Source organism: Schistocerca serialis, chromosome 5 (assembly GCF_023864345.2).
Source record: "Schistocerca serialis cubense isolate TAMUIC-IGC-003099 chromosome 5, iqSchSeri2.2, whole genome shotgun sequence".
NCBI classification, from domain to species: domain Eukaryota; kingdom Metazoa; phylum Arthropoda; class Insecta; order Orthoptera; family Acrididae; genus Schistocerca; species Schistocerca serialis.
Window position 1 is genome coordinate 127,744,363 of NC_064642.1, and position 144,179 is coordinate 127,888,541.

Genomic DNA, 144,179 nt, shown 5'->3' on the forward strand with positions numbered 1-144,179 from the left:
TAATGGTGACATAAGACAAGCGGTTAGAGAAAACGGACGATGAGTCAGATGTAATTAATGGGATGTGAGTATGTCAGGAGCTTAAAGAGGAATCCAGAATGCTATACGCGGTCGCATGCTCCCTCAGTATCTAGGGAGACTAAAGTGGCGGGTTTGCAGTTGTTGATTTGGTGGAATAGGAGATGAGCAAATACAGGATTTGGTCACGGGAGGAAAAATTGGGACAAGAGCCACATTGAAACGCAGGAATGGATAAATATTGTTGCAGGTATTGGCCATCATCAGATGTCCTGCTAAATTAACAACACATTTGTATATTACAAATGTGAAATCGTACAGAAATGTAATAATACAGACACAAAGGTCTGAAAACTAAATTTTCTTTTACAGAAACTCATACCACGATACTGTATTATTACAATGCTGTGACAAAGAAGTCTTTCGGCCTATAAGACCATGAAGTTACAGTATTCACATAAATAAAGAAATGTTGGTAAGACATGCAGACAGCTAGCAGACGAATGAATACAGCAGCCCTCATGCACCCCGCAAGCAACCTCACGCGAGATGGCTTGTGAGTGGGGGCGCCGCAGCCCGCCAGTACAGGACAGGACCATTACTGTTTTACAAGATGTATTTTACAGTAAGAACAGAAATTTTCACAAATTTAAAAAATAAAGCAATGCATATCTCATGCCAACACACAGGCAACGTAAAATATATTTAACACAAGTAGTTAACGATAAAAAGGATAAAATAAAAAGGTTAAACCTTAGTTACCAAGTAACCCGTTTTATATGAGTTACAAAGTAGCTTGGTTTTCTGCTTACGACTAATCTTTTTGAGCGTTTCATTTGATTTACTATGATGCGAGTTGTAAGGTGGGTTAATGATGTCGTACCGGCACCAAATTTCACCACAATTCCTCCAAACGCTAACGTGGCCGTGTCACATGATGCAAAGGTCGTCACACCCTGTCTTACCCACATTTCACCCTTCTTTTGCCGCCTCTGCGACGGAGGTCAGAACCGCGACGACACCCCACATTGAAATCTCATGGTTTTCTTATGTGTGGGCGAGGAAAACATTCCAGACTCACCGCCGCTTAGAATCGACACGAAAGTCTTCAGGTGATGGCACGAAGGACGTCACTGTAAACCACACTTTCCCTTGGGGCGTTGATTCCCACATATTTTGCAGTCAAAATCAACAGTTTGCAATGTGTGAGAACAGGACGATATTCCTGACACTCTTCTATACTGCTGGCATCCCCCAGATGCTTAAACACTTCTCTAGGACATCTTGGGCTAGCAACATCATTGATCGTGATCAAACCTCTTTGCAGAACAGTGTTTCCGCAGGTGAAACCACCAGGGAACATGCAAAATCATTCCATGAATTCTGAAGGCAATCTAAAGAAGCGAAGGGTACTCAAGCTTTTTCAGTCTTCCAGTTTAGCGCCCTCATGTGGCGTGATAATGGAGGGGTGCACTTTGATACCCCCACCCCCTCCCCATAGTTTGGCAACAACCTCGGTGGCACTCGCCAACCTTTATTGAGAATTTTAGATATCTGTCCTCATAAAGAAAATCTGCGAAGTGGCCCTAAGCGCCTGCAGGCATGCAACCACTTCACACCCCTCTGATGCCAGTTGCCTGCCTACAAGCGCCTGAGACTACATCTCCGATTGTCAAGAACGTCGTACTATTGGTAATCGCATCGTGTGAAATATCTGCGAATCAACGCCCAAAAGGCCAAAAGGAAGATGTGATTTCGTTGACGCCCTTTGTGCGACCCCCTAAGGTCTTTTCTGAGCGGCTGTGCGTCTGAAATGCTTTTCCTCGGCCACCCACGAGAAAATCGCATGATTTCAACGCTGGACATTGCTGTTTTGACCTCTGTCGCACAGGCGTCAAAATGGAGGGGAGGGGTAAAATTTGAGTAAGAGGTGTTGGTTGGTTGATTTGGGGGAGGGGACGAAACAGCATGGTCATCGGCTCCATCGGATTAGAGATGGATGCGGAAGGAAGTCGCCCATGCCCTTTCAAAGGAACCACCAGGTTTGCCTGAGGCGATTTAGGGAAATCACGGGAAACCTACATCAGGATGGCTGGACACGGTTTTGAACCGTCGTCTCCCGAATGCGAGTGCAGTGTAGTAACCACTGCGCCACCTCGTTCTGTGAGTAAGAGGGAATGTGGCGACACTCCACGGTGACGTTGGACGGAATTTGGTGCCGATGTGACGTCACTGAATCACTTCACAGCCACATGAACTGCTGAGCTGTGGCCTTTTTCTTCGCATATTTCGAAGCGTCGTAGAGCCGGAGGGTCGCAGCTACCAGGAGTTACAAAAACAAATGATCTCAAGCCTTTGGAATCGTTCAAGTTCACCTCTAACTGCTTCCAAACATCAACTCAAGACTTACTTGGAACATCACAGTGTTTTACCAGGCACGGCCCTATTGAAGGTGTGCCAGTGCTACCTGACACTTACTTCCTATTGTTGTTTAGACGTCGACTCTCCATGCCGAAAAGGCACATTTGTCGCACAGTTTCACAACGCAACCTTTCAAATTAGCGCTTTATTATGTGATTACTCTCATGCGACCCTAGGATGAATTCAAGTCGCACATTACTATTAGCTGCTATTCGTAACCCGAGCCGCGCGGGGTAACCGCGCGGTCTCAGGCGTCTTGTCATGGTCCGGGCGGCTCCCCCTATCGGAGGTTCGAGTCCTCCCTTGGGCTTGGGTGTGTGTGTTGTCCTTATCGTAAGTTAGTTTAAGATAGATTAAGTAGTGCGTAAGCCTAGGGACCGATGACCTCAGCAGTTTGATCCCATAAGACCTTACCACTAATTTCCAAATTTTCCTTAACCTGAAGGTTCGTTGGAACACCGTAGTACTTTTCTAGGCACGATAGTATGGAGAAGCAAGTATATAGCCTTCCCTCCCTTACAGTCCGATATTTATAATGCTCTCTTTCTTCGGTATGCGCCGCCGAAGAGTTTTAACAGGGCAGTGCTCCCTAAAGCCGTCTGCGCCTCAAGCAACCGCGCGACGTCACGATCTTTGTCCAGTCATTCGACATCAATATTAAGTATTTTTGCTATCACTTCACTATCCGTAAGTACGGGTAGATGAAGAGAAATAAAATTTGACTAAACTTCAAGAATCTGAAGGAAGGAGTTTAGAAGTTGTTGTACGAAAAGTAAGCGTGGAAAACATTCTAAGTGCAAAATCTCACATTTTTTAGAAGAAGAATAAAAAATGGCCAGTTGTAAGTAGGATCGGCGCACACATTTAATTTTGTATATAGACAGGTCTTCCATTCCGGTAATCGAAGATCTCAACGATTTTTGCATGTTATCGACAACGATACTGGCAACGTATCGCTTCCAGAGATTACAAAGCTTTCAAGAATGTTTTAATTTCAAGTTGGAAGACGGATGACAAATTACAAAAGAAAAATGTTTCGTGTGATAAATTACAAATTAACAACAATTCACTGTTTCTTTTCCTTTACAGTACTTGTTTTGCGAAACCTTGCTTATTCCTAAATTTTATGATTCTACGTCAAGGATTTTGAACACTGAGTTTTGAGAGTATCAAAATGTTGAGATAAATGACCGTATCTTTCAACTGCACTAACTTAGAAGCTTCACTTCCTTCGTCACCAAGGGACTGTAGATCACAGTATGTGACATAATTTTAAACATACATGTAACTGTTCGTGAGAAAAAGAGTTTTGATCAGACAACAGACGGACGGACGCACGGAAGGACGGACAACAATGCGACCCTATAACGGTTCCGTTTTTACCGACTGAAGTACGCAACCCTACATACGATGTGTCTATTTTCGTACCAAAAAAAATTGAGAAGGTACAGCACTGCATTGTGCTGCCCACCTCATCAATGCAAAAGGTAAAGAGGCCAATCAGAAAATAAATAATTAATTAAAAACGTTGTAAGAGGTCCATGACTAAGAAATTTATTTCTATCGCACTCGAGCAGATGTAATTTCGATGGATTGCTCACGCGCTGCCTGCGATATGTAAGCTATATGAGAATCTCAGACCAGAGAGCAGTAGTAGTTGTAGCTCCGGCAGTAGGAGTAAGTAGTAGCTAGCAGTCGGGTGTATGGATTTTGCGGAGCCGCTCATGGGAAGAGATGGCGGTGCCTGAGCGATGTAGTATAGGGTAAAAGCAGCCGCGCGCATATGTAGTTTGTTACAACTAAATTTTTACTATTGTTATATTAAGTCCTATGTGAATGTTTTTAAAAATCTTTTAATAATAATACAATATAATAATATAATACAAGAGCAAGGAATCTGGAAGAAGAGACCAACATCAGAATTATATAAATACACAGACAAGATTACGGATACAATAAGGAAAAGAAGAAAGCACCGAATTTTTAAAGTCATCAACTCAGGCAGGGGAAAAACAAAATGGGTGAAAGAAGTTGAAGAGGACCTCAGACAAGCACATATAACAGTAAACGATGCAGAAAATAGAACTCAATTCAGGAACATCATCAAAAAACATAAATTTGACACCACAACACGGATGAGACCAGGATGCAAAAGGACAGTGGAGCGAAAGAAACAACACAGTGAACACATGAAGAAAATTTGGGCTCAGAAAAAACATAAACAATCATCATAAGGGAATTCAAGTTCAAACGCTCTCTTTAAATGGGAATAATCGAAAATAATAATAATAATCTTTCTTATGAAATTAACTTTTGACGATCATTCATCTGAATTTAAAGATTTTTCTAATTTCTCCTATCATGGTCATCCCGATTATCGTAAAAAAATCAGTTGTTTCTCTTTATACATGACAAATCTAGCGGCCAGCATTGCACTGGGCTGTGCCAGAAAAATTTCTTATAGGAGCAGATATATATACGTTATCCGGCGACTTCATTGAGGTAAGAATATTCAATTTATTCAGAATGATCTTTCAGGGCCATGACACATCACTGCTGACGTCCAAATTTACCAGTTTAGATTTACAGTCAGTTACTTATTGAAAGATTATATGTGAGCCACAATTTTATTGAGAGGTTATTCACATTGTATTATTGGTAGGTTACGGAATTTATCTGTGGGGGGGGGGGGGGGGGTTACACTCACTAATATGTGAATGTTATAACTGTTTTTTTTTCTGTTGGGAGGTTACAACGTTCTAAGTGCCGTAGCAGGATAATGATTGCTGCCAATAAGGAAGTTTTTGTTCTAAGTGCAATTAATGCAGGGGCACTATATCTGACGTACAGAAATAGGGCAGAAATATTTTACGTAGTAGGACTGTAGTCAACAAAACCATTTCTCATTTCTTGTACACTTTCTACAAAAAAAAAAAAAAAAATTAAATTAATGGAGAAATCTCTCAGTGTTGACTTCTGTTTAGAATGTGATTTTCGCTCTGCAGCAGAGTGTGCGCTAATATGAAACTTCCTGGCAGATTGAAACTGCGTGCCGGACCGAGATTCGAACTCGGGACGTATGCCGTTCTCGGGCAAGTGCTTTACCGTCTGAGCTGCCCAAGCACGACTCACGACCCGTTCTCACAGCTTTACTTCTGCCAGTACCTCGTCTCCTACCTTACAAACTTCACAGAAGCTCTCCTGCGAATCTTGCAGAACTAACACTCCTGGAAGAAAGGATATTGCGGAGACATGGCTTAGCCACAGCCTGGGGGATGTTTCCAGAATGAGATTTTCACTCCGCAGCGGGTTGTGCGCTGATATGAAACTTCCTGGCAGATTAAAACTGTGCTGGGCCGAGATTAGAACTCGGGACCTTTAACTTTTGCGGACAAGTGCTTTACCACATTGACTTCTGTTTCTTACACAACTCCATTCTTGGGTCAGATGTTGCAAAGTTTACTGGAAAACTTCCAGTGAAATCGAAGAAAGGACAACATCGTGAACAGGTCTTTTTATTTTGCAACCGATATACATGGTTGGTCTTTCAGATGACGAACGGCATGGTATGCGTCTTCCATGGTCTTTCCTCTTTTGTATACAGTCGCATTTTTTTCCATTCTTCTAATCCAGTGTAAGAATTTTTAGTGTCTATTTAAAACGTATGAGTATAAAACGATTTGTTCACAACGCGTTTGGAGATTTTTCACGTTTGCATTGACAACGATGTTTCAGCAGCACCTTTAAAATGATAGAAGTCAGCTGTATACACTGGTCTGGCATTTAGAACTCATGACGGAACCATTTCTTTGCACAAGAACCCTACACCTTCTAATAATGAATGTCTGGGACACTTTCTGCATGATTTGACACTTGAATCAAGTCTAGGGACATGCAGCAGAACACCGAGAACACAGAAGCACTGAAAGCGCATTTTGTGAAAAAAGAAATGGCATTTACAACGTTTTCCATCTTCGCTCTTCATATATTTTCGATGTTTTCTATGGCCGGTAACAAGCTAAGGTATAATATCCTAAGGTAGTAAAACTGTGTAATTTGTTGTGAAAAAAACTTCCAGCAGGTTTACTGTTCTCCGTAACAGTATGTGATAAAATCCAGATTGCTGCTTTAGTGGTTTAGTGTTTTATTGTGATGGATTCATTTCGGCTAGATTTCCGTCTTCAGATCCTGTTCATATATCATCAGTGGTCTCTGTCACTTTGTACTGTATTACAACGTCGTGTTCCTTTAGGACTCTTATACTATAATCTACACCGTGTTGTAAAACAGTACAGAATGACTGCGACCACTGAAGATATATGGACACGGTCTGACGATGGCAATTTAGCTGAAATGGATCCATCACAATTAAAACACTTAACTTCTACAGCAACAATTTAACTTTTATTACGTAATATTACAGAGAAGATTGACTTTTCTCTTGCTGAGAAATTAGAAGGAGCTATCTGTTTTACTTGATAAAAACTTACTAAAGCCAAGATCGCACAATTATTTCTTTATTTACAAAGTACCGGTTTAGACAGACTTTGCTTTCATCTTCAGGTCTGTAATATAATGCACGTACATGGAATGTATTTCATATCACGATTTAAGACGTAGTATTTGAAAAAAAAATTTAGTTAGACATTACAAGAAACGGAACAGAAACTATATCTTCTACGCCGTCAATTAATAGAACATGTCCAGCGTACGTCAACTGATGGGCTATTGTATATTTTATTTTATTCTGTGTTTTTTATGCGGTAACGTTCATCTGCAAGCTCAACGTATATGGACATGGCCATGTGCACGAGGTGCTTTTGGATTCTAGCGGTTTTACTTATGACAGATCTCTATATAATGTGGTACATTTTATGTACATGACAACAACAAAATTTTCAAGGTATATAAATGTACAATTCCATTTATGTTTCTTGTAATGCCTAACTAAAACCTTCATTTTAAATACTACGTAATAACTCCTGAGCTACATTCCATGAATATGCACTACGTTTCATACCTGAAGAGAGAACCAAAGACTGCCGAAACCGGTTGTTTACAAATAAAAAAATATTTATGAGATCCTGGCTTCAAAAAATACTTAACAACTACAGACAAGAGAAAAACTGCTGAAAGTGTTTCTCTAAGAGATATCTTCAATACTGTGCTCCCATTGGATCATAAATCGTCTCTATGAATTCAGTAAAAACTAGTGATACACAAAGTTTGGTAAAATCTGTGTAGATAAGCTACGTACTCCAACTAACAATTTTGAATTTTTAGTATGTTGCTGAGTGAAGAAATTAGCCATGTGATATTGCTTTTGACGATTGTGTCTTAGATATTTTAACCACAATAGACATCTTAAGTAATCTCTCAGAGCAGGCATTCACTCCGTGGGTGAAACTTCGATATACAGGTTGGAAGGACGCACATGATAGCACCAAATAAAATACAATAATAATCTAATATCTCTGAACATAAGAGGTTGTTAAATGAAAATAAGTATTTTTAAACTTTAATCACAGGTTGACATGACTAAATGGTTCAAATGGCTCTGAGCGTTATGGGACTTAACACCTGTGGTCATCAGTCCCCTAGAACTTAGAACTACTTAAACCTAACTAACCTCAAGACATCACACACATCCTTGCCCGAGGCAGGATTCGAACCTGCGACCGTAGCAATCGCGCGGTTCCAGACTGTAGCGCCTAGAACCGCTCGGCCACTTCGGCCGGCTGACATGACTAAAGTTTCAATTCTTGGTACCCCAAGGAATCAGTGACAGCAATAAATGAAAAATAAATCATAATAAAACCTCTCTTAAACAATCAGTAAGTAAAAGATAACTCTTCCACAATCTTCTTAAATAATCACAGTTATTAAGTTAAGAACTGGTAATTTAGAATAAATATCCAAGGATGGCTGATCTGACAAATTTTCTTATATCCACAGAAAAAAATTAAGATCAAGCAAATAACAGCCAACTGTAATTAAATATGGAAATCTAATGAGACCGCAATCAGAACGGAAATTACATTAAAATTTTCCTCAGTTCAACAAGTATATAAGCAAATATTCGAACAGATAAAACTTACACTACTGGCTATTAAAACTGCTACACCACGAAGATGACGTGCTACCGACGCGAAATTTAAACGACACGAAGATGATGCTATGATATGCAAATGATTAGCTTTTCAGAGCATTCAAACCAGGTTGGCGCCGGTGGCGACACCTACAACGTGCTGACGTGAGGAAAGTTTCCAACCGATTTCTCATACACAAACAGCAGTTGACCGGCCTTGCCTGGTGAAACGTTGTTGTGATGCCTCGTGTACGGAGGAGAAATGCGTACCATCACGTTTCCGACTTTGATAAAGGTCGGTTGTAGCCTATCGCGATTGCGGTTTATCGTATGGCGACATTGCTGCTCGCGTTGGTCGAGATCCAATGACTGTTAGTAGAATATGGAATCGGTGGGTTCAGGATGGTAATATGGAACGCCGTGCTGGATCCCAACGGCCTCGTATCACTAGCAGTCGAGATGACAGGCAACTTATCCGCATGGCTGTAACGGATCGTGCAGCCACGTCTCGATCCCTGAGTGAACAGATGGAGACGTTTGCAAGACAGCAACCATCTGCACGAACAGTGCGACGACGTTTGCAGCAGCGTGGACTATCAGGTCGGAGACTATGGCTGCGGTTACCCTTGACGCTGCAACGCAGACAGGAGCGGCAGCGATGGAGTACTCAACGACGAACCTGGGTGCACGAATGGCAAAACGTCATTTTTTCGGATGAATCCAGGTTCTGTTTACAGCATCAGATGGTCGCATCCGTGTTTGGTGACATCGCGGTGAACGCACATTGGAAGCGTGTATTCGTCATCGCCATACTGGCGTATCACCCTGCGTGATAGTATGGGGTGTCGTTGGTTACACGTCTCGGTCACCTCTTGTTCGCATTGACGGCACTTTGAACAGTGGACGTTACATTTCAGATGTGTGGCTCTACCCTTCATTCGATCCCTGCGAAACCCTACATTTGAGCAGGATAATGCACTACCGCATGTTGCAGGTCCTGTTCGGGCCTTTCTGGATACAGAAAATGTTCAACTGCTGCCCTGGCCAGCACATTCTCCAGATCTCTCACCAACTGAAAACGTCTGGTCAATGGTGGCAGAGCAACTGCCTCCTCACAATACGCCAGTCACTACTCTTGATGAACTTTGGTATCGTGTTGAAGCTGCATGGGCAGCTGTACCTGTACACGCCATCCAAGCTCTGTTTGACTCAATGCCCAGGCGTGTGAAGGCCGTTATTACGGCTAGAGTTGGTTGTTCTGGGTACTGATTTCTCAGGATCTATGCACCCAAATTGCGTGAAAATGTAATCACATGTCAGTTCTAGTATAATATATTTGTCCAATGAATACCCGTTTATCATCTGCATTTCTCCTTGGCGTAGCAATTTTAATGGCCAGTAGTGTAATAACAACATCGCTCACATATAGCCCTTTAGGCAGAATATTTAGAAGTTAAAACAAGTACAACAGAACCTTAAGAAGGCAAAGGCTAAACCCAACTTGAAGAAGCCAAGCCGGCAAGGGGAACAGTTCCACTATAGGAATAGCGGAAACGCCTCAAGCGCAGCCGGAAGGCACGTGCAGGGTCGCAACAGCAACACACCCTTGCGGCCTGTCAGCTGCCGAAATGTCGGCCTCGTGCTTCACAAGGCTAAGAGGCGCTGCCAACAGACACCACATAGGTAAGATACAGACTACAGAAACACGAATTCCATGAACAATAATCACCACCTTCTTAACAGATCACCTCCGTAAGCCCTAAAACAACCATCATTGGTGGCAAACACTACTCCCAAAAAATCTGCCTAAAGGAAGTAGATCTTAAATCACTGCTAAGGGAGTATAAAAGTACAAATGGTTCAAATGGCTCTGAGCATTATGGGACTTAACATCTATGGTCATCAGTCCCCTAGAACGTAGAGCTACTTAAACCTAACCAACCTAAGGACATCACACAACACCCAGTCATCACGAGGCAGAGAAAATCCCTGACCCTGCCGGGAATCGAACCCGGGAACCCGGGCGCGGGAAGCGAGAACGCTACCGCATGACCACGAGCTGCGGACTATAAAAGTACAATAATTAACGTCTCCTAATACAGTTTATGTAAACTTTACGCCAAAATTGCACGGCCAAGTGCCTACTTGAATCAGATAAATACAACAAGTAAATGATTAAGCTTACCCCTCCGTGGGAATACTTAGTCACTAGACATTACAAACAGTGTTTCCTTGAATCAGTCCTCAGGATGATAACAATCTTGAACCTAGTTTCAAAACATACATATTAATACATGTAATTCCCCTTAAAATAATTAAAATGTAAAATTACAAACTTTAAGAAACGAAAAAAATTTCAATTTCAGTGAACGGGAATTATGCCACACAGCTCATGACCAAGTTAATAAATCTGAGTAAAGAACTTCATTAAACACTTAAGCTCAAACTGCAAATTGCCATAGACAGAGGCGAAATTTAAGATTCACTAGTAAACCACAGAATTTGAAAAGTACTGCATGGCTTATGACCAAGTTAAATCACAATAAATTAAAATGTTCCAGTCATTCATAAGGCATCAATAGCAGAGGCGCAGGCATCTCAACGCGAGCAGTACCACTGCAAAACTTTCCTGTAGAGGTCCTTGCCGGCCGGGGTGGCCGAGCGGTTCTAGGCGCTACAGTCTGGAACCGCGCGACCGCTACGGTCGCAGGTTAGAATCCTGCCTCGGGCATGGATGTGTGTGATGTCCTTAGATTAGTTAGGTTTAAGTAGTTATAAGTTCTAGAGGACTAGTGACTTCAGGAGTTGAGTCCCATAGTGCTCAGAGCCATTTGAACCATTTAGTAGTGGTCCTTGCGTGCACGAAACCGATGAGGGCAAAACTGCAAGTGTCCAGGTCCGCACAGCATGGATAAACGGAGAAGTGCAAATCCAGTGATGGCCATAGTAGGACACCGTCGATACAGGAGTGAGACCGCCACTACACAAAAGAGCGACAAGTCGATCACGGCGCAGACAGGACTGAGGGCCGAAGGAACCGTTGCGCGCGAAAACCTACTCGTGATACCGTCAGGCTGCGCCCCCTCCTGCCCCTTCTCGCCTCACAACCCACTGCCGATCCAATTCAAATTCTCTGAGACATCGATCATCTACGAAAACTGCAAGTTAAATTTTTGCGGACTGTCGGGCCGCAAGTGAAAGAAGGTGCCGGGAAGACAGAGGTAAAATGAACTGAAGCCGCCACGGCTCAATGTCTTAAAAAAAAAAAATTCTAGTGTTTTCATCTTGTTAGGTTGGGCGATATTACTGGGCTCTATTCAGGAAGAGATCTCCTTTCAGTTATAAATAATTTAATCCCAAATGGAAGTAGATGGATTGGTTATAGTAATCGGAACAGGTATGATTGATAAAGGCAGCTGTGGTCAAAAGCTGCTCAGAGCAGAGTCATCTAAACATCGTCTGTGACGTGCCCACCATTTTCTCCTGTTGATCGCTGCCTCGGATATGTTAAATCACGGTCAGCCACAGCGTGCAAAACTTCAGACATGCACAGTAATGCTGCCCGCGTGTGGAGCGAAGTTCGGCCTGCATCGGTACTACTCGCTATGTTTCGGCTTTGCTCGATTCTTTTCGGTATTGTGGGACATTTCATTGAGCAGCGCGATGCGACTCTTCCTTCCAGCATTTGGTGTGGCTTATTTTGGTCGACACAGCTTTCTTTAGTTCGGCAGAATAGTGGTGGAAATGTTGTTTATCTTTCGCGATTTGGCTAAATGGTTCAACGAGTGCCACCAAACAGCTTAACTTCAAAATGGTTCAAATGGCTCTGAGCACTATGGGACTTAACTTCTGAGGTCATCAGTCCCCTAGAACTTAGAACTACTTAAACCTAACTAACCTAAGGATATCACACACATCCATGTCCGAGGCAGGATTCGAACCTGCGACCGTAGCGGTCATGCGGTTCCAGACTGAAGCGCCTACAACCGCTCGGCCACATCGGCCGGCGTTCCCTATTTGTTCATGATCTAAAGGAAGTTCACAGATCCAGTAGCTGTTGGCCCGAAATGAGGTGATCTAGCGATCTGTCGTCGCAGGCCTTCATAAATGAACGGGAATCACAGAGGTGAAGGATGAGAACCCTCAGTATACAATACGTAGACGCGTAATCGACGGCTACCGCGAATTTGTTACGAAACGGCATTACAACACCATGCAGACAGAATTTAAAGATTTAGTAGACGATGGAAGAGCTAAAAATTGTTACGATCGACAGACGATTTGTATGGAATTCTTTGTTTCGCTCATCAAAAAGATGCGTTAAATATGCAGGCTTGGAACAAGTGATGGAATCTGTAGTGCAAATAGTAAATTTTCTGAAATAGCACACTTTATTACATCATCAGTTGCAACAGTTTTTGATGGAGCTGACCTAAAAGTATGGAGACATTATGTGTTACTTCCAACGTACGTTGTTTAAGCCAAAAAACACGCCTGCATAGAGTTATCAGGTTTATGACCCACTATTGATGAATTTCTGAAGGAAAAAGAACTAAAATTAGAAGATCCAGAATGGACTGCAAACGTTGAATTTGAAATAGAGGTAAGACTTAGAAAGGTGAGGAGCAACTTATTTCTGATTTCATGGTGAAAGAGGATGCATTCAAAAGAAAAAAAGAGACAGCTTCCGATTAGGAACAGCGTTCATTTCCCTAAGCTCACTGACATTATAGAAGACACTAATTTTGAACTATCTATTGCTGCGTTGAAAGAATGAGAGGAGCAGTTTTCTAAACACTACTGATCTTACATCTGTATTTAAGCTGTTTTCGAGACGGTTTGCCATTTCAGATGGTTCTGATCTGTCTGCATCGTAATTCCCATTTAAAAGAAAAACTCTTTTACTTTAAAACTGTCCAGAAGTTCTACTTTTTTCCTTGGGAACAGTTTCCACGTCTTCATAATAAAGTTGCAAACGCGATATCAGTGTCTCGATCAAGATATGAGCTTGAGAGATTTTTTGAATAATGAAACTAAGTAAGTCACGATTACGGGGCAGCGTGAATGACGGAAATCTGTGAAAAACTGTCTCTCTGTAGGGCGACAGTTTGTGCCCGATACAGATTTTATTATGTCTTCAACGAGCCAAAACTCTTGAAATAATACTAATTTTGTTTGTTTGTGATCTATGGTGTTGAGAAATATGAAGCAAAGCCGCAAGCAGCGCTTTCGTAGCGTACTCCGCTGCCCATTCTCCCGCCCAGACTCCGTGGCGCGGTAGAGGATGAGGCGTGTGCGCTCGTGCGAAGATACGCAGGCACACGTGCACAAGTCACCACACACGAGTAGAGTTGTTGGCTGTCCCTGTGTTAGACTTGGACAAATTTTAGGGGTAATGTGTACGGATCTTAAAATTAGGGTGCTGAAGGAGTCAGTATGTACCTCTTGTAAGGTGTCAGGCAAATCCAACATCTTTCATGAAAACCCTGACATGATAAGCAAATCCAGTAGTATGTCACATAGCTCCGAATAAATTGTGACATTAAATTAACCAAAGTAATACGAGTAACGAGTGAGCAAATGGAATACCACAGACTAACACAAGAATGCCTAAATGCATGTCATACCTTCCCAACGTGAGACAGACGCAGTTCCGAGGGGAGAAACGAGAAAAGAAGCCGAGAGCAGAACCGTGTTAAGTTGGAAGGCCCTACGATAAGGGACGGACACCCACGTCGCCAGCTAACCGCTAGGACCACCCCCAGCCCATGTTAAAAGCTAGAGCCCTCCAGAAGAACAGTATAGATCTTACGATAACACAAAAAGGGCTACCCCAGCCACAAGTTTTAGCGTGAGACTTTTTCGCGTCTCTGTTACGTCAGGACCACCCCCCAGCCCATGTTAAAAGATAGAGCCCTCCAGAAGAACAGTATAGATCTTACGATAACACTAGAAGGACCACACCAGCTGCAAGTTTTAGCGTGAGACTTTTTCGCGTCTCTGTTACGTTGCAAACTTTAAAAACAATGCCCCACCACGAAAAGTATAACGTTTCTCATTGGATAGACAGAATTTTTGTAGGCAGAGCTTAAGGTTAACATTGAGACCCTGATTGGTCAGATGAAAACACAGCCAGATAGTTTTTTTAAACCAACTTCGGTAAATTGTAATAAGGAGAAGTTAAGAGGGAGTTGCTTCCGAGACGGCGAGGTGAGCGGAGCTGTGCTGTCCGCCGCCCCCTGACGAACACTGACAAGGTAATGAATGCACGCGATGCCGCATAACAGCGCATAAAGCTTCACTCAGAACTGCAGAAGTCTCATCTGTTACACCCCCTTTTTGCGTAATACTAGTGTCTATCGTCAATTAAAGCTCATGGTGTTCACATTTGCCACTTGAAGTAAAAATCTGAAACGCGATGATTTTTCTGTTATATAGTTATTGAGAAGCCACATCAGCCACTGTAATTTACGACAAGTTAGATAAGTAATTAAAGATAATTGAGGGTCACTGTAGACCATTTTGATAGTTTTCTCTTTTGTGAAACTTAATTTAAACCTAGATTATAGATGTGATACGGCATAGGTCATCCTTCGATCCATTGTAGAATTTGGAAACCCATTCAGGGAATATTCGGTCACATTTTTGTTGAACGCAGTTGGTTTTTACCGTCCTGTATTAAAACATTTCCTTTTATCAATAGTGCAATTTATAAACAATGTTTTGTGAGTAGAATAAAATTTCCAATGGTAAACTTAACTGCTTTTTCGACGTTATTTTACCAGCTAACTAAAAGTAGGAAAGCCTTGAACCCTTCCACTAAATTTAGTTAGTATTAAGATTCTTTTACAGTGGAGCTAACGCTGAAATCATTAAGTATTTGGTTATATCATCGCTAGTCTCACTGAACTCTTCTGAACTCTACATGTCATGTGTGGTCTGGCGTCTCCTTGCCAGCAACAGGTCCCAGGTTCAAACCAGTCAATTCCCTAAAAAACACGCTCAGAGCGTCGTTGCTCGAAAGTGATAGGGAGACACGACTTAGAACAAACAGACATCATGCAGAATGTTACACTCTTATTGGCTGTGTTCCATAATCCCATCCGTGTTAAATACCGCATGGCAAGAGGAATGTTTTGCGTGTGATTAACTGAATTAATTATATCTGGTCGAGGGACTTCACTTAGGTGGAGCAACTTATATGATTGAACTTTACCGACGGCAACGTTTCCACATTACGTAAAAAATAACGTCTGCGAGCACTGAAAGGCCACAGTTTTGCAAGGATCGTTTCTATCGTACCACTTTTAAACCATACAGTGTAGAGAGGACTTAATTATTATTGATTGAAGAATATAATCCCGTTGCTACCAAAAAGTGTGCTGAGACTATAGTATTTCCGTTCCTAATATGAACTTTTTTTACAGAGATATTGTTACAGAGAAGTTTCAATTTCCACGCAAGACATCTGAAAGGAGAGTACAGTAGGAAGTCGTAAGGGGACGCCGCTTTTTAATCAGCGTTTATCATGTTTCTCTTACAACCGCATATGCTGCCACAATGTCGTAACTCGACATTTAGAATTCCACGAACGTCACTAAAACAATTATATGTAATACAAGTACACGTACTCAAAATGGCTCTGAGCACTATGGGACCTAACATCTGAGATCATCAGTCCCCTAGTACTTAGAAATACTTAAACCTAACTGTCTAAGGACAGCACACACATCCATGCCCGAGGCAGGATTCGAACCTGCGCAGTAGCAGTCGCGTGGTTCCAGATTGAAGCGCCTAGAACCGCTCGGTCACAGTGGCCGTCTACACGTACTCTCGCGTCATCAAAAGAGCCAACGCATTCTCTTAGTGGTATGCTCTTGCGTCCCTCCTATCTTTGAACTGACTTAACCATTCATTTAGTTACACAGTGTAATTGGACTTTTCATGAAGCAGGTTGGCGTTTCTGACGTTACCAAATCATTGCCAGAGGTAAAAGAAGCGTTACGTGACAGAACGGCGTCGCGCGGCCTTCAGAAGTGTACAGGCTCTCTGGATCTGCGAGAAAGGCTTCTGAATCGGTTTTGTAAAGGAGACTGCTGTAACAGCTCGCCATATCAACAACATAAAATGTACGAGTACACTACACCTGCTCAACTTCACCCTCGCCTCACATCGCGTCTACTTGCCAATGTTCTCAAAGGTATCAGCAAAAGTAGTACAAGGAACAAACACAGAGGTCGAAAGCTTGATGCGCTATTGGTTTTTGGGTTCTTCCAAACTGGGTAAGTGACTGCTCTGAGGCTGTGTACCAACATCTATCCCTTACAGATTTCTTTCGCTTTCATTTGTATTGTAAATTATTATGTGACAGTAAATATAATTTAAGCAATAAAATATCTGTATACTCAACAGCTAGGCAACAATTAAACTTCATACGCTAATACCACTACGATTCTTCGAAACTGTTGAGTAACTACTTTGAGCATATGGACCTCATCTGTCCCCCAATATTTACCCCATCTTATATATCTGTTTCTTCTTCTTCCAACGCATGGCATATCTTTTCTGTATTACTCAACGAGGGGGCTTTACAGCCACAGATGTTAAATTACATACACAGTATAACTTTTTTTTGTGATATGTTACATTACAGCATCACCGGTCTATTGCGGTCTAACTGTGTTGGTGAGGCAGTAAATTTCCAGAGGGCAGTGACTGCATCACTGCAATTCACTTTGGAGGTGTGGCGGTGGGACTTGTAGTCCCGTACCACCCTCTGACGGTGACAGTACTACATGAGTCAGGCAGAAAAATTTAGCCTAACATGGGCAGGTATGATTGGAAAGTATTGGACGTAGAATGGGGGCTAGTCCCGCCAAAGGATGCGTCCGTGGTGGACGTGCCAGACCTATCGTTAGCCATGGTCGGAATCCGTTTCCTCTAGGATGGTTAGGGGAACCGGATGTCGATGCCAGCGGCGTGGAAGTGTGGTCCCAACGTGGCGTAACCCATGGACAGTGTCCCGCAAGGCATCCACTTTCTCATAGAGCCGCCGCGCGTTGTTGCTTATGGTCGTCTTTAGGGGGACGATATCCGCTTCCTCGTGGAGAGTGACAATTCTCGTGAGTGGCGGGGCGTGCAGGCTCCACCTGAGCACCTTGTTCTGCAGGCGCTCCAACGTCCGCATCCTGGTGACACTAATCGTGGCCCATACAGCAGATCCATGCGTGAGGGCAGGCAGGATAACTGTTCGGTAAATGCGGAGCTTGGTATGCAGGTTAAGTTCCCTACTGCGAAAGAGCGGGTACAAAGCCCTGGTTAGCTTTTGCCCCTTGTTGGTGACATACTCCGCATGACAGTGGAAGAGCAACTTGTGGTCCATCTGGACCCCGAGATGGGTGGTTGTCGGGTACCAGGGCACCTGCACACCTGCAATCGAGATATTGCGGCGGAGGACTGGGCGCCGTTTCGTGAAGTAAACTGCCGTAGTTTTGGCGGCATTGAGAGCTATTTTGTTTGTGCGGCACCAGGTGATAGTACACAGTATCACTTGCCGTGTTCGGTATATAAAACTATTCCCCAATATTTCCGACCGCGGGAGACATCTTCGGAAATGTCAATAATGAAATTAGGCCACAAGACGTAAAGGGATGCGGTACACACCGATCGATGTCTCCACAAGGAATTCCACCATCCCCCAAGAATGAAAAGGTATCATTAAAAGCATGGCGGACAGGGCTAATAAAATATGCGAGCCACCTTTTTACAAGATGAGCTAAATTACTTAAGGTCGGCTTTAAAGAAAAATGCTTCTTCCAGGGAGGGGTTGGATTGAACACTGCGTATAAGAAAGACCAACAAGAAACAACAACCTTCATCTCGGAAAGCTTTCCACACTTTTACTGTCAAGATTCTGGATAGCTGTTGGTCAAGTACGAGGTCGAAACGATCTATAAAGAAAATAACAGAATGGCTGAGAATCGCGAAAATACCCACAGTCAGCTAAAGTCATAGTGGCTGCAGGATCATCATTGAGTCGATTCTTTCTGACATGTACGAAAGAACGGGCCCCACATACAGGGTAATTCAAAAAAATGTTCACGAACTGACGTCGCACGACGAGCATACAAGGATCAGTAATCCTATAGGAACCGGAGATCGCAAACGCCATCTGAGGCTACTAAATGGCGTTTCAGTTATCTAGTCACAGCTACAAATGGACGCCCACTTCAGGAGCCGATCAGTTTTGTCCATATGCATCGAGACACGGTTAACATCGACGCTGCATTGAACGGCGCACCCCCTCAAAGATATCTGATGTATCTGGAAGACATCGAGCTGCCGCAACAGTCCTGGCCGCTAGGTCCTCCGGCCACGTAACAGGTGTTTTATACACAAGGCCCTTCAGACAGCCCCACAGGAAAAAATCGGCTGCAAACAGATCGGGTGATCGTGGTGGCCAAGCGACTGGCTTTCCGCGACCAATCCAGCGGCTGGGAAAGGTTGCCTGTACATATGCCCACACTTGTCTGTTCGAATGCGTTCAGGGGGGTTACTGATCTTTGATGCATGCCGGATGTTTCATGTCAGTTTGTAAACGTCTTTTTGAATCACCCTGTCTGTAAAAGGAAGTATTCCATGGGGCATACCGATACATTGGTCGTAGCGGAATATGGTTTTTTGATGTGTAGGCCACGAAATTAAATTTAGTGAGGCTACCGTTTTCCCAAAGACATCTTACATATAAGTCTATATTCTGCAAAACTCCGTGAAGTGCATGGATGAGGTACGTTCCATTACACTAGTTAAGAGGTTTTTCCCCCGTTCCATTTACTTATGGAGCGTGGGATGAATGATGGTCCAGATGCCTCTGTGAATGCTGTGATTGGTCTAGCCTTGCCTTGTGATTCTTACGGGAGCGATACATGGGGGTCAGCAACCGCGCGACTGCTATGTTCGCAGGTTCGTATCCTGCCTCGGGCATGGATGTGTGTGATGTCCTTAGGTTAGTTAGGTTTAAGTAGTCCTAAGTTCTAGGGGACTGATGACCTCAGATGTTAAGTCCCATAGTGCTCAGAGGCTCAGAGCCATTTGAACCATTTGATACATGGGGGGGTTGTAATATATTCCTAGTTTCATCTCTTCAAGTTACTTCTAGAAACTTTCTAAGCATGTTTTCCACGCTTCTCCCCCTCCCACTGTCTTACCTACTCACCACACGCACAAGTGCAAAAAGAACCAACTCCATCAGCATTCCTTCGTTACTCTTACACAGTATACAAATAAAGAGCAACATAATTAAATAGTAAAGAGAATATAATTAACTTTAGAGAGAAAAGGAAAATAATAGATCAAAGACAACTAGTGGCTATGTTCGCAACACTACCAAACACGATAGAAGTACACAAATAAACAGTGCACAATAGTGTACGAAAGAGTGTGCTGTGTAAAACGTAAAAAATGCATAGTTCTGCAAAGCAGCGAAAACTTAGACCACAAGTATCGGTATCTAATGAAGAAAGAAACTAAAGACGTGCTAGCAGACGGCATTTCCTGGTACAGGCGAAAGACCCAGCAGCAGTTGCCGTAAATAAAAACCAACAATTTACTAACGAACTGCTTTTTTATCTAAAAAAAATAATCAAACTGTAAATACTCTTAACAGGATCTCTTACAAAGAAAACACAGTCAGAGATCCATTGCAAAGCGCTACACAGCGCTGGCATCACAGAAGCAGCCCACTTACAATTCGACCGTGGTTTAATAACCCGGAACATTTTATTAATTGTGCTATTACTCAGTCATCTGCTCACACAGACAACACAGCAGTTCGTCAGGTAATTATAGTTTCACACCTTTGAGGTCAAGGATGTCAGCAGTTCGAGAGGGAGAGCAGTCAACACAAAGTGTCCCGAATGGTGCCTGCCTTCAGTGATCAGTACTTGGAGACGGGTGGCCAGCTTCTCGCGCCCTCACTATGGCTAGTACAGGGTGGCGCAGTGAAACGGGAAATTTCGAAACAACGTTATTTCCATGAATAAATTCATGTTGTTGTTGTGGTGGTCTTCAGTCCTGAGATTGGTTTGATGCAGCTCTCCATGCTAATCTATCCTGTGTAAGCTCCTTCATCTCCCAGTACCTACAGCAACCTACGTCCTTCTGAATCTGTTTAGTGTATTCATCTCTTGGTCTCCCTCTACTATTTGTATCCTCCACGCTGCCCTCCAATGCTAAATTTGTGATCCCTTGATGCCTCAGAACATGTCCTACCAACCGATCTCTTCTTCTAGTCAAGTTGTGCCACAAAATTCTCTTCTCCCCAATCCTATTCAACACCTCCTCATTAGTTACGTGATCTACCCACCTAATCTTCAACGTCCTTCTGTAGCACCACATTTCGAAAGCTTCTATTCTCTTCTTGTCCAAACTATTTATTGTCCATGTTTCACTTCCATACATGGCTACACTCCATACAAATACTTTTAGAAACGACTTCCTGACGCTTAAATCTATACTCGATGTTAACAAATTTCTCTTCTTCAGAAACGCTTTCCTTGCCATTCCCAGTCTACATTTTATATCCTCTCTACTTCCACCATCATCAATTATTTTGCTCCCTAAATAGCAAAACTCCTTTACTACTTTAAGCGTCTCATTTCCTAATCTAATTCCCGCACCATCACCCGACTTAATTCGACTACATTCCATTATCCTCGTTTTACTTTTGTTGATGTTCATCTTATATCCTCCTTTCAAGACACTGTCTATTCCGTTCAACTGCTCTTCCAAGTCCTTTGCTGTCTCTGACAGAATTACAATGTCATCGGCGAACCTCAAAGTTTTTACTTCTTCTCCCTGGATTTTAATACCTACTCCACATTTTTCTTTTGTTTCCTTTACTGCTTGCTCAATATACAGATTGAATAACATCGGATAGAGGCTACAATCCTGTCTCACTCCCTTCCCAACTACTGCTTCCCTTTCATGCCCCTCGACTCTTATAACTGCCATCTGGTTTCTGTACAAATTGTAAATAGCCTTTCGCTCCCTGTATTTTACCCCTGCCACCTTTAGAATTTGAAAGAGAGTATTCCAGTCAACATTGTCAAAAGCTTTCTCTAAGTCTACAAATGCTAGAAACGTAGGTTTGCCTTTCCTTAATCTTTCTTCTAAGCTAAGTCGTAAGGTCAGATCGCCTCAAGTGTTCCAACATTTCTACGGAATCCAAATTGATCTTCCCCGAGGTCGGCTTCTACCAGTTTTTCCATTCGTCGGTAAATAATTCGCGTTAGTATTTTGCAGCTGTGGCTTATTAAACTGATAGTTCGGTAATTTACACATCTGTCAACACCTGCTTTCTTTGGGATTGGAATTATTATTTTCTTCTTGAAGTCTGAGGGTATTTCACCTGTCTCATACATCTTGCTCACCAGATGGTAGAGTTTTGTCAGGACTGGCTCTCCCAAGGCTGTCAGTAGTTCCAATGGAATGTTGTCTACTCCCGGGGCCTTGTTTCGACTCAGGTCTTTCAGTGCTCTGTCAAACTCTACACGCAGTATCGTATCTCCTATTTCATCTTCATCTACATCTTCTTCCATTTCCATAATATTGTCCTCAAGTATATCGCCCATGTATAGACCCTCTATATACTCCTTCCACCTTTCCGCTTTCCCCTCTTTGCTTAGAACTGGATTTCCAATTGAGCTCTTGATATTCATACAAGTGGCTCTCTTTTCTCCAAAGGTCTCTTTAATTTTCCTGTAGGCTGTATCTATCTTACCCCTAGTGAGATAAGCCTTTACACCCTTACATTTGTCCTCTAGCCATGCCTGCTTAGCCATTTTGCACTTCCTGTCGATCTCATTTTTGAGACGTTTGTATTCCTTTTTGCCTGCTTCATTTACTGCATTTTTATATTTTCTCCTTTCATCAACTAAATTCAATATTTCTTCTGTTACCCAAGGATTTCTACTAGCACTCGTCTTTTTTCCTACTTGATCATTTACAGATATTTTTCTCTTACTACGAGTATACAAAGACAATGCAGATGGTGACATATACACAGATTTACCAAAGTCTTTATTAGCAAGTTCTCCTATGTGATAGGTACGGTAGGCAATAATGTCTCTGTCTACAAAACTTTCAAGGCCACCAACAGAAGGTACTCCTGTACCGCCTCGTACAATTGCTACAGTAAGCCAACCGTTACCATGAGTGAAAGAATCGTTAATGTCAATGCTAAAATTAAGTCTACATCCACAGAAAATACATGGTCCGTCGACAAGTGCAGTAGCAGCAGTGTTCTTCACTGTATTCTTCTTCTTGTCTGCAGCAGATGTAGAGAATTCAATGTTCTCAATTGTTTTGTAATTTGTCTGTTTAGAACGACGACGTTCTGCTGCCTTCACTACTTTATCCCTCAGAGCTACCCATTCTTCTTCTACTGTATTTCTTTCCCCCATTCCTGTCAATTGTTCCCTTATGCTGTCCCTGAAACTCTGTACAACCTCTGGTTTAGTCAGTTCATCCAGGTCCCATCTCCTTAAATTCCCACCTTTTTGCAATTTCTTCAGTTTTAATCTACAGTTCATAACCAATAGATTGTGGTCAGAGTCCTCATCTGTCCCTGGAAATGTCCTACAATTTAAAACCTGGTTCCTAAATCTCTGTCTTACCATTATATAATCTATCTGATACCTTTTAGTGTCTCCAGGATTCTTCCATGTATACAACCTTTTTTTATGATTCTTGAACCAAGTGTTAGCTATGATTAAGTTATGCTCTGTGCAAAATCCTACCAGACGGCTTCCTCTTTCATTTCTTAGCCCCAAGCCATATTCACCTACTATGTTTCCTTCTCTCCATTTTCCTACTGTCGAATTCCAGTCACCCATGACTATTAAATTTTCGTCTCCCTTCACTACCTGGATAATTTCTTTTATCTCATCATACATTTCATCAATTTCTTCGTCATCTGCAGTGCTAGTTGGCATATAAACTTGTACTACTGTAGTAGGCATGGGCTTCGTGTCTATCTTGGCCACTATAATGCGTTCACTATGCTGTTTGTAGTAGCTTACCCGCACTCCTATTTTTTATTCATTATTAAACCTACTCCTGCAGTACCCCTATTTGATTTTGTATTTATAACCCTGTATTCACCTGACCAGAAGTCTTGTTCCTCCTGCCACCGACCTTCACTAATTCCCACTATATCTAACTTTAACCTATCCATTTCCCTTTTTAAATTTTCTAACCTACCTGCCCGATTAAGGGATCTGACATTCCACGCTCCGATCCGTAGAACGCCAGTTTCCTTTCTCCTGATAACGACGTCCTCTTGAGTAGTCCCCGCCCGGAGATCCGAATGGGGGACTATTTTACCTCCAGAATATTTTACCCAAGAGGACACCATCATCATTTAACCATGCAGTAAAGCTGCATGCCCTCGGGAAAAATTACGGCTGTAGTTTCCCCTTGCTTTCAGCCGTTCGCAGTACCAGCACAGCAAGGCCGTTTTGGTTAGTGTTACAAGGCCAGATCAGTCAATCATCCAGACTGTTGCCCCTGCAACTACTGAAAAGGCTGCTGCCCCTCTTCAGGAACCACCCGTTTGTCTGGCCTCTCAACAGATACCCCTCCGTTGTGGTTGCACCTACGGTACGGCTATCTGTATCGTTGAGGCACGCAAGCCTCCCCACCAACGGCAAGGTCCATGGTTCATTGGGGGGAGGAATAAATTCATAAAACTAGTAATTTATTAACGAAAGTGAATGTATTCAGTATGCCATTATTCAGTATGTCTTTACAGTGAAAATGTCCAACAGTGTCTCTTTACTTTTTAAAGATGACATCGGAAAGGTGTGCTCTCATTCGGCGTTCACACTCTTAACAGCCTGTTATGAAAACTCTGGAATGCACGGTGTAGCAAATCTTGGGGAATGGCAGTGATTTCGTTTTCAATGTTCTCCTTCAGTTCATGGATTGTTGCAGGACTTGTACGGTACACCTTGCCTTTAAGATATCCCCACAGGAATAAGTCGCACACACTAAGATCAGGGTATCTCGCAGGCCCTGCAATGTCACCGTTACGTGAAATAATGCGTCTTCCAAACAACTGACGAACTGCTGCCATCGATTGTCGAGCAGTGTGTGACGTGGCTCCATCCTGCTGAAACCACATGTTTTCGACGTTGAGATTAAGCTCTTACAGTCTCGGTGTAAAGAATGTTTGAAGCATTTCAACATATCGAGTGGATGTTACTGTCACTGCACTACCATCCTCACGTTCAAAAAAATAAGGGCCGATAACACCATGACATGATACAACACACCATATTGTGACCTTGGCGCTATGTAGTGGTCGCTGGTGAAACTCACAAGGATTGTCCTGTGCCCAATAACGAAAATTCTGTTTGTTCACGAATCCGTTCAGGTGGAAATGGGCTTCGTCTGATATCCATAAGTTACCAAGGAAATTCGTGTCCTCGTTGATTTTAGCCAATATCTGGCTACTAAACTCCATACGTGACGCTGGGTCTCGTTCATGTAAGTGTTGCACAATCTGCAACTTATAGGGATGGAAGTCTTATTCGTGCAGTATTGTTTGTAAGCTTCGTCGCTTAATCCCTAGCGAAGATGCATGCTGTCAAACGGAGCGGCGAGGACTTCTCTCGATTGGAGCTCTAACAGTTGCAATGTTCTCTGGGGTGCGTACCGTTGGAATGCCACCTGGAGGTTTCTTTTTCAAGGCAGATCCTGTTTCTTCAAAATTACGCACCCAAGTTGTAATCGCATGCGCAGATGGGACACGTCCATGACGTCCAAGCTGGTAATGCTGTCGAAATGTTCTCTGCGCGGCAGTCGCACTATCACCACTTTTGGAAATCGCTCTCACAGCTACTGCTCGTTCCGCACCAGTCCAATTCTCCATGATTACTAAATGGCAGTGCGTTCACATCAATTGTGCAAAGTTTCGAACATCTGCTGGCACTACAGTGCTGCCAACTGTAACGTTCAAAATTTCCCGTTCTCCTGCGCCACCCTGTATAATGGGGGGCTCATAACACGCTGCTCTATGAATGTTACCAGTTAATAATAAGATCGGTACACATGCGGCCCGAGGCTTTCGAGCGAAAAAGTTTGACGAGCACTGTCCTAGCTTGTCACAGAACCGTCGCAGTCTCTGGTTCAATCCTTCCACTCCACTCAGAACTATGCTGCTGGAATAGCCTCTTCAACATGTTGAATGAGGCCGCAGGCAAACACACTGGTGTCCTTTCCTGTCCCTTGCTGCCATTTCCCTAACGGGTAGCATTATTCGTCGTACATCTGAACTGCTGGCGATTAGTAGACCCCTACCGTTTTGTGTTTGCCTCCCCTTGACACGAGACGCAGCACGTTTCCCGACAGATGAAGTGTGCCTCACTGGCTCAGTTTCGGTTTCACCGGACGACAGCACCTCGCACTTGTTGTTTGGATTGCCGAGCGCAGTGGCCGAGCGGTTCTAGGCGCTTCAGTTCGGAACCGCGCGGCTGCTACGGTCGAAGGTTCGAATCCTGCCTCAGGCATGGATGTGTGTCATGTCCTTAGGTTAGTTAGGTTGAAGTAGTTCTAAGTTCTAGGGGGACTGATGACCTCAGATGTTAAGTCCTATAGTGCTCAGAGACATTTGAACCATTTGTTGTTTAGATTGACAAGCCACAAAGTGGACGAATAGTGATAGATCCTGTATTTCCTGCAGAAGAGACGGTACTAGAGGTACCTTTGTTATCTCTGGTCTATGACTCTTGGCTGCCCTCCTAAGACACCCTTTTGCAGCAGCTTCGATTAACAGTAATAAGAGCGATTTTCGACTGCTTACGAACAGCAACTAACTCATCCCGTACTGGAGAACAGCACGCTTTATCATTCTTGCTTGCATACAGATGACAGTTTAACGGAAAAGAACATGGAGGTAAGCTAAATAAAACATGGTATTTGACTTAGCGTCAGCGATCGACTACTTTTAATCAAGAATGATGGCGACAGCCAGAAATAATCACACTTTCAGCATCACGTGACGAATGGCGGTGCCATCTATCCAGCTTTACGTAAATTTGGGAACCGCTCGAGCCCTAGATTCAGTTCCCGTTTAATCTCCGAAGATAGCTCCCGAAGTAGGAGATGATATGGTGAGAAATGGTTTTATATATCAACCACTGCTCAGTCCGGAAGTTTTAACTCAAGGACATAAAAGTGTCAGTTACAAATACGCATTCACATAAGTATCAAATATTTGAGTTACGACAAAGCATCTTTAATAGAAAACTGAGAAAATACATAATATTTATGAATATCTATGTTGTGAAACAGAATCTCGTGGCTGATGCTGCTCTGTCAGCTCGGATTTACATTGTGGGCCATCTAGAGCCGGACAGTCGCCCAATTCTAAACAGTACCCTGACGGTGCTTTCAGTGGTAATTGCAATGTGGCCTCTTTGGTGGAGAATGTATGGAATGTATTGGGTTGCGTTTCCATGGATGCGATGTTCGTTAATGTCTTCATTGAGATGTTTAAATTAGGCTCATGTCGTTTCTTTCACTAGACTATTGTGCGTCAATTCTTTGTGGGTTGGGTTCCAATATCGATCCTATTTCGGCGCCATCACAGTAACGCGAAGATTCCGATCCAGCATCTACAAGACTCAATACACTTTTATCGCATGTGATTGCAGTGTGGCAATGCAGGAATGCTGTCCAGCTGAAATACTGCGTATAAAGTACACTGTGGTGTCACCGCCAGACACAACACTTGCTAGGTGGTAGCCTTAAAATCGGCTGCGGTCCGTTAGTATACGTCGGACCCGCGTGTCGCCACTATCAGTGATTGCAGACCGAGCGCCACCACACGGCAGGTCTAGTCTAGAGAGACTCCCTAGCACTCGCCCCAGTTGTACAGCCGACTTTGCTAGCGATACTTCACTGTCTACGTACGCTCTCATTTGCAGAGACGACAGTTTAGCATAGCCTTTAGCTACGTCATTTGCTACGGCCTAGCAAGGCGCCATATTCAGTTACTATAGTTACTATCTTCAAGATTGTATTCTGAACAGATAATATTGTGAATTATGTACCGTCAAGAGCGACGTTCATCATTAATGGATTAAAGTTAAGTATCAAACTAATTACGTCCACTTTCTGAATTCTCATTCCTTGTCATGTTCCAGACCTCACGCCAGTATAGTTCTTCCCTCCTTACGCCAGCCTGCGTGAGCTAAAACGCGTGCATTTCGGCCTCCACTCGTAACACGGTGTTGGCTCTTCTGCTAACACAAAACTTACCTCTTTGCCTTAAGTGATTTGGCGCCGCCTACGCCTGTAACAATATGAGGGGCGTTCAATACGTAAAGCAACACATTTTTTTCTGAAAGCAGGTTTGTTTTATTCTAGATTTCAATTCACCAAATTATTCCCCACTCCTTTGGCTACAGAACCCTATTTTTTAACATTGTGAGGGCCTGTACGTCTGCATGGTACCACTCTACTGGTACACGTCGGAACCCATCCGTCGCAGCTTCAGTAACCTCCCCATTATCCGCGTACAGCTTCCCGCGGAGTGCATCCTTCATTGGGCCAATAGATGAAACTCGGAAGGTGCGAGATGCGAACTGCAAGCTGGATGAGGAGGAAAAGTCAGCGTAAGTTTTGTGACCTCCGCTCGGGTGCGCAGAGGAGAAGCTCGTTTGCATTTCTGTGGCGACGAACACGCTGAAACATTCTTTACTTTCCAGAGGGTAGCACAGTATACGTAAGAGTTGATCGTTGCACCAAGATGGGGGACATCAAACAGAATAGCCCCTTCAGAGTCCTAGAAGTCCATGGCCATGACTCGATCAGCTAAGGATGCGTCTTTGAACTTTTTCTTCGGATGAGTGGTCGTGTGGATCCACTCCGTTTATTGCCATTTTTGTTTCTGGTTCTAAGTGATGGACCCTTGTTTCATCGTCTACGACGATGTTCGACAAAAAATTGTCATGATCAGCCTTTTCCTCACAGATGATCCTTGGTTGCTCCTTATGGTCTTCTGTCAGGCGGCGAGGAACCCAACGGCCGAACTTTTTTGAGTACCGCAGCTGGTGGGCGAGTGGATCACCACTGTCAACAGTGACGTCCAGTGGAGCAGTGAGGTGTTTCCAGAATGAGATTTTCACTCTGCAGCGGAGTGTGCGCTGATATGAAACTTCCTGGCAGATTAAAACTTGGTAGAGCACTTGCCCGTGAAAGGCGAAGGTCCCGAGTTCGAGTCTTGGACCGGCACACAGTTTTAATCTGCCAGGAAGTTTCGTATCAGCACACACTCAGCTGCAGAGTGAAAATCTCATTCTGGAATCATCCCCCAGGCCGTGGCTAAGCCATGTCTCCGCAATATCCTTTCTTCCAGGAGTGCTTGTTCTGCAAGTTTCGCAGGAGATCTTCTGTGAAGTTTGGAAAGGAGGAGACGAGGTACTGGCGGAAGAAAAGCTGTGAGGTCGGGACGTGAGTCGTGCTTGGGTAGCTCAGTTGGTAGAGCACTTGCCCGCGAAAGGCAAAGGTCCTGAGTTCGAGTCTTGGTCCGGAACACAGTTTTAATCTGCCAGGACGTTTCAGTGAGGTGTTTGTTTGTAACCCGTCTATCACCTCCAATGAGAATGTCCGAAAGTTCCAACATCGCAGGAGTCCCATTGTAACCTCCCCCTTACTAATCGGCCGAAATGGTTCAAATGGCTCAGAGCGCTATGGGACTTAACTGCTGAGGTCATCAGTCCCCTAGAACTTAGAACTACTTAAACCTAACTAACCTAAGGACATCACACACATCCATGCCCGAGGCAGGATTCGAACCTGCGACCGTAGCGGTCGCGCGGTACCAGACTGTAGGGCCTAGAACCGCTCGGCCACTCCAGCCGGCCGGCCTATCCGGCTTGCGATATAAAATACGACCGTGGATCGCGTGTATGCCTAATGGATTTTTACTTATTGGATAAGGCTATCTTTACCGAAGAAATAGTACCGATATGTAGGAGGAAAGTGTACAACAGACCCTTCTGATGGAAAAGTCTGCTAAAAATAAAAAGTAATTAAAATAACAGGGTTATAATTTGGAAAAATGAAAGTTATTTTGTGCATTCACTCACAAACAACACTAGACAGATGACTCTGAGCACTATGGGACTTAACTTCTGAGGTCATCAGTCCCCTAGAACTTAGAACTACTTAAACCTAACTAACCTAAGGACATCACACACATCCATGCCCGAGGCAGGATTCGAACCCTCGACCGTAGCAGTCACGCGGTTCCGGACTGAGCGCCTAGAACCGCGAGACCACCGCGGCCGGCCACTAGACAGAAAAAGGGTACCACTGATCATGATTCCAAAAGTTACACTAATGAACGAAAAGGAAATAATTAACGGTCGCTAGCCCACTAGGGCAATTTACGTCCAAAATCCTGTACAAGATGATGGGAAAGAAAAACATGTATTATTAAACACGGATGGCAACTGAAGATTGTCACTTTTTTTACACTTATTTTAAGGGAGCATGTAATGATAAAAGTGAGAAGTTACTCTTACGTGATGTTTGTCATTAAATTTTGAAAAAAAAAAAAAACAATCGAGTAATGCAATTTTGTCACATGATGACATGGTTGGAGACCGTGGCTGTTATTTGAAGACAAATGTTGATGGCGTTGGGTCAGAAACCAGCCACAAATTTACTTTGAGTTCCTTTATTCAAAGAGTGCCGCTACCAGTTTCGAATCGTTATGATTCGTCTTCAGACGGTTTACATGCTTTCCTTATAACATGTGGTGCGTTTTTTACAGATTAATTGTCGTAAAATATAAATCTGTCTGTGGAGTGCTTATAATTATGTATTATTTTTATTTTAGGACAATTAACCTGGAAAAAAGGCACCACATGTTATAAGGAAAGCATGTAAACCGTCTGAAGATGAATCATAACGATTCGAAACCGGTAAAGGTACCCTTTGGATAAAGAAACTGAAAGTAAATTTGTGGCTGGTTGCTGTCCCCCACCATCAACATTAATCGAGTAATGATTTAAAAATATGCAATTAAACTGTATGTAAGTATTGAACTTCGTTACGTGAACAATGACTTTCAGTGACCTCAATGTAACATCATCAAAGAAATTTAGAAAAAATCAAGCACTTTTTACTTTGCAGTTACTTATTTTGCAAATTGGATATCAAATTATTGTTCCAACTGAGCCCTTTTTTTTACTGACTTGAACAGAAATAAATAATAGAATACGCACCAAACCAAACAACCATGTGCTCCAAGCTATATGTAAAATAAATAAAACTTCCGCACTCTTAATTTGTGCATATCTTTAGATTTGGATTATTTTTAGTGATTGATTCTCACACTTGAAAAAGGAAATTGCTTTACTTTACTCATACACTGAGCCTCTGTTGTACAACAGTTAATTGAAAGCAGACTGAGGCTAACATTCCTAAAAGTGAAATTATTCATTAATAAACTGGCTATAACTATTCAAATTGTTTCTTATGACACTCGGTTAGCATATAAGGAAAGAAACGAACAAGGACCCTGCTTGGTGACAATGTCTGAGGACAATGAGGATACAATCGCCCTTAGTTTAACTGATTATTAGTTAAATAAATGTTATCGATCAAATCACATTCAGTTGTGCTGCTGGGTTAGCCGTTAATACTTTCTACCAATGAACAGTCTTACTTCAGTGCTGTGCATACGACGAAACTCGGAGCCGACGACGAATCTGTGTTGCTGGAACTGCTGCTGTTGCTGAAGACGGTAGCATCTTGTGGAGGACGGCCAATTACAGGAGCGGACAATAGGGATTAACACAGCCTCTTCCGCCCGTCCACCGTCCTCACTCCTGCTACCAGATACCTGGCCGGCGAGCGTACATGATGCCGCCGAAATGGCACATTCCACTGCGAGAGCAACAGCGCCACACTTCCGCACACTACAAGGGCAGGAACCCGTTTCTGTCTCGCTCCGCGCAACAACTCCCTACCCAAAGATTTTACAACGCACAAGCACTGCTATTATCGTTGCTAGCCGATGCAAATAACAATTCTTTTGGCTTTTCCCCAGAGCTTGTAAATTTCACAGTAAGACACAGGTAAATACAATGCAATATCAACAGACTTCTACCTAAATTTACACATATAGTGAAGCAATGTCCTTACTTATCAAGAGAAAGCATTTAAATTACAAGAATTTTCATACAATTCGGCAAAAAAAATTATATACCGGTAGCAGGTGCCATGCATCCTGCATTTTCGGTGTTACACCATCTGTGTGCGACCGGCCGGCACGAGGGAGACGGGACAGGTTTTCCCGATCCTGTCGCGTTGATGACAGACGCGTCGGCCAGCGATCGCCGTGCTTTTGTTCACTGGCAGGTCTCAGCAGACATCCTGCAAGCGACTATGAGTATCTGCGATGCTCTGGTTTTGCTACACAAGAAACGTAATGACAGCTCTATGCTTGGAGCGCTTCTCCGTCACAGACGTCATTTTGGAGACATCGTATAGCGTTGCCACCTATCGGAACTTCTTGAACTTTAAGGGGCTGATGCAGGAATATTCCACTATGCCCCACAACGAATTCCGAATTTTTTCAATCGGAGTTGGCCTAGAAACAAAGTACGTAGCATTAATTATTGAACGCCCTTCGTATTTACTTCCATCTAATTTCTACAAAAAAATAAATAAATAAAAATAAACTCTATATAGGTTGTAAGTAGGCTGTTTAGGTTCTTATGTTGGTAACGCCTCATAGTGCTCTGTATGAGATTCGCTGACTGCGCTGTGTGCAGTCTGTGGCTGGTTGGACTCATAGTTGGAATATTCGCTTGTGTAGCGTTGGGCAGTTCGGTGTGAACAGCACGTAGCGTTGGGCAGTTGGAGGTGAGCCTCCAGCAGTGGTGGATGTGGGGAGAGAGATGCCAGAGTGTTGAGAGGTTGGTTACTATGAGCGGACGATCTGGACGTGTGTCCGTCAGAAAAAGGAAATTTGTAAAGATAGATGTCACGAACTGATATATATATATATATATATATATATGTATATATATATATATATATATATATATATATATAACTTTTGAACACTATTAAGGTAAAAATACATTGTTTGTTCTCTATCAAAATCTTTCATTTGCTAACTATATGCCTATCAGTTGCTAGTGCCTTCAGTAATTAGAATCATTTATTTAGCTGGCAGTATTGGCGCTCGCTGTATTGCAGTAGTTCGAGTAACGAAGATTCTTGTGAGGTAAGTGATTCATGAAAGGTATAGGTTATGGTAAGTCAGGGCCACTCTTTTGTAGGGATTATTGAAAGTCAGATTGCGTTGCGCTAAAAATTTGTGTCAGTTTAGAAATGATCAGAACAAGTAAAGAGAGAAATGTCTGAGTACGTTCAGTTTTGTCGGCTGTTTGAAAATCAAATAACGTAAGAGTTTTTCCAGCACTGTCATTCTTAATTGTCAAAGGGGAAGTCACAGAGTGAAGCAGAGGGGAGTAGGGAATCGATATAGCAACGATACGGTGCGCGAATGCGAGTATACAATGATATTAGCGTCTTTGTCAAAGGGCCTTCTGTTACGAGGGAAAGAGCATCTTTGGAAACGTCGAAGTAGGTCGCCGCAGGAGAGGCGGCAAACTGTGGCAGATCTGACTGTAGAATATACTGCTGGTGCACGCACAAGCTCAGTGAACGATGTTGAACATGGAGCTCCGCAGCAGGCGACCCGTACGTGTTGCCCTGTTAACCCAATGACATCGTCAGTTACGACTGCTGCAAGCACGAGATCATCGAGATGGATCAGTGGATCAACGGAAACATGTCACCTAATCGGATGAATCACGGCTACCCCGCGCGGCAAAGAGTTCTTGAATTCAGTCCTTAATCTGGCTAGATACTCGATAAACTCTTACTTTTTTTTCACTCAACTGCAATGCGGGACGATGTCAAAAGCCTTCCTGAAGCCAAGGAACACGGTTTCCACCTGAGCGCCATTATCCGTAGTGCTATGGATCTCGCGGGCGAACAGAGCGTTCTGAGTTTCGCAAGATCTGTGTTTGCGGAATCCATGATGATTTTTCTTAAAGAGGACGCCGTACTTCATGGGTATAAAACATGTCCCATAATTCTACGACAGTCAAAGATATGTTCAAACAGGATACCTTGTCAAACAACAAACGAAATTATTCAACTGCGGCCGGAACCACGCGGCTGCTACGGTCGCAGGTTCGTATCCTGCCTCGGGCATGCATGTGTGTGGTGTCCTTAGGTTAGTTAGGTTTCCGTATTTCTAAGTCTAGGGGACTGATGACCTCAGAAGTTAAGTCCCATAGTGCTCAGAGCCATTTGAACCATTTTTATTTTATCTTGGTGATCGTTCCTCCCTATGTAGGTCTGTGGCAAAAAAATATTTTCGCATTCGGAGGAGAAAGTTGGTCATTGGAATTTCGTGAGAAGATTTCGTCGCAACGAAAAACGCCTTTCTTTTAATGATGTCCAGCCCAAATCCTGTATCATTTCTGTGACACTCTCTCCCATATTTCACGATAATACAAAACGTGCTGCCTTTCCTTGAACTTTTTCGATGTACTCCGTCAGTCCTACCTGGTAAGGATCCCACACCGTGCAGCAGTATTCTAAAAGAGGACGGACAAGCGTAGTGTAGGCAGTCTCCTTAGTAGGTCTGTTACATTTTCTAAGTGTCCTGCGAATAAAACGCAGCCTTTGGTTAGCCTTTCCCACAACATTTTCTATGTGTTATTTCCAATTTAAGTTGTTCGTAATTGTAATACCTAGGTATTTAGCTGAATTTACGTCTTTTAGATTGGACTGATTTATCGTGTAACCGAAGTTTAACGAGTTCCTTTTAGCACTCATGTGGATGACCTCACACTTTTCGTTATTCAGAGTCAACTGCCACTTTTCGCACCATTCGGATATTTTTTCTAAATCGTTTTGCAGTTTGTTTTGATCTTCTGATGACTTTATTAGTCGATAAACGACAGCGTCATCTGCAAACAACCGAAGACGGCTGCTCAGATTGTCTCCCAAATCGTTTATATAGATAAGGAACAGCAAAGGGTCTATAACACTACCTTTGGAAACGACAGAAATCATTTCTGTTTTACTCGATGACTTTCCGCCAGTTGCTACGAACTGTGACCTCTCTGACAGGAAATCACAAATCCAGTCGCATAACTGAGACGATATTCCATAAGCACGCAATTTCACTACAAGCCGCTTGTGTGGTAGAGTGTCAAAAGCCTTCCGGAAATCCAGAAATACTGAATCGATCTGAAATCCCTTGTCAGTAGCACTCAACACTTCATGTGAATAAAGAGCTAGTTGTGTTTCACAGGAGCGATGATTTCTAAACCCATGTTGACTGTGCGTCAATAGAGAGTCTTCTTCGAGGTAACTCGTAATGTTCAAACACAATATATATTCTAAAATCCTGCTGCATATCGACGTTAACGATATGGGCCTGTAATTTAGTGGATTACTCCTATTACCTTTCTTGAATTTGGTGTGACCTGTGCAACTTTCCAGTCTTTGGGTATGGATCTTTTGTCGAGCGAACGGTTGTATATGATTGTTAAGTATGGAGCTAATACATCAGCATACTCGGAAAGGAACCTAATTGGTATACAGTCTGGACCAGAAGACTTTTATTAATTGATTTGAGTTGCTTCACAACTCCGAGGATATTTACTCGTACGTTACTCGTGTTGGCAGCTGTTCTCTATTCGAATTCTGGAATATTTACTTCGTCTTCTTTTGTGAAGGCATTTCGGAAGGCTGTGTTTAGTAACTCTGCTTTGGCAGCACTGTCTTCGATAGTATCTACAGAATGAATTCAACGCTAACAAGTTCACTTCCAGAAGGACGCACTAGCGGCTGCGTTTGGGCGACGCGGACGCGCATGCGCTGTTCCGCTGTGTCGGTGGCTCTCATTAGCCGAGCGCAGTTCGTGTTATTAGCGGACAGCTCACCTCCTGGTGAAAGAGCCGTGCCATCAACCACGAAGCTTGCGTCACGGCAGTTTCTCCGGCAGAAGGGGCGCGGTAACGGTAGTGACGTAAGCCTGCAACTAGCACTTAATAAGGCCGCGGAGAAGAAACGTGCGTTCTAGTTGGCGTTCAGACGGTCGCGTCACGCACGAATTATGTGCTTCACGTGTCAGAACTGAGAAAGAGGCGGAGGTGAACTTAAGAAGAGAGTGGGAGAGTATAAAGCTCTGCACTGGTGAGCCGAAACATTATGATCAGTGACCACAGCGACACTGAATGCTGTCTGGTGGAGTTGCGGTAAGAAAAGTATACGAGAGGAGCAGAGAGCGAATGGGGTATCAACCTACCAACGACAGCGGCCGAAAAAGGGGAAATCCACTGACGTAAGAGACTTTGACAAAGGGCAGATTGTTAAGGCCCGGGGACTAGGAACGAGAATCTCCAAAACAGCGAAGCTCGTCGGGTGTTCCACGCTTCTGTGGAAAGCAACTATGGAGAGTGGTTGAAAAACGAGTGGCACGCTTGAGGACAGACTACATCGCTAGTGCAGGCACCATTATTTCGGAGCACACCGTCCGGCGCACACTGTTGGCGACATCTACGGGTTCGCATGCTGACAAAACGGCATCGTCAGTTACGATTTCCTGGTCGGGAAATACCCCAAAAATTGATGAGAAATGCTAAACATGTTACGTAAGCAGATGACGTACCTCACTGTACGTGCAGCGGTTCGGTTTGGGCGTGAAGGGGTAATTGAGCGATACAGTACTTGCATTCGAGCAGACGTTGCCAATTTTGAACACGCTTTCTGAATCGGATCTGCTCTAAATGTAAGAATTACAAAATTATTTGCCTTGCTGTAACCAAGTAAAGGATCTTATTATTTCGTGTTTCTTTCCTTTTGCCCCTTCTTGTTTTTGTTCATAGACATTATGTACTACAGGGTCCGCCCCAGCTACGAATGGTCAGCGTGACGGATTGCCAATCCTCTGGGCCCGGGTTCGATTCCCGGCTGGGTCGGGGAATTTTCTCCGCCCAGGGACTGGGTGCTGTGCTGTCCTCATCATCATCCTATCATCTTCATCGACTGTAGGTCGCCGAAGTGGCGTCAAATTCGGCACCCGGCGAACGGCCTGCCCCACGGCGGGCCCTAGCCATACGATTAAATAAATAAATGTACTACAGAAAACGTCGGTCATTTACTGGTAACGACGCAAATCGGAAGCTAATCTGCCTGTGACGCAGTACGGTAAGTTTTTGTTGTACTGTACTTTGCAGTAAACCAGCGGAGACCACGAGACTGGTAAATAAAATAATAAACCTTACCTCAATGTAAATACGTAAGTGTCTAAGGCAGAAACAAAAATATTTCCTGCCAGACTCAAGACTCGAACCCTGACCTAAAGTCGCGCACATGGGTCTGTAACCACGTGGACTCGAATGCTTGACTTCGGTTGGGACGGTGAGGTGGGACAGACCGATAGGCCCAACCGCCGAACGTACGGCGTGGTACGTCATTGGTGACGTCACATGTTCATCATCTGTCATCCAATTTTGGGATATTTCCCGACATTTGCGACCCAATGTGTTTTGTATTAAATTAATTGTCTCAGCGTCATCTACGTCACTCCGGGTGTTTTTAAATGTTAATAAGAATCAACACGCACAAAAAAATCCTAGAAGATCGCAAACAATTATCACTGGGATCATCAGTTTCAGCTACTAACGAGTCATCATAAAAAGACATGCTTTGTTTGTGTGGCGGCCATAACGGTTTAACACATCAACATGAAATTTTTGATTAACAACGTTCGTACAGTACGCATAGGTGGAATAATTTGACATATCGTGTGTACATAGTGAGTCAGAATGAAGGTCGCAAAACTAAGGCACATTTAAGTTATTAAGCTTTAACGAGGTAATGATTTAGTTTTATGACCTTCGTTCTAATTGATTGTATGTGAATGACATGTAAAATTATTTCACGTACACATATTGAATGAAAATTATCAATCAAAAAATTTAATGATAATGTGTTAAGCCGCTATGGCAGTTTTACTTATCAAGCCTGTTCTTTGTGTTCTGAAAATGGCTCGTGTCCCGTGTGCATCTGAAACATCATCATACACTGTGTGATCAAAAGTATCCGCACACCTGGCTGAGAAATGACTTACAAGTTCGTGGCGCCCTCCATCGGTAATGCTGGAATTCAATATTTTGTTAGCCCACCCTTAGTCTTGATGACAGCTTCCACTCTCGCAGGCATAAGTTCAATCAGGTGCTGGAAGGTTTCCTGGGGAATGGCAGCCCATTGTTGACAAAGTGCTACACTGAGGAGAAATATCGATCTCGGTCGGTGTGGCCTGGCACGAAGTCGGCGTTCTAAAACTATCCAAAGGTGTCCTGTAGGATTCAGGTCAGGACTCTGTGCAGGGCAGTCCATTACAGGGATGTTATTGTCGTGTAACCTCTCCGCCACAGGCCGTGCATTATGAACAGGTGCTCGATCGTTTTGAAAGATGCAATCGCCATTCCCGAATTGCTCTTCAACAGCGCGAAGCTTAAAACATCAATGTAGGCCTGTGCTGTGATAGTGCCACGCAAAACAACAAGGGGTGCAAGCCCCCTCCATGAAAAACGCGACCATACCATAACACCACAGCCTCCGAATTTTACTGTTGTCACTACACACTCTGACAGATGACGTTTACCGAGCATTCGCCATACCCACGACCTGCCATCGGGTCGCCACATTGTGTACCGTGATTCGTCAATCCACACAACGTTTTTCCACTGTTCAATCGTCCAATGTTTAGGCTCCTTATACCAAGCGAGGCATTTACCGGCCTGATGGAGGCTTATGAGGAGCCGCTCGACTATGAAATCCAGTTTTGTCATCTCCCGCCTAATAGTAATTGCAGTGGATCTCGATGCAGTTTTGAATTCCTGTGTGATGGTCTGAACAGATGTCTGCCTATGACTCATTACGAGCCTCTTCAACTGTCGGCAGTCTCTGTGAGTCAACAGACGAGGTCGGCCTGTACGCTTTTGTGCTGTACGTGTCCCTTCACGTTTCCACTTCACTGTCACATAGGAAACCGTGGACCTAGGGATGTTTAGGAGTGTGGATATCTCGCGTACAGACATATGACACAAGTGACACCCAATCACCAGACCACGTTCGAAGTCCGTGAGTTCCAAGGAGTGCCCCATTGTGCTCTCTCACGATGTCTAATGACTAATGAGGTCGCTGATGTGGAGTACCTGGCAGTAGGTGGCATCACAATGCAGCTAATATGAAAAAGGTATGTTTTTGGAGTGTCAGGATACTTTTGATCACATAGTGTACAAGCGAATGGTTGCTTGAAACACGAACAACCCCACGGACGAACTCCGGTGGAGGACAGTATTATGTTATGAGGAACTTTTACTTGCGCTTCCCTGGGATCTGTGGTAGTAATTGCAGGCACAGTGGTAGCTGTGAACTAGGTGAACATTTTTGCGAACCACCTGCATTCCTTCATGCTTGCTGTCATGGTAACTGTAGCGTAAGGACGCGTATGACTCAATGATTTTTGTTTTAAATATGACCATGTGGAGACTTCGTCACCTACGTCGTTTACAAAACACTTCAAAAAATTATTTAAATTCTTTTAAAGTTTTCTGTAAAGATTCTTGAACGAAACTGTAATTACAACACCTTCAGTTGAGTCGTTTGTGCAAAATTACGGCACTCAGTCCAACTGGTTTGCGCAATCTTTTGAAATTTAGATGTCTGTTTCTCCTTGGAAATTATATTCTTGCAAATTATCTTATTTTTCCCATATTAAAATCAGACTGTAAAACCTTTAAGATTCAAAAATCAAAATCAAACTCTTCTGAAAATTAATATCTCGGAAAAATTCAGTAATAATTCTTCCTCAATATAACTCTTCATAAATAATTCTCGAACACGTATTTAAGCTTTAGAGCATACACTGTTTTATTGTCTTCGTATATGCCACATACAGATGTGAACATCAGACTCGACAAAACAGAATTGAACAAAATACAATATGAACTAAACATTCTGTGACGTCATTACAATGGAAAATTAAAAATTTTTATTTATTTGAATGTTGGAGGTTCGACGCAACAACCCGGTCACAGGATCTTCTGCTGCTCTTTGGCCGTTGACTCGCGACGTCTAGTGGCCAGCAATTTTCTTTCTGGTTCCGGCAGTGAAGATGCTGTTTCCTCGAGTTGCTCTGCTCTCTCCAAACATGAAACATACAAAACAAAAATACAAAACTTTAAATGTTTTACAAACATAACAAAATATTACAAACACATAAACAAAACACTAAATTAAACTTATATTTACCTCCAAACTGAGCTGATCCTTGTGGATGGGTGACGCTTTAATTTCGCGTCCCATTACATAACCCCCAGTAAAATATCTGTCCTTGTCACAAGGCGTAGCCTGATAGTCAACTGAAGTCTTGCCCACATAGTTCACCTAACACTGATTCGGCAGATTACATCTGGAACGCTACTGGGCGCCAGCTTTGCGCTTACAACCCACTCACCCTTTGTTTACGGGAATTGCGTGACTTTCTGCTTAGACGTCTAGTGCCACATACCTCCGGAAACTCACCAAGGACTTGTTAAGTCCGTGCACTGGAGTATTACTGTCCAGAGGTGGACCAGCTGGCTATTAAACAGGTCGACGTAATGCTTTCGGCCGTCAGCGCATTTGCGTTCAGTTTCAACTGCCAGTCCCTGAACTGAAGCTGGAGCTCGGACGATGCGCCAGCTGTAAAACGTCGGCGCTGCTGGGTGCGGCAGTGGCAGGACACGTAGTTGAAGAATCTCGAGTGAGATAACGCTGGAGCACCGCCGGCAGCTGCAGCGCGGCGTCCCGGCTACCGGCGTGGGCGCGCCGCTGACCCACGCCGCCTATTTGCAGCGGCGCGTGGGCCCGGTAGCCGCGCCGGGCTCCGAAGCCGCGGCTGCCGGTTGCGCAGGCGAGATAATGAGGGCCGGCTGCGGCGCAGATAAGCTCGACAGTCCCGCAACCTTACAAGGCCGCTCCGCAGCTGCTAGTCCGGACTAGAGAGAGAGTACGCCTTTCACGCGACCGCAGGCCTTGACGAATCGCCTCCCAGTTGCGCAGCACGCGCGAATTTGTAATTGTGGTGAATGGCCGCGGCATTTCACTCTCCGTGCAGACCACCAATCTGCTGCTTGGCCACCGAATTCCGACCAGCCGTCGGCGGTTGACATTCGTGGCCGTTGTTCAAGATTTATGTTGTCTGGGATTGAGGATTTCAAGGAAGTACTCTGGGATTCCTGATTTCTGGCCCAGACTTTCGAAATCCCTAAAAGTGTAGTTGTATCTTAGACAATACAGTAGTAGGTATCATGAACGTATAGCATTGTTTGTACAAATGGTTCAAATGGCTCTAAGCACTATGGCACTTAACATCTGAGGTCATCAGTCCCCTAGACTTAGAACTACTTAAACCTAACTAACCTAAGGACATCACACACATCCATGCCCCAGGCAGGATTCGAATCTGCGACCGTAGCAGCCGCGTGGTTCCGGACTGAAGCGCCTAGAAACGCTCGACCACAGTGGCCGGCATTGTTTGTACACTTTGTGGAGACAATATTCATCACCTCCAGGTCGTTTCTAAGACTTTCCGATTTGCCGATGCGACATTAACTTGAGGGCGAAGGATTACCGCTAATATCTCATATAGTTAAACAGAATTTGCTTACATTACTCCAGAATCACAATGAATGTCTCTTGTTGAATTTTTTGGTGGTTTTATGTGGTACATAACTCATCCCTCAGGCAAGGACAGGACAGCCCAGTAAGTACTACTGCTTATTGTACGCTAAACATTATGTTGGTGTGTGAATTCCTAGCGTTTTTCTTTTGTTTCTTGGTGTTCAAATGGTTCAAATGACTCTGAGAACTATGGGACCTAACTTCTGAGATCATCAGTCCCCTAGAACTTAGAACTACTTAAACTTAACTAACCTAAGGACATCACACACATCCATACCCAAGGCAGGATTCGAACCTGGCGACCGTAGCGATCGCCCTGTTCCAGACTGTAGCGCCTAGAACAGCTCGGCCACACCTAAACACATTGTTTGTTCTCCATCAAAATCTTTCATTTGCTAACTATGCCTATCAGTAGTTAGTGCCTACAGTAATTAGAATCCTTTATTTATCTGGCAGTATTGGCACTCGCTGTATTGCAGTAGTTCGAGTAACGAAGATTTTTGTGAGGTAAGCGATTCATGAAAGGTATAGCTTATTTTTAGTCAGTGTTAGTGTTGATCAGAATAAGTAAAGAGAGAAATGTCTGAGTACGTTCAGTTTTGCTCAGCTGTTTGAAAATCAAATAACGTAGAGGTTTTCCAGCACTGTCATTTATAAATTTTTCTAAGGGGACGTTGCAAAATTACAACGGGAACTGAGGTAGGGGAAGAAGAAACAAATTCTTTAAGGTTTACCAATTACATTGTAATTATGTTAGAGACGGCACAGGACTTTGAAGATAAATTGAGAAGAACGGGTAGTGTTTCGAAAATACGTTATAAGATGAACATCAACAAAAAATGGTGATGGGAGCATTTTTTAATCAAATCAGGGGATACTTAAGGAATGTGATTAGAAAGTTATACACTGCAAACAGTAGATCAACTTAGCTATTTGAGCAGCAAGCAGGATATACATAAAACATACGGAATGCAGACTGAGAACAGCAAGGAAAGCGTTTCTTAAAAAAGAATATTTTAGCGTCTAACATAAATTTAATTCTTAGAAAATCTTTTCTGAGAATATTTACTGTGTTGGCTTGTACGTGTAGGATAAGTTGCTGAGAAAAGAAGAGAAGAGCTTTTCACATTCGGTGCTACGAGATACTGCTTTAATACACGAGTAGATCGAAAAACTAGGGAAGATTTACTGCCACGAGTTAGGGATGAAATAAAGCTATGGCACTAGTTGACTAAATGAAGGTTCAAATGGTTCAGAGCCCTATGAGACTTAACATCTGAGGTCATCAGTCCCCTAGACCTTAGAACTACTTAAACCTAACTAACCTAAGGACTAAATGACAGGACATATCCTGTGGCATCAAGGAACAGTCAGTTTGGTAAAGAAGGGAAGTGTGCGCGTAAAAACTGTAGAGGGAGAGGAACGGTTACATGTACAGGGTGTTTCAAAAATGACCGGTATAAAAACTAAACGAGCAGCGATAGAAATACACCGTTTGTTGCAATATGCTTGGGACAACAGTACATTTTCAGGCAGACAAACTTTCGAAATTACAGTAGTTACAATTTTCAACAACAGATGGCGCTGCGGTCTGGGAAACTCTATAGTACGATATTTTCCACATATCCACCATGCGTAGCAATAATATGGCGTAGTCTCTGAATGAAATTACCCGAAACCTTTGACAATGTGTCTGGCGGAATGGCTTCACATGCAGATGAGATGAACTGCTTCAGCTGTTCAATTGTTTCTGGATTCTGGCGGAACACCTGGTCTTTCAAGTGTCCCCACAGAAAGAAGTCACAGGGGTTCATGCCTGGCGAATAGGGAGGCCAATCCACGCCGCCTCCTGTATGTTTCGGATAGCCCAAAGCAATCACACGATCATCGAAATATTCATTCAGGAAATTAAAGACGTCGGCCGTGCGATGTGGCAGGGCACCATCTTGCATAAACCACGAGGTGTTCGCAGTGTCGTCTAAGGCAGTTTGTACCGCCACAAATTCACGAAGAATGTCCAGATAGCGTGATGCAGTAATCGTTTCGGATCTGAAAAATGGGCCAATGATTCCTTTGGAAGAAATGGCGGCCCAGACCAGTACTTTTTGAGGATGCAGGGACGATGGGACTGCAACATGGGGCTTTTCGGTTCCCCATATGCGCCAGTTCTGTTTATTGACGAAGCCGTCCAGGTAAAAATAAGCTTCGTCAGTAAACCAAATGCTGCCCACATGCATATCGCCGTCATCAATCCTGTGCACTATATCGTTAGCGAATGTCTCTCGTGCAGCAATGGTAGCAGCGCTGAGGGGTTGCCGCGTTTGAATTTTGTACGGATAGAGGTGTAAACTCTGGCGCATGAGACGATACGTGGACGTTGGCGTCATTTGGACCGCAGCTGCAACACGGCGAACGGAAACCCGAGGCCGCTGTTGGATTACCTGCTGCACTAGCTGCGCGTTGCCCTCTGTGGTTGCCGTACGCGGTCGCCCTACCTTTCCAGCACGTTCATCCGTCACGTTCCCAGTCCGTTGAAATTTTTCAAACAGATCCTTTATTGTATCGCTTTTCGGTCCTTTGGTTACATTAAACCTCCGTTGAAAACTTCGTCTTGCAACAACACTGTGTTCTAGGCAGTGGAATTCCAACACCAGAAAAATCCTCTGTTCTAAGGAATAAACCATGTTGTCTACAGCACACTTGCACGTTGTGAACAGCACACGCTTACAGCAGAAAGACGACGTACAGAATGGCGCACCCACAGACTGCGTTGTCTTCTATATCTTTCACATCACTTGCAGCGCCATCTGTTGTTGAAAATTGTAACTACTGTAATTTCGAAAGTTTGTCCGCCTGAAAATGTACTGTTGTCCCAAGCATATTGCAACAAACGGTGTATTTCTATCGCTGCTCGTTTAGTTTTTATTGCCGTTTCAAATATACCGGTCATTTTTTAAACACCCTGTATTTTACGTAGGTTGGATCTACGAGGGACGTTCAATAAGTAAAGCACCACATTTCTTTCTCTCGGCTTTCGGTTGGAAAACCGCAGGATTTGTTGTGGGACATTGTGCATATTCCCGCTTCAATTCCTATAGTATCATGAGGCTCCTATAGGTGGGGCCGCTATACGTAATATTCAAAATGGAGTCTGTAACGGACGTGCGTTCCAGGCAGAGAGCTTGAGTTTCTTTTGGCGGAAAACCAGAGCATTGCAGATATTCACAGGCGCTTACAGAATGTCTGTGGAGACCTGGAAGTGACCAAAAGCACAATGCGTCATTGGGCGAGGCGTCTGCCAACATTGCAACATGGCGGCGCCAACCTGTCCGATGTCCCGCGTGTCGGCCGGCTTCACACAGCTATGACTCCTGCAGTGTTGGAATGTGCGGACACGCTTATTCGAGGTGATCTACGGATCACAAACAAACACCTCGCCGCACGACTGGACATCTCTGTTGGTAATGCTGACACACCCGTCCACCAACTGGGGTGCTCAAACATGTGTGCCCGGGAGTCACTCCTACTTACTTCCATCTATTCGGCCCAATCAAGGATGATCAGATTAGATTAGATTAGATTAGATCAGTTATTCGTTCCATAGATCCGTGCTGAAATAACAATACTAATAGTATGAATATATACATCATTTGTTTCTATTAAAAAATTCGTCAGTGGAGTAGAAGAAGTTGGCCACTAGTACGTCTTTCATGCTCCTTTTAAACTGATCTTTATTTGTAACTAAATTTTTTATGTTTGCTGGCAAATTATTGAAATGAGTGTTCCTGAGTAGTAGACCTCTTTTTGAACTAAAGTAAGTGCTTTTAAGTCCCTGTGCAGATCATTTTTGTTCCTGGTATTGTATGTATGAACTGAGCTGTTTGTTGGAAAAAGAGATATACTATTTACGAGAAATTTCATTAAGGAGTAAATATACTGAGAGGCAGTAGTTAGTATACCCAGTTCTTTGATGAGGTTTCTACAGGACGTCCGTGAATTTATTCCACAAATAATACGTATTACACGCTTTTGGACTCTGAAAACTTTTGTTTGACTTGAAGAGTTACCCCAAAATGTTATACCATATGACATTATGGAATGAAAGTAGGCGAAGTACGCAAGTTTTTAATTTTGATGTCGTCTATGTCAGCTAACACTCGAATTGCAAATACAGATTTGTTAAGACGTTTCTGCACTTCTGTGGTGTGCTCCTCCCAACTGAATTTATTATCAAGTTGTAATCCCAGGAATTTAAGACTGTCAACCTCTTCTATCTGCTCTTCTTCATACTTTATGCATATGCTGGGTGGAAACCTCTTACAGATTCTAAATTGCATATAGTGAGTCTTTTCGAAGTTTAATGTCAGTGAGTTGGCTTTAAACCATTTATTAATATCCATGAAAATATCACTAGCAGATCTTTCTAGAACTACATTCGACATACTATTTGTTGCAATACTTGTGTCATCTGCAAACAAAACGAAACGAACTCTGCTTCTGGCAGTGTAACTGGTGAGAGATCATTAATGTACACAAGAAAAAGCACTTCGCGGGAAGCGGTACGTGGTTGATGGTGACGTTATTGGTGCAGCAAGACGTTGGCTGCGGCGTCGATCAGTAGAGCTGTACCACGCAGGCTTCCAGAAAAAAAAAATGCACTATTACTTATTGAACGCACCTTGTACATGGCAGTAGTTATGCAGATGAAGAGTCTTTACAAGTCAGACGGATGTGGAGAACTGCGTCAAACAAGTCTTGGAAGGGAAGACCTGTGGTGTGCGTACTGTAAGACCTTCAGTACACACACCATCAGATTAATTGACTAGTCGCTCTAACGAAGTAGGCGAGTGTCAGCAATATGTCTCATGGTCTTATCGTGGCGTGTTTATCTTCTGCCGTTAGGTCAGACGATAGAAATGCCACTTGCACGCTTAAAGTAGCAGATTGACGGTGACCAACATTAAACAAAACTCGATTAATTTTCACACACATTTACTAAAATAATAACAATCATAAACCTTACTTAACTTGATTCTGGATGCTATTTACAATTGACAATCTGAAGTTTCTTTGGTCTTGGTACGTTAATCTTATTCTCACATATCTCTGATACTTGACAAAGTGTCTGTACATTTCTCTTCTTGGCTATGTACAGGAATATGATAATCTTATTAGGCGCAGACTGGAACTTGACTACAGACAAATGCAGACTAATGCAGACTGACTAATCGGAGGTCTGTACACTCGTTATAATACCTCGCGCGTTCAGGTATCGCTGCGCGAGTGTGATCCGCGAGGAGAAAAGGTTCTACGTTAGCAACAATCTCGTTGGCTGCGTTACATATTAACACGCGGATCGGCGGAAGCAGAATTTAGTCCGTCTCTAAGACAGCGCCATCTCGTAGTGCGGAGACGGACGAGCGCTGCGCCTGCGCTGTTGTGCTTAGCGGGGCGCGCTCTATTGGGAAAGTTGTGTACGCCCTGACTACGAGACCAGAACCACAACAATAGTAATTTTAGTAATAGCGTTGCTATTCAATAAAACCCCAGTGTTGTTTACGTCGAATGTAGTCATTTCCACATAATGGCCTGATGTCATTATAGGCAATGATCCACCTTAGTAGAAGCCGCGAGGTTTGACGGCGCGTGTAAGTGAGGCTTCTTGGCGAGGCTGTGGGAGGCCCCGCTTAGCAAGTGGGGACGGGAAAACGCTGCCGAAGGCTGCAGTCGGGTTTTAAGTGTCGGCTGGGAACGGCCGGCGGGCATCGGCGTTATCTCGACACATCTGCTGCACCTGCACGGCTCCCGGGCAACACGCCAGCTTAGCTGTTCGCCGCGCTATCGGAAACCCTAAATCTACACGCTCCCACCCCTCCCAATCACGCCCCTGGTGACAGCTCCCTTTGTGGACACGACACACACCGTCTACCGGAAAGCATTCAAAAGAAATGTGGCGCAAGGTGTGGCACCATTAAAATTAAATATCACAATTGAAACTTCCGTGCTGCGTCATTGCAGGAATAACGACAATTTTATCTTGCGGTCTCGAAATACCGACTCAGCTTGCGTCTACGGGCCTCGCGTTGTGCTCTGGCCGCAAGGACATTGCTGGTCAGCTGAAAATCCACTTTGGCTAAGAGAACTGGCTAAACAAGGATCTCGATCTGTCATTGTGCGCTCCTGGCTATTTAAGCGTACACTGACGGAAGAAATTCCAGGTCCAAGAAATAATTAATTTAAAACAATGAAATTTCTGGAATACATCTGTATAGGTTGTAACCTTCCCATATAAAATAATAAAAACGATAATTTTTTTGTTAATATCTTAACTCATGAAAATTGATAAATTTTGACGTAAGCAGCGCTATGCCATGGCCCTGTGAAATCAATCTGAAAAATTCTTACCTCATGATGGTGTCGCCAGATAACGCTGTCTACATATCTGCTCGTAAATGGCACAGCTTAGTGCAATGCTGGCCTATCTACTAATACTGGACAACATTTGTCTGAGATCTGAATCATCAGAAAAACTGATTTTGATTATTGACCTAGCTGCACAGCTGGTCGTCTGATTACTAAAGAACACATGACTATGGACTGAGAAAATTTCTGAAACATTTAAATTTAAATAAATGACTGGACCGGGACTGGCAATGACTTAAGGCAAAATTATTCCTTCCTTTTTTTGTTCATTAGTGAAAATCATATTCTGAAAATCTTTTACCTTATTAATAAAGATCTGTAATCCATTATGTAAGTAGGCTGTTTATGTTTTCTTATTGGTAACTTTACGTAGCGCTCTGTATGAAAATACTGGCTGTACTGTATGCAGTCTGTGGCTAGTTTGCATTGTTGTCTGCCATTGTAGTGTTGGGCAGCGGTAGCTGGATGTGAACAGCGCGTAGCGTTGCGCAGTTGGAGGTGAGCCGACAGCAGTGGTGGATGTGGGGAAAGAAATGGCGGAGTTCTGAAATTTGTAAGACTGGATGTCATGAACTGCTATATATATTATGACTTTTGATGATATTAAGGTAAATACATTGTTTGTTCTCTATTAAAATCTTTCTTTTGCTAACTATCCCTATCAGTAGTTAGTGCCTTCCGTAGTTTGAATCTTTTATTTAGCTGGCAGTAGTGGCGCTTGCTGTATTGCAGTAGTTCGAGTAACCAAGATTTTTGTGAGGTAACCGATTTGTGAAACGTATAGGTTAATGTTAGTCAGGGCCATTTTTTGTAGGGATTTTTGAAAGTCAGATTGCGTTGCGCTAAAAATATTGTGTGTCAGTTTAAGCACAGTCTTGTATAATTCTTCTAAGGGGACGTTTCATAATTATATGAAAAATTGAATATTACAAATCTGGGTGTTGGCGAATCACAAAAAGATTTAAACAAATTCATATTATCATCTCAGACAAGTGACTTAACTACGCCAATGCCAATAAAATTAATAACATATACCTTACAATACATGTCTATGAACTGCGCTGTACCAGCGACAAACTACAACTGCACTGTAGCAGCCATAGAGTAAATATCTCTGGAGTGAGCATTCACATGCTCAGAACAGATTTTGTGTTGTCAACATACATTGCCGGCCTGGTCACGTGTTCTCGGGACGTCGTGTTTTTGTTCGTATAGCGCCCAGTATATTTAGAATGTCACTACATCCCTAGTACAGACGCATTCTTTTCGTACGTGTCGGGGATTATTTATACGTGTTGCGCAGACATTTCAACAGTATCCATTTGATACTTGGAATAAACCAGCTGCGTAACTTTTAAGGGCAAGTGATATTACATTCTGCTTCTTTGCGATAGGTGTCACAGTTCAGATGCACTCGATTTTTGGTAGTTTTCGGTATGATACTGCACTTTATAGTATTACAGAGCCTGCCGTACATTTTTGCAGTGATAGTCTTGCAAAACGACTTGACAGTACGCTAGTACTTTTGCAAGTGTCCGAAAAACACTTAATTTGCCACACATTGGCGATTGTATCCCTGCTAATTCGTCCTTTTTTTCTGCTATTTCTGCGTATTTATTTTCTCGTTTTTGCGACCTAAAGCACAATTTTTCTCTCTGGTGACTCTTTGAAGTATTTATTAACGCATTTTACGTACTTGCTCCCAGCTTATTAAATAAATAGTAGACAGAGTAATCTATATACATAATCGACAAGCCACTGATAAATGCGTGGAGGATAGTATTTGCTGAAACAACTAACCATTCCCTTTCCTGTTCCACTAGCAAATTTACGAGAGGAAGCGATTGTTTGTAAGCTTTTGTACGAGTCGTAATATCGATAATACAGTCATAAAATCGTAGAAATATAGGTCTACAGAATCAAGCTTTAATTATAATGCGTCTCGAAATTTTTAAACATATACAGTGTCTCTCACTAATATGATAACTATAATTAGAGGTACATGGTATGTACCCATGAAAAGTTACTATCCCTCCTTTCATATATTTTTCTTTGCATCCGTAGCAACAACAGTAATTCACCATCGTTATTACACTATCAACAAACGGTGAAACACAACAAAAACTCTTGATATTATAAACTTCAAACGCTGCAGAAAGCACACACGCACAGCGAAGTCCCGAAAACACGTGACAATCCTGGTTTAATGTTGACAACATGCGCAGAACGCAATGCTCACTCCAGAGATATTTACTCTATGGTAGCAGCGAGCGACTGCAACTACTACCGAGACTGCTCTGACCTGCGACTCTATTGCAACAAAGATATTTTCTGTCGCAGGCAGCGCGTGAGCAATACATCGAAATTACATTTGCTCCATCAGGGTTGTGAACCCCTTACAAGGTAAGGATTAAGTGATCAACGTGGCGAGATCACAGGTTACTGTAGGCTCCAGAGCAGCCATTGGAAAAGTGAAATGTTCGTGAATTAATAATCGTCGTAACCGCCAGAATGTTTAACGCAAATATGCAAACGTGCGTGTATCCTATCGTACAGGCGCCGGATGTCAGTTCTTCGGATGGACTTACACGCCCGGCTGGTCCTGACGGAGGTTCGAGTCCTCCCTCGAGCATGGGTGTGTGTGTTTGTCCTTAGGATAATTTAGATTAAGTAGTGTGTAAGCTTAGGAACTGATGACCTTAGCAGTTAAGTCCCATAAGATTTCACGCACATTTGAACATTATTATTATTATTATTATTATTATTATTATTATTATTTTACTTACGTGCCCGTTGCACGTGGTCGGTCAGTATAGGAACGGTGTATGCTGGTTCTGGATGACGCTGGAGATGTCGTCCTGTGATGTTCCCTATGTGCTTCTTTGAAGACAGATCTCGTGATCGAGCACGCCAAGGCAATAGGTCGACGCTCTGTAGAGCATGCTGGGCTACTACAGCGGTATGTGGCCGAGCGTTATCCTCTTACAAGACATTCCCAGAAATGCTGTTCATGAACGGCAACACAACAGGTCGAATCATCAGACTGCCGTACAAGTTTGCAGTCAGGATGCGCGGGATAAACCACGCGTGAGAGTACTCCTGCTGTCATACGAAACCGCTCCCCAGACCATAACCCCAGGTGTAGGTCCAATGTGTCTACCACGCAGACAGGTTGGTTGCAGGAGCTCCTGCTAACCACTGGCACCGCGGAAGAATTGGCTTTTATTAGAAATCACAGCAGACCTCCTCCCTGTCTTCCAGTGAGCTTTCACTCGTCACCACTGAAGTCGCAAACGGTAGTGGTTCGGGGTGACTGGAATGAACGCTAGAGGGCGTCTGACTCAGAGCTGTCCTTGAAGTAACCTATTTGTAATACGAGGGCTGTCCAGAAAGTAAGTGCAGATTGATCGCGAAATGGATACCACAGTGAAAATCAGAAATGTTTTATTTGTAACAGTTAGCTACACCTTCCAGCTGCTTCTCTACGTAGTCGCCGTTCTGACTTAGACATTTGTCGTAACGTTGTACCAACTTTCCAATACCCTCATCATAAAAGACAGCCGCCAGTGCTTTCTGCCAATTCCCTATTCTGTGCCAAAATGTCTTCATAGCCAGCGGTTCATGTGAGCAGAGATGAAACTCAGAGGGAGTCAATTACGGGCTGTATTGTGGGTAATCAAACATTTCCAATTGAAAACGATGCTGGAGCATCTTCATTGCCCCTGCAGAACTCGGCTGAGAATTGTCTTGAAGAAGAAACCGCACGACAGATATGTAATGTTGGCTGCATAGCTTCAGGCGAAATTTCTCATCAGGTCCTCGTACTTGGCGGGAGACACTATTTTCTAGACATCTTTACGCGCTCACTGTGAACTCAGAAATGAGAAGAGCTACGTTATGCTATTTAGGGTCATACTAGAGACACTGCCCAACACATCTATGCAAAGCTTTATCGAATTATCATAGTCGTTTCCATTTCGCGACCGATCGGCCACACCGGCTCATAGCTTAATTTTGTATTCCCGCACTGATGAGAATAAGACCGTGGGGAATAGTAGAGATCTATGAATTATCATGTAGTTCCCGCCTCGGCATATAATATTTGCGTCAGCTATATTACGTACAGCGGACGGAGACTCGAACGCAGATTTCTCTCTTACCGGGAGCGGTCGCCTTACCATTAAGCTACCCGTGCACGCGACGGACACTGGGTGACAATTCATGGGTGTCGATTCCCCATAGTCTTATTCTCGCCAATGAGTGAATACAGAACTAAGCTCTGAGTATTCAGTACTGAAAGTAAGAGACAAAGTTACGCAAATGTAGACAGTGGAACATGTGGAAGTTTGGATCGGTCCTGGGGGCGTACAGGGATAGCCCAATGGTGACAAGTGGGAAATTCGGGCTCGAGTCCCGGCCCGGCACAAATTTTCACACGTCACTAACAAGCAGAATTTCAGTACCTAATGCAGACGCCGCCACGTTATTCGCATTCAGCAAATTTATTTCAATATAATTTTGAACAGCTGTCAGTGATAATGAAGAAATTTTCAGTCTCATATTCAGCCAGTGGTAGAGGTTGTTACTAGCTGAGTCCTAAGAACAACCACATCCAGTGGCAATAGCTGTATCTTGCTGACAGCCCGCCATACCAGACGGCAGAATGGAACCTTACCACAACCAGCGTGCAACGTACTCGCCCGGTAACTGTTACCTGCCAGGCCTTGAGCCCATGTAGAACAAATGCTGTGTAGTCAGCAGCTGCAGAAGGTATAATATTAACTCCACTGCCTGTTGACGCCGTTCCCTGTTACTCTCCCGGACTTACTAGGCACCGTCGGGAGATCGTAGCAGCTATCGCTTCTCCTAGTACACTGACTCATCCAAAGCATCCGGACAGCCCTACATAAAGTGTCACTGACCACCACATATCACGGGAGACGAACCCGCCAGTAGGAGAGGAGCCGGGAGGTATTATATTGTCAGTGGCTGAGGAGCAGCAGCAGAATGGGTGGGTCAAGAGAGCTCAGCTAGTTCGAGCGTGGATTGCACACTGGATGTCATCTCAATAACAGATCCATTAGGAACGTTTCAGCCCTGCTAAAGCTGTCAAAGTCGACTGTTGGTGACGTGATTGTGAAATGTAAACTCGAAGGAACAACCATAGCGAACCCAAGACTAGGCAGGCCTCATGTACTTTGGGCAAGGACTGTCTAGCATTACTGAGGGTGGTTATGAAAAATCACGTTATGTCAGCTGAAGGAACCACTCGTGAGTTCCAGAGTGCTACCAGCAGTCGAGCTACCGCAATGACTGTGCCTAGGGGGTCCGCAATAACGCGCTACAATGGTTTGACGGCTCCTCATAAGCCTCACATTTTCGTAGCGACACCACTGGACAGTAGCTGACACGAAACGACTGTTTTTGACTGATGAATCACTCGGCAATTCGATGGAAGGGTTTGGATTTGGTGGATGCCTGGAGGACGTTGCATACTATCATCTGTGGTGCCCACAGTGAAGTTCAGACGAATTGGTGTTACGGTATGAAGTGTTTTGCGTGGTTAGAGTGTCCTCTTATTGCGCTCAAGAAAACGCTAAATACGGAAGAATACGAACACTTTGAAAAAAAACGCATTTTAACCATCAGGTGTTTTTATTTGAGTCTTAATATCTACCAGTTTTGGTCGTGGACCATCTTCACAAGTTGAAGGGTAAAAACAGATTTGGTGAATAAGTGACTCATTTTCTTTTCTGGCTGATAGAATACCCAAAACGTCGTGATAGCTTTAAAAAAACGGGACGTTTCACAAAAGTCCAATAGAGGTGTGCTCGACTAACAATAGTTAAGGTAATGATTTACCTTTTCGTACAGTATTACCTATTACGACGGTTTGGGTTTTCTCTTAGACAGAAAAGAAAATGAGTTAAGCATTCACGCGATCTGTTTTTGCCTTGTATCCTGTAAAGATGGTCCAAGACCGAGCCCGGTAGATATAAGGTTAAAATAACAACCGCTGATTGTTAAAACGCTCCTTCAATTACAAGCAGTAATCTCTGTCTTGCATTCTTTTCGACCTTTAAGAGCTCGGGATTTCAATTCTCGTCCGGTGCAGTCCTCAAAAATCAGTCTTTCCTTCTCATCCCATCCTGGAAGTCGCCACTACCCGCGGTTCTGCGTAGCTTTTCCGAAATCTACCCCTTTCTAATTACTTAACGGCTGTTGAATTTCATCTAGTCAAAACAGTGGATGAGAAGATATTTTACATCATTACTGCATACAGTTGAACAACGGCTCGGAGATGATGATTTTTTCTTTCAGCATGACAATGCACCCTGTCGTAAAGCAACATCTGTGAGGCAATCGTTTGTGGAGAAAACATTCCTTAAATGAAGTGGCCAGTGCAGAGTTCCATCTGAACCCAATGGAATACTTTTGGGATGAGTTAGAAGATCGATTTAATTCCAGACTCCAGTGTTCAACATGACTGCCGTCTCTGGTTTCTGCTCTTGAAGTAGAAAGGGCTGACATTCCACCACAGACATCCAAACACGTTATTTTTAACTGAGTCACCAGTAGAGTTCAAGCTGTCATGAAGGCGTGAGGTGGACACAGCCTTATTAAATTCCACTAACATGTATTGAGATACTTTTCGTAAGATAGCGCACTTGAAGGAGGCGGAACAAAGTGGAGAAAAACGTCGTAGACGTTGGTACACTACGTGAACACTCATTTATTTGGGATCAATAATTTTCCGTAAAATAAATTTCTGACCAAGAACTTTGGCCTCTCCTGTGTGTTCCCCTAACTGCGACAAACGTAGTGGGTTGCTAGCTGTCGAAATTTTGCTGGATAGAGAGCTGACGCCACGACTGTTCTAAAATAGAGGGATCTTACGCCTTTGCACACTTACTCAGCTGAATGTTCCATCAGAAAAAAGACGTGGGCAATGCTAGTCTTGGTCAGATTGAAGAGTCTTACACATAAAATTTAGAGCCCTTGGTCTTAACCACTCGGCAAGAAAATGTTTACGAGGAACGTGATCAAAACTAGAACGATAGGCGTTTATCATCATCTGTTAGCAGTGACGTCAGGAAAAGCGATGGTCTCCAGTTGTGTTCATCTCTCGCCCCACCTGGAGGAGGTTTGGGGCGGCGACAGCGGAACGTGGCCGTGACGAGGGCTACTGCCTTTCGACGGCACTCACCTGCCTTCTCTCCCTTGATGTCTCGGTGGTGGCTTATATAGCATTCCTCGCCCTTCGTCGCGTTTTGATTTGTTTTAATAGCCTATCTCAAATCTACTCCGGCCGGGAGCGATTATTTATAGCCCAACTACCGTGACGTCCGAACCTTAATAAAGAGAGATACGACTATTTTTGGATACAGGGGGAATCGTATCAGAAAAACTAAAAAACTAAAAAGCATATTTCTCTCCAACTTGTATCCAGAAAAGTTTCCAGGGCGATAAACTGAAGGGCCATCTTGACCCTTTATTCACTAGGCCCGTCTTAGCGTACTGGATAATAATACACCGATGAACGGAATCAACTATGCCTCTAAAACAAGGACAAGGATTAAATAGACCTCATATTTTATATAGATTTTTGTGACTAAACATATTAAAGGTGTGATTAAAATATTGTTGTTGCAGTATACAGTAATGAGACGATAACATTCAGAATTGGTACAAGTGAGTCTCGCAAAGGTCTTCGTGAAAGAATAGCATTTAAAACAAAGTAATTTATTTGAAGTTTAAAAAACCTAGAAGGTACCCTTGGCGAATGCTGGTGTTGATCATCACATATCGACAGGATTTAACGCCAAGTAAACTAAATTACAATTTCTAATTTAAGATGAAAAGTATTCCGCTAAAAAATGAATCCAAGACCGCCCCAAACCCTAAAATAAGACTTTTATATGTAATAAAAGAATAAAAATTTATCCATTTTACTGGTTGATGAGCTCCGTCGTTGTGTATTATTTTAATTCTGTAATACGGCAACCAGCCACTTAGGTATGTATTTTCATTCAAGCTAAAACACGTTTCGTGCTTTCACCCATTTTCAGTTAGCGTAATAAGCAGTACATAGTTACAACGTCGACAGTAAACTGGACACTCCAGATGCCCCGTGAAAACTAGCAAGTTTGTTTAGCTACTACCGCGAATTGTATATTTACTATATATCGCTTTTCAGGTGTACTTACTTTCTACTCTGCTTGTTGTTTTTCCTGTTTTCGTGTTTATGGATGTGGCACAAACACTATTTTTACTTCTATGTTGGAGAATAACAGCCCAGTATTGCCGACTGTCAACATTTATATCGTAATGGTGCTTATGGTAGTCAATTTTTGTAAATTTGTGGCAATGCTTATGTGGCTAGTCATTGTGACTGGACATTCTCAGCCGGCCGCGGTGGCTGATCGGCTCTAGGCGCTACAGTCCGGAAGCGGGCGACTGCTAGGTCGCAGGTTCGAATCCTGCCTCGGGAATGGGTGTGTGTGATGTCCTTAGGTTAGTTAGGTTGAAGTAGTTCTAAGTTCTAGGGGACTGATGACCTCAGATGTTAAGTCCCATAGTGCTCAGAGCCATTTGAACCATTTTGCACATTCTCGGGTTTGAAGATGGTCATCATTGACCGAAATTAATACCTCATTGATAAAAACTTGTGACGTGTGACTGGAATTGTAATAAGATATATTGCACAGAAGCTTTAGTAAACAGAAAACAATGTTTCGAATAAAACGTTACGGCAGTTATTAAAGGCCGGAAATGTGCGCAGACTTCTCCCCGTTGTTCCGCCTAGATCAACGGTTTGAGAAGCTCCAGTTCCTGAACAAGCTATTCTGGACCATCTTGATGTTGTGTAGTCCAAACTTACAAGATCATTCAGAAGATCCACTCAGCTACTATCCACATGCATTTAATCACGTCAGGCTGAGGTCAGACTGTATATATCTTTTCTTCATTGACTCCACCTTTGTCTGATGACTTAACAGTCGTCTCTTCAGTGATTAAACTGCGAAGTATCAGCGGTAGATAGCTGTCCGCACTAAGGTATCAAGACCTATTGCGCCAGCGGCGCATCCTTACCACCGGGAGGCAGACGGGAAAAAATCGATATTATGTAAAATAATACCTCCTGTAATAAAGGCTAATTTATGGGCGCCATAAAAGTTGTGACGAGCAAACCCCGAGGAGCAGCTTATTTATTTTACGGACGAAACGTTTATGGTGTACATGGTAATAACACTTGGGAGTAACAGGTGATGGTAGAGAGAGGCTGCCGGGACTTGGTCGCAGGGCGGCCAACGCCGCGAGCTGAACTTTTCCTCCACGTTTACAGACCACGTTTGGGGGCAGGAACGTCTCACACTGTAATGTGCAGGTGGAAATGTTGTTCCCGTCAACGAAGTCAAGGTAAACTGTCAGATGTGTCAAGTAGATATATATTATGACATCCCGGAACAGCAACTTAATACTCTAGTTTGAACGTTGCCAATTTATCATTTCAACAGAACTCTCTATCAAGGCACGATCTCAGGGAGCCTAGCACAGAAAAATGTACAGAAAAATCTTTTTCTTAAGAAAACTATGTTCAGGTTCTACGGTATATTTTAGATCTCTTCCTTACTTTGAACATACCCTGTAATATTATGTTTTGTTAAGAGAATTTTTTTCACCTTATCACATGCTCATATGTTCCATAATTTCCTTCTTAAAACCCGCTATTATGCACTTTACCACTCTTTATCACTTTCATCTTCGCCGTTTCATTTCCTCACGGTCATCTTTAATTTGTTTGCCCTTAGTGCGAATTTACGCAACATACCGTTCATTCCAAGGTCACATTCGGCCAAAAGGACTACTTCGTCTGTGAATATTAATACTTACTATTTGTCAATTCGCACTCTTACTCCTGCTTTGAACTTTTATTTCAGTTCAAATGGTTCAAATAGCTCTGAGCACTATGGGACTTAACTACTGTGGTCATCAGTCCCCTAGAACTTAGAACTACTTAAATCTAACTAACCTAAGGACGTGACACACATCCATGCCCGAGGCAGGATTCGAACCTGCGACCGTAGCAGTCGCGCGGTTCCGGACTGCGCGCCTAGAACCGCTAGACCACCGCGGCCGGCTTTATTTCAGTTACTTCATTGTTTATTGACATACGTCTTACATTAGATGGCCCATTAACGCTACCTGGCGTACTGAGCAATCACTGTATATGAAAAATGTACATCAAAAAAAGTTTTGCATCACCCCGGTTCCCAGAACTCCTGAAGACAGACGTTGACTGTGGATATTGTATCACATACACTGTACCTTTGACTCTTTAGAGATGTCGCTAAACCCGCCCAAGGATGTAAACAACCATGCATGAGCAGCGCCTATTAGAATGAGGGGTCCGACAGCCGATTAGTCCCAGTCATTTTACCAGGAAGGAGGTACATGGCTCGTGTTGTCTGTAGTTCAACCATGCCTAGACGGTCAATACCGCGGTTCGCTCGCGTCCGCATTGTTACTTTGTGCCAGGAAGGGCTCTCAATAAGGGAAGTGTCCAGGCGTCTCGGAGTGAACCAAAGTGATGTTGTTCGGACATGGAGCAGATACAGAGAGACAGGAACTGTCGATGACATGCCTCGCTCAGGCAGCGCAAGGGCTACTATTGCAGTGGACGGCCGCTGCCTACGGATTATGGCTCGGAGGAACCCTGACAGCAACGCCACCATGTTGAATACTGCTTTTCGTGCAGCCAAAGGACGTCGTGTTACGACTCAAACTATGCGCAATAGGCTGCATGGTACGCAACTCCACTCCCGACGTCCATGGCGAGGTCCATCTTTGCAACCACGACACCATGCAGCATGGTATGGATGGGCCCAACAACATGCCCAATGGATTATTCAGGATTAGCATCACGTTCTGTTCACCGATGAGTGTCGCTTATGCCTTCAACCAGACAATCGTCAGAGACGTGTTTTGAGGAAACCCGGTGAGAAGCTGAACGCCTTAGACACACTGTCCAGTGAGTGCAGCAAGGTGGAGGTTCGCTGCTATTTTGGGGAGGCATTATGTAGAGACGACGTACGCCGCTGGTGGTCATGGAAGGCGCCGTAACGGCTGTACGATACGTGAATGCCATCCTCCGACCAATAGTGCAACCGTATCGGCAGCATACTGGCAAGGAATTTGTCTTCATGGACGACAATTGGCGCCCCCATCGTGCACATCTTGCGAATGACTTCCTTCAGTATAACGACATGGCTCGACTAGAGTGGCCAGCATGTTTTCCAGCCTTGAACACTATCGGACATGCCTGGGATAGATTGAAAAGGGCTGTTTATCGATGACGTGAACCACCAACCACTCTGAGGGATCTACGCCGAATCTCCGTGGAGGAGTGGGACAATCTGGACCAATAGTTCTTTCAGGAACTTGTAGGCAGTATGCCACGACGAATACAGTCATGCATCAATGCAAGAGGACGTGCTACTGGGTATTAGAGGTACCGGTGTGTACAGCAATCTGGACCACCACCTCTGATGGTCTCGCTGTATGGTGGTACAACATGAATGTGTGGTTTTCATGAGCAATAAAAAAGGGCGGAAATTATGTTGATCTCTATTCCAATTTTCTGTACAGGTTCCGGAACTCTCGGAGCCGAGCTGATGCAAAACTTTTTTTGATGTGTGTATTATCTAAAGTGAGGGAGATTTCGTAATGGTTAAGACAGATGGAATGGCTGCAGAATCGTAGTACGAATTGGATTTCAAGTGTTGTCCCTTAAACTGCTCTGGGCGAATGCCTGATTGGTCACTTTTAAAACGCCATAAGAGTATTCTCTCATCTTGCAGGTAAGCTATTGCTTCATCTTTAATAACCTAGACGTCGACAGGACGTCAGATTTTCCTTTTTCAATTGCTACCCATTAAAGTAATTTTTGTGACCTGTATTTTGAATAAAAGAAGCTAATTAACTAATGATAGTTGTTTACAATCTATTAAAAAACTAAAAACCCGCCTCGATTGCTAAAAAAGCACCTAGTGTTAAGTGTTAACCGAGGTTTCGGCGTAGATAACTACACCTTCTTCAGAACAATAAAACCCACAAGTGCGTAAGAAGACCTTTGTCAATGATTAAAAGAACACCATAGCTATACATTTATAAACGAAAACGAAAAGGAAAACACAAACAGTACATATGTACAAAGTGAAAACCACTACTTAAATTAATGGTGTACGCTCCACCTCACACAGGCCTATGTTCGATGGGCCATGACCCGCCATAAACTGGCATTTGTGGGTTTTATTGTTCTGAAGAAGATGTAGTTGTCTACGCCGAAACCTGGGTTAACACTTAACACTAGGTGCTTTTTTCGCAATCGAGGCTGGTTTTTAGTTTTTTAATATATTAACCAACGATTGCTGACGCGCTGCGATGTTGAAGGTTCTTGTTTGCCATCATAGAGTAATAACTACTAGTCACAGCCCGACGAAAAAATATATGTTGATTAATGTTTGTTAGGTTTCATGCCTTTTTGGGCACAGAATCCGTATCTGACATCGTTTTTTTTCTGTAACGATCTCTTTTGTTTACAGTGTGACTTAGTAATAAACTAGAAAATTAACAAAACATCTACAATTAAATGAAAATTACCTAAATATTTCAAGCTGAACATACGTTTTATTGAAATAAAACAATGCAACAGTCTTTACCACGAAGGAATTTTTTTGTACATAATGAAAACAAACCGTTATTGCAAAGAAATTATGTCTTCATTGCCTTATACTGTATTTCCTCACTCTCTGCTCGTTAAAGCATCTATCTAATATAACTTTTTCTCCGACGTATTGCCTCTTGTATGTCGAAGTGCAGTGACCAGCCGTAGGTCCTCACAGTACTGGCACTCCAGTGCCCCTGATTCCCTCTTCCCATCGTTTTGATGTCTTGATGAAAACACACATATTCTTCCTTAATGACCTCGTCCAAAGTTTCGGGGAAATCTCAAGGCGAGTCTTCAGATTCATGAATAAACACGTCTTCTTGAACTTGTCGAACTTGATGGGAACAACTTAACGTCGGCTCTATCTTTTCCCTGCATTCAGTTGAGGCCACTGGTCATTGGATCACACGGCGGTCGGTCGGGTATAATTAGGATGTCTGTGGGCAGAAGCGCGGAGCTCCTCTTTCCCTTTGTTGCGTAAAAATCTAGAAATCACCTTTTTTAATAATACCGATACCACGCTCTCACTCACAGTCATTATTTATTTAAAGATGGAATCAAACATTTTCGAATGTCAGGTCTAACAAAAAAAATGCTTTCTGTCATTTTCGTCTCTTACGGATGAGCAAAATTTTCGCACTCTAACAATAAAGCCAGACTGAAACATCCACAACATTCCTCATTTCATAAACGGTTTGATATACCGAAATGAGATTTTGTCGAATGATAGCAGGAGAGTATTTTGCCACATGGTTATTATGCAAAACTTAATTATCTATCGTGTTATTCCACTAAGTACAGAACGTGTTGATGGGGGAATATAATGATTAAGAGCCATTGACAGCTGGTATACAGTACTTGTATCTTTCAGGAATATCGATTCAGCCGTACAAAATTGACGTTTTGGCAAAAAATGTCACCCTTTCACCACGCGACGTGGACGAAAACTGTCGATTCCCCTAAGGCTTATTGTTTGTGGATGAAGCTAATTTCTATGTAAACAGAGAGGTTGTTAGACTCACCGAGCCGGCCGTTGTGGCCGAGCGGTTCTAGGCGCTTCAGTCTGGAACTGCGCGACCGCTACGGTCGCAGGTTCGAATCCTGCCTCGGGCATGGATGTGTGTGATGTCCTTAGGTTAGTTAGGTTTAAGTAGTTCTAAGTTCTAGGGGACTGATGACCTCAGATGTTAAGTCCCATAGTGCTCAGAGCCAGTTGAACCATTTGGACTCACAGATAGCCGCGCGGGATTAGCCGAGCGGCCTGGGGCGCTGCAGTCGTGGACTGTGCGGCTGATCCCGGCGGAGGTTCGAGTCCTCTCTCGGGCATGGGTGTGTGTGTTTGTCCTTAGGATAATTTAGGTTAAGTAGTGTGTAAACTTAGGGACTGATGACCTTAGAGTTAAGTCCCATAAGATTTCACACATTTGACTCACAGATACTTACAAGCTACGACATTGTCACGAATGGAACTGTGACCCGAGTGGAGATTCCCGTTACAGACTTCTAGGACCTGTATAGGGTAGTGAGTACATTGTACTTTGATTAGGAATCCATGTCCATAGCTGTTCGAAAACATGTTTGCTAGGTAGTGACGCAACAAGGAAGTCATGGTGGGGGGATTATGTCTTATCTGCTCAGGTCATTTGATGTCTTGCCTGTCTCTCTGACCTGGTTCAAACCTCATACAAGTGTGTGTGTGTGTGTGTTTGTGTGTGTGTGTGAGTGTGTTAGAGCAACATGGCTGAGTACACGTTTGCAGAATACACCGACACAATCCTTCAGAACGGCGAATGTCACGGTAATGGAAGAGCTGCACGTCGTCTTTATCACGATAGTTCTCGACAACGTCCTATTCCATCGCCACAATTATTCAACGGCGTCGAGAAAGGGCACCTTGACCGTCACCTGGCGTGGCTGTGGTGCCTTCCTGCATCACGTTGAAGAGGTCTTGTCAACGAGTACATGAGCCGTTTCTCTGGCTGCTAATGAGTAGAACTATAAAACAAGTGATGTACTGGGTCGCGCCTAATCAGTTACTTGTAAAACTGGTCGCGTTTCAAACTTTTTTCGTAATGGTTGTAGCACGGAAAAGGTACTTCTCCGGATATGAGTTAGTGTTCAAAATACTATGTACTCACTGCCCTACACTCACTAGGAAATCCGATTTCTTAAAATATTGACGATAATTATTTGGTTGGTTCAAATGGCTCTGAGCACTATGGGACTCAACTGCTGTGGTCATAAGTCCCCTAGAACTTGGAACTACTTAAACCTAACTAACCTAAAGACATCACTCACATCCATGCCCGAGGCAGGATTCGAACCTGCGACCGTAGCGGTTGTGCGGTTCCAGACTGTAGCGCCTTTAACCGCTCGGCCACTCCGGCCGGCAATAATTATTTGATTATTGATTGTTTTGTCATCGAATAAGGCTTCCATCTTACTAAAAACCAAAAGACTAAGCCACTTTCACAGTTTTTTTCATCGTTGGCCTGTGTTATGCGTTAATGAATAAAATTCAGATCACGTCTGCGGGTAACAAACGTGACAAACAGCTGCGGCAGAAGACACGACGACGCAATCGCAACGAAACCGAGAAGTAACCGCTGCTACTGCCGATGCTGTGGTGGAATAACGGAAAGTGACTTCACTGTGAGCGAAAGGCCGTGCGGGAAATTTAACAGCTCGTAAACAGCCGGCAGCGCGTCAGTCAGCGCCGCGCAGCGTGGGACTCGCCAGCGAGCCCCCTCGTCCCTCCTCGCCCGCCGGTCAGCGCGCGCCGGGCCGGCGCCGCTAGGGCGCGGCAGCGCAGTGCAGCCGTACACGAGCCCTGCTTGTCACTGGGCAGCTCGCAGCGACGATCGACGTCCTACTGCAGCCGCGTACGATAAAATGCGTTTACGAAACTTGATCTTGGTTCCCGGCACTCTTAATGATGGCACTGCCACACACTCTTGGACTCGTGTTCGCTCGTATCTCGTATAGCGTCGCCTGCAAGTCTTTCACGAGAAAGCTAACACTACGCCCTGGCGTGGGGAGAAACAAGTTGTTCGCGTGATATCATAAAGTCACATCCGCGTTACAGGTAGTGCGCGTTATTCGCTCGCTGTGTAAGCTTCGAAATCGATCGATGTCGTCTCGGAGAGTCGTGGCGGCTTGCTGTTGACGAGTACGACAAAGGAGTGATTGCTGTATAACATCCAGGATATACAGGGTGAGTCACCTAACATTACCGCTGGATATATTTCGTAAACCACATCAAATACTGACGAATCGATTCCACAGACCGAACGTGAGGAGAGGGGCTAGTGTAATTGGTCAATACAAACCATAAAAAAATGCACGGAAGTATGTTTTTTAACACAAACCTACGTTTTTTAAAATGGAAACCCGTTAGTTTTGTTAGCACATCTGAACACATAAGCAAATACGTAATCAGTGCCGTTTGTTGCATTGTAAAATGTTGATTACATCCGGAGATATTGTAACCTAAAGTTCACGCTTGAGTACCACTCCTCCGCTGTTCGATCGTATGTATCGGAGAGCACCGAATTACGTAGGGATCCAAAGGGAACGGTGATGGACCTTAGGTACAGAAGAGACTGGAACAGCACATTACGTCCACATGCTCACACCTTTTTATTGGTCTTTTTCACTGACGCACATGTACATTACCATGAGGGGTGAGGTACACGTTCGACACCTCTGGACTTCATTCTGTGGGGTACGTTAAAGGAGAATGTGTACCGTGATGTGCCTACAACCCCAGGGGATATGAAACAACGTGTTGTGGCAGCCTGTGGCGACATTACACCAGAAGTACTGCGGCGTGTACGACATTCATTACGCCAGAGATTACAATTGTGTGCAGCAAATGATGGCCACCTTGTTGAACATCTATTGACCTGACATGTCGGGACACACTCTATTCCACTCCGTAATTGAAAACGGAAACCACGCGTGTACGTATACCTCATCCCTCATGGTGTCAGTGAAAAAGACCAAGAAAAAGGTGTTAGCATGTGGACGTAATGTGCTGTTCCAGTCTCTTCTGTACCTAAGGTCCATCACCGTTCCCTTTGGATCCTTACGTAATTCGGTGCTCTCCGATACACACGATCTAACAGCGGTGGAGTGGTACTCAAGCGTCAACTTTAGGTTACAATATCGCCGAATGTAATTAACATTTTACAATGCAACAAACGGCACTGATTACGTATTTGTTTATATGTTCAGATGTGCTAACAAAACTAACGGGGTTCCATTTTAAAAAACGTAGGTTTGTGTTAAAAAACATACTTTCCTGCATTTTTTTGTGGTTTGTATTAACCAATTACACTAGCCCCTCTGCCGGCCGAAGTGGCCGCGCGGTTCTGGCGCTGCAGGCTGGAACCGCGATACCGCTACGGTCGCAGGTTCGAATCCTCCCTCGGGCATGGATGTGTGTGATGTCCTTAGGTTAGTTAGGTTTAAGTAGTTCTAAGTTCTAGGGGACTAATGACCTCAGCAGTTGAGTCCCATAGTGCTCAGAGCCATTTGAACCATTTGAACCACTAGCCCCTCTCCTCACGTTCGGTCTGTGGAATCGATTCGTCAGTATTTGATGTGGTTTACGAAATATATACAGCGGTAACGTTAGGTGACTCACCTCTATATATATATATATATATATATATATATATATATATATATATTATTACGAGTGGAATATGAACGTTTGGAAAATTACGTAACTCAATAATATTCATTCAATTATGGAATTATTTCTTAAAAAGATGATAATTATGTAAAACAGAGACAATATTTGTGTCACGTTCTTTCTTAATCTATGTCATTCTTTTCTTTTCTTTTGTACCCTCTTGTCGTCTTCTTCTGATGTACGTCGCCGACGCAAGACGCGAATCGATTTGAGGTCTGTTGAATGAAAAACATTTAATGTAAAATTATTGTACTTTCATGTTCATTTGCTGGTAAAAAACAAATAGAGCCAAATGCGTTAAAACTATTTATGTTTAATTATTGAAAGATCACTTCCTCTTTTAATTATAATTTTGTAGTAATTGTTTTATCATAGCTGCAAGAAGCGCAGCCAGTGTTAGTTGAGAATATATAGCAACTTCGTCTGTACTGTTCGAAATATCAAGGGTTTGTGTTAAACTAATTTGTAAAACAGTATTAATAATTTTTTGGTGGCATCAATTTAAATGATTAATTATTTATTGAGCAAAGGAAAATCTTAAATAAAAAGGATATTTCTCTATCTTTTGTTGGCCGCCATCTTAACTTTTATCTCAGCGGCAAATTTAAATTACTTGAAACTGCAAACAATATTCCGATGTGTAAGTAATAAATGTGCACCGGTGGTACTGAATTCTATTTATAAAAAGAAAAATTAATCGAATCAGACTGCATCTTCTAAGAACAGTGCTGATGGTATTTATTATTGAACAAGATTTCATTGCTGATGTATGATGCCAAAATTAAACTACACACGAATCACGGAGAAAAATATTTTTGGTAGCATACGTCAGAGTTGTGTGCGGGTGGTATTCTGTGGTTCCTTTTCATGATCGATTTGCTAAGAATAATTAAATCCATCGAAGACAAAAATTATAAAAGCTCTGATGTACGATCTGTAATTTCAGTGATATGAACACAACTTACAGTCAACATTATTACACTACGTCAGGTAGAATTCTTGTGCAATTTGAACAAAATAATTATCCGGGAGAAGTTGTAGTATGAATAATGCATTATACATGTGTATAATATAGTCAGTATCATTTACAAAATCAAATCAATGCAACTGCTAAATAACAGAGTGAATTCAAACCGCAGAATACCATAGTGTATCATATCATCCATAATCATTGCATTTGTCCATGCTGATGATACGCAAAACCGCCACAGCTGACTCAATAGCAACCGAAACTTGTAAGTAGAACATCGAAGTAGAGTGTGTCGGTGGTGTAAAAATTACAGCAGGAAGACACTGGCAAGAATAATAGAAAAAGACAAAAAATAATAATTCATTGACGATATGGCTAAATCCGTAACTAGGCAGCGCTTTCTGTTATACACTGGAGGGAAGAAATGCACAACACATTCGAGGACAAGGTCATTTTATGCAGAACTAAGGTGACTGATAGTTCGTTATTGTAATAGTATTTTTTTTTTTTGTTTCGGCCTGCTATGGACCACGAAGATTTTTCTCTCTTCCCTGATTCTGCTTTCCTCTTTTGCCAGTAGATTTTCATTTTGGCTGACTGTGCTTCTTTTCTCTATTTTGACCATTTGCAGGCAGGACGTGGAACTGGCGTAGTAAGCGAAATAAGATTTTTAGTAATTTTGACTTTTTCTCTCAAAACTTCTCTATCCTGAATGTCATCAAATGAAATTTAAGCTTCCTGTAAATCCTTTTTAACTTGGCTTGCCCATTTTGAATACGATTTCGTTTTTGAAATTGATGAATGTATGCGATGAGTAACTCTTCGCGGGTTCATTCTTTCCAGATGACCAAAAAAACATCATTCTCCGCTTCCTCATGCTGGTAACAATGTCTTCTGTATGTTCGTATAATGCACAGTTGTGTCTTCGGCGGAAATCTCCGTTTTCTTTGATAGGGCCAAGGATTAACCTCAAAATTTTCCGGTCTTTTATTTCAAGTTTTCGTAGTGGTCCTTTCTTCGTCATGTTTAAACATTCTGATGCATATAAAGCTGACGGTCTAATTACGGTGTTATACTGACAAAGTTTTAAGTTTAAAGATAGGCTTTTGCTTTTGTATAAGTCTTTGCACAGATGAAAAGCACCTTCTCGTTTAGAACACCTACTTTATACAGCTGCATTTTCTGAACCGTCAGGTGTAATTATTTCTCCCAGATATTCAAATTTCTTCGACTGCTTGATTTTCTCTTGTTGTATTTCAATATGAGGTGGAGAGTGCTTGATGTTTGTGATGAATTCAGCTTTTGTTAAATGCTATTTTTAGCCAGTCTTAGCAGCAATTGATTGTAGGCTGGACACTTGAACCTTAGCTTCGTCAATATTATTTGCAATGAGTGCCAGATCATCAGCAAAAGCCAAACAGTTTCCACTGAGGCCATTTCTTTTGTGTCCAGTTGTATCCCATAACCTGGCAGTACGGTTATTTTCCACTCTCTATCTTTTTCAGGACACACTTGAAAAGCAATAGAGAGAGCAGGTCACCTTGTCTCACCCCTCTACAGATTTCAAATGGTTCTGATAGTTCGCCTTTGAACATGACTTTTGACAGTGCGTTATTTAAAGTGGCGCTTATCAGATTGATTCTTTTCCTATCTAGACCAAATTCGGCAAGGGTGTTCTTTATTGTTTCGCAATCAGTTGAGTCATTGTAATAGAATATGAATGAAAGTCAGTCCAAATGAAACGTACACGTCACAGTAAAGGGTGCGCAAAGAGTGGCACCAATACACAGTGTACCCACCTCTGACGTCAACGCAGGCGTGTATCTTAGCATTGAAACGAACGTAAACGTGCCGAATAGCAACTTGCGATAGGCTGACCCAAGCGTACTGCATCTTTTATTCCAGTTCGGTAATGGTTTTTGCAGACCCTGGAAAATGAGTAAATCCCCACCTCGTAATGTCCAATAAGTGTTCAATTTGTAAATGGTCTTCACGGGCTTGCCGCCGGATCACGTTGTGCAGCCCGTGAAGACTATTTACAACATATTCGCCGGGACAGCTTGAAGAGTCACAGTGTTCAATTTGCTACAGATCTGGTGATCCTGCCGGCAAAGGCAGTTATTGTACACCATGAAGAGAAGTCGTATCGCAGTAGCCGTTTCTGGATGTGCACTGTCCTGCTGAAAAAAACATCCAGTAGCTCATCACATTCTTGTTAAAGAAATCGCGGAGTTAACAGCCGGTGCAATGTAGTGGGCACTGATTACTTCTCCTGCAGAAATACCAGCTGTGACCCCGAGTTGTACCTGACGTCCCCCCCACCCCCTTCCCCAATAACAACACTGGGTGTGGGACCTGTTTGTCGCTGCAGATACCATCTGGAATAGGCAGCTCACCAAACCCTACGCCATACACATACGCATATAGACAGAACTTGCTCTCATCAGTGAGGACAACAGAACCCCATTCGACACTCCAGTCAACTCTTTCACGGCACCAGAGTAGCCACGCTTGGCAGTGTCGTGGTGTCACTGGTAGCTTGGTAGTCCTGCTGCAAGAAGACGGTTCCCAGTAGTCCTTGATCACACGGCAGCCGCAACGGGCGCCTGCATTCTGGCCCTGGATAATGATCTGTCGGCCACCTCTGTTCGCGCAGTGTGTCCATCTTGCGGTGCACCTGCGCTTTGGCCGGCCGCTGTGACCGAGCGGATCTAGGCGCTTCAGTCCGGAACCGCGCTGCTGCTATGGTCGCAGATTCGAAACCTGCCTCGGGCATGGATGTGTGTGATGTCCTTAGGTTAGTTAGGTTTAAGTAGTTCTAAGTCTAGGGGACTGATGACCTCAGATGTTAAGTCCCATAGTGCTTGGAGCCTTTTGAACCTGCTCTTTACTGACGCGCAGAAGCCGGTATACAGTTGTGGGAATGTTCAACAGACCACTGTTGAAAGCGGTGACACACCACCACAAATTGCGCCACAAAATGTGCAGCAAGTCGCCGATACGTCTATAGAGCTTTCCGCAACGACCCCTTTCAGATGGATGGAGCTGCTCTACAGGGGTACATACTCGTCGGTGGAGCATGGTTACATCCTAAACTCAACACAGCTCCTGCCTACAGCGTCAAAACAGATGGTGCATAGGGAGGTCTTCTGAGTTCCATCTATTCGCCTACGACTGTGACAAATGAATCACCAACACTACCGGGCGCTGATAACCTCGCTGCTGTGCGCCCTAAAACACTAATCATCATCATCATCATCATCATCACCAACACTACAACCCCTCAGTATGGAAATATTATGCCCTGGAGCCAGTAAACACAGTCCTTGTATTTTTTTCCCGCAGTGTATTATGAACAACAGAAAGAAATAACTACTTTGTGGAAAAGTCCATCGTTTATCACAAAGAAGAAGACCTCATAGACACCGGGAAAATTTTTCTATCTGTGGGATTTGTTCTTAGAAAGTGTCAGTCGTCAAGTGCGCAAACGACACAACATATTAAACATTTAATACCTATGAAACAATGTAGCAGACGAAATGAAGGGAAGAGCGTTTTACTAAGAAGTAACGTGGTGACATACAAATTATTGAACGAATGCAGGCAGTGTGCGACGAGCACTGTCAAAGTGCCGATCATTGTTAAATTGTTACGCTAAGCATGTAATGGGGTGTGGTGTGTAACACTTCTCCACTGGGGAAAAAAAAATGGTTCGAATGGGGCTGAGCACTACGGGACTTGACACCTGAGGTCATCAGTCCCCTAGAACAGAACTACTTAAACCTAACTAACCTAAGGACATCACACGCATCCATGCCCGAGGCAGGATTCGAATCTGGGACCGTAGCGGTCGCGCGGTTCCAGACTGAAGCGCCTAGAACCGCTCGGCAACCGTGGCCGGCTACTGGGAAAAACGTTGGAGTCTGTGCTGCTGCTACCTCCACTCTTTTGTCTCGACTCTAAACAATACGGTGCTGCCATCCTGACAAGATCTATGTGTTATCCTCGCCATTTAGCAACACTTCTTCTTCAGTCGGTGATAACTGACAGTCTTTCACCTCCGCTTTGGCTCAGAGTGAAGCAATGGATTCTCACTGAAAGGGCACTGATCAGAAGCCTCTGATCAAACGTCTCCGGGTACCTGTAATGGACATTAATATAGGGCACCTCTATGGTTCGCCTTTATGTCAGCCTGAACACTACTGGGTACGCTTTCAGTGACGTGTCTGAAATTCTGTGGAGAAATGTCAGTCCATTCTTCATCAAGAGCCGAAATCATAGATAGGAATGCTACTGGAGCGATATTGGGGTCTGGACCAAAGTCAACGTTCTAACTCATCCCAAAGCTGTTTCACTGGGGTCAGCTCTGGATTCTGGCTAAGCCAGTCCATTTCAGGAATGTTACTGTCCACAAACCATTGCCTGATCTTCGTCTCCGAATTGTTCCTCTACTGTATGCAATACATAATATTCTAAAATGTGTTCATACCCCATTATTTTTAGTGTTTTCTTGAATAGAAGAAGCAGCCCACACCATAAACACGAAAAATACTTTATGTCATAACATCACCTTCTCCGTACTTCAGTGTTTTCACTATATACGACGCCAGGCAACGTTCTCCAAACATTCGCCAAACCCAAACTCTTCTGCCAGATTGCCACAGGTTTCGGCGTGGTCCGTCACTCCAAATCTCTACAGTTCAGTAATCGACTGTCCTACCCACAGTTATTGTGCTAGCTGGACTGCTGGGAGCACTGTGTGAATCACGCATGATTTCTTCCGTCGATTTCATGCAATTTTTAGCAACTACTCTCTGCAATGCTCAGTGATCCCTATCCGTCGTTGCATGAGGTTATTTTAACTATGGTAGTCGTCCCTTCACGTCTCCAAAGTGACTTAACCTACGGTCCACTTGCTTAGCTGTAGAATAGTTGAAAGTCCCTCATGGATTTGTTACTCAGACGATAACGCTCGTCTACGTTCTAAACCACTCTCCTGAACGACCCATTCTGCTGTTACCTCTCGTTCACCGACAGCACAATACCCCCACCTCATTTTGTAGTATTGAATCCGCCTCTCGTGACATCTAGTTGCAAATTCTGCATTACATAGGGAGTGTCCGTACTCTTAACTAGATACTGGTCTCTGTGCAACTTGCATCATACGTGCCTGAACACAACATATATAATTTATATGCATTACTTCACACAAAAATACGTATCCTAGAAGGCGGTCCATGTAAACAGCATGGCGGTAGAAAAAAAATAGTTTCTGCTGCTACACTTACGCCGCTTATTCCTTACCATGCCTGGCACAGGATACTATATTTACCCCCCACTCAGGAAAGAACGGCATCGCTAACCTTTCATATGAATAAATTTCCCTGATTTTTCCGTCATGGCCATATGGCGACATATACATGGAGGAAGTACGTAGTATGTTGTCTCTCTTCTGGAAATGTTGACTCCCTGTACGTTTCGACGCAGTCGTCGACCAAGCAATATTTGTGGCCTACTTATAATGACTACACATGACCACAAAAGAGTAAGGTTTGTTATTGAGATGGGAAAGGAAGATTTCTGGGGAATATGGACAAATGCAGGACTACAGACGCTTTTTGGACAAGTGAATTTTGTACTGAAACTCAAGCAAGCAAGAATAAGATGGCCTAGATATGTACAGAGAATGCCAGAAAATCGAAGTGTTAAAGAAGCCCGAACGGAGGATGAGAAGAGGAAGACACAGAAAGGGGGCTTGAAGATATGGAGGAGGATATCAAAGCAACGGGAGTCAGAAATTGGAGAAGGAAAGAATGGAGGCAGGAGAGGAAGGAGGACGAGGTTCTACAAAGACTGGAACGCTAACCAGCGAGTAAGTACGATAATGACTATATAGTCGAAACTAAATAATTTTGTAAACGTCGAATAAAATAAATTTTATAATTAAAAATAATGTGTTCACGGATTCTCTCAATTTGTAACTTGGGAAAGAAGAAAATTATCTTATTTTGAAAATGATCCGTGTCGCCTGAAGACCTTAATCTGCGCCAAATATTAGTGGTTGCATCAGAAAATAAACATTTCGTAAAATACTATCAATCATGGGTTTTGTTTGCACTAAGACAACATTAGCATTCTTTCCAATACCTCGGCCGGCCGGTGTGGCCGTGCGGTTCTAGGCGCTTCAGTCTGGAACCGCGTGACCGCTACGGTCGCAGGTTCGAATCCTGCCTCGGGCATGGATGTGAGTGATGTCCTTAGGTTAGTTAGGTTTAAGTAGTTCTAAGTTCTAGGGGACTGATGACCTTAGAAGTTAAGTCCCATAGTGCTCAGAGCCATTTGAACCATTTTTTTTCCAATACCTCAGGTACTTTGGTCTTATTACTGCTGCCCAGTCCAGATACCTAGGTAATTAGTGAACATTATCGATAAGGAACTCTTCACAGTTTCCCATTATCTCAAAAAAAGAACTAAAATATATGGTTATCGTCCTCGATGGGTAAGCTGAGAAGTGTAGTAGTGTCCCAGTACGTGGCAAGTCATTCTCTTCGCTAAACGCTCTTCAAAAGAGTGTTTCCACCAATGGTAATACACATACGTGAGTAGGAATTAGATCTCTTGAATCGTTGCTACTATGATGAAGTAGTGAAACCACAAGACGCTAGAATGTTCATGTCATTACCGTCGTGGCACAGAAAAACTATTTCCATAGCCTCGGACGACTTACAGACAGGAGCCGTCTAACTGCTAGGGCTATTGGTGTACCGTCCCATCCACTAAATGTAATGCGAAGGGACGGAGAAGAAAATAGGAACATCGGTAGCTCTCGTCGACGCGACGTTTGCCAACTCAGAAGTGTCTAATTCGTTTCCTGTCTTGTTCCATTATTTCACCGTACATTCTTCTACACCTAGAGACATCCTTCTAAGGTTCCAGTCATGTATGTGAACGTCCCTCTCGGGATTTCTGCGCTCTCCCAAGCCCTGCTGAAAGACTCTTGGCTTCCCAGAAAATGTCTGTACATTGTCATAAGTTCTTTTGTTGCAGAGGCAACAGGACGAACTGCATCGAGTGGCGCAATGTTCGGGACAAAAATGCAGACTGACTTCATGCATTCTAAACCGCATGGCATTCTGGAAGGTTATCTACCTGCCCAATAATCCAGTCGTTTGGGACAACGGGTGTATTGTCAGCACAAGCTGGGAAATGCTACTGAAATTAATGAAAACGTCACGTCGTTATAGTAGTCCAGGAAGACAACCACGACGGCTTAACAGCCTGTGGTGCCAACGCACTTTCCCCAGAAGGAACGGGCGGCGAATAGAACACCTCCGAAGAAACAGCGGAGCCCAGGGCACCAGAAATGGGGGAAGAAATGGCGGACAACGGAAGTCAGTGGTGTTGTTAGATGAATAGTAAAAGCGGCAGCACGCTACTCCGAGCATTAGTAGCGCTTGCTTTCGTGAGCAGAGTCAAGGTGCTATGAAACAGCACATTTGCGAATAGCTCCGCGGAAGGCTTCTGGGATAATGTTATCAGGAAGGCATCAGACAACCTGGAATCGGACAATACCACGAACAGAAAAAAAGAGATTGCAGGTGTGCCTTTCGCGGAATAGAGCAGCGGCGGGCTGGGCGCTGGCGTAACAAAGCCACTTCCGCGTTCAACGACAGCGGCAGCCCATCGACATACTAACAACATTTAGCTGTGTATGCGATGGCGGCTGCGCTGGACATATCATGGATGATTTCGGATCAGTGCTCTGTCCAAATATACCTCTAGACAGCGAGGTTTTAGCCGTTCACAGTAGATCAGTCCCTAATTTCGATGACGCGTATTCAAGGTTTTTGGCCGATTATTTAAAGAAAGTTTATCACAGTGTTCACTGGTCTGCATCCTTTGAAATTATGAATGTAACAGGATTACAACTTAGGGATCAAAAGGTTAAGTGCAACTTAAAAGAACCAGGCTCCAGTTATAAGAGTCGAAGGACATGGAGGAAGTAGTTGTGAAGACCTATTCTGTCGAAAAATGGCATTTTGAACCTGTGGCTGCGTATAAAATGCAGGTTGATTCTTGCAGAGAAGATAGAAAGCAACCAGCCATTTTTTATAATGCTATTTATGTACATAAATAGTGCCGTCACCAGTTTGCGAACCGACACGTTCATTATCAGACCGCTTGTTCGCGTTAAGGTATATTGTTGTTGTAGTTGAACGGAACGGACAGTGTGTAGAGAGGAGGATATAAGATGAACATCAACAAAAACGAGACGAGGATAATGGAATGTAGTCGAATTAAATCAGGTGATGCTGAGGGAATTAGATTAGGAAATGAGACAATTAATGTAGTAGATGAGTTTTGCTATTTGGGAGCAAAATAACTGATGATGGTCAAAGTACAGAGGACATAAAATGCAGACTGGCAATGGCAGTTGAGACAAGAAGAGAATAGTAGCTTTCGAAATGTGGTGCGACTGAAGAATGCTGAAGATTAAATGGGTAGATCACGTAGCTAATGGGGAAGTACTGAATAGAACTGGGGAGAAGAGGAATTTGTGGCACAACTTGGCAAGAAGAAGGGATCGGTTGGTAGACACATTCTGAGGCATCCAGGGATCACCAATTTAGTACTGGAGGGCAGCGTGATGGGTAAAAATCGTATAGGGAGACCAAGAGATGAATGAATAAACTAAGCAGATTCAGAAGGACGTGGGTTGCAGTAGGTACTTGGGGATGAAGAAGCTTGCACAGGATAGACTAACATGGAGAGCTGCATCAAACCAGTCTCTAGACTGATGACCACAACGACAACAACAACAGTTCACATTAGTTTTCACCTTTTGTTCCCTCATATGATGAAAATTCCTTGCGGTGGTGGTACCCTACAATCAAAACATAATGAGAGAAACTGTCTATTTAACTGTACTCCTACCTCATAAAGATCTCACATTATGTGAATAAATTATTAAAGAAAAAATGTTTTAGTTACTTACGTCGAAAATTCCGCGCCGCTACATTGCGGTGCTGACTGCAGTTGTTCATGCAAAAAAAAAAAAAAAAAAAAAGAAAAAAAAAAAGTTCAAATGGCTCTGAGCACTATGTGACTTAACTTCTAAGGTCATCAGTCCCCTAGAACTTAGAACTACTTAAACTAACTAACCTAAGGACATCACACACATCCATGCCAGAGGCAGGATTCGAGCCTGCGACCGCAGCGGTCGCTCGGCTCCAGACTGTAGCGCCTGGAACCGCACAGCCACTCCGGCCGGCGACTATATATAGTTTCATAGTTTAAGTTAGTTGAAGCAGTGTGTAAGTCTAGGGGCCAATCAGCTCAGCAGTTTGGGCCCTTAGGAATTCGCACACATTTGAAAATTTTTTTGCCCAGTGAAAACACGAAATACTATTGCAGAACGTGACTCTGTGGATCTCTTTGACCAAAAACTAAACATAAATGTGAAAGTAAAAATAAAGTAACTGAAGTGGAACACCTCTTGGGGTTACACTATGTAAACAAAGGTGGTGATCAAGTGTGTGTGAATTCCTAGACTTACACACTACATAAACTAACTTAACCTAACTTATGTTAAGAACAACACACATACACGCACCCATGCCCGAGGGAGGGGCTGCACAGTCCGTGACATGACGCCTCAAACCGTTCGGCCACTCCGTGCGGCAAAGACGGTGTCGAGAAACTACTAGGTGCAGATAACATACAGCGAAACAAAACCTGTATTTCAGAGTAAGTCTTAGCATTGTGGAAATATTTGGCTGAATTGATGAGTAGGTATGTTAGAGCAAATATTTCCGGTGTTATACAAATTCTTTTCTGTGACGTTATGTAGCTTAAACCTTGTACTCATTTATGTAGTCAGGTAAAATATTGAAAACATCTAGTCTAATTATGTCATTAACAATGGCTAAATTATATATAAATAACAATGCCCATGGGCATACGAAAAGTACAGAAAATGCATAAGCATCTGATGATACCTAATACGAATAGTAACTGGAATTCACGTTCTTAATCGGATTAAAGCTATGGGGCCAGTATGTGTTAAGTTTGGCCCAACTCGAGTTTGTTTTCGTGTTGGCCAATCATGCAAGTAATAAACGAGAGAGCATCGTCAGGCGGGGTTTTGAACTTGTATCCACGCGACACGAGTATGTTGTCTTAACGAATGCGCCACGCCGCTCTGTGACGTATGCGCAATATACAGTGCGTTTCCAGAACGTTTCCAAATCAACCGGTAGATAGCGAGCGAAAATGATACGTTATTATATCGCAGCTGCAGTGTAAGCAAGATCGACTCGGACAGGAGATAGCGAGCGAGGATAACAAGTGTCGTACGTCGCTTATACGGTACATCGCGATGGAAACAATCAGGTGTGAATGATAAGTTTATACCGGCCGTTCACTTCATAATACGGGCTGCCACGGCGCGATAGCATCGGACAGCCGGAATTTACATAGCGAATTCCTGGCCGTTCATCGACATGGGCGGCATGCGGGCAGAGCGCGCCGTGGTGGGGGTAAGGAGGCCGGCCTCAAGTATTTTACTAGGGTTTCGAAGCGGAGCCCGCGGCCGCGTGCATTATACTCCGACCCGCGCAGGGTCGGGTTTCAGCGCAGGCCGATGCACGCGTGAAAGTGCGACCTCTCAGCAGCAATTAGAGCTGTTTGGATATGAGCGCCTTCCACGGCTTCGCGGCGTATCGGGTTGCCGCGTAGCAGGGGCAGTGGGCCGAAATCAAGGCCAGGCCCGCGCACATCGTCGTTTAGTTACCTGCTGTCCATGTCTACACTCAGTTCTTCGCTGTGGAATTCTTTTCTGGAGAACAAATACACAAAATATGAACACAACAAAATGGTCCATAAGAACAATAACTACACGCAGTAATATGTCAGTAGCACACAGCAAAAATAGCCTTGATAATTTCAGCATGACCATGGAACAAGACGCAGATGAAATCTGGTTGCGCAGGACAGAGCGGATCCGGTTGTGGAAAGGGGCGAACATCAGTTACTGTTAGTTACATAAGAACACAGAACTTTATTCCTCGAAAACACTATGCACAGTTTTCTCTTTAAAACAACATATTTTTTATTTCCAGAAGGCTTTCGACACCGTTCCTCACAAGCGTCTTCTAATCAAACTGCGTGCCTACGGAATATCGCCGGCCGCGGTGGTCTAGTGGTTCTAGGCGCGCAGTCCGGAACCGCAGGACTGCTACGGTCGCAGGTTCGAATCCTGCCTCGGGCATGGATGTGGGTGATGTCTTTAGGTTAGTTAGGTTTAAGTAGTTCTAAGTTCTAGGGGACTGATGACCACAGAAGTTAAGTCCCATAGTGCTCAGAGCCTACGGAATATCGCCTCAGTTGTGCGACTGGATTCGTGATTTCCTGTCAGAAAGGTCACAGTTCGTAGTAATAGAAGGAAAGTCATCCAGTAAAACAGAAGTAATATCCGGCGTTCCCCAAGGAAGTGTTATAGGCCCTCTATTGTTCCTGATCTATATTGACAACATAGGAGACAATCTGAATAGCCATCTTAGATGCTGTCATTTACCGTCTTGTAAAGTCATCAGATGATCAAAACGACTTGCAAAATGATTTAGATAAGATATCTGTATGGTGCGAAAAGTGGCAATTGACCCTAAATAAAGAAAAGTGCGAAGTTATTCACATGAGTACTAAAAGAAATCAGCTAAATTTCGATTACGCGATAAGTCACACAAATCTGAGGGTTGTAAATTCAACTAAATACTTAGGGATTACAATTACAAATAACCTAAACTGGAACGATCACATAGATAATATTGTGGTTAGAGCAAACCAAAGACTGTGATTCATTGGCAGAACACTTAGAAGGTGCAACAGGTCTACCAAACAGACTGCTTACACTACGCGTGTCCGCCCTATTCTGAAGTACTGCTGTGCGGTGTGGGATCCGCATCAGGTGGGGCTGACGGATGACATCGAAAAAGTACGAAGAAGGGCAGCTCGTTTTGTATTATCGCGTAATAGGTCAGATAGTGTCACAGACATGATACGTGAATTGGAGTGGCAATCATTAAAACAAAGGCGTTTTTCGTTACGACGGGATCTTCTCATGAAATTTCAATCACCAGTTTTCTCCACCGATTGCGGAAACATTCTGTTGGCACCCACTTACATAGCGAGAAATGATCACGACAAAATAAGAGAAATTAGGGCTCGCACGTAAAAATTTAAGTGCTCGTTTTTCCCGCGTGCTGTTCGAGAGTGTAATGGTAGAGAGACAGCATGAAGGTGGTTCACTGAACCCTCTGCCAGGCACTTTATTGTGAATAGCAGAGTAATCACGTAGATGTAGATAAGGATCAATTCACGGCTGAGGGCCGAAGTAACTTCTTAATAATAAGGTTCAAATAATTTCTTTTACAACACAAGGATTGAGAGAAACGGCTGAAGGCCTTACTTACGTAAAATTAAAATGTCTTCTCGGCTAAAGGCCCAAATAATATTTCAGATAAACAAAGGAAATTTTTAAAAAGGCAAGCATTTACCAATTTCTGCTAAAAGCCATATTAAGGAAAATTCTTCGGCTGAAACCCCAATTAAAAAATATTTCTTTACATAATAAAAGAGATACTTTAAAGATAAGCCTTTACACAGTACAGCAGAAAAACATCTTAAGAAAATTTGAAGTATCTTGTCGGCTGAAGGCCCAAACAATTAATCAAGAATAATTAAAGACAACCTAAAGATAAACATTTACAGAACACGGCTGAATGTCCTTTCAAGAAAACAAGATAATGAACCTTACAGACAAGGATTTGCATATTAAAGCCACAGATTCTGAAACAAACGGAGCTGAAGGCCTAAATGTAGAGCAAAAAGAATTTTAAATGGAACACGTCTGAAAGCCTAATCTTAAAGTTGTTATGAAGTTCGGCTGAAGGCCATATACTAAACATAAAACAGACAATATTAATACACGGCTGAGGGCCTGGAACAGTACCTGCGACCGAATAAAATTACAATCACAAACAACAAACAGTGGTGCTCAGAAGTGTCCCAAGGGTCGGCCTGCGGAAGAAACTCTAACAACAGTTTAGGTGGGACAGGTAGCCAAGCGTAACACTAAATAATCGGGTGGGAGCACGACCTAGGGACGGCTGAAGAACCAGCCAACAACCTGATCAATTCCCTCTCTCGCAACCGACCGACTGGCTACTCCAGAACGCAGACAGCATTCATCTGCTCAGCGGAAATCACAGAAGCTACACACAGTTCTACGTAAACACTTGCACCAAGAACTCCGACAATCCTGAAACCAGTCACCATGGAACAACAAAGAGAAATGACAAGTCGACACACACAAGTTTCCATAAGCGGTCGGCGACCAAATACACGACGTCCGATAAGACGACCGAACGAACGAACGACCAAGCAAGGTCACTCAGATTATGTGTGTCGGCAACGGTCGGGCGAGTCTTGGCTGTCCGGAGCTCACTGCAGCTCCAGTCCGACTCAACGCGATGTCCGTTCTGAACTCGGAGACCGACGACCCGGGCACACTGACTCGGACCCACCCATGCAGAGGGAACACTTGCCCATAGAGCACCCGACATCTCTTCAGAAGGAAGGAACCGACCCACGTCCGGCAAGACGACCAACTGACGAGGCCCAGAAACGGTCAAAAGACCAAATACACGTCGCCCATTGAGACGACCAACCGGCGGTCGTTCCCGCGCCAATCTCCTTCCGTTGGACAGTTCATCTGTGTGGGCAGAGGTCGGCAAGTACTGGCTGTGCGCGTCTCACTAGCGCTGCGTCCGCGACTGAACTCCAGATACACGACGACCCGGAAATAATACCAGTCGCTCCAGAGTTGGTACGACAGTGCCCTTATCGATAAGCGCTGTTGCTGACACTCGGGCAAGCAAAGCAGCAACCTAGTGACTCCAGTAAATAGAATTAAAAGAAAAACGAGGCGACAGAACCATAAAAACAAGCTGACGAGCAATAAACGGCATGACCGCGCGCCGCGCACGGCTCAGTAGACTTAACTTGTTGTTGTTGTGGCCGGCCGAAGTGGCCGTGCGGTTAAAGGCGCTGCAGTCTGGAACCGTAAGACCGCTACGGTCGCAGGTTCGAATCCTGCCTCGGGCATGGATGTTTGTGATGTCCTTAGGTTAGTTAGGTTTAACTAGTTCTAAGTTCTAGGGGACTAATGACCTCAGCAGTTGAGTCCCATAGTGCTCAGAGCCATTTGAACCATTTGTTGTTGTTGTGGTCTTCAGTCCAGAGACTGGTTTGATGCAGCTCTCCATGGTACTCTATCAAATGGTTCAAATGGCTCTGAGCACTATGGGACTCAACTTCTGAAGTCATTAGTCCCCTAGAACTTAGAACTAGTTAAACCTAACTAACCTAAGGACATCACACACATCCATGCCCGAGGCAGGACTGGAACCTGCGGCCGTAGCGGTCTCGCGGTTCCAGACTGTAGCGCCTAGAACCTCTCGGCCAATCCGGCCGGCGGTACTCTATCCCGTGCAAGCTTCTTCATCTCCCAGTACCTACTGCAACCTACATCCTTCTGAATCTGCTTAGTGAATTCATCCCTTGGTCTCCCTCTACGATTTTTACCCTCCACGCTGCCCTCTAATGCCTCAGAACATGTCCTACCAACCGATCCCTTCTTCTGGTCAGGGTGTGCCACAAATTTCTCTTCTCCCTTACTTAACTTACAAAAAGCAATAAAAGCACAACAATCAACACAGCACTGTCGACAGAGAAATGAAGCTGCACAATAATCTGTGCAAGAAGATTAAAGAGGTTGCTAAAACAAACTTACGTAAAAAGACAGTTCAAAAGTACCTGCTAAGCAATGATTATATAGATTACGCAAACTACGGATTTGGTCAAGAAATGTAGCGCCAGTAAATATTATTATTATTATTATTATTATTATTATTATTACTATAAGGATAACCTAATTTGGCCGCGAGGGATTAGCCGAGCGATCTGGGGCGCTGCAGTCAAGGACTGTGCGGCTGTTCCCGGCGGAGGTTCGAGTCCTCCCTCGGGCATGGGTGTGTGTGTTTGTCCTTAGGATAATTTAGGTTAAGTAGTTAAGTCCCATAAGATTTCACACACATTTGAACATTTTTTTGATAACCTAATTTGTCCTGATGTCAGATGATAGAGTGCGCAATGTTACATTATCAGATACACTGCCCGTCTCAAAATTTCCAAGACTCATTTTATTCCTGGCCAATAAGTGGCGTCAGTGCATTAAATGCGGTGTTAGCTTCAAGTAACAACTGTAAACAACAGACGTGCACTCCATCAGTCAGTTATGAGCAGGCCGTGTGAATTAAGAGACGTGTGGGCGTAGTGTGTCAACTTTGTTGTGTCACAAATATCAATGGAACAACATCTCTAGAGCATGTCTTCAAGTCATTCCCCAGAATGTTTGAAGAGAAGAAAAGTGCGTGTAAAGTTTATCTCACGCACCTTGATATACAAGTAAATACAACGACGCGTGGCCGGCCGCGGTGACCGAGCGGTTCTAGGCGTTTCAATCCGGAGCCGCGCGACTGCTACGGTCGCAGGTTCGAATCCTGCCTCTGGCATGGGTGTGTGTGATGTCCTTAGGTTAGTTAGGTTTAAGTAGTTCTAAGTTCTAGGGGACTGATGACCTGAGATGTTAAGACCCATAGTGCTCAGAGCCAGTTTGAACAACGACGCGTGGAAGTTGTGGCAACTTGGCTGAAACGAAAAATGCATGCAATATTTTTTCTGAAAAAAAAAAAAAAACAGAAATCTTCACGGATGACGAGACTTGCTCGTATCGATACGATCTTTCCACACCACGAGAAACTGCTTCTCGCGTATGATGTTGTTGTATGCAGAGGAGTCGCAACGCTAGATACAACCCCAACATAAACAAGTCAATAGAACGAAAAATCAGTCCAAGTTGCAAATATTTTATTTTTCATTGGATGACTAATTTCAGGGCGAGACCGATTTTCAAATGAGCATAATAAAGTCGAAAATAGCATTTCCGAAGATGTTATCTGTATGCACTGTGAATGTACATTAACAAGCCATCTTCGGAAATGCCATTTTCGACTGTTTTGTGTGCATTTCAAAATGGGTCTCGACCCGAAACTAGTCATCAATTGAGAAACTTTGACTGGTTTTTCGTTGCTGACCCAAGTTACTCCAGCATGCTTTAAGTCCATAAACATATGTAACGTTTTGCGAATAAATAGGCAGAAATATCCGTTATTGTATGATTACACGATTGCAGGATAATCACCGGGACCAGACATATCCACAAAATATCTAGAAGTACGCGTACAAAGCGATTTAAGGTGGAACGACCACGTAAAAATAATCGCAGATGCGTGATTGAAATTCATTGGGAGATTCCACAGAAAATGTATCCCACCCACAAAGAGGTAGCTTACAAAACCCTCGTTCGGTCAATCCTTGACATCACTCGTCAGTTTGGGATCCGTGAGAGATGAGGAGGAAATAGGGAAGACAAGGAAGCAACGCGACTGGCACAGGAGAAGGGGGAAATGACAGGGGTACCCAAAGTACCCTCCGCTACACACCGTAAGGTGGCTTACAGAGTAGAGATGTACACGTAGACGTTGATCTCATTTATGACAGTTCTCGTCACAACAGATTTTTTTTTCTCGTCCATTTCCAAATGGCCATCGTTTACCTCTTGTCAGAAGTTGTATACGACGTATGCGTAACAGTGTGTAACAAGAAGGTATAGCTTACGCGACAAGAAACGCTATAAATATATAAAATCAGTTGAAAGCTGTAGAAATACAGTACACCTAACGCGTGGTAACGTGGAGTGACGGCTTTCGAACAGACTATGAAAAGGACGTATCACAGTGTTGTAGACAACTTATCAGTTCCGACTGGAAGCTACCCGTGTAAGGTGAAATTACAAACAGTTTTTTTCTTCAAATTTCGTAAACATTCTCATTAAAATCTTTTTAGGTGTGCTGCCATGTTATCTTATAAAACACTTGAAATTCTGCCTTACTAAAGCAACCGATGTTACGGCCATGTTGTTGCAGAGTCCTTCTTCATAGCGTTGACTAATTGTGCTAAACTTAATCTGCGGAAAGCAGCTGTAACGCGGCCGGAACGTTGGCTACGTTACAGTTTTACCATTTAAGTATTTTCAAAGATGACGCGACAGCACACGCTGAAGTGTTTTAAGCAGTGGTAGCGTACTTATTTGTACCCCTAATCGTTGCTTACTTACCTCTGCAGCAGGTGGTCTTATAAGCAGCGTGCTACTTTGGTCTCATTAGCGTCGCTCGTCTCCCTTACTTACACGGCTGGCCCGTTTGGCCACGCTCATCTCTCCTAGCCAAGCAGAACTAAGCGAAGAGCTCAGAGTCTTCGTGGACTGGGTTAAGCGCAGCTCGCCGAGCGGTCGCGGAAAGCCCTTTCTACTTTACAACAATAGTCTAACCACACACCTGTGACGCCAAAGCGAGCCGGTCACACTTGGCAGTTAACCCTGCGTCTTTACGGGTCAGTGGAGAGTCTGAATCACTACGGTTAAACGTTCACCCGCTTCCAGTTGCGGGTTGCCTTCTAATGGCTTCCAGGAGCAACAAAAATTTGATTTTCAGTATTTCATAACATGAGAGAACGAATTTAAAAATTTAAAATCCTTTCAGGAATTAAGTCTACACTTACGTCGGAAGTTTAACACAATTAGCCAAGCGTTAAAGTAGAAACTGGGTATATGTCTTGAGGCAAGGTATCTCATAGTCGTCCGCAGCTCGTGGTCGTGTGGTAGCGTTCGCGCTTCCCACGCCCGGGTTCCCGGGTTCGATTCCCTGCGGGGTCAGGGATTTTCTCTGCCTCGTGATGACTGGGTGTTGTGTGATGTCCTTAGGTTAGTTTAAGTAGTTCTAGGGGACTGATGACCATAGATGTTAAGTTCCATAGTGCTCAGAGCCATTTTATCTCATAGTTCAGACTATATTCATCCAGTATTTGCGAATGAGAGAACTTAGCGACTCTCAACAAAGTTTATACACTATTGGTCATTAAAATTGCTACACCAAGAAGAAATGCAGATGATAAACGGGTATTTATTGGACAAATATTTTATACTAGAACTGACTTGTGATTACATTTTCACGCAATTTGGGTGTATAGATCCTGAGCAATCAGTACCCAGAACAACCACCTCTGCCCGTAATAACGGCCTTGATACACCTGGGCATTGAGTCAAACAGAGCTTGGACGGCGCGTACAGGTACAGCTGCCCATGCAGCTTCAACACGATACCACAGTTCATCAAGAGTATTGACTGGCGTATTGTGATGAACCAGTTATTCGGCCACCATTGACCAGACGTTTTCAATTGGTGAGACATCTGGAGAATGTGCGGTCCAGGGGAAAAAAGAAAAAAAAAAAAAAAAAAAAAAAAGTTCCAATGGCTCTGAGCACTATAGGACTTAACTTCTGAGGTCATCAGTCCCCTAGAACTTAGAACTACTTAAACTCAACTAACCTAAGGACATCACACACATCCATGCCCGAGGCAGGATTCGAACCTGCGACCGTAACGGTCTCGCGGTTCCAGACTGTAGCCCCTAGAACCGCTCGGCCACCCCGGCCGGCTATGGCCAGGACAGCAGTCGACCATTTTCTGTATCCAGAAACGCCCGTACAGGACCTGCAACGTGCGGTCGTGCATTATCCTGCTCAAATGTAGGGTTTCGCAGGGATCGAATGAAGGGTAGAGCCACGGGTCGTAACACATCTGAAATGTAACGTCCATTGTTCAAAGTGCCGTCAGTGTGAACAAGAGGTGAGCGAGACGTGTATCCGATGACACCCCATATCATCACGCCGGGTGATACGCCAGTATGGCGATGACGAATACACGCTTCCAACGTGCGTTCACCGCGTTGTCACCAAACACGGATGCGACCATCATGATGCTGTAAACAGAGCCTGGATTCATCCGAAAAAATGACTTTTGCCATTCGTGCACCCAGCTTCGTCGTTGAGTACACCATCGCAGGCGCTCCTGTCTGTGATGCAGCGTCAATGGTAACCGCAGCCATGATATCCGAGCTGATAGTCCATGCTGCTGCAAACGTCGTCGAACTGTTCATGCAGATGGTTGTTATCTTGCAAACGTCCCCATCTGTTGACTCAGGAATCGAGACGTGGCTGCACGATCCGTTACAGCCACGCGGATAAGATGCCTGTCATCTCGACTGCTAGCGATACGAGGCCGTTGGGATGCAGCATGGCGTTCCGTATTACCCTCCTGAACCCACCGATTCCGTATTCTGCTAACAGTCATTGGATCTGGACCAACGCGAGCAGCAATGTCGCGATACGATAAACCGCAATCGGGATAGGCTACAATCCGACCTTTATCAAAGTCGGAAACGTGATGGTACGCATTCCTCCTCCTTACACGGGGCATCACAACAAGGTTTCACCAGACGACGCCGGTCAACTGCTGCTTGTGTATGAGAAATCGATTGGAAACTTTCCTCATGTCAGCACGTTGTAGGTGTCGCCACCGGCGCCAACCTTGTGTGAATGCTCTGAAAAGCTAATCATTTGCATATCACAGCATCTTCTTCCTATCGGTTCAATTTCGCGTCTGTAGCACGTCATCTTCGTAGTGTAGCAGTTTTAATAGCCAATAGTGTACATAATTTCAAACCTTTTCAAAACTTTTCCTCGTCGACATCCTCCACAAAAAAGGAGGGAAATAATGTTTTATCCGATTGTGCGAAAATCACATTATTTTTATCTTTGACTGTCAACGTTCGTTTAATATTTGCTCAATTTAAAGGTAAAATCAAATTGTGCAGAGCTATTATAATTAACCTCTACCTCATAAAAGCTATAGAACTATACGTGAGTGAGAATATAACCAACTATAAGGTTCAAATGGCTCTGAGCACTATGGGACTTAACTTCTAAGGTCATCAGTCCCCTAGAACTTAGAACTACTTAAACCTAACTAACCTAAGGACATCACACAACACCCAGTCATCACGAGGCAGAAAAAATCCCTGACCCCGCCGGAAATCGAACCCGGGCGCGTGAAGCGTGGACGCTAGCGCACGACCACGATCTGCGGTCTAAGTCCCATAGTGCTCAGAGGCATTTGAAACATTTGAACACATAATTACTATACAAGAGCTCTGAAATGCATGTTAGTATTTCACTTTGCGTTCATAAGGGAGCAGTGGAGAATGGCAGATAAGGTGCGTGTGCAACAAAAACTAAGTCTGATCCAGTGAGTAAGGTCTCCTGTTTCCTCGCACATCATTTCTTTTCCTGTGGCTAATATATTTCCTCTGGCAGCTATATTCTCTATTAGCTACAGAACTAAAAATTCTGTTAAAGATAAACAATTTTATACTCATTATGAGGCCCATAATTTTTCGCATAGCTTTCCTGGTTAGGTAGGATACAGATAACCTGGCGCACTATAAAGTTATGCTTTCTGTCTCGGTGTTGTCCTCCGTGTACAGTGGCCAGATTTGACGTTAGGACATTGTTGTTTGTCTAACTACAGCGGAAAGGTCGTCAACACACACGCTCTACCAAGCATTTCGAATTTTAAGTTAAGACAATCCCCTCCAGCACTTTAGAGAAGAGCAGAATAGAAGCTTTTGAACTGTGGTGCTACGGAAGAGAGCTGAAGATTGGGTGGGTAGATCGAATAACAAATGAGGAGGAACACCGAAATGGCCATAAAAGAAATTTATGCCACATTCAACTAAAAGAAGTGATTGGTTGCTACGACTGACCCTGATGCATGAAGGCATTGTCAGAAAGGAAGTGTGAGGGGGAAAAAATTGAAGAGGGGGACGAAGCCTTGACCACAAGGAGCAGGTTCAAATAGGTGCAGCTTACGAAAGTTACAGAGTGATGAAGAATCTTGCACAGGATAGACTAGCATGAAAAGCAGCATCAAAGCAGTCTTCGGACTGCAGACCACAACAACAACAGCAGGAAGATGAAGCTGTCCTCACCACCAACGTTGGTTTGGTAGCCTCAGTGCTTTACTGAGCATGGTCGCCTTGGAAGCGGTAAGCCCGTAGCCTTGCTTCGGCCTTTGAATCACCTAGCGAGATACAGAAAGGCCTACAGCTCAGTGTGACCGTGAACCACGGTGATGGTTCTCAGTTTTCACAAATCTAAATCATTTTATACTATCACAATGGAATGATGAGTGAACCTGTTAAATTTCTATCTTAACTGAATTAAAGTTAATTGGCAAGAAGCTAATCCGATTTTAATCCAAACTGAATATCTCTATTTCTGTATTTAAAAAAAATTACCAAAAAATTCCCTTTCATACCAAAAGAAATATGATAACTTGCAGCAATTAATCCGTAAGATTGCATCCTATTTTTTCAATGTGTAAATAAGTGTGAATGACAGAACTAATAACGGTGTAGCTAAATTTTCAATAGAATTGAAAAAATCGTTTAGTCGACGTTCTACGTGCCTGAGAATCTGGTGGAAGTCTCTCCAATGAAGCTGCAGACCTCGACAGCCCTGAAACATTAAATCGTCTTTACTCTTCTCGCATTAGGTCCACCGGAGTCTGTCCTTGTGGAATGACGGCAGCTTAATAAGAACTGATTAGTCCCTTAGGGTTTGTAATTTCAAACATGAGGGCAAAACTATTCTTGTTGCAGTCTTGACTGCGTACAGACTCGTGCAGTAAATCAGTTCGCATTAATTCCGATAGACCTAAGCGACGTGTTATTGCTGCTCATATGAAATTCAGGGAATCGTTGAAAATGGAAAATGAACGTACCATAGTATTCATAAACTTCTGGTATATTCTCTGACCAACACTTTCCTACAAAATGCTTTCAGAAATAATGAGTTATCTGGTCAGTATCCTGACTTCAACTTCTACAAATTAAGATTTCATTTAATGACGGCCTTCCGTAATGTACAGCAATACAAATACTTCATCAGAAATTAAAGGTTATTGGCAATAAAATCACATTTTCTCGCATAGCGAGACAATCTAGTCACCTTACACAACTACCATTGCTACTATGACATAACTGCAGGAGGGGAAGAAATGATGTGTCAAGAGGTGGCGCAGTGGTTAGCACACTGGACTCGCATTCGGGAGGGCGACGGTTCAAACCCGCGCCCGGCCGTCCTGGTTTAGGTTTTCCGTGATTTCCCTAAACCTCTTCAGGCAAACGTCGGGATGGTTCCTTTGAAAGGGCACGGACAACTTCATTCCCCACCCCTCCTTAATCCTCTGCCCCCGAATCAACCAACGAACCAACCAAGAAACAGGAGGCCTTGCTGATTGGACTAGACTTAACTTTCGTTGCACATGCTCATAATCTGTCACTCTTCAATGCTACCATCTGAACGCAAAATGAAATACTAGTATCAGTTTCAGGGCTCTGGTGCAGTAATTATGTGTAAAATGGTAGTTGACTTCACAGGATCACTGTTATCCGGCAAATAATACCGGTTGTTATGTATAATATTGTGTCGTTCCTTGCACGTGATTATATTCTCCCTCATTAGTTACACATTCAATCCAAAACATAATAATGTCGGGGATAGAGGATAGTACTTCTATGTATCATCTGTGCCGTTTCCCAAGTCGTTGTCGATGTCGGAGTGATTGTTTTGGAAAGGACACAGTCGATTTCCATTTCCACCCTTCAGCTCGAAGTACTGTTCCCTTACCAGTGACCTCGGAGACGGCAACATTTCTTCTTCTTCTTCTTCTTCACTTCCAGAAATAGGCATACAGCGTGTTCTGTCTCCACCGACATCTGTTCCTTGGACATCCCACATCTCTCTTGCTACTGATTTATACTGATTACTTGTTTAACTAATCTTTCTCCTGCAGTCTGTTGATATTTTGTCTCCGTTTTATGCGCCCTTGATCTAGTTTTTCATTTACGCGGTCTACGTTAAGTTCTTCTCTAATTGTTTTTTGTTTGAGTTCTGAGAGTACATCCTTTAACTTTCCGTAAAAATTTCGTATCAGCCAATTGATTTTCTTAGTTAACCCCCAAGATTTGCTTCCATATGTTAGAACAGGGGTAGCCATAAATTCCTAAAATTTTATCTTTACATACTTCCTTGTCTTACCACCCAGTGTTCTGTGTATTGTGGCGCATATCGTTTGAAACTTATTTACTTTATTAGTCTGTTTTCATATTCATAGGTAATTCTGCATCTAACAACATCTGAAAATGTGACACCTGTGCTATCGATTACTGGTCTAGTACTATTTTGGAACTACTGGAAATTTCGCTTTGAATGCCACTGGTTAGTTTTTTTACTGAATTTTTTAATAACAGTACTTACATATTTGATTTAAGCAATGTATTTCAAACTGGTGGTCATTTTCTACTTCTAATTTGGTCGTCAGCAAAGAACAGATTATTTATGTGAGTATCCAGGTATGAATATGACACATTGCTTAACTTCCTACTTACACGAACAACGTCGGCTATATCTATATACCAATAACAAATCTGTAAAACTGTTGTGTCTGACTGTCTATTTTTCAACACGCTTACCTCCAAAACTACTAGACGAAATCTCATGGGGTCTTCACAGGTAGCTTGAGCATAGTTTGGGGCATGGTATACGCTTTATTTCATCAAAATGACGGAAAAATGATATCCGTACATGTTATAAAAATGTATATATGTTCCGCATCTTCTTCGAAGGCGCTGGGCCGATTTCAACCAGACTTGGTACACATGTCACTTATTATCTGGAGAGAGTGGCTGCGGTGATAAGAACTACCTACCTATCAAAGTGGTGAAAGTGAGATGAAAAAGAAGTGTAGGCCATGACATGTGAATATCCAGATTTTATTCACGTAATTGCACTTTTTGGAAACTTCTTCTCACTAACAAAACAACAAAATGAAAAACGTTTATCACTTAACACATTTTCGCTGATTATGCAGTAAAATTGTGCATCAGATACGACATCATGACATTTAAATTTATTACTTCTTTCCTACCAACTCTATTCGCAACACGTTTAGCAGATAGTGTCTACATATGCCGCTACCTACCTGCAAAATTATATCATTGTACAACACAGAGAGACGGGGAGTAGGTGATGAACAGAGAAAGGGAAGAGGAGGAGAATGGATAGGGAGACAGGGGAAGAGAAGATGGACAAAGGGAGGGGGAAGAGGAGATGGCCAGAGGGAGGGGAGAGGAGATGGACGGAGGGAGGGGGAGTGGCAGGTGGGCAGAGAGATGGGTAGGAGGAGATGGATAGGGTGTGGGGGGGATGAGGTGGACAGAGAGAAGGGGGAGAAGAAGATGAATAGAGGGGGGGGCAGTGAATATGGACAGAGAGAGGAGGGAGGAGAAGGACCAATAGACCTGAAATAACCACATACACGGGCAACCCAGGATACTCAGCTAGTATGGAGTATAGAACTCCATTGTTCATCTTTACTAGTCCCCTCTTCTCTTTCCCAGTATTTATTGTAGTTTCTCTATAGTTGTAACCGTGACTCGTAATAACGTATATCGTTACATGACACATTTCGGAACGAAACGTTGTAAGTAGGCTGTATAGGTTTTTTTATTGGTAAGGCCACGTAGCGCTTTGTATGAAAATCACTGGCTGTGCTGTGTGCAGTCTGTGGCTGGTTTGCATTGTTGTTGGCTATTGTAGTGTTGGGCAGTTGGCTGTTAACAGCGCGTAGCGTTGCGTAGTTGGAGGTGAGCCGCCAGCAGTGGTGGATGTAGGAAGAGAAATGGGGGAGTTTTGAGAGCGGATGATCTGGACGTGTGTCCATCAGAGACAGTAAATTTGTAAGACTGGATGTCATGATCATATATATATACATATATATACACATACATATATACATATACATATACATATATATACATATACATATATACATATACATATACATATATATACATATATACATATATACATATACATATATATATATACATATATACATATATACATATACATATATATATATATATATATACATATATACATATATATATATGTATGACTTTTGAGCACTATTAAGTTAAATACATTGTTTGTTCTCTATCAAAATCTTTCATTTGATAACTATGCCTGTCAGTAGTTAGTGCCTTCAGTAGTTAGAATCTTTTATTTAGCTGGCAGTAGTGGCGCTCGCTGTATTGCAGTAGTTCGAGTAACGAAGATTTTTGTGAGGTAACTGATTTGTGAAAGGTATAGGTTAATGTCAGTCAGGGCCATTCTTTTGTAGGGATTATTGAAAGTCAGATTGCGTTGCGCTAAAAATATTGTGTTTCAGTTTAAGCACAGTTATTTATAATTTTTCTAAGGGGATGTTTCAACGTTCACGGTGAATCAGTTTGTTCAGTAATGTCCAACCTGTGCACGACACAGTTAATAGCCGTTATTCACTTTTCGAGGGTACATACTTCACAGGCTGCAACCACTGACTGTCCACACTGTAACAGACCTTAACTGAAAGTGTTAACTACTTAGGTAGCAAGGCGAGTTTCGAACACGCTCGTCTACACTCTGCAGATTTTTCAATGAAGTAACAAATCGCACTGTGCAGTACATTTGATAAGGGTTAATCACGCGTGTGTTAACCGACCTAATTCTTGAAATCTTCATTATTTTGGGCTACGAGTAAATGCAGAATATTTTGCGACGCATATTGCAATAAGTTCATACATAAGAAGTATAGTTCAGCTGAGTAATGTTACTGAAGTTTCTCGGTATTACAGTCACAAACATCTTGATAATAATTCATGCACGCATGTACGTCAACACTACGGCAATAACATTTTTCTTAAATTAGTGAATACAGTACACTTCTATAAAAATATTGTCTCCGATTCTTCAGACCACTTTGCAATAATGCTTTAGTAGAACTTCTGTAGCGTTCCGCATGCCGAAATTTACATTATGATACGGCAGTGTCCAGCTACTTAACAGGTCTAAACACACACTACCTCGTGTACCGGGTCACGTGACCAGCTCCGGCGACAACGCCTCAGACGATATTACAAGCGTCGGCGAGCTACTTCAGTGATTAAATACTGCATAAAAGGTGGAATGACACAACATTCACATGCTGATACAAATTCTTTATTCCTTGTACTAAATGCCTCGGATACCAACCTTTTTTTCATCATGTTCCAATGCTTGTGTCTGTTCACTCTATACAACACCCTTTCATGACCTATGAATGCTATGTATGTGTCCTGGTTGTACCATTCTCGTCTTTGCGAATAATTAGCGTAAAGTAGCAACACTGTAACTGTAAGGTCGTCCCTCTCTAAAGCCATTTTGTTCCTGTACTACGACGGCGTCATTTGTCTTTCTCATTCTGTTGTTAATCATTTCTTCCTGGACTTTGTAAGAAACATTTTGAACATTCCTCTATAGTTGTCACGGATACATCTTCCTCCTCTTCACCACCACGATTCAGGTATCATTGTCATCTTCCAACATTTATTTAGGAGGTGTGCCTCATTCCCAACATTAATCCTCCGTATTTAAGGTGGTATTTGATTCGAAGAGGCCCTGCAGCTTTCCTGCTTTTCATCTGATTTGGGGCCTCCTGTATCTCATCGAGTGTGATGTCATCTCCACGATACATAAGCTGGTCCCCTTCATTCTCTGAAGTTGCTTCATCCTGTTTGTCATCTTCTTCAGTCCACAACTTTTGATAGTGTTTTACGTAAGCCTCTTTATCTATGTCATTTATTCTTGCAGCATCACTTCCTTTCTTTCTACGTTGTTTCGCGTATTTACAGGCCACTTCTCGACAGGACATTAAATTCTAATCTTCCTTCCTTTCGTTGCACGCAGGAGTGACCGGTGATGACTGCAAGTCGTCGGGATTCGGCCTTTGCTAATGAGAGAGTTGTGTTACCTCATGCTGGTAATGCACTTGTCATTCTTCACTGTCGGCTTCGTGGATGTAAAGCAGAACAATCTATGAAATAAGTACTGCTTGCCAGCGAAGGTACGTAGTGGTAAAGATACTGGACCTGCACTCAGGAGGAGGGCGGTTCAACTGCTCGTCCGGCCTTCCAGGTTTCGGTCTTCCATGATTTCCCTAAAGAAGGTGAATGCCAACATGATCCCATCGAAAGAGCTTTGTCAGTATTCATCTCCGACCTTTCCTACGGCGAGAGTGTGCTCGGTCTCTAGTGATCTTATCGTCGACGGGACGTTAAAGCCCATCTTCACTTTGTGTGAGGAAGTATTAATGAAGATACAGCCGAAAAGACTCGTGGATACGCCGTGGTTCGAACGCCTACGTGGCACGAGCTGCGCTTCTCGTGTACTGCGATTAACATAACCGCAACCGCCCGAAAACAGAAGCGAGCGGGACAGAAAAAAAAAGAGGCAACAAGAGCAAGGCGACCGACCGCCTGCCGTTTGGCATCCAGGCCTGGGCCGCAAGACCAGCCGGCGAACTCGCGGCCCGGCGACCGTCTCCGCGAGAAGAAGTTGGCAACACTGCAGGTGACTGCCGCCTCGGCCGGTCCGCGAAGGAGGCAGCGCCGCGCCGCGGAGGCCCGGCAAACGACATTCTTCGCCGCTTTGAAACTTGAAAGAGCGAGCGAACGAACGAGCGAGCGGACACGGGCCGGCCGTGCAGGCGCAGGCGAAGGCGAAGCGAAGTCGCCGGGCCGCTCAGTCGAGTGAAGGTCTAGCGGCCGAACGGTCAGCGCAGCGCGCACGGCCCGAGACAAGACAAGACACAGGCGGACGTCGTGTAGTGCGCGAGTGCAGTGCAGGTGCGGCGTGTGTGCGGACCGCGAGGCCAGTGCTCTGTGTGCCGCCGAACCACGAGACAGCGTGAAGCGACTCTAATTCATTTAAAGTCTCCTACACGTGTGATTGTAGTTCATCCGTTATAGCAGCATCGACAATTCATCCGTCAGAATCTTGGAACCGCAAGGATTACCGACACGTCTCTCCGCATCAGGTCAGTGCACCTCACACACTCGGTGTTAATCCTGTCCAACACTCAATACTTTGTTGCTTCTCGTACGAGTGAAATAAGTGTACGTGTCACCTGTATACCCACAACGATTCCGCAAGGCTTCAAAGCTGCATTTAGGGATGGCACACCAGTTGGGAGTCTGGATTCATATTCGGCAGGAGCCTCGTACCAAATCACGAATAATTCTTTCCTTGGTGTCCCCAATATACATAAGACGAATAGTGACATGGTTAACTAAACAAGACCCCGTCGATTCGTCCCCCGTTTTTCCTAACCGTTCTCATCATATCTGTTAAATCATGAATAATACTTTTGTCCATGAGATGACAAACACCTAACTTTTTTTCCTGCCTCTATCTGAAACGTCTTCCGCGGAAAGATCATTTGATGTTCACCCGATGAAAATATCATGACGCACCGGCCTCTAGTTCAATGCATCACGAATTTTGATGAAAACCTTTGTAACTTCTTATTTACAAAGAAATACATCGGCCACGATGTCTTCTTTTTAATTCAGTCCAAGAGAACAATATCAACTTCGAGTCTGTGCTGTGCAACTTAATGTTCAGGTGCCACCTGACCTCAACATGTACCGCAGTGTTGAACGATTCACCGTGCGTAATGGCCTTTGGAGCAACAAACAAAACAACGAAATAACAAAGGAAACTTGTCATAATTCAAAATCGATGACAGCATTTTCCTACTGACTGAAACAGAAACGGCAAACCCCGTTTCTTTCTGTATGCAATAAATGGTTTGTACTCCACTGCAGCAGATTTACCATGCAAGATTTTGCCGGGATGGCATTTAGGAACTGTTTAAATGATCCCACGCACTGTAATCATGTACGTACTGAGGAAAGCCTGCAAAAATGTAACTGAATGATGTTCGGATCTACGGATTGAACCTTGCGCCGTGCCATCGTACCGTATTGCAATGTTTCCAAAGCGATATTTCGTCCGTTTCCCGAGCAAATTCGCACCGCAACACCTTAAAACTGTGTAGTTCCTTCAGTTCTTACGCCAAAGCAGCCTATAGCGTGGCAGCCGCGCCAGTCTACGGTTTTGAAAAGCATTCTTGCCGCTATACTGAAGACCTTCTGTTGCGAATTGTAGAGTGATTCCAAAATGCAGCGTCAGCAGTCAGTTATTAGAACTTTGTTTATCGAAAGTGAAGTTAATTTTCCGGAATATACAGGCGCAAACTTCTGGAACCACTAATAGATGAATTGGAAGAAGCAGTGGTACTGTAGTGTGACCTTCAACTTGCAACGAACACTTGGAGGTGTATGCAGTTCTAGGGAAAAAAGGGTTACCTCAAGAGACTCATCGAGTACTGTAATCATCTTTAATACCTTCAAATTTCTTGTAAATATAGCGATATTAAATTCCCTGTGTTCGAATGTGAAGGCAGTTATTTTTTATTTTTGTATAATGTGGAAAGATATGCATGTGCATACCAGTCATTTCGGCAGACATCCAGCCTTTATTTACGCTCCGAAACCAATACAAAATACACGGCGAGAAAATAAGTTCCTGTATCGTCTGTGTTCCCAACAGTTCTGCTCTTGTTTGTACCCTTGAATATCTGTAGAAGCTGTCTGTTGCCGCAAAAGACTTTTTTTTTTTTAATACAGAGTTCAACTGTTGTATTACCGAGGCAATCCTCCAGTTAGAAATGATAAACGCCAGCACGGAAATTCTACCCCTCAACCCCGCCCTTCCCAAAGAAACTACTGAGCGAGGTGGTGCAATGGTTAGCACACTGGACTCGCATTCGGGAGGATGACAGTTCAAACCTACGTCCAGCCACCTCATTTAGATTTTCCGTGACTTCCTAAATCACTTCAGGTAAATGTCGAGATAGTTCCTTTGAAAGGGCACGGCCGATTTCCTTCCCCATCCTTCCATAATCCGAGCTTGTGTTCCGTCTCTAATGAACTCGTTGTCGACAGGACCTTAAACATTGATCTCCACCTCCCATAGAAAGCAATTGAGATTTAAATGCGAATCCTCCCAAATTGTCTCTCTCTGCCAGCGCGCCACTTACCTCCGTAGATACACAGGAGTTTTGTACATTTTCTTTTTATCTGTTCAGCTATTAACGCAAAAGAAACATGACATGTTCTCACGCATGCGGCCATTAATTAAGAAAAAACATGAATGACTCTTTTATTCTCGACCTTCATCCGATTTCGTTGTAATCGTGTGTGTCATTCTTTCTATGAAATTCACGCTCTCCAGCCTGATGCGAGGCAGTCGAATTTCACGAGTAACCGTGACTTATAAACGGCGTTTCTGACCCTGAAACGTCTTCAGTCATTACATCACCCTCCCTTAAACTGCGTAGCGTATTAAATTTTGGAATAATATGCTTTCACACGACCGAACGAGGTTATGCATTGTGAAATGCACTCGATTCACATTCGAGAGGATCGATATTCAGATCCAGATGTAGGTTTCCCGTCGTTTCCCTACGCTGATTAATAAAAATTACGGGTTAATTCCAACTTCGCCCAGGCCAAAACCTCTGATCCGTTGCTCATGACCATGTCGTCGACGGAAAGTTAAAACACAATATCTACAGTTTCCTTTTTTTCTATCCTCAGGACTTTAGAAAATATGTTTCATGAATTATTTAGCTGTGTATTGGGGGTACTTTTATGATGTCTTTTACAAAAGTTGCAGCGTGCTCCTAGCTTTTCTAAGTGATGTGTCAAGTCTCTTTGACAGCGTAATATGGGTCTTACGCGCACGTAACCGTGGTGACCTCACCGAGCCGGAGCGTTCCTTTAAGTTTGGCGGAAAAATCGACAGCAGGCGGCTCGCGACAACGAATGCACGCAAGTATATACCCACCGTAAGATATTGGACTCGCATTACGGAGGACAACGGTAAAAATCTTCGTCCGGCCGTCCAGATTTAAGTGGTCCATGGTATCCCCAGAGCAGTTAAGGCAAATGTTTTCGGCTGAAAAGGATCAAGTTTATGTCCTTCAGTAATTCTCCAGTCAGAATTCCACGCGTATTGACCTTGCCATTGACGGAACATTAAACTGTCTTACTTGATGGTGTGTGATCAGTTTAAAATAAAAATGAAAAACCACCTTCTGTCGTCTACATTTTGAATGTGAATTATTTATGGACCAGCGTCGGCATTTCACTACGCCATCTTCAGGCCAGCTCACCGAAGTGTAGGAGGAATCACGCCTCATACGCAAGCATTAAGTAACTGGTATCCGCAGACTTTTTTTCAACAACGCGATCCCTCCGTTCAGCAACTGAAGACTGCTTGAAACTGATCACATAAATAAATTACTTTCAGAGTACAGACGACTGAACGTGTTTTTGATTTTATACTTTATACTGAACATTATAAGACCCTCATCCATCTTGTGCAAAGATGGACTTACAGAGATGTGATCCGTTTGTCTGCAAGAGTGGATTACTTCTTATACAGCGATGGGGGAGGTTCTACTGTTATATATTCGAGCTACATTTCCTACCCATTTCTTCCTTTCAATCTTTTTTCCTCCATCAATTTGCTCAACACCAAATTTCCACGCTCGCTTTGTTGGTAGTAAGCTACATGCTTTATTGTCATTTTATTTCTCTTTGCGATTTTAAGTGCGCCGTCTTTTCTGAAAGATAAGCCGCACCGTTTTAACATTCTGATGACTGCAAACATGTGTGTGATCAACTTCTGGATGGTTACGAGGACGACGTGTGTTATACTACCTGGATACCAAGAGTGAAGTATAATAAAGACAGAGAAACTGAAATCTAGTTGGGTGTAGGTTGTGTTATTGTTTAAACAAAGGGAATTTTTTGTCGCTTCGATCAGAATGTATGGGAATCCATGACAGGATGTACAGACTGTTTCCAAAAGATCATACCTTGCAAACGTATATAAATAGAAGCTTGGGGTAAATTCTGGATAAGGAAATCCATCGAACAGCAACAGTTTCTCTTTCTTCGAAGATTTGTTTCGGAAACATGTAGCTGTGTGCATCTTTTTCAACTTCAAGACTGATTAAACAGCTGGGGACCCAATCCAAGCTCAGGCACACTGAAATGCGTCAATACAAAGCTTTTATTTTCAAAAGAACTATGCGATTTTACAGTGGTAAATCATTCATAGGCCTGCTGGTAAAACCTCGGGGTACTTTTTACAAATAAGTTTAGGATCGTAACATGCAGCAAGGAAATGCGGTTCTGCCTTGAACAAATCCAATTTTTCTTGTTTTACCACTAGGAGAAGTTCCTCTTCAGTGTGTTTTATTTATTTTCTTATTATTAGATATAGGTGTTTACACGTCTGTTTCGCATTTGTAGAGCAGCTTTAATTACCAAAGACAAGAGAGACTTGTCAAATAAAATCCACTGAAGATGGAGAAACTTCTCCGAAACATGTATGGGTGCTAAAGCAATGAAAATTGTTTGCTCGAGGCAGAACAAAAAATGGCTCTGAGCACTATGGGACTTAACACCTATGGTCATCAGTCCCCTAGAACTTAGAACTACTTAAACCTAACTAACCTAAGGACAGCACACAACACCCAGTCATCACAAGGCAGAGAAAATCCCTGACCCCGCCGGGAATCGAACCCGGGAACTCGGGCGCGGGAAGCGAGAACGCTACTGCACGACCGAGGCAGAACAAAATTTCCTTATTTCATATTAGGAAGCAAACCACAAGATCATTAGGATCATAGTCTTCATTTACATTCGGCAAATATTAAATGTGCTTTCTGCTACATGTACGTCATTCAGACGGTAGTAAAACTGGTCCGACACTTCTGTAACATGTCTGGAGATACTCCATTCACTGGTGTTCCTATACGGCGTCGCGTTTATTCCATAGACGTTGGAAGGGGAAGAACGTAGACAGTCTCTGACATACCCACAGAAAACAGATTACATACCATGATGTCATGAGTCCTTGGGGGGCCAATGGCGCAACGCCCCTTGCGCCATAGTAGATACAATGCCCTGCTCTCGGCGAAAATCACTCCACACTATTCTAACTGAATTACACCTTATGAAAAGGACTACTCAAAACGTCTTTTGTTGCCGTCGTATCACCATCTCGACTCGAGACTGTGTAATAGACGGGAGAGCGAGCTGTTCTGAGTAGACCCCATGCTGCAAACACGTGAACCAGGAATTCACAACTGGCGTCAAGGTAAATGTCTTGAAGCGGAATTTACAATTTATCTCCAATTTGTTTCTTCATTCGTGTAGAAGAAACATTCTTGTGAAATCGGGCTGATCTTTATGGGACGCCCTTTATTCCTGGCAACTACTCGCTGTACTAACGCACAAAAGCATATTTTGCTTTACTGCGTGTTAAGAGTTTGATTAAATTCAAGGACGAGAACACAATAACAATAAGACAAGTGCTTTCTAGCAGTACAGGGGGAATTGCTTGTTACCTTTACAGGAATTGAATACAATTATGGAAGCACCAAAAACGCACCACATTACCACGCCTATTACGTGAGTAGATAAGTACAGGTATTGTATGCTTTTCAGGGGAATCGTTTAGCATTGCTCCTGCAAAATATTGTCAAGTTCCGGTGATGATGATAGAGATGGACAGCGATCAAGCACAAGCTCAGTAATGTTGACCTGGTGGCTCAGATGGCCAAGAGAGATGCGACAATTCATCGAGCTCGCAAAACCAGTGCCAGACGATGCGAGGTGTGTGAACGGGGGCCCCGTCCTCATGGAACACAGCTTCAGCACTAGGAACAAACATTATACCACGGGATTAACCTGATGAGCCAAAATCCTTGACAGTAATGGTACCTTGCAATGTAACCGTGGGGTCCATAAATACCTCGATATGGTTGCCCAAATTATCACCGAACCCCCAGCCACGTTTCACTCTTCGGATATAACCTCGGCCAGAATTTTGAAAAAGAGTACTACAAGAATGATCCTACCAAATGACTTTTTTCCATTGCTCCAGAGGCCAGGTTTTGTGGCTTCGGCACCACCTTCTCCTGCTACGGGTATTTGCATCACTCGAATTCCAGCTCGCTCTCCAATTCCCTGCTTATGGCGCTCCCTTCGTGTTGCTTTGGTGCCGACGGGCTTCGCTAGTGCAACATTCACTTCTGCAGTGACTTTTTCAGCTGTCGTCCCCGTATTAATCCTCATCATGTTTCACGATCACTTCAGGACACTTCCGTCCGCGTTGTGACTTCACCGATGATGATTTTCCACTTTCCCTGTATGCGACGTTCAAATGATTCAGATGGCTCTGAGCAGTATGGGACTTAACTGCTGAGGTCATCAGTCCCCCAGAACTCAGTACTACTTAAACCTAACTAACCTAAGGACATCACACACATCCATGCCCGAGGCAGGATTCGAACCTGCGACCGTAGCGGTCGCGCGGCTCCAGACTGTATCGCATAGAACCGCTCGGCCTCTCCGGCCGGCCTGTATGCGATGTAAGTCTTCGATATAGTCCCTCATGAAACACCAAACACTTCGGCTACCTTGGTTACGAAAACACCCAACACCCGAGCACCGACTATTTGCCCACGTTCGAATTCACTTACCTCCTACATAATGCACTAACAACTACACATAAAACTGTTCTGACCACGAGTGACACTTGCAACGTACTGAGGACATTACGTAGGTGATGTTCGTGATCAAATACTACAGAACAACCAGCAGGCTGCACTAGCTTTTATATATATATATATATGCTCAGACGTGCATGTCTCGCGTTGTTCCATACTTCCGTGCAACCCCTGTATACGCTGCATTCGGCAACGTAAGTTATTACAGGTATGTGATGAGACTAATTGTTACTCAGCTGTGGATAATACGTTCGTCTGGCGACGCCTCCAATTTAAATTGCGTCCCGGGCACTTACCTCTCGCTGGCAGTCATCTTCCGACTGAGATGTTCGAGCTTTGAGGCGATCCGCGACAGGTTCTTTTCTTGAAGCATCCTCCCAGTTTCTTTCCAATTCCGACTTCTTTATACTCCAATAGTAAGTGAATAATGGTATACTTTGAATTCTGTTCGTCACACGCTAAACTGACGATGAGAAGAGGGCGAACGTTTTTGCTGCGCAGAGAAACCGAGCAGTATCCGCATAGCTGCCGACGCACGGAATGTAAGAGGACTGCTGTGGTCCTTCAGCCTGTCAGCATTGTCCCCCAGTCCACTGATGTTGCTGGAGCGGCGGCGGATCGGCACGCGTGAAACACTCCGAGATTTTCCGGCTGGGAAAGAATGTGTATGTGTGTGTGTGTGTGTGTGTGTGTGTGTGTGTGTGTGTGTGAGGCTAAAGAGCGCGAAGAGCCGCAGTGTGGCTTGTATAAGAAGGGAGAAGCCATTAGAACGCCGGCGAGTATGCATCCCCGGTGGCGCGGCTGCGGAGCGCGTGCGAATCGGTTCTCCTCGCTGGCAGCGCTCTGAGGTTCCCCGCCACGCCATGCAAATCGCCGGCCACATTCGCAGTAATCGCCGCTGCCGAAACGTCCGCCGTTCCCACCGCCATGCTATTCGCTCTTCATTAACACTATTCAATTCGTGTTTCTTTTTCGATTTCTAACTGTCGAGAACACAATTCAGGCAAATGCTTTCGCTTTCTTAAAAAAGATTGGGAAAAAAAGAAAAACGTTTAGTTGCTCGCATTCTGAAAGCTGGCGCTTCATTATGTACCGTCGGAGGAGGATTATACGAGTGAGAAAATGCATACTTGGACAACATTTCGTTTGGTGTAACCCAAGTCCGGTCCCTTTAAATGCGACTAAACGTAACGCCTATAAAAATGAGAGAGAACCCTATAGCATCTGATAACAACATCGGCCGTGTATACCTTCAGAACTACACAGCACACACATAATTAGGGGCCGTACTAGCTATATGAAAGCGGAAGACGAATGAGAGACTTGAATTTCTGGAAGAGTCCTGGGAAAGTGCTTGTGCTTCTGTAAATCAAATCGTCTACAACACGCTATTGCGATTAATTACTGTGGTGTCACCGCCAGACACCACACTTGCTAGGTGGTAGCCTTTTAAATCGGCCGCGGTCCGCTAGTATACGACGGACCCGCGTGTCGCCACTGTCAGTAATCGCAGACCGAGCGCCACCACACGGCAGGTCTAGAGAGACGTACTAGCACTCGCCCCAAGCGATGCAACACTGACGAAGCCTCGTTTATTTGCAGAGAAGATAGTTAGAATAGCCTTCAGCTAAGTCAATTGCTACGACCTAGCAAGGCGCCTTTTATCCTTTGCTATGTATCTAATGAAGCATGTACAGTAACAAGACCAATGTTCACCAATTGTGGATTAAAGTTAAGTATTCCAGCAGCTACGTACTTTTCTTTATAGCATTCATTACGTATCCTGTTTCAGACCTCACGCCAGCCTGCGTGAGTTTAAGCGCGTGCCTTTCGGTTACCCGTCACTGTGGACTGGCTGTCTTGTCAGTCCACGACAATTACAATGTTTGAAGCCCTTATCAAAAAGGCAGGACAATAGATATGGAACGAATTCGTAATCGCGCTCCCAGTGGTTAGACACTGGACTCGCATTCGGGAGGATGACGGTTCAAACCCGCGTCCGGCCATCTTGATTTAGGTTTTCCGTGATTTCCCTAAATCGCTCCAGGCAAATGCCGGGATGGTTCCTTTGAAGGGGCAGAGCCGACTTCCTTCCCTAATCCGAGGAGACCGATGACCTCGCTGTCTGGTCTCCTTCCCTAAAACAACCCAATCGCGCTCCTACAATGGTCACAGGATGGTACGGCTCTTACGAAAGAAATGAGAATCGTTGCACTAGTTTCCGTGAAACCCTGTTGTGTACATTAGAGAAACTGTACAGGAAGACCATTACGTGGCCATTACGCTGCCCTTCGTATTTGTCTCGTAGGGGTCATGAAAATAAGAGATTAGGGTGCCTAGAGACATACAAAAAGTCTTTTTTTCCTAATGATTCGATAATAATTGTACAAAGTACCTCCAATAGGTACACTATATTACCTTTGCACACACACACACACACACACACACACACACACACACACCACATAGTTGAGTACCCGCCATTGCTCAGGTATGTAGTTATTCCACTATTCTATTAGCCCTTCTGCTCCTTCCCCCCTCTCCCCACGTTAATCTTCCTGCTTTAGCATTAGCAAATTTTATACAATGATTTGGGGTTGGAACGTTACTGTACCAGCGACTCTGGGTTTGACAGCTGACGCGTGTCATTTAGTCTAACGATGTATTTACCATGAAGAGCGCGGCTGCAGATGTATATAGCCACAGATACGAGAGAAGCAACGCACCCATAGATATCAAAATTGGTTACATAGCAGAAAAACAAAATTAACGTACATTAACTGATGATGGAATGGAATCGCGGAAACATCTGACCGAGCCGGCCGAAGTGGCCGTGCGGTTAAAGGCGCTGCAGTCTGGAACCGCAAGACCGCTACGGTCGCAGGTTCGAATCCTGCCTCGGGCATGGATGTGTGTGATGTCCTTAGGTTAGTTAGGTTTAAGTAGTTCTAAGTTCTAGGGGACTAATGACCTCAGCAGTTGAGTCCCATAGTGCTCAGAGCCAAACACCTGACCGAGTAGGCGCAGCACAAGTGGATTTGCATTTGGAAAGAGCGAAATTTAATCTCCGCTTGCCCACCGATTAGGGTTGGTTTTTTTTACCATGCTTTCTCAAATCATTTTACGTGAACCAGGATGGTTCGTTTGCGTTGGTGCCGGCTGATTTTCAGCCACATATTTATCCAATCTGCGCTTGTCCTCCGCCTGCAAAGACGTTGTCGTTCACAGGTATCTTAATTCTCTTCGTCTCAAACGATTTCTAACCCACTAAGTGTATCACCCTGTTATGATTTATGTTTTCCCCTGCTTTACGACTAATGCTGTAATCGGACACTGTGGAAGTACTTCCAGATGTTTAGTCACATAAGCTCCCAGTGATCCCCATATAATGCGGTCGTGAATACTGCCTGTGAAATTTATTGCGAATACAGTTAGTAGCACGGAAGTAATACACCAAAACGATGCACCAGTTTTTCTCGCATCACATTATCTGTGACGTCATACCTCCTGAACTATGATAGGTAGTTATTAGCCCCATAATGAGTGTTGCCTGGCGGTAAGGTATATGTGTACAAAGTTTGGTTGAAGTCAGTTCAGTGGTTTTGCAGGAGATGTGGAAAACACACACACACACACACACACACACACACACACACACACACACACACATATATATATATATATATCTTTTCTTTCCCCCTCTCTGTGTCCATTTCCTCCACCCCCCCCCCATCCCCCTTTGTATATTCCCATCTCCTCCTTCCCTTCTCTCTCCACATTATGACCAACACTTCAATAGGAGGTTGCTGGTTCTCACACCCACAGAAATTCTTTCTAAATAGTAAGTAATACGTATACCAAGTTTGATTGAAATGTGTCCAGTAGTTTTGGAGTAGATGCGGAACATACATACGAACATACGATATAATCTGTATGGATACCCTATTCTGTCCATTACTTTCGTCCGACATTCGACCGACTTACCTAACCAGTCATAGGGTGACCTACAATTTAACGTAGATTCAATATCACAGCACAACTTGGGATTTTTCGAATTTATAAAACATGATCAACAGAAAAAAGTCCTTGGACTGACTGAAGATTGACCTTCAACCAACATTTAACCATTTGCAGTGGCTGAGCACGGTGAGAAGGCACTACAAATTTTTTCAATGAATACAGCTGATCTCAGTGGCAGTCATTCGGTGATTTAAGACATCCCTTTGTTTTCAGTACTGTACGGTAGTCAGCCCCGATAGCGGGACAAAGTGGCTGTCATGTGGAGGACCCGGGTTCAGTCTTCTCTACTACCAAGAATGTTTTGGTTGGAGGACTGGAACGAGGTACTCAGCCTGGCGAAGGTGCGCATTGCATCCGAATGACGGCCTTGGCAGATGAGGGCGCTCCGACTTGTTAGCATGGCGTGGTGCTCAGTTCCAGCATGCAAAGTCGGTGTATATTGTGCCGTTGCGGCTGTGAAGCCATTTTAAAACGTGTGCTCAAGGTCAGCAGTCAGAATGGGCATGTTTGAGTCCAAAGCCAAGAACGTATCAACTCACGTAGCCTATACACTAGTGTAAACGTAGGAAGTGAATTGCATTAACGGATTTCGCGGTATAAATGTCGTAAGGCGTTATTAGTTGATGGGTTCAGCCGCCTAGCGATAAGGGTGTTCTTGCTCAGCGTTTACTCGTCCCTTTCCTTGCGGATATGTGGGAGTTAGGTCGTATGTGTGTTTGTAGAATGTGGGTGAGTGTAATGGATGCTTGCATAGTGCAGTGTTATGTTTGCGTCGTATGATGGGAGAGAGTGAACACTGGCGCAAGTACTGGAGCTTTCACGGCGAAAAGCATGTAAATAACCCGGTGTATGGGATAGCTACTGTTCATTGACTCTTAACACAGCACGGCTGTTCTTGTGGGTTTTTATTCATACATTCTAGAATGTCTTTACAGTCGAGCCTATACGGTATTGGAAACAAATTAAGTGGAAATTTTACCTCCAAAGAGAGCAGTGTAGTAGAATTCCGCTTAAAATCTGATCTTTCGAGGCAGTTCTAATAGGGGATAATTATAACCAAGTATGTGAGTCGGTCCACTGCTTCTGATAATGAGTACGATTGTGGTGATGTTTCCAAGAGGACAATGCAGTCGCCTGTAGCGGCCCGCGAAGATGTTAAGACGCCGAGTGACGCCGCTGGAGTGTAGTGAGGCCCTGGTGCGCGGCCCATCTGCGCAGCAGACGATAATTGCGAATCGGAAACCTGTCCCGTCTGCGGGCGCAACTGTAGGTCGTGACTTGCTAGCCCCACCTCATGCCCGGGGCACCGACGACGATCTAACTCCACCAAAAGTACACAGTATCGCCACAAAAATCGTGCTTGCTGGCGCTTCGTTTTCGCGTCTTTCCTCGTTCCTCAGCACAGATACCCATACACTGAGTTCTTTCTGTACAGAAGGAGACTTTGAGCGCTTGAAGGATTATAATTTTGAATTATATAATTCCCCACCCCAGCGTGTGCGCCAAAATAGGAATTTCTGTTCTTGCTATCATCCGATCCGAAAAAGAAAGGAAGAAATTTCTGGAAGAAGTCAACCATGTCGCCCATAACAGTAGGATTCAGATATTTTGTCAAATGATTCTGAAAATAGGCTGCGTGATCGGAAGGACTGGTTCCGAACATTATTGAATATGTCGTACTGCGCACTGTAGGTCATTGCGTTACTAACACAAAGTGGATATAATTGAAGCTTCGCTACATGAGCCAGTGCAGCCGGCAAACTACTATATGGGTACTCAACATTATGAGAATGATGTTCAGTGTGTGCACTGTGTCAGTAGCAATTGAGTTGTTGCTCTTCGCGAGTATAGACGCATTAAAGGAATACCTCAGTATTCTCTTTCCACACAGGTGTTGAAGAACATGATTCGGAAGTTAGAATTCACAGGCAATTTGGGAATTGCTTCTGGGAGAGGCCAACGGCCAACTGCGCCACAAATTGTTGAAGTTACTGTTTCCATGGCTGAGAATGCTGTACCCAGTGTCCGATTTTCAAGTAGTGCTCGAGCTGTGTCACGACAGCTGAACATTCCATGCTCCACCGTTCGAAAAGTGCTGCGAACAGTTGTGGAATGGTATCCCTGGTGCTGTTCTAAACCGTCGGGATGCAGATGGTCGTCACGTTCTGCAACGTTTCTAACCTGGAACGTAACATGACAAGCAGTTAACAAATGTTCTCATGTGGAAACTAAAATGTGTTTCTTTCAATGGCTTATTCGTTATTTCCCTCAAGCATGTCCTTACAAATGTTTTCATAAGGTTTCATTGTCCTACCACCACTCACACGTCACGACTGGCCCTGTCACGTAGCGGGAGTTTAATCATAACCATCCTGTACAAACTGATCACAGTTTGTTGTGATGTAATTTCACCATTGTAAGATGTGAGTGTACTAGGTGAAGTACTAGTCCCTGAAGCAAGAGAATTTCTTCTCAACATTCGGCTTACGATGCGGACCGTCTCATGCATAAGTACTTTAAAAAATCAGTAACGTGATGAATTTATAATTCAAGAAATATATGTATCATTTGTGAGATTTTCCGAGTTTTATTAGACAGACTACATATTTACCTCAGGTTTAGACTGTTAAAACCATCCCTCTAAGCAAGAGACGAAGGCGAATAGCTCCGTCGTTCATCTGTTAAACAGAACAGACAAACGATAGCCCGACTGGACATCCAGAAACATATCTTGTTACGTAATATTTTATTTTTTGTCTTTCCGCGACAGTTGTTGTAGAACTAAGCTGTGTTGGCACTGCGCCGTCGATATACTGAAACTATTTTATTTCTGGCCAATACCTAACATTGTTTTTTTGTTTTTGGTTATCTTTCTCTTTTGTTATCAGGCAGATGTTGAAACTGCAGTCTCCTCCCAAATATTCCACTCTGGAATTCCCTGTAACCTTCTCCCAGTCTACTGCGGTGTTAGGTTGAAAAGAATAGCGAACCTTTAATCTGGCGAATCTGTGATAGTCCCCTCTTGTCCTAGGAGTACAGAAAGAAAAGTGCAGAAAAAGGACTACCTAAGACGCTATTGGACGTCAGGTTTTAACCGGCAGTATCATCAGGACCTCGTTACAAAGGTAACGGCATTCCCTTGTTAGGGTGAATTTCGCAAAAAAATCTTACAATTATGCGTGGTTGGAAGTGAATCGGGCTCTACAGCAAGAACTCGGCGAAGTGTCTCCAGGAGCGCTTTTATTTAGCGACAGCCTCGCCAGCGAACTTCTCTTTTTCTTTTTTCTCCCAAAATCTCGGCCACGTGTTTAGGAGTCGGCAATGATATAGGGTGATGAGCCCAGCCTTTTGTGCTCTTTACTGCTTCCACCCGGCACGCCGTAACGCGTAAGAGGAGTTATTTATCTCTCACGCAGGCGACCGTCCTTGAGACGAAGATTCTGCTAGATGGGGCTGTCACAACTGCGCTTCAATTAACTTCCAGGACAGACGCGAAACGAGGTTGCAGCTTCGTTAACGACTTTAGTACGTCTGGGTACTTTGGACCAGTCATTGCTAATAACCATCGAGAAACAAGTTTTAGAATCCGCTCTGCTATCTCACGAATGTCTTCTACATCGAATATGTTTATCCCGTTACCGAATTAAGTGCAGCCTACGTACCACATTCCAAAGACAATTCGCAAGAAATTTATTGAAAGTGTGTAGCAAAGATATATGAATAGTGACTTACGTAAAAAGGAAGTGTGCCATCTGTGCTAGTATGACTTGTTTATTAGCGGGTAACGTGTCTGAAATATTGTAACAATGAAGAAATCTGATAGTTTTAACGCAGTTCTGTGGCACGCTTGGTCATATTGAAGATGAATGATGCTCTCATTTTCCTCCGACGTGAGAACTATCTAGTTCAGCGCGCAAACCGTGCCACGGTGTTGGTTCACAATTGTCGTATAAAATAAGGACAATGATACAGTGGCATTAGGTGGCAGAAAGAAAACAACTTATTACCAACTGTAGATCGAACACTTCGCAATTCGATTACTAATGAGACCCACTTTGAAATGAACCCCTTTAAATTACCAGCGACAGTCATTTTAAAAGGAATCCCGAGTTACACTTCTGAGAGATCCTGCAGACGAATTCTAAGTAAATATGGAGCGTTACAATCTCTGTGGTTTTACGTTTGACCTCTGAAATCCTTCCATCACCGTAAACTGTCTTCACTTTTTTTAATGCACTATTGGTGATGTATGTAGATTGTTGTATGCGGCTGTAGGTGAATCAGATAATGGACTATTGTATTTCACACTTCCCTCAATAATGCAAAACAACATAATTGTGAAGTTTGATACATCTAACGCTCGTCCCTCTTCGCGAAGGCGTTAATCTTCGTGCTTTAGCATTAAATAAATTTCGTGCAGTGATTTGGGCTTGGAACATTACTGTATCCGTGACACTGCGTTTCACAGCTGACGCGTGTCATTTAGTCTAACGACGTATTTACCATGAAGAGCGCGGCTGCAGATGTAGATAGCCACAGATACGAGCGAATTCATAGATATCAAAATTGGTTACAGAGCACAAGAACAAAAAGAACGTAGGTTATTCGTACATTAACTGATGATAAAGTGGAATCACGGAAATATCTGACAGAATGAGGCGCTGCGTTAGGTAACAAGGGGATTTGCATTTGGAAAGAGCGAAATTTAATCTCCACTTGCCCATAGATTAGGTTTTTTTTCGTGGTTTTTCAAATCATTTTACGTGAACCAGGATGGTTCGTTCGCGTTGGTGCCGTCTGATTTTCCGCCACATATTTATCCAATCTGCGCTTGTCCTCCGCCAGCAAAGAAGTTGTCGTTCACAGGTATCTTAATTCTCTTCGTCTCAAACGATTTCTAATCTCCCTGTTGTGATTTATGTTTTTACTTGCTTTACGACTAATGCTGTGATCGGACACTGAGGAATTACTTCCACAATTTAGTCCCATAAGTTCCCAGTGATCCCCATGTAATGCGGTCGTCTTTCATTATGACAAGAGGAAATACACTGACGAGCCAAAACATTATGACCACCTGCCTAATACGCATATTGGTCCATCTTTGGAAAGCAATACAGCAGCCATTCGGCGCGGCATGCATTCGACAAGTTTTTGGTAGGTTTCCAGTGGTATGCAGCACCAGACTAGGCGAATGTGGTAGTCATTCCATCGAGTTGAGTACTCTAACATTCTCCTCAAACAAATGTAGCACGATTCTGGCCTAGTGACACGGGCAGGTATCCTGCTGGAAGATTCCACCGCCGTCACGGAAGACATCAGGCAAAGGGACCCAGGTGGCGTGCAATGAAGGTTACGCGGTCCATAGCTGTGAAGCTGTCTTCGACTGCTACCACGGATCCAGCAGAATGTCAACCAAAACAAAGTACTGCCACCACCGGCCTGCGTCGACGTCGCAGTACATGTTTCGAGCAGCCGTTCGTCTATGTGACAGCGTATGTAGACGCGACCGCCCACCTACTGGAACAAGAAACGTGGTTCATCCGAATTGTAGACACGTTTCCATTAACCCAAGTTCCAACCTCTTTATCGTAGGCACGCTCCAAAAGCCACTCCGCAATCGCAGTCTCGTCGTCACTTATACGCCTTCCGTTTGTTTACTTCGTAAAGGCAAATCGTGCACATGTACCTAGCGAGACCCGCTGGATTTAAAGGTCTCATTCCTTTGTCTGAGCTGAGTGAGGGGGTAAGAAGTTTGAATACAACACGAGCGCTTGTTCAAAATGTGTGTGAAATCTTATGGGACTTAACTGCTAAGCTCATCAGTCCCTGAGCTTACACAATACTTAACCTAAATTATCCTAACGTCAGACACACACACCAATGCCCGAGGGAGGACTCGAACCTCCGCCGGGACCAGTCGCACAGTCCATGATTGCAGTGCCTCAGACCGCACGCACGCACGCACACACACACACACACACACACACACACACACACACACACACACACATAAGACGTTTTTATGTATTACAGTACTTCTGTACTAGTAACTGTATTCGCAATAAATTTCACAGACAGTATCCACGTATACCGCGGATGTACCTAGAAAATAATATCTTTGTATGACACATAGATAAGGTGATACGACGTCATAAAAGCTGAGATAGGTGAAAATGCCGCATCATGCATGATATTCTAATACATTTACTCTTTATTAGTAAGATACTCCTAGAGGCGAGTCAGGTTAAGCAAGTCCCTGACATCTGACAGCGCTTTTGACAGCTTTCAACCATGATGCTGTAAGCGCAAACGATAGCTGTCAACAGAGATATGAAAAGGTGTTGCCATAGACACACGAAGCAGCTGCGCCCAGCGTACGCCGAAACTATCGGGGATCATACAATGAAATTTTCACTCTAAAGCGGAGTGTGCGCTGAATTGAAACTTCCTGGCAGATTAAAACTGTGTGCCGAACCGAGACTCGAACTCGGGACCTTTGCCTTTCGCGGGCAAGGTAGGAGACGAGGTACTGGTGGAATTAAGCTGTGAGGACGGGGCGTGAGTCGTGCTTAGGTAGCTCAGTCGGTAGAGCACTTGCCCGCGAAAGGCAAAGGTCCCGAGTTCGAGTCTCGGTCCGGCATACAGTTTTAATCTGCCAGGAAGTTTATTTATCGGGGATCATGTTTCTCAATCTGAATGCTATAATTACGCGTTTGTACATTATGAAAACATTTTTGTACGACTTTTTCATAATTTCAAAGATAATTTCACGAATAAAGGGAAATTAATTTTTTTCGATACGTCGCTACACAAACAGTTAATTTTTTGTCATATATATTCGTGAAATCATCTTTGAAATTGTGAAACTACATAATGTAAACATGCGTAATTATAGCATTCAGATTGAGAAACATGATCCCTGATACATTCTGTACGCTGGGCGCAGCTGCTTCGCGTGTCTACAACGCGACTTTGTGAGCTTCTCTATGGCAACACCTCTTCGTAGCTCTATAGACGGCTATGGTTTGTGCTTACAGCATCAGTGTTGAAAGCTGTCAAAAGCGCTGCCAGATATCAGGGATTTCCCTGAGGTGACTCGCCTCTAGAAGTGTCGTAGTAGTAAATAATAAATGTATTACAACTTCGTGCATGATGGGGCATTTATCACATTCTCAGCGTTTATGACGACGTATCACCTTATCTATGTGTCATACAAAGATATTATTTTCTATGTACATCCTGCAGTATACGTGGATACTGCCTGTGAAATTTGTTGCGTATACAGTTAGAACGGAAGTAATACACCAAAACGATGCAACAGTTTTTCTCGCATCACATTGTCTGTGACGTCATAACTCCTGAACTATGAACTAGGTAGTTGTTAGTCCCATAATGATTGTTGCCTGACGGTAAGGTATATGTGTACAAAGTTTGGTTCAAGTCGGTTCAGTGGTTTTCAGGAGACTTGGAACACACACACACACACACAAAATATATATATATATATATATATATATATATATATATATATATATATATATATATACCCTCTGCAAAAATACAGAAATCAGTCATGGGATGAATCTCTGTAGAAAATTCTCATTCACGTATAAACACGTGGCCTGCAGCTACACAAACGGGGCACCTTGCGCTAACAGATGGCCAGAGTCGGTGCTATATGACTAAACGTTTGGACTTCCAGTAACAGCAAAACACACAAACGATGTAAGAGAAACGGCGCGACAGGCGTTCTCTGCACTCAGAGTACCTGAAAAGTCATGAACATGGGGAAGAAAACGCGAAAGATGCTGTTGTGTGGTGCGAGCAGGGAGTGCAGTGGCGAGCCTAGCGGAGGAGGCTTTGCTGGACACAGATGGTGTACACAGCTCGGGCCGGCCCTGCGAGGTCGGGTTTCAGGCAGCTGGCGAGCGCAGATAGGGCCGGCCCGTGCTGAGCCAGCCGCTGCGGGGGCGTGGGCCGCGCCCGCCCCCGCAGCGCAGCCACGGCCGCAGCCCCTGCCTGATCCCATCTGCAGGCCAGGCCGTAGCCCTGCCCTGGATGCCGAGGCCTCCTCTCTATCTGTACAACTACTCCTCTTTCTGCTGCTTGAAACTCATGGTCACTAGCTCTCCTTTCCCGAGATTACGCACCTAGAGCAAAACTTAGTACTGAAGTGAAGCGTTTGAGATACATGTGTACTTCACATATCGTGACAGCGTGATAGCACACGTGTTAAACACGTCAGGGAGAAACAACTGTGTGTGTGTGTGTGTGTGTGTGTGTGTGTGTGTGTGTGTATGGTTTCAGGTTTTCGGGCGCTAAACAGCATGGTCATCAGCGCCCAAACGCATAGAAACAGGAACACATGCGGTGACGGGACGAAGACGGACAGCGAACAAGGAGAACGGCTAAAAAACACAGACCTGACACAGTTCCAAATCCTCACATACAGAGGCAAAACAAGAGGAGAAGAAACGCACTAAAAAAGGAAAGGAAACACAAGGAAAAGAGAACAGAAATCGAAATGAAACAAGTAGGTAATCGTGACTGGCGGTCCTCTTACCTAAAACCTGGGTGAGCCAGTCACCCAGCAGCACATTAAAATCGTCTCCCTAAAATCCGAGGCAACAAATTGGAAAGGACACGAAACCGTAAGACCTTAACCACAATCGTTGCGTCGTCTTGCAAAATAGAGGGCAAATCCGGTGGCAAGGAAACCGCCGCCCTCTGGTCAGAGAATAAAAGACAGTCAAGTAAAATGTGGCGGACAGTAATCCGGACGCCACAAGCACCGGCCATGGCGTACGTCCTACCAGTCATGCAGGCGGGATGAGGTTCTCCTCACTCGCCTCCGCATCGGGCACAGTCCCTTAACGCATGGTTTTTTACTCCGGCGGGAGGACCCCCAAATCTGTAGAGGGAAATAATGAGGGTAAACACTGCAGGTGAAGTCAGAGATAAGTATATATACAACAAATAATACAGGACGCAGGATGCAAGCGCTACTCTGAGATGAAGACGTTGGCACAAAAGAGGAATTTGCGGCGGACCGCATCCACCCAATCAGAAGACTGGTGACGCCAGATAAAAATGTCCTGTCACGGTCGCCAACTTCTTAGCTACTCCCCCATTACCCTTTCGCTGGATAAAATTCAGATTATCCTCCAAATGCACAGCTTCCTAGGGAGAGAAACCACAAACTCTGATTCTAGAGTCATGTTCTGCCAGCTGCAGGAAAGGTCTCCCACACTTCCATATAACAAAGAATTTATCAAGCACGTATGACAGTCTACGTCTGTTTTGACATTCTATTTCGTTTGCTCAGAGCGCCCGTCGCGGTAGTTATTAATTTCTCCAGAGACCATTTTGCACTAATACAATACGCCTAACACTAGTACATTCCACACAATAAACGGGCGATACAAGTGAGACGTGTTACTGTGCGCGGACGATCTCATAAAGATGTGTCCATACACAACTCTCTCTCACTCATACTCCAACACTACACTTGCTGCAATCTGGCACGCACCAAACTGGGCCTGCTATTGAGGCCCGAAGCAAATAGTAATGTACTCTTTACAAAAAAAAATTCAAATGGCTCTGAGCACTATGCGACTTAACTTCTGAGGTCATCAGTCCCCTAGAACTTAGAACTACTTAAACCTAACTAACCTAAGTACATCACACACATCCATGACCGAGGCAGGATTCGAACATGCGACCGTAGCGATCGCGCAGTTCCAGACTGTAGCGCCTAGAACCGCTCGGCCATTCTGGCCAGCGTACTCTTTACAATTACACAATAATCTGTAACTCAGAAAACAGATCGCAGTACTACCTGAACACGTATGTCACGCAATAAACTGACGTAATATTGAGACGTATCCGAAACGTATATAACTCAGGAACGTAAACGTGAAAAAAAGAAGACATGACAGCCAAGGAGTTGCAATATGACTTTTTTTATTCACAAGCAGTTTTGGTAATAGTGGCACCTGGTGGACCTATTAATACAGGATTTTGATTTAAAAACTGTACAGTTACTGCACTGCTGGCCATTGAAATCAGGAACGATAACGTGTTTACTAACTTTCAAGCTCTGTTCACAGCCCTCTTAGGCGTAGGTTTTATTACAACTGACATTAAACGTTCTTTTAAGAGTTGTAAGCTTTGGCCGGCCGAAATGGCCGTGCGGTTAAAGGCGCTGCAGTCTGGAACCGCAAGACCGCTACGGTCGCAGGTTCGAATCCTGCCTCGGGCATGGATGTTTGTGATGTCCTTAGGTTAGTTAGGTTTCACTAGTTCTAAGTTCTAGGGGACTAATGACCTCAGCAGTTGAGTCCCATAGTGCTCAGAGCCATTTTTTTTGTAAGCTTTGGTCGAGGAATTTGTATTTTTTACGTTTTTAACATTTGTCTCCTGGTGCCGTTTACTTGTCATCCTTATTGTTTCTCTATTTTTATGTCTCAGTTGAGTTCGAATTTGAGTTAATGGTCACTAGTTTCGGCCGCATTTGTTTTCATTTTCAGACGATTACGTTTGACAAAAGTACATCATAAGACAAAATGAAGAAACTAAATGTTAAAGCATATAAACAATTTTCTAGTGTGCTGTATGTTCAAATCACAAAGTTTCGTCGCAGTGGTAACAGATCAGATTCGTTCCGTGTAGTTAACGAAACTATTTCGTAGTATAACATTTATGCATTTGAGGCTGTTCCCCGTTCGGATTTGAACATTCCGTGTCCTCGATGTGGGTCACTGTCAACTTTTGCGAAATATGATTAGGAGATTTTGACAGGCACCACATGCTTTTTTTTTATGTATTCTTTGATCTTCTCGTAACAGCACAACACTAGTACGTCTAAGTTTTCAGTAGTACCTTCAGGAGTGTACTGTTCGAAATTTGTCATTTGTAGACAAATCTTACATTGTAATTACTCGAGTTTCTTGTGCATGGTATAACAGTAAATAATTATTTTTCTTGCAGAGAATCTATTGAGTTCCTTTAAAAATCTCCAGAATATTTCTAATTGCGAATGCAGTGCTGAAATTCCTCGAACACACGTCATTCTTTTGTTACCTTAATCTTAATTACAGACCTGAGGATGACGATGGCTACAACGTGGTAATACATGAAAATATGTTAAGCGATGTACAGATTTTATTGTCAAAATTCGACAATGATCGCAGACTCATTTAGCGAATCTGTTTAAAAACTGAACATCATTATTAAAATAACATTACTCCAGCGTTTCGCTCTTTGATTCGCCAAAGTGAGTACGCAGAGCAGTCTAGTATTCGTATGCAGCTGCACGAAGTAGCAACAAGCAACATGGATTTGCTTGTAGCGTAGATAGACCTTGTTACGTTACAGCCTTAATCCAAGATTAGCATCGATAAACTCGTCCGATTATCCCAGTTTCTCTTCGCGAAGGCGGTTGATAAGATGTGATCAGTGAGCAGGCAGCTATTACAGTTACGTAACAGCGCACACGGCCGTGCGTGCAGCGGGCGACAGGTAGCTAAGCTGCATGTGCCGGCTGCGGAACCGGCGAGGTGCCCGGCCGAGAAGCCACAGCCAAATAACACGCCGGCCTTGAACTTCTGCGCACCGGCCGCGCGCAGCTGCCCTCACTGCGCTCGGCGTCTTCTGCCTTCCCCCAGCCCGTTATCCCGCCTCTCCACCTCCCCCTCCTCTCCCTCATTCCTCCTCTGCTCTCTTCTCTTTCCTCTCCTCACCCTTCTCTGGTCCTCTTCCTCCTCTTCTGCGACTTCCTGCTCTACACTACATTTATTCCCCGTCCCTTTTTCCCATTTGCATTCCCACCTATTTCGTTTATATCTCGCCCATCATCGTTCGTTCTTTCTCCCCAAACATTTTATAGCTTCTCTTCTATCTTTCTTTTCTGTACAGTCTTTCTCCATATTTCCATTATTTTTCCTTTATTCCTGCTATATTTCTTTGCTCTCAACATTTTCTTTCTCCATTCTCTTTCGATTTCTTCAGCAGGTCCAAGCAGTCTCATTTCGCCGCTACGTCATTCCATGCCGCTTTTAGTCAATGAGTTTAGTTCACCAGTCATGGTGGCTTTTCTTTTTTTAGCTTGTGGCGGCATGCCATTCTCTCGACAACCCATGACCAAATGTTATCAATGGGTGAGACACGTGGAGAACGTGCTGGCCATGACAACAGTCAAATACTCTCCATATAGAGGTAAACCAGAACGGCACAGGCGACAAGGGTCTTGCGTTATCTTGTTGAAAGTTAACGTCACGAAGACCTCGAAGATAGAGCACAGTCAGAGGCCGTAACATGTCAGAAACGTAACTCCTGCCGTACAAATTACTGGCTGTGCAAAGCAGATGCCCGATGGCATCAGGTATGAGGAATGGAGACGTTCTCCTCGAAACCTCTGGACATGTGCGCTGAAGGCGTACTGAAAAGACGACGACGTGGTGCTACTCCAGCATCCGGACTTGTCATTGGTCGCAGCATAGCCTCACGCTGCTGCCGCGTCAGAGGAAGCTGCAACAATAGTTGCCATGCTGACAGTAACTGGTGCTTGAGTCGCTGCCGCAGTGTCCGTGTGGATACTTACCTTGATGCAAATAGACCCACTTACTGAATCGAGGTACATGTCGTCATTGTACTATGCTGCACGACCCAGGAACAATGTCTGCAGCCGGCCGGTGTGGCCGAGCGGTTCTAGGCGCTACAGTCTGGGACCGCGCGACCGCTACGGTCGCAGGTTCGAATCCTGCCTCGGGCATTGATGTATGTCATGTCCTTAGGTTAGTTAGGTTTAAGTAGTTCTAAGTTCTAGGCGACTGATGACCTCAAAAGCTAAGTCGCATAGTGCTCAGAGCCATTTGAACCATTTTGAACAATTTCTGCCGCCTCGGGCGCTATTCGTGCCGCCATTGAGATCCTGCATGGAGTTAGTTGTGTGGCCCTCCTGAATCCACCGTTTCCACATTCCCATAACTGTCACGGGATGTTGACCGAAGAAGTGTCGCAGAACGATAAACCGCAGTCTCGATAGTCTACGAATTTTCCGTTGTCGAATTCCGACGCGTGCTAGTGGACAGTTATTTTTCTCGCAAACAATCGAAACTCAGAAGCGACTTCTCGAGTGATAAACAAGTTGCGTAATATTTCCTTCTATACAAGGGTATTATAAATGATTGAACTGATTTCATAAGTTCACTGTATCTACATTAATTGACTTACTGTCACAAAGCCTTTCTCTCACATAGGAAAGCTCAACAGGTTTTGTATTGTTGCAGCCACACTTCAGATTTCTGCCACGAGAGTGCAGCAGTGAGCAATTAGGGAAGACGGCGACAGGCGCTGAAGAAGCGTATGTTCTGCTTGAAATACATTTTCATCAGTCTGCCGTAACGACACTTCGAGAACGAAGTTCAGCAAAGATGCAATGTGTTTCGGGGATAGCATGCGCAGTTTAAGGAGAAAAGGGTTCGTCCTATTCCGTCTAAAAGCGATCGTACGCTTGAAGCTTGTGCGAGTAGCTCCGTCTATAAGACAGAGGCCAGCGGAACCGGTGCATCATCGGTGATCTCGCAAGCTCACACTCGAGTGCCAGTAAGTTTCACTTCCCTGCCGGCTTTACGCGTCGGCAGCGACGACGCACGTGTAGGAACCGCTGCCCTGGCGACCGCACGCCTCGGCTGTCATCCGCTTAGGCCGGTGCGCTGCGCTGGTGACTTTCCCCGCCCATATCGCGGCGACATTTTTTATCGGCTTCGTTAGGCGGCGACAGCAGGCTCATCTCCCGGTCACGGGACGCGGCCCGTATTTCACGGTGACTTACGCCGCTTTCGGGCGCGCTGGCTGCGGCTTTTCCTGCCGCCGGCAGAAAAGAAGTGCGCTTCTGTTGTTTCACCGGCAGAGGCGCGGCAAGGCTGTCGTTCAAATCCCCCGACCGCTCATCCAGATTTAGGTTCTCTGTGATTTATCTGAACCGCGTGAGGCGAATGTCGGGATGGTTGCTTTGAAAAGGCACAGCCAATTTCCAAGTCTGAACTTCTCTTCCCTCTGTAACGACCATACTTTTTCTTCCTCTTCGTTGTTGCAGACTGTCCGATATTTTTCTACATGCTTCATATCTCAAGGATGACATGTAGTACCATAAAAGAATACTGAGCATCCTAATTCATAATCTAGTCGTTAGTAAAGTGTGTGCCGAATTCGTAATTTTAGTCATAGTTGAAAATGGTGTGCAGATAGTTGTTGGTACAGTACAAACAGAATTTCGAAAAATATAGTGAGCAAGAGCTTGTACGTACATGTGTATCAAAACTCATAACTCCCTCTGACAGGATCCCGAGTTCGCGCTTTCCTATTTTCACTCTCCGTTGTGTTTGTCTTCCCAGTCGACTCACTCAGGCGGAAAATACTGTGTTATAGCTACAGCTCCTCACATCTGTGGTGTCAGGAGCAGTTTCTGACATCAAGCAGACCGTTTTTACTGAGACGTCTGCCGCAAATATCGGCCTCAGTTACCGAACATTCGTGCCCCGTTACCAAAACAATTGCGTGTAGAAAAACCATCACGATGAACCAGTGGCAGTACTAAGAGAAACAACTACTACACTACTGGCCATTAAAGCTGCTACACCACGAAGATGTGCTACAGACGCGAAATTTAACCGACAGGAAGAAGATGCTGTGATATGCAAATGATTAGCTTTTCAAAGCATTCACACAAGGTTGGCGCCGGTGGCGACACCTGCAAAGTACTGACATCAGGAAAGTTTCCAACCGATTTCTCATACACAAACAGCAGTTCACCGGCGTTGCCTGGTGAAACGTTGTTGTGATGCCTCGTGTAAGGAGTAGAAATGCTTACCATCACGTTTCCGACTTTGATAAAGGTCGGTTGTAGCCTATCGCGATTGCGGTTTATCGTGTCGTGACATTGCTGCTCGCGTTGGTCGAGATCCAATGACTGTTAGCAGAATATGGAATCGGTGGCTTCAGGAGGGTAATACGGAACGCAGTGCTGGATCCCAACGGCCTCATATCGCTAGCAGTCGAGATGACCGGCATCTTATCCGCATGGCTGTAACGGATGGTGCAGCCACGCCTCGTTCCCTGAGTCAACAGATGGGGACGTTTGCAAGACAACAACCATCTGCACGAACAGTTCGACGACGTTTGCAGCAGCATGGACTATCAGCTCTGAGACCATGGCTGCGGTTACCCATGACGCTGCATCACAGACAGGAGCGCCTGCGGTGGTGTACTCAACGACGAACCTGGCTGCACGAATGGCAAAACGCCATTTTTCGGATGAATCCAGGTTCTGTTTACAGCATCATGATGGTCGCATGCGTGTTTGGCGACATCGCGGTGAACGCACATTGGAAGCGTGTATTCGTCATCGGCACACTGGCGTATCACCCGGCGTGATGGTATGGGGTGCCATTGGTTACACGTCTCGGTCGCCTCTTGTTCGCATTGACGGCACTTTGAACAGTGGACGTTACATTTCAGATGTGTTACGACCCGTGGCTCTACCTTTCATTCGATCCCTGCGAAACCCTACATTTCAGCAGGATAATGCACGGCCGCTTGTTGCAGGTCCTGTACGGGCCTTTCTGGATACAGAAAATGTTCGACTGATGCCCTGGCCAGCACATTCTACAGATCTCTGACCAACTGAAAACGTCTGGTCAATGGTGGCCGAGCAACTGACTCGTCACAATACGCCAGTCACTACTCTTGATGACCTATGATATCGTGTTGAAGCTGCATAGGCAGCTGTACCTGTACGCGCCATCCAAGCTCTGTTTGACTCAATGCCCAGGCGTATCAAGGCCGTTATTACGGGCAGAGGTGGTTGTTCTGGGTACTGATTTCTCAGGATCTATGCACCCAAATTGCTTGAAAATGTTATCACTTGTCAGTTCTAGTATACTATATTTGTCCAATGAATATCCGTTTATCATCTGCATTTCTTCCTGGTGTAGCAATTTTAATGGCCAGTAGTGTACTACTATTACTGCGAGAGCCCGCTGAAAAAAAAATGCTTATTAACATGCTACATCTTTATTCTTCATTTATTTCTCAATATAGTTGTGAACAATTTTCTCCTAACGAGAGGTTCAACCATATTTGCACAACATCACTATTAAAGTGAAGTCCTTGAAGGTGTTCTTTAAGTTTCGGAAACAGGTGTAAGAAAAGCACCGTAACTTTATAAGAGTGATCGATGACAGTGAAACCAAGGCGTCCGATTGTCGCAGATATTGCAGTGCTCGTGTGTAGTCCTGCATTCTCATGTTGAAGGGGAAGTTCCCCCATGTGTGGACGGACTCTTCGTATTCAAAACGCGATTACAGCACACTGATCACGCTCAGACACAGTTACGTTGCACACCGCCATGTTACACGCTGCAATTCTGAGTCCTGTAGAGGCAGAGGGCTGTAAATGAGTAAACATCAAGAATAAGGATGTAGAATGTTAGTTTTATTTATAAAGTTCTCAGAGTTTCCACATAAAAAATTCGAAGATATCACTTTTCAGCATGCCTTCGTATTGCTACTACTGCTTCGTTCACAGGAACTCCAATTTTTTTTAGAGGACGTCATATTCGGCGTTGACTGTATAACTTATTTATTTCACACGTTCATTTTCGTCCTTTGGACCATTTTCCAGTGGTACTGCAAAATATTTTGCTAATACGTATACATGTCATGGAAAAAAATAAGCCTTTTCGCTTTTAAAGTCCGACATGGATTGAAGCAGTACCACTGTAAAAAGGCCCAAACGCCGAGTTGCACAGTTCACACGATTCCCACACAGAATACGTATATGATTTCTCTCTCTTAGATTAACTAACGAATATGGCGAGATAGAAGAGCATCCGATCAGAAACGCCAAATAAAAATAAATATGCCAAACCATGATAACAGCGGGCTCCGCTATGAATGTGAAAAGATCAAATTCAAAGCTCTGAAGCACATTGACGTACACACAAATATCATTGATACGTTGTAACAAAGACTGTATACACGTAACGAGGAAAGATATGTAATCGATATGTTAAGAAACATGGAAGTAGGAGTGATATATCGCCATCAAGGTAGGTGTGGAGGTGGGGTACTCGTATCATCATATTTTTGACAATAGCCTTAAACATAAAACTAACTATGACATATATTGCAAGTAAAATTAAGGAAAACGGCTGTTACGTAAAAGGAACGGTAAACGCACGAATTATTGTAGAGAATTACCCGATCGAAGGTGTAAGCCTGTAATGTGGGTCCATAATGAAACAACAAAATACAGCTGGCGCTTAGTGTGGGGCGTCAGAGTACACCAAATCTGCATACATTTATCGGTGGGAAAATTGTAGTACGGACGTTAGAATGTAAGATATCTGCAAAATACGTCAAACTCTATGAAAGGTAAAGGCATATGACCTGCCGGCAGGGTATATGATTGCTAGATCTCCAATATATGCCGTAAGTACATAAGAACTTGTAGACACTGTAACCGTCATTAGTATAACAAAAACAGTCCAACAGCTGGACCATTTGGGCTAACTTAACAATACAATAACCTTATATTAATGGATCACAGCAACAACCAAACCATCTTATCCAAATTCAATAACCGGAACAGCGCCGGCTCATACCATTCTCCTCGTGGCAGTTACAATCGAGTACACAACATATTTACTATTACATTGCATGAGCTTACAAGAAAAGAATAACTCAGGTGATCTATCTACCCTGATGGAATCTTAACAATAGAAATAACAAAATTCAGGTGTTATGTTATGTAAGGAAAGAACATCAGACTGACTTTGTAACCAAAACACAGTTTTCAAGCCATGTCCCGAAAACGTGTACTAAAGTAATCTAAAAAAAACTTCGCGTATCAAGTCTGTTGAATAAAATACAGGCTTGTGAGAAAATAATTTTATTCAGAAATTTGTACGGAAATTACGCAACACTATGTCCGACGGGATATTCCCATATACATAAATAGCAGTGACCTTACACCTGCAAGCGAAAGCGAAACAGTAAGAAATATTGACTCCTTTTTTTTTATCGTCTGACTTATCAAGGACAGTTCACATGAATAGAGCATCAATTCTTTCAATAAGCCGTGACCAATCAGTTCAACCATTGTGTTCCCCCTCGCACACTTGTACTTTTCTCCTGGAATTTCGCTTAGTCACGTAATCTCGTTCTTGCAGCTTCTGAAATGCATGCATAGCAAATCTTTTTCGCTAAACGAAGAGACGTTTTTGCGGCGCATGCGAATCGAAATGATTATTACCCGCTGGAACAAGTATTGCAGATGTTAGGTAAATGTACTGACGCTCTGTTACAAATTCGCCACAGACCGGAGAGGTTTGACCACGGTTGTTAATGACATTGCACGACCATAACGATCTGTCTCTGTACAAAAATGCACTGTTTCTGTAATAAAGGCAGAATTTTGTGAAATGGACAATATCTGGTGAAAACGTAAAATCTGAAAGTCGTTCGTGCTGTTTTGTTACGACAGTAGCGCTGAACAAAATTCCAGTTGCAAAGCCAGTGACACTCCAATTTACTTGCGTCAACTGCGTATATTAAACTACATGTGCAGCTTCTGCATATTTGTGCTGCAGCAGCTCTTGATACATCACAGTACACCCTGCACGTAAATTACCAACTGCACTTCGCTTTAAAAATGCCTTTTTTTTACATTTTAATACCTGTTGCGTTCATCCGTCATCATCATCATCATCATCATCATCATCATCATCATCGTGTAGCAAATTCATGAGGCGTTGTGGAGCGCTTTGGCACATTTCAAAACAGTTTCAGTAGCAAGTAGCTATGACGATATAATGCCACTAATTTCAAATGATGACCCTTGGGTTTTTCGGCGAGAGTTGACGTGGAACATTGCGTAAAAGTTGCAGAAAAAACCCAAGGCGGAGGGAGCTGCGTAAGGGGAATAGGAGTGTTAACTCTCACACTCTGTTTATATTCTGTTACGAAACGTTCTGGAGAACCACAGTCACTTGTACTTCCTAATCCCCAAAGAAGTGTTCTAGGCCCTCTGCTGTTTCTAATCTACGTAATCGATTTAGAAGACTATCTGAGGTGCCCTCTTAGATTGTTTGCAGATGATTTCACCGTCTAGTAAAGTCATCAGAAAACCAAAACTAATTGCAAAGTGTCTTAGACACGACATCTCTTTGGTGCAGAAAGTGGCAGTTGTCTCTCAGTAAGGAAAAGTGTGAGATCATTCAAATGACTACAAAAAGAAATCCCTATGCATTGTAAATGTACATAACACATTTTTTGACATCTTCGGAAATGCCATTTTCGACTTTGTTTTGTCGACTTGAAAATGGGTCTCGGCCCGAAACTAGTCATCGAATGAAAAATAAAATATTTGCAAAAAAAAAAAAAAAAAAAAAAAAGGGTTCAATTGGCTCTGAGCACTATGGGACTTAACATCTGAGGTCATCAGTCCCCTAGAACTTAGAACTACTTGAACCTAACCAACCTAAGGACATCACACACATCCATGCCCGAGGCAGGATTCGAGCCTGCGACCGTAGCGGTCTCGCGGTTCCAGACTGAAGCGCTTAGAACCGCACGGCCACACCGGCCGGCTAAATATTTGCAACTTGGACTGGTTTTTCGTTCTATTGAAAAAAATCCGTTAAATTTCGGCTACACGATAAATCATACGCATTTAAGGGCTGTATATTCGACTAAATATATAGGAACAACAATTACGAAAAACTTAAATTGGGACGACCACATGGATAATGTTGCGGGGAAGGCAAACCAAAGACTACGTTTTATTGTCAGAACTCCCAGAAGGTGCAACAGGTCTACTAAAGAGACTTCCTGCACTACGCTTTTCCGTCCTCTGCTCGAGTACTGCATCACTATAAGGGATCCTTGCCAGATAGGAGCGACGGAGGACATTAAAAAAGTCGAAAGAAATGCAGATCGTTTTGTGTTATCGCAAAATAGAGGAGAGACTGTCACGGATATGATAAGCGAGTGGGGATGGCAATAATTAAAACAAAGGCTTTTTTCCGTGTATAGGGAGAAATGATTACTATAATAAAATAAGAGAAACCAGACCTCGTACAGTAAAAGTTAAGTGTTCATTTTTCCAACGCGGTGTTAAATAGTGGAACGGTAGAGCAATAGTCTGACGGTGGTTGGAAGAACCCCCTGCGAGGTACTTGAGTGTGATGTGTGGAATAGTCGCGTGTGTGTTACTGTACGTTACGATTGCCTTCCTTTGGGTCTTTCAGCGACAAATTAACGTAGGCACATATATAAAAGCGTTCAGAAATGACTGGTAAGTACGATGAACTCTTCAGAGCATTTCTGTGTTCCTCTACTTCCACTGATCGAACACTTGTGGGACCATTTGCGTCATCGTATCCTATATGTGAGTCCTCTGCCACATAGCTATGACGTAGCACGATTGCAGATACCCGTGAAAACCAACAGCTTTTGTCTGCGTCGCTTACACTCTTGTGACTACCACGAGCGGGGCGTAAGTTGGCTGCATTATTATGACACCTGCAGATAACTCGACAGTGAACGGTAGGATACTCGCAGGGGCTTCTGAAGATGCGAAAAGTCATGCGACGCGCGGGAAACCGGTTTGGCAGCAGGCTTACCGTCTCGGTGTTGCGGAAACGGAGGAGCGCGCAGTTATCGGGTGGCTGCAGAGCGATACGGCGGCTCGAGCTGCGCCGGGTGCCGGCCAGGGGTCGCTGACCTCTGCAGCAGACGCGGGCCGCACGCCGCCACCTGTTCCTGGAGCTTAGCTGCTGCAGCCACGCGTGCAACTGCAGCCGCCGGGTGCCGTCCACTTTCACAGCGCTACGATACTCCTTTCAAAATAATGGACGAAATTTTTGGGGACGGGATGGGGTGGAGCTGACGTGTATTCAACGCGCTGCTTCCTGGTGCCAATACTCACGCAAATTGCTACTAGGCTGACGACTAGGAGCTCTTAATACACCCGCAAACTCTCCCCTCCGTAGTACAACGCATTGTGAGTTCTGCGAGATAAACAAGAAGTTGAGGTAGTTGTACTGAATTGTGATTACTGCCTGAGAGGTAATTTTCTTCTACTACTACTACTGGTACTACCTCTTGCAGAGAATGGAGTTGAGAGAATTACGGAGCATTAAACCTGCTGAGTATGAGACTGACCAAGTTTAGACGCAGGGACATGACCTGGTTGCTAAAACTTCTTGTTGCTCTTGTGGTCTGACTACAGCCCTCTCCACACTATTGCGGCCGTCATGAAAATGGAAACATGAAAGTCATCTAACCCTACTGCAGTTTTGCCAGAGAGTAATAATTTCAGATGTTAGTACACTACTGGCCATTAAGATTGCTACACCAAGAAGAAATGCACATGATAAACGGGTATTCATTGGACATATATTATACTAGAACTGACGAGTGATAACATTTTCAAGCAATTTGGGTGCATAGATCCTGAGAAATCAGTACCCAGAATAACCACCTCTGCCCGTAATAACGGCCTTGATACGCCTGGGCATTGAGTCAAACAGAGCTTGGATGGCGTGTACAGGTACAGCTGCCCATTCAGATTAAACACGATACCACAGTTCATCAAGAGTAGTGACTGATGTATTGTGACGAGCCAGTTGCTCGGCCACCATTGACCAGACGATTTCAATTGGTGAGAGATCTGGAGAATGTGCTGGCCACAAAGGCCCGTACAGGACCTGCAACATGCGGTCGTGCATTGTCCTGCTGAAATGTAGGGTTTCGCAGGAATCGAATGAAGGGTAGAGCCACGGATCCTAACACATCTGAAATGTAACTTCCACTGTTCAGAGTGCCGTCAATGCGAACAAGAAGTGACCGAGACGTGTAATCAATGGCTTTCCATACTGTCACGCCGGGTGATACGCCAGTATGGCGACGACGAATACACGCTTCCAATGTGCGTTCACCGCGATGTCGCGAAACACGGATGCGACCATCGTGATGCTGTAAACAGAACCTGGATTCATCCGAAAAAATGACGTTTTGCCATTCGTGCAACCAGGTTCGTCGTTGAGTACACCACCGCAGGCGCTCCTGTCTGTGATGCAGCGTCATGGGTAACCGCAGCCATGGTCTCCGAGCTGATAGTCCATGCTGCTGCAAACGTCGTCGAACTGTTCGTGCAGATGGTTGTTGTCTTGCAAACGTCCCCATCTGTTGACTCAGGGATCGAGATGTGGCCGCACGATCCGTTACAGCCATGCCGATAAGATGCCTGCCATCTCGACCGCTAGTGATACGAGGCCGTTGGGATCCAGTACGGCGTTCCGTATTACTCTGCTGAATCCACCGATTCCATATTCCGCTAACAGTCATTGGATGTCGACCAACGCGAGCAGCAATGTCGCGATACGATAAACCGCAATCGCGGTAGGCTACAATCCGACCTTTATCAAAGTCGGAAACGTGATGGTACGCATTTCTTCTGCTTACACGAGTCATCACAACAACATTTCACCAGGCAACGCCGGTCAACTGCTGTTTGTGTATGAGAAATCGGTTGGAAACTTTCCTAATGTCAGCATTTTGTAGTTGTCGCCACCGACGCCAACCTTGTGTGAATGCTCTAAAAAACTATTCATTTGCATATCACAGCATCTTTTTCCTGTCGGTTAAATTTCGCGTCTGTAGCATGTTATCTTCGTTGTGTAGCAATTTTAATGGCCAGTAGTGTTAAAATTGCGAAAAAAATAGTAGATACATCTACCTGTAGACTAGAATATGACGGAGAGCTTTGTAAAAGGAAAGTCTTGCCAGCTGCTACGAAAAAAATAAAACCTAACGTCACAATAAATTTTGCAGAAAGTATTCTTTTACTTCAGCTTACGAAAAAAAACAACCATTGACATGTTTTGACTGAAAATAATATATGAACTTTTTCAAAGTCTATATATACGCGTTTCACATATTTTGTCGTGAAAACATGAAAGTATTCCGACGTATTAAATAACATATCTTAAGAGTTGTGAAACTGTTCCACCTGTGCAACGAAAAATATCGTCCAGGATGAATTTGCGTTCTGTTGGACCTTGCAGAAACTTTAAGAAAACTATGAAATTAATTTTGGTGAGATCCGCTACACCATTATTGTATCGTGTCAAGTATTAACGCGTTTTATTTACAAGTGTCTCCGTGCGCGATAGCGTTTGTGCTTGCATGCCACCACCAGGTTTTTATTTCCGACGGTTCGCCTTAATACGACCAGGAATATTCCGTAGCTCCCGAAAAGTTTTTATTTGCAGCTCTTAATGCCCCTTCGTCACTGCACGCGTCACCCAAACAGCCGATATCCACTGTCCACGTAAGTACTTTGAAGCCAATATTTCCGTTGAAGTCGATCAAAATATACTTTTGCGTGTAGTTTTGTGAAACCCAAGTTTTATCGAAGTATGTGTACTACTAGAGTACTGTCCTCAGCCCGCAGTAAGTGCATTAAACACAAAACATCGTTCTTGCTGCCGCGATGTCTGTGCATTCCATTAAAAAATTTTGTCCGTCATTATGCTACCTCAATCGGAAACCAAGTGACTGACCGAGCGAGGTAGCGCAGTGGTTAGCACACGGGACTCGCATTCGAGAGGACGACGGTTCAATCCCGCGTCCGGCCATCCTGATTCAGGTTTTCTCTGATTTCCTCTTCAGGCAAATGCCGGGTTGGTTCCTTTGAAAGGGGATGGCTGACTTCCTTTCCTTAACCCGATGGAACCGATGAACTCGCTGTTTAGTCGCCTCCCCAAATCAACCAACCACTGGAGAAGAGCCTGAATAATTAATTTTTTCACAAAAATCATTCTGAATTTTTTTAGCCTTTGGATACGTTCTCTGGGGTAGTATCAAAGTACACTTCTACACACAAACTTTTTTTAAAATAGTTATGTCCACAATCTTTTTCGCGAATTTCACCTCTCGTTTACGAAGATCACGAAGGGAGCTAAATTTGCTATTTTGAACGTGCCAGTTTTCGTTTACAGCATGCTTCGCGCGCCATATACAGCCGACAACAGCCGCTAGGAGTCCCTGAGGTCGCAAATCACGTTGAGGCTATACCAGCTCATTTGTGAGCGTGTGCCAACCACAATCGAAACTGCGTTTGGAGTACTTCGCGATGACGAACACGTCCCGTGTGAGTAGTAACGAGTTTCTGCAGTTACCTGACTCCCTTCGCACGCGGGGAATGCAGTGTTGCCTTTGTTGGTCCGAGAATGTGCCTTAGTGCGCACTCAGGCAGAAGACGTTCCTGCAGTTTGTAACAAGCCATGCGTTGCAGAGTCATCGTTTACTTGAGACGTTAACGACTCTGCGGTATGACAGAAGTAAAAACAGCGTAGTTATGGTGCAGGATATTGTACACTTCGAGGGCAGGACCTTCAAACAGGTACTGCAGTCTCGTCTCGCTGAAGCTGCAGGCGACATTACATTCTTAGCGGCAATTCCGTTATGCCAGCTGGTGTTATCTCAATGAAGAACGTGAACTCCTTGGCGAGTGCTCGGCTATGCAAGGTGTATGCAAATGTGCGCGCTTGAGCGCTACTGCTGTTTGCGCTCCAGTCTCGCGAGGGCTTGGGTTTGTGAATGAGCGGCAGCAGACCATGACCCACAGAGAGGGTAGATATTCGATGGACCACTTGCTACCCATTCCTGAAAGGAGCGAAGGGCCAACAGATTTTGTGCCAATTATGAGCACACTGTAACCACAAAGAATATTGCGGCTCTGAGCAATTATTAGGGAGCGGGGGACAGGTAAGATTCCAGTCGTGACATACATCTGTGAGCTTACCTGGGATCAGGTTCTATGGGACATGGACAATCGCTGTGTATTACAGTGACAATGCGAGTTGAATGATTTGAGCGCAAGTGGGTTTTGCAAGTAGTCGGTGAGTGAATGTCCGGCAGACTCTCATGGAGGCAGCCAAAATATTGAGGCTCACACTTACAACAAATATTAATGTAAAATAAATGTAGACGACGGTAAGCAATTTACATTAGCCCGACTAAATGATTTCCGGTTGCCTTTAATTCAATGCTTATTGAACAATAGGAGACACCGGCAGTGGAAGTTTACACCTTCCGCTTTCTCAGGCAAGCAAATGGGAATACTTCGTCGATTAAGTAAATAAGGGAAAATTTTGAAAGTGACCTAAGGTTTCTTCAGAATATGTGGAGAGTCACGATTTGCGTGTGGCACCTACCAGAAGACCCAGGCAGTGAATGGTGTCTCCCCTCATATCCTGTCGCAGTCGGGGCCAATAACTATCTACGATATCACTGTTTTTGAATTCTACTTGTTTACACCACCTTCTAAATTTTTTATATGGCTATTGTAAGTTACAAATTAGTCGAGACCGATTCAGCCATTAAAGAATTTACGTGAGCACTTGATTTCAGTGAACTTTACTGTTAAAAGTAATGTGCTCGCGGTTGCTCTCCGCCAAATAACTTAGCTAATATGAACAAATAAATGGAAGCTGCGGTACTCAGAAATAAAGTGAACGTCATCATCGTGGTCCGGAAACTAGGTGATTATAGTGATGCGAAATAAATGAACAATGTTTCTTTGCAAGAATGCATCAACAAAACAGCAGTGTACGTTCATTAGCGATAAAATTTTTTCGTCAGCAACACGCCCCCATAGTCTAGTTGCATATGATGCAGAAAATAATGTCCTGAAAAACCTCCATCTGATGATGAGTCTACTGTGGCTAGAAAGCTAGATAATGGTACAATAAATTATGGTTTCGTCCGCAGACCGATGTGCCGTGCAAAATTTTCTACCTCAAGACGGCATCACAAGTAAAGACAGTCGCTGCCAAACGCAGCCACGAATCGGACACGTCGGCTGGACGGGCTCCCAAGTGTTTCCTTGCGTTGGCGCAACCGGACAGTTATTTATGTGCGAGTGCAGTGACCCCCAGCCCAGTCTCTATGTAATCATCACTAACGACAACTCTACCGTCTTAGCACAGATCCGGTTGCGTGCGAATGGAACAGATATTCCGAACTTTGTATCACGTTGAAGATGTGAAATCTGTGGTGTGATGTGAAATGATCATTCTGCAATCAACAAAGTGTGAAATGTTACAAGTGTCAGTAGCAGTATCAAATACACGTCATCTGTGTGGACACCATTTGTTTCTTAAATTAAATGTTTACCATGTTCAAGTTTTAATGAATTACTAATAATTTATATGCATGTATTGTAATATCTACTAGACCTCTTCCTGAAGTAATTAGTTGCTACAGTATACCACACAAATCTCATCCAATTCAAAAAGCAACTAATTGCATTCCGTACATACTAAAGGCGCCGAATTATAAATATTTTTATTTCATATACGTATTCAGTTAATTCACCTGGGTAGTGGAGTGATGAGCGTATGTGATTTCCACTTGACCGCTAGCACTTCTAAGTTTTTCATGATTTGGGATGCACGCAAAAATAGCTTACAAGGAAACCTTCCCATCGCAGCCGCCTCAGATTTAGTGGTAATTTGGCCCATTCGATAGCCCGTCAAACACTGAGTTCAGATCAAGCAAGAAAACAGGAAGAAGGTGTACTGAACTGTGGAAAAATAAGAAAAGTGGTGAACAGTCCAAAAAATCTATACAATATTGAGCCATGCCAGTCGTCACTGTTGTGTTGTGGTTGTGTGGCCACGGTTTTGGACTGCGAAGGCGGAGATCCGGTTTCAAATCTCACTCGGTCCATTCCTCCTCCTCCTCTTCCCCCCCCCCCCCCCCCCCAATGAAATTACGAACTTTTCCGTCCGGTCGTTGACGTGTCTGTTCGCTTTATTCAGATTTGTGTAGCGTATGTGGCCCGCATCTCGTGGTCGTGCGGTAGCGTTCTCGCTTCACACGCCCGGGTTCCCGGGTTCGATTCCCGGCGGGGTCAGGGATTTTCTCTGCCTCGTGATGGCTGGGTGTTGTGTGCTGTCTTTAGGTTAGTTAGGTTTAAGTAGTTCTAAGTTCTAGGGGACTGATGACCATAGATGTTAAGTCCCATAGTGCTCAGAGCCATTTGAACCATTTTGTGTAGCGTATGTGTCGTAGCGTAATGTCAGTTTGCAACAGCGGCATGTAACGAAGGGACCTCCAGAAGTACGTACCTCCTATTCGTTCTATACAGATACCATACGTTGTGCCTTTTGCATTATGTTTTGGATGTTTTGATTCTTGAATTCCGTTTATTTGTTGTTTTCATTTCTGTGAGAGGTCTATGCAGCATCTCGCGTTCTCTCACTATTCATCACAGAATATGAGTAATGTGGTAAGAATATATAACCGTCGCGAATAAATGTGACGAATAGTGAGAGCATAGACGTCTGACAGAAATGAAAACAACAAATAAACAGGTGTGAACTATGTCACAACGACGGAATTCAAGAGTCAAAACTCCCAAAACGGAACGCAAGAGGCATAACATGTGGTATCTGTCGAACAAATGGGAGGTACGTACGACTGGACGTCTCTTCGTTACTCGTCGCTGTTGAAAACTGACATTGCGCCACGACACATACACAAATTTGAATACAGCGAACAGACACGTCAATGTCCGGACGGAAAGTTCGTAATTTTGTGAAGGAAAGAAAGAGGACAGAGTGAGATTTGAGCCCGGATCTCCCCCTTTGCAGTTCAGCACCGTGCCACAAAACCGTAACACAACCGTGATTGGGGTGGCTCAATACTGCATACATTTTTTGAACCGTTGACTGTTTTTCTTCTTTTTTACACAGTTCAGTACACCTTCTTCGTGTTTTCATGCTTGATCTGTGTTCAGTTTTTGAAGGGCTATCGAATGGGCCAACACCACTAAATCTGAGGGGTGTATGATGGGGAGCTTACCTTGTTAATGTCATTAGAAGGAACGACTTGAAGGGAAAGTCAGGAGAGTACAAGCTAACCCCAAGTGTCTCATCAGTGCTGTAGAACCCTCGAAAATGCCGTACAGTTACGTAGGAAATCAGAAAGAAAACCTTTCACAATCCGCGGTTCTGCATTAGAAAAAGTACCGTTTGCATAGATTAGTGTGTACTATAAACCAGGTTGCATAATATCTACTTTTAAGTAAGCTTCGTCACATGTAGTTATTTTAATAATTACACTACTAATGATACTGTTAGGAAATAACAAAGGAATTTATAGAAAGCAGTAATTACTTACATGATGAACTGTAATTAAAAAGTGACTCAAGACAAATGTTTTTTCTCCATAAGGAGCCATGTAAGATACCTAAAGTCGCTCAAAGCAATAGTTAGTAAAGTTATTGCTGTTGTTATAGTTCAATAGAATACTAATAGTATTTTGAGTAAATTTTTCCACATGATTTTCGATTCAGTTTAAAGCTTAATTTGAGCTGGACGTAGTAATGGTGAAATGACAATTTTTAGTTTTACTTACGAATCCCGTGCCAGTTTCACTTGCGCTTACAGTCCACACGCGTTCAGTGAGGCGGTAGTGTCAACTCTAACATTGCTCTCTTTGAAATCAGAGTCCGTGCTTGTATCGTCCACCTGTCCCGGTGGCAGTGTACACTTGCGTAGTTTCCTGATCTCCCACCCGGCGACCGTGGAGCTGCGATCGCGCCGCCTAACGGTCTGGGGAAGAATTTCCTTAATCCCGCCTGACTCCCCTAAGAGCATTTGTCTTCCCGAATCGGTGGCCAGTACTGCGCATTCGTTATGTGTCCCGTTACGGCGGTGCGGGCTGTGCGTGTCGCAGCTCACGGAAGACGAGGACTTATTTATTTTGGGTCGTCCGGCGGTCCGGTTTGGTGGAGCCTCGGAGGGCCCGTGTTGGCACCTCAGTGACGTCGTCCTTCAGCGAGCACGGCTTTTCCCTCAGCACGTGAAACCCGTGCTAGATGTTCCCGAAAGCCTCGGTTGTTAACCGTGAAATGTCGCCTATACTCTCAGCTTACCGTTCTTGTTAACTGATAAGCGAAGGAGCCATTCGTATCCACAGTAAAGAACAACAGACCAACTCTCTACACCCTCCGCTTACACCATTTAAGACCATTTTTTATAGCTCGCTGTCATCAAAAATGAAATACAGCAAGGTAGCATGTACCCTCCGGCCTTCTAGAGAGGAGTTAATCGTGCTTTCTAAAGGCATGCTGATAACAGCATGCAATCCTTGTGGATTCCCAATAAGGGTATGCCATACTTTCCTGACGGGTCCCATCTCAAACATTTTGTAAGACTTGACAAGGTCAAGAAAGGGGAAAATCCATCTTGATTTTCAATTTCAACTTTATTTGTATAGGTCGTGAGTGTAGAAAATGATGTGACCGCTTTCGATTGTGAGAGCAATCACCCTCAGATCATAATACATCGTTACAGAGTGTAACACGTCACATGTTATAGAACAGCCGGCCGCGGTGGTCTAGCGGTTCTGGCGCTGCAGTCCGGAACCGCGGGACTGCTACGGTCACAGGTTCGAATCCTGCCTCGGGCATGGGTGTGTGTGATGTCCTTAGGTTAGTTAGGTTTAAGTAGTTCTAAGTTCTAGGGGACTTATGACCTAAGATGTTGAGTCCCATAGTGCTCAGAGCCATTTTTTTGCTATAGAACATTACTTAACAGTACACCATGTGACGTGTTAAATTTTGTAACGATACTTCGCGATCTGAAGATGATTGCTAGCACTATCAAAACCGGTCATATCATTTTATAAACTCGCAGTCCAGACGAATAAAGTTGATATACATACATTTTGTACTCCTGTAGGCGCTCTTCTGACTGCTTTGATGCTTCCTGCCATGACTTCCTCATGTATGCCAACCCCCTCATCTCAGGTGGCTCTTAGCCCCAGTAGTTTCGATTATGATAGTGCAGTTCACATAGATGTGCTACTCGACTCAAGCACTTTGATGATGGTACATAGAGAATTGAAACCGGTCATACATTAATAAAAATAGTTATCAATTGAGACTGAATTTTTTGTGTTACTAACGGTACAGTGATCGGTACGTCCCAATGACGATATCGCCATTTAAATATTGACGATATTATCATCAACGAGTCTTTTCACTGACATTGTCTCACCAGTTTTAATGCCAGTCCTGAAACTCTCATTTCCATCGTTGCTTCGTCGTTGCACAGTTATAACAGTGCAGGAGAATGATTGCACCTTCGCCTTGAATCCTTTCCAATCCGAGAGTTCATATGTACCGCTAACTTTCTCCCCTTTCCACCTCCATTCGCAGATAGTTCTTGGCAAAAGCAGCTGTCCATAGAGATCTCTCATTATACAGGTATTGTTATTATGGGGGACAAAAACTCAAAGCCTAATAAGGTTGATAGCTATGGCTCCAGAGACGCTGAAAGTGCTGGGGCGTCGCCTGATGAGGATCCAAGGCACGCAGATCTTCCTCAGTGACACCCCCCCTCCACCCCCCCCCCCCCCCCCGACACCAAACGCGTTTTATAGGACTGACATCTGTCTGGCGTCCCACCTAGGGGGGATTGGGAGGGGGGGAGGTTCTTGTGCTCATGGAGTGTTCTCCAAACCATTCTCCCACAGTTTGAGAGTGATAGAACTGAGCATTTTCTTGAAGGTACAGATCACCTTCGGGGTGCCGCAGACAAACAAACTAATGCACTTGATCAGGCGGAAGTTTCAAATGGTTCAAATAGCTCTGAGCACTATGCGACTTAACTTCTGAGATCATCAGTCGCCTAGAACTTAGAACTACTTAAACCTAACTAACCTAAGGACGTCACACACATCCATGCCCGACGCAGGATTCGAACCTGCGACTGTAGCAACAGCGCGGTTCTGTACTGAAGCGCCTAGAACCGCGCGGCCACAACGGCCGGCAGGAGGAAGTTTTTATTGTCCGCTGTGTGACAGACTGGGAGACTCATCAGGGGCTGTGATTCGCTCCAAGTAAATACCCTCTGCACAAGAATACCTTTACCACTTGCGACCTTGGCGCACACCGCATTTTTTTTTCCACACTCTTAACCTGCCATCGGTGTTTACCAACAAATGTCGTAATTCGCCATCCCAGGCAACCCTTCCCATTTGTCCAAAGGCGGTGTTCTTCCGCACAGGTCCATCTTCGGCCCTGTAATGTGCGTAGAGCCGATGCTTCTGTTCCCCGATTGGGGAGTTGTTTCTGTATTATGTAGATGGTCACCCTTGATTTAATGAGTGACATTTAGCACTGTGCGCTCTATATTCGCCGCTGTAGTGGACAGCGATTCCCTTCATCAACCCGTTGACGGGAAACTTGATCTCAGCGCGGCAGGTTTCGCCGAATAGATGTACCCACGGTACACCCTTGATTGGGTGTCACGTAAGAAGCGCACTTAAAGGCAGACCTCGGTGTATGCCTCATGCACCCGTCATCCGCGATCTCGTCGTGATTCTGTCCGCTAACATCGTATGTCAGGCCGATCTGGCGCCCTACGACATCTCAATTAGGTGACAGGCAAAAGTATTCCGCGTGCATTCTGCCTCCAAACAAACCACTCATGTCTGCACGTAGAGAGAAATGAGCTTTGCACATCTGTGAACGTCTGATCTCGACGTCTTGAGAATAAGCTTTTCCTGACCCACAAGATTTTACCTGTAATGTCTCCCATTGTATATAGAAAAGAATTTCCTTGACGTTCTCATATTAATTACACATCATGTCAAGAAACGCGCAGCTGTTCTCTGGATCTCTCTTCTTCTTCTTCTTCTCCCCCCCCCCCCCTCCCCCCCGTGCGCTCTCTCTATCTTATATGTACCGCGCGCTCACTCGTTAGCCCGCCGGCCCGCCGGGACTGTTGGACTAATGCGTAATACGGTCGCAGGTTCGAATCCTGCCTCGGGCGTGGATGTGTGTGACGTCCTTAGGTTAGTTAGGTTTAAGTAGTTCTAAGTTCTAGGGGACTGATGACCTCAGAAGTTAAGTCCCATAGTGCTCAGAGCCATTTGAACCATATGCGTAATACGTTCAAAACGATCGTAGGAGTGTTTGTGAGCGATCTCTTTTGAGGGAAACTCGTGCTTCCAACCGATTCTTATAGGTGATGTCTCTACATTTTCCTTCAACGCAGATGGATTCCTGCGCTCGATAAACCTGTGGGCTATAGATATTCGATAGCCGTAGCTGATTTCTGGTTGCAGAATCAGAAAGAAAATCTCTAAGATTGCCTGTTTTGAAGGGTAGCTACCAGAATTTGCTCCGGACCTTGATCATTGACTGCAACAGCTATACAGCTGCACACAATTGCGTCGTTCGCTTAACAGCCACAAAGAGCCGCGCCTATGTTGTTTGCTTAACAGCTTCAAAGAACCGCTGACGCTTTTAATAGCTAACGATCCTTTCACACTCCCCTTTCGTTAGACACGCCCTCCGTTACCTAAGGTTCACTCAAAAGAACGCATTCCGTGCAACTATCCGTCGTGTAAAGTAATTAAGACGTCCTTGTTTATTTTCTTGCGACGACTATCTCAGTAACGTTTGAAAATCCACCTGCCAGTTTACACCAGCCTAAAGTTCATGCTGAAAGTGGTGTAAGATGGCGGCTTGTGCTTTATGATAGTCAGATGATGGCTACTGGCTGGTCGAAACCTATAGCTGCATTCTGAAGTGTTTCTGTGTCTGTCGCAAGACAAGAAGTCTGTCACATAAACTCCGTTGCAAAATGTCATTTTTTTGCTAAAGAAAACACTCGTCGCAATCCATACTACAAGTACTGTAGCTCTCAAGTCGGATGACCATTTACATCGTAAATGCAAAGTGCAAGGAAAAGAATTGTTAATTGCCGTCTTTTAGTTCAAATAAAACCTGTAGTGGTGAGTCTACTTTCGTTATTTCTGTATTATATGCTTACCTGACAAGAAAGCAAAAAATGCCTCGTGGTTTTCGAAAACGGCGGAGCCGGCCGGTGTGGCCGTGCGGTTCTAGGCGCTGCAGTCTGGAACCGCGTGACCGCTACGGTCGCAGGTTCGAATCCTGCCTCGGGCATGGATGTGTGTGACGTCCTTAGGTTAGTTAGGTTTAAGTAGTTCTAAGTTCTAGGGGACTGATGACCGCAGATGTGAAGTCCCATAGTGCTCAGAGCCATTTGAACCTTTTTTTGAAAACGGCGGAAGCTGTCTTAGGAACAACGGCTCCATCTTTGACGACTTCGTGTGTTCCGTATCTAGTGCGACCATTTGCTCGCCCTTGATGTATAATGCAGCTGATAAAGGACATCACTTAGTGTCTGACAGTAACAGCAAACTAGCAGCTGCTGCCAGGCTGCCACTGGAACATTCTCCTCACATGTCAGCTCTCATATGACGTGACGAAACCCGGATTCAGGTGGCTGATATTGTATCTGTGGGGCGATAAGTAATGACGGATTAATCCAATCGCGCTAGTTGACTGCATTCGAAGCTACTAGCAGTGGGCTCGCACTGTAAGTGTGGACTGTGGTGTCACCGCCAGACACCACACTTGCTAGGTGGTAGCTTAAATCGGCCGCGGTCCATTTAGTACAAGTCGGACCCGCGTGTCGCCACTGTGTGATCGCAGACCGAGCGCCACCACAAGGCAGGTCTCGAGATACGGAATAGCACTCGCCCCAGTTGTACGACGACTTTGCTAGCGACTACAATGACGAACCCTTTCTCTCATTTGCCGAGAGACTGTTAGAATAGCCTTCAGTTAAGTCCATGGCTACGACCTAGCAAGGCGCCATTAGCCTTACATAGTTGGATAGTTATCGTAGGAAATGTCTCAACAAGAAGAACGATGTATACAACAAGGATAAATAAAAGTTAAGTATTCGAGGAGCTGCATACTTTTCTTATTAGCTTTCACTACTTATCCTGTTCCAGAAGTCACGCCCGTCTGCGTTAGATAGCGTGCATTTAGGCCGCCTCTATCTACAAGGTGTTGGCACATTTTCCAACACGTCATGGACACCAAGAGCCACTCCTGTACTGTGAACGTTACTACAGGTTATGTAAATGGACGCTGCACTGGGCTGTGCCTCATAACAAGGGCCGACATTAATTCGAGACATTTCCGTTGATTCTTTTTGGAGGTGACACTTTCCGAGCGACACACAAACATTTACGACTTCGAAAAGACACCTGATATTTGTGCTTACTAAGTCCACATTTATCTGAAGGTCCATAAAGCAAATAATCTTCAGAGATATATCTGATACAGCAACATACGTGTAGACATCGCGATAATTCACAGCAGAACCGGACGCTACAGAACAGTCGAACAGTATCGTTAAAACATTGCCGTGGGTGAAGAGGTGGGATGAAATTCGGACACGCTAAGGCGAAGCTGAGGATGCGTATGGGCGCTAGCAATGTGAATAAAGAAACTCAGAAGCCTACCAAGACAAGCAAACGAATGAAGAAGGCAAGAGCAGTGATGCTGAAGGGTATATAATGATGAAAATGATGTGGGGAACAAGGCTGTGACAAAGGCTGACGTGACGGGGCTGAAAGCAAAAAAATAGTAGACGAAGCTGAGAAGGGAAGGAGGATGATGAGTAAGCATAACGGCCGTGACAGGAGGACAGCAGTAAGCGTCAGGCATCTGGCCTATGGGTGGGGGGGGGGGGGGGTCTTGCTGTCGAATCATCGTCACTTAGATCGAGGGCGGTGAAAATCGCTAGTGTGTGAGCGTTTCAGCACAGGTTTCAAGCCCTGATACTTCTGTCTTAAAAGTCTACCGTAGCATTATTTTATTCCATAAATAATTTATGATATCGGCTCCATGTTTTCTCCAGAAAACGTATGAGGAATAGTACGAGGAGCGTCCAATACGTAATGCAACACGTTTTTTTCGGGCCAGTTTTGATTGAAAAAATGTGGAATTTGTTGTGGAGCATCGTGGAATATTCTTGTTTCAGCCCCTATAGTGTCATGAAGTTCTGATAGATTGCGGCCCTGTCCAAGGCCTTCAAACTGGTGTCTGTAACAAGCAGACAACTGACATTGTTTTTCTTTTGGCGGTAAACCAGAGCATCAAAAAATGTGCGTGAATTCCTAAGGGACCAAACTGCTGAGGTCGTCGATCTCTAGATTTACACAGTACTTAAACTAACTTATGCTAACAAGGGAACCTCCTCATCGCACCCCCCTCAGATTTAGTTATAACTTGGCACAGTGGATAGGCCTTGAAAAACTGAACACAGATCAATCGAGAAAACAGGAAGAAGTTGTGGGGAACTATGAAAAAATAAGCAAAATATACTAACTGGGTAGTCCATGGGTAATATATGCAACATCAAGGATGACATGAGCACAGGCGCGCCGTGGTCCCGTGGTTAGTGTGAACGGCTGCGAAACGAGAAGTCCTTGGTTCAAGTCTTCCCTCGACTGAAAATTTTACTTTCTTTACTTTCGCAAAGTTATGACCTGTCCGTTCGTTCATTGACGTCTCTGTTCACTGTAATAAGTTTAGTGTCTGTGTTTTGCGGCCGCACCGCAAAACCGTGCGATTAGCAGACGAAAGGACGTGCCTCTCCAATGGGAACCGAAAACATTTGATCGCAAGGTCATAGGTCAACCGATTCCTCCACAGGAAAACGTGTCTGGTATATTCTACACGACACTGGTGACGGCAAGTGCGTCACATGACATGAATATGTTGTCGACACACCTAACTTCCACACTTGGCGAATGGGTAAAAAGATTCTTCTACCTTGCCCGATTTAGGTTTTCTTGTGGATGTGATAATCACTTCCAAAAAATTGATGAAAACATAAGAGTGTGTCACATAAACTTCAACAAATGAATGCAACAGTTTCACAGTCGCACAGTTTTCTCTGTGCTCTGTCGAAACATATATTTTTAAGGTTTTCAAATTTTTCCGTGTGTAGACCGTCAAATCCTGCATATGTCCAAGCAAATCTGAACATATCCTGGAATTTTGCACAGCGAAGTTAATTATGTGTGAGTGCCTGAACTCTGATAATTGTCTGAAAATAAAAAATTTTCACCCGAGGGAAGACTTGAACCGAGGACCTCTCATTCCGCAGATGCTGACGCTAACCACGGGACCACGGCGCTCTTGTACTCACATCGTCCTTGATGTTGCCTATGTTTCCTATGGACTGCTTAGTTTGTATATTTTGCTTAATTTTTCATAGTTCCACACAATTTCTTCCTGTTTTCTCGATTGATCTGTGTTCAGAGTTTCGAGGCCTATCGACTGTGCCAACTTATAACTGAATCTGAGGGGGGTGCGATGGGGAGGTTCCCTTGTAAGAACAACACACACACACACACACACACACACATATATATATATATATATATATATATATATATATATATTTGCCTGAGGGAGGACTCGAAACTCCGGGGGGAGGGGCCGCGCAATCCATGACATGGTGCCTCGAACCATGCGGCCACGCCGCGCGGCAACCAGAGTATCGCAAACAATCATAGGCACTTACGGGATGTCTACGGAGACGTGGTAGTGAAAAAACGCACAGTGAGTCATTGGGCGAGGCGTCTCATAATCGCAACAAGGTCGTGCAAACCTGTCCGATTTCCCGCGTGCCGGCCGGCCGCACACATCTACGACTCCTGCAAACGTTAGAACGTGCGGACACTCTCGTTCGAGGTGATCGATGGACTACTACCAAACACCTCGCTGAACAACTGGACGTCTCTGCTGGTAGTGCTGACACAGTGATCAACTTACTGGGGCTCTCAGGTGTGCGCCCGCTTGGCTACATGGCAGAATTTTTGTCCCTCTGCCGAATTCATTTACGAAATGTTTAGTGTGCCATAAGATCCTAAACTATACAGAAATGTAAATGGCAGCGACATTCCGCCGTAAATCGTGCTTGGCAATATGATAAATATTTCGATGGAGAGGGCAAGACAGTAACCGGTGACCAAATAGTCAGCCAGTCAAATAAAGGAATTTAACGCTTAATTGGAAACATTTAATCTTTCTAATATCACAATAGCGCGAACTAAATCCATTTCCGCTTCACTAGCAACTGAGTGTTTAGTTTGAGCTTTTTACATCTACAATGAGTACCCTACATTTCACACTGAAGTGTGTGGCAGAATGTGGAATGTGCAAGAAACGGTTTGATGCTATTTCTGTATAGTTCCACGCACAAATTGCACGTTGGAAAAATGAAAATCTATATTTTTCCGTGCGAGCTCTGTTGCGATATCTCGTCCCAACGAAAAACTCTTTCGGTTTAATGATTGCCACCCCATTCGCGTATACAGGGTGCTGTAAAATCCCTCTTTCAAATTTTTATGTAGATAATAGTAGATAATATTTTACCCGCCAGGATAGCCGTTAGCGTTAACGGGCTGCTTCCTGGACTCGGGTAGGCGCGCCGGCCCCAGATCGAATCCGCCCGGCGGATTAACAACGACGGTCGGTGTGCCGGCCAGCCTGGATGTGGTTTTTAGGCGGTTTTCCACATCTTACTAGGTGAATACCAGGCTGGTATTCACGTCGCACCTAAGTTACACGACTCGCAGACATTTGAAACTCATTCACACCATTTCACGATTTACACCAGACGCAGACAGCTGGGGTACGCTGATTCCGTCTTGGGGGGTACGGGGTGGCGGCAGGAAGGGCATGTGGCCACCCCTTACAATTAACATGCCAAATCCGGTTAACCATGGCCGACCCTGCGTAACCGCGGGACAGGGCGCAAGCGATAGATAGAAAAGTAGATAATATTTTGAATCGGAACCCATGTCCGCAAACGTACCGTTTCCGTTCTACAAACATTTGAAAATTTGGTGGTAATGCAACCAGTTTTACAGGTAATTTATTAGACGTAACCCAATACATCACTTGCATTACAGTTCCACTCATTAATAAGTAAAGAAGCAGAAAGGAAATTTAATCAGTTTCGTGAAACGCTGTTGTTTATAGATTCCAATTCTGGTGTGCGGTGTTTTCTTGGAGCACCACAGTGACGCCTGCTGACATTGGAGGTACCCCTTTCTCTAGGGCCGTTGCGCCATTATGGCGGAGAAGGTATGAGCTGGAGTCGGACGTTGTGGATAGCGATCTGGAAAAAGGCGACGGGCAGCTCTTCCACTACTGTGACCTAGCCATACGCAAGGATCATGTTGGTACATCCTGCAAACGTGCACTCAGCCGTGTCGTTCTAACACTCTAGCACTTGAATAAGGCTCGAACCAGGTCAGAGGGGTAGGGTAGACGTCAAATGACATCAGCCGATCAGACCCTGATTACCCTATTGCATACCTACCTAGCAAACATGTTTCCAAACGGTTGTCGCTCGGAAACGGTACGTTGCCGGACATGGGTTCCAGTTCAAAGTATTACCTACTCAGTCCCGTCTACATGTCCTAGAAGTCTGTAAGAGGAATTTCAGCTCACCATGTGTATCCGCTACATTCTCAACCCGGTTTTGTTATAATAAAAACGAGCTGCCTTTTTTTTTTTTTTTTTTTTTTTTTTTTGTCTGGAACCGCGCGACCGCTACGGTCGCAGGTTCGAATCCTGCCTCTGGCATGGATGTGTGTGATGTCCTTAGGTTGGTTATGTTTAAGTAGTTCTAAGTTCTAGGGGACTGATGACCTCAGATGTTAAGTCCCATAGTGCTCAGAGCCATTTGAACCATTTTTTTGTACTTTTTCGATTCCCTCCGTCAATCCTATCAAGTAAGGATCCCATACCGAGCAGCAGTACTTCAGAAGACGACGGGCAGGAGTAATGTAGTATATCTTTAGTAGCTTCAAGTGTCCCTTCAATAAAACATGCTCTTTGGTTTATGTTCCCCACGACATTATCTCCGTGATGGTTCCAATTTAAGTTGTTCGTGTGGCACATTGGCACGGCGCATGTCTTGCAATTGGACGCAGTTTCGGCTACTTGTCTCTCCTTAACCATGAGGTTTAACGTGGAATACTAAACACGTGTCGTTCCTTGCGACTCCTCACATCGTTGAGAGGTGAAAGCTAGTTCAAAACGTAGGCTCAAAAATGTGTGATGCGACCGCTATTCGATCACGCGGGCTATCGGTTTCCAGGTACGCGCTTTACCACCAGACCACAAGACGCCAGTCTCTATATGTCCATCTTTCCAGAGATGGTTGCGGGACTCGGCTGTTCGGTACAGGATGTCAAATCAAACACCTTCCAATTGCCTAATTTCCAAGTTTATTTTATTTGGCTACCAGTTTCGACGATTTACCACGCCAACTTCAGGCCCCTGACCGACGCGTAGGAAGATTCCAACCTCGGTTCCGGT